Here is a 122825-nt window from a genome sequence, read left to right as displayed (position 1 = left end):
ACTAACCAATTTATTTGAGCATAAGCTTTCGTGAGCTACAGCTCACTTCATCGGATGCATAAAGTGGAAAATGCAGTGAGGATGTTTTATACACGCAGACCATGAAAAAATGGGTGTTTATCACTTCAAAGGGTTTTCTCTCCCTCCACCCCACTCTCCTGCTGGTAATAGCTTATCTAAAGTGATCACTCTCCTTACCAATGTGTATGATAATCAAAGTGGGCCATTTCCAGCACAAATCTAGGGTTTAACAAGAACATCTGAGGAACCGGGGGGGGGGGGGGGGGGGTTTTAGGAAAAAACAAGGGGAAATAGGTTACCTTGCATAATGACTTAACCACTCCCAGTCTCTATTCAAGCCTAAGTTAATTGTATCCAATTTGCAAATGAATTCCAATTCAGCAGTCTCTCATTGGAGTCTGGTTTTGAAGTTTTTCTGTTGTAATATCGCAACTTTCATGTCTGTAATCCCGTTACCAGAGAGATTGAAGTGTTCTCCGACTGGTTTATAACTGTTATAATTCTTGACATCTGATTTGTGTCCATTTCTTCTTTTACATAGAGACTGTCCAGTTTGACCAATGTACATGACAGAGGGGCATTGAAACCTACACTTATGTTGCTATAGTCCCTTTGATTTTCAACATGGTACCTCTTTGGGGACAATCTGGTGTGGGATAATGGAATTTTGGATAACTAATATTCTTCTAATCAAGGCTAAACTGCATTAATATTGGAAAATTTGTTGTCTAGACATGAGGAATATCAGCCGAACTGTAAGATGGACTAAATCAGTGATAAAAGTTGGTGGTTAAAACTGGTATGTAGAGTAGATGGGTTTTATTATTATTTGATAACTTTAACATGGTCAGTGCAGCAGGGAGTTGGCTATAAAGCCTCCATTCATTTTTGGGACTCTTAGATTTCATTTTTTTTGGCCTGAAGTTCACAAATCCAAGCTCTAGACAGTATTAATGAGACCCGATAAAAGGTACTCCAGTAATGTTCAAAAGACACTTCTCTCCTTTAACATAATTCAATAAAGGAGTTAAAAGCCAGGGGCTGGCAACCAGGCTTTACAGATAACTTCCCGTAAAGGCTGTGATCCCAAGACATTTTATGCGGTGAGACAGAGGTGCGCTGAGAGCAACTGCTGCTTTTGAGCCAGTGCACTGAAAGGAAAATTACTCCACTGAGCCTGGAGCCAAAATACTTACCTGTTCTGCCTGATAAATCGTATTTGTACTAGTGCGTGCCATACCTCCCTGCACGTGTTCACGGAAAGACACGTGGGCGGAGATGTCAACTTCAGATTCAAGCAAACGCTGAATTCCTCGGCCCGGGCTTGTTTTTCCTGCCGCTGCCTGTCGCGCGCGCTTGGCCCCGGCAACCGCGCGGCCCCCTGGCTGACATCCCAAATCGCGGCGATTTAAAGCGCTTTAAATCCCCCCCGCCGAGGGGGACTTCTCGCTGCGGTGCCTTAGCTCCGCTTCCTGCCGCCGCTCTGCCCCGCCTCGCACGGCAGCGGAGCGGGGCGTGTCCCCTCTGCCCCGAGCGGCTGCAAACCGGCCGGCCGGGGCTGCGCGGTGGGGAGGGAGGGAGGAGGAGCCGGGGCTCTCGGGCGGGGTCAGCGGCCACCGCCTCCCGCGGGCGGCCCTGGGGAGACGCGGGGCTTGTTCCCAGCGCGCTGGGCGCAAGGGCCCCGCGAGACCAGCCCCAGCCGCTCCCTTCCCCCCTGCAGCCCGCTCCCAGCGCCCGGCTCCGGCGGCCGCCCAGCGGGGCTTGGAGCCTGGAGCCCAGGCTCCGTGGCGGGCCCGGGTGACGCCGCTGCCGCCTGGGGGCGCTCCGGAGGCGACGGAGGGAGGGTTGGCAGGCGGGAGCAAGTTCCCCGTGTCTGCTCCCCAGTCTCCCCTTCCCCTCCCTCTCCCAGCAGTGCCTGCCGCGCAGCCCACAGAGCAGCATCCCTGGGCGGGCGGGCTGGCTGGTGTCTCCTGGGAGGCGGCTGCTAGGAGCTGGCTCTCTCCCAACCAAGCTGAAGCCAGGGGTCAGCTCTCTCCCGTCTCCACCCACCCACAGGTAAGACCTTCTGCCTCCCAAAGCTGGAGAAACGGGAGAAGCAATCTGGAACCTGGCCTGCTCCTCCTAGTGGGGACACCAGTGTCTCTTCCCAGCTGTGGCTGAGCTGCAGCCACTGCCCTCCTCTCTGCCCTTAAATAAGGAACTAAAGGCTAGGCAGTGGCTCCCTGCTCACGCAAGGGTTGGGGTGAGGAGAAGCTGCCGTGATGGGGGAAGGAGAGGTGAGCGAGCTAACTTACTTGTTTTGTTCTGCAAGGTGACTCACAACAGCACAGCTTCAATAATTTCTGTAGCAGAGGTGTTTAATTTACAACTAAAAGGATTCTGCCCCTCCTACCTCTGTGTTTTAGCCCTGCACACTCAAGGTGGGGTCTTTCCCTCTTGCACAATCAGCAACAATAAGGTTCTGTTGGCCAGATTCTGCTGTTAGCTGGTGTCTGTGCTGCCCGTTGTCTGTAGTGGGTTTGCACAGATGTAAGCGACTGGAAGAGCAGGGGTGGCCAAACTGTGCCTTGTGAGCCACATGCGAGCCATTGAAGTGTGGCTTGTAGAGCTCCCCAGTGACCCCCCATTCTCCACCTACTAGACTGATGGTGTGGGAGCTCAGGACCTCTGCCTGGTCATGACGTAGGGCCTTCTGCCTAGTGCGGAGGAGGGTCACAGGGCTTCAGCCCTGCTGGGCGCACATGCAAGGAGTGGGGGTGAAGCCCCGAATCCCATCAGGTGCTACCTGGGGGACTGAAGCCCTGAGCTCCAGCAGGCGCTTCCCATGGGGCTGAATCCCCAAGGTCTGGCAGGTGTTCCTCAGCTCTTGAACTTGTGAAGATTGTCATATGTGGTTCAGAGGGTCAGTAAGTTTGGCCCCTGCAGTAGAGAGACAAGGTACGTGAAGAAATATCTTTTATTGGACCAACTTCTGTTGGTGAGAGAGACAAGCTTTTGAGCTTACACGAGCTCTTCTACAGGTCTGGCTGGGATTGTCTTTCTCTCCAACAGAAGTTGGTTCAATAAAAGATATTACCTTCACCCCCCCCCCCCCACCTCGTCTCTCTGGTATCCTGGGGCTACAACACCATAGCATGTGACAATGGAAGCCAAAAAGCACTTCTGAGGGAAATGTAAGGGGACTGTTGCCCCCTTACTAACATTCAGTGGGGGTGTTTTAGTTGCTAGCTCCCAGTACTAAAAGGGGGGTTGATGGGAAATCAGGACCCTGAGACTGACAGTCCCCAGGAACAATGGGGAGAGGCCAATACTCCCATCAGCATCAGCCTGAATGACAGGACTGGCAGGCTAATCAGGGAGTCAGGAGGACAGGGACATCCTGTCCTCCATGTGAGCTGGAATTGTCTGGGTCAGACAGAGTCGGGCCGAGCTAAGGAGAAAGCCAGGGCCCAAGCTAAGCTGGGGAGCAGAGCTGCAGCCCCAAAGCCAGAGGCACAGCCCAGAGAGAGCAGACTTGCCCTGGGAAGAAAGCTGCAGCAACCAGAGCCAGAGGGGCCAGAAAAGCAGCCCACGAAGCAGATCAGTGCAGGGAGCAGAGTCACAGAAGCAGCCTGCAGAGCAGACCTGTTCTGGGAGCAGAGCTGCAGCAACCAGAGGCAGAGGGGCCAAAGAAGCAGCCCAGGGAGCTGGAGGCAGAGCAGCAGCAGTGCAGAGACCGAGTGGTGGACGTGGAGCTGGGGCTGGAGCAGTCCGGAGCTGGGTGCGGTGAGCAGCTGGGGAGTGCGAGGGGGACCCTGGGCAGCGGGCCCAGCACAGGGAGACACCTCAGCCAAGAGACTCTGCAGGCCAGGCTTGGATTGTAACCCCGACGGGGCGACACTGGGAAGAAGGGTCCTACCACTTAGAGCCTGAGAGCGCGTGGCCACCACCAGAGCAAGTGTCCAACCCACAGCATCCCTGCAGCACAGCTAGGGCCTCAGAAGAAGGCCTGGGACTTACAAGGAACAGACTGTGAACTGCCCTGACATTCCAGAGACACTGTTTGTGTTGTTCCCTGCCACAGAGCGGGTTGATGTGTTTCCTTTCCCATTTTTCCTTATTCTTTTTAAAATTAATTGTTGATTAAATAACTTGCATTTGCTTTAACTTGTATGTAATGGTCAGTGGGTCAGAGAAGTGCCCAGTGCAGAGAGAGTACCCCGGAGTGGGGACACCCTAGCCCCTGTCCTAGGTGACCACAGCAGGGTTGGGGGTCGAGTCCCCCAGGAATCCTGGGCCCAGCCTTGTTGGAGTTACGAGGACTCTGCCAGACAGGAGAGTGGAAGGGGAGTCCTCAAGGCAGGGAGGCCATTGGGTAAAGGAAGTGGGAGCGAGGACTCAGATCCTTTCGCTAGCCCACTTCACTGGGGTAGTGCAGAAGCCAGGAAAGTTCCCCACGATAGCGGGACTATTCCACCGCTTACAGATAGAGGCAGAATCCAGCATGGCTCTGCTGGTATAAAAAGCATTAAAAACTAATGTATGTGATTGCAGTCAATAAACAAAACTGAACAAACACAGGATCAGACTTAGGTAAGAGAGTGCACTTTTGACAGAGTTTGTGTAGACCCCACACCTCATATGTTTTTGGCAACCTATTATAGTCATACACTCACAAAAGAAGGAATTTTCAGTGCAGGTAAGGGTGTAAAAGTGGAAATGTCTCTCTGCTCTTGGAGAGGAGAACAAACAGGAATCCCACTCTCCCTTTTTGAGCACTGCTCTATTCTATCTTTAATACAGACATGAAAGAGAGATGGAAAATAATTTTTTTCATGCAGTTCCCTAAAATTTTTTTCCCCAAAGGTCCCAGATGATGATAAAATTGCAATCCTTTCTTAAATAGACCAATCTGTCAAAGTGTTAAATATTTTATTTTATTATAAAGTGTGTGTGTGTGTGTGTGTGTAAAATTATATTTTAAAACCACAAAGACAAATTACAGAAAGTAAAATTGCAAGTCATTAAGTGCATTGTATACACTCTGCAAAGTCTGTTAAAACTACTCCTATTCCAAGATATTAAATAATGGATATTATCTGCTTCAAAACAGTGAGAAAATCTTTCATCTTTCCAACAGCCTTACAGTGTGGACTCTCCCACCTTCTGACTGCACGCACATTAAGTACCATTTGGGAAGGGTCTGTTTGGACGGAACTTCCCATAGCTATAACCCAATGCTCTCTTGGTTAGAGGTGAGAGAGTTACAGGAGAGGTGATTTTTGATCCACTTCACTTTGATCCCTATTTGATCCACTTTATTTGTTAAGCGTATGCCTTAGTTTTAGGTTGTCAAGGTGGGAAGTTATATAGAGGCCTAACCATTACTTTTTTGGGTACAAAATACATTTTTCATCTTAATGAGTTAACATGCAACAGTTTCCTTCCTGTTCCTTAAAACAGGACTAATTTTAAGTAGTTTTAAATTTACATCTCTGCTCACAGACCACTTATGAGCTTCTTTTAAAGAATGTTATTAATATGCAAAATAATTGTTCAGCTTGTTCTCTATTTAATATTCATAGGTGGATGGGAATATACAGTTATTAATTTAATATATAGGAGCAACTAGTATTTCCAACATGAATTTATTTCACAAATCAGGTGAGCTATGAGGGCTTTGCCAAACTGACAAAAGTTCTTACACATAAATTCTATAGCATGAACTACTATGAAAAAACAGAATTCAGGTTGAAATGTCCATTCCAGAGAAGAGCTCTTTCTTCATTCACTCAAACTTCTAAAGATATCCCTGTGTGGCTAAATCTGTATGTGTTTGTTATGAAATCTAAGGAATTTTTGTTCTGTTTTTGAAAGCTGAATAAAGAGCAGCCTAGATTTAGGGGTTTGGAGGGGGACCAGGAATGGAGGAACCTGCATTTGAGAGTTACAGGAGGAAGATGGAGAAAGGACTAGGAAAGAAGCACATTGGAAGGAGTATTTCTGCGGGATCTGGCCAGCAAGGGAGATTCTGGGGCAAAGGGGAATAAAAGTAGGGATCTAGATTCTCTAATTTAGCTTGAATCGTGTTCTTAATGGTAGTAAGAGTAGTAAACCCGAAGTCCCTACGGTGGGAAACTTTCTTTCCTCCATGCAGCGCAGAAGTTGAGTGTGCCGGCTTGGAGAGGTTTATGTGGTATATTTTGAGGGCTGGGGTAAACTAGCTGCAGGAATTTATGAGAATGGCTTCATTGTTGCACATCATTTGCATTGAACGCTGGTGTGATGATGAAAGTAACACCTGATGGGGAGAGAGTTCAGAAAACTGATGCTGGTGTACTGGGACCACAATGGGGAATGGTAGGGAACAGGCATTCTGGTGTTTAAGGGTTCATTTGAAAAATCTGTCATGCTCTTTACATGTAAGAGCGGTAAATAAAGGCTAATCCAGAAGCGATTGGGCAATACGATGCAGAGCAATGATAAGTTTGTGCTACTTGGGCCCTGGCCAACAGAAATTGTTTTGTAATAAAAGAGCTATATCGGGGTGGTCAACCTGAACCTGAGAAGGAGCCAGAATTTACCAATGTACATTGCCAAAGAGCACAGTAATACGTCAGCAGCCCTGTACCAGTCCCGTCCCCCTCCCCTGCACTCCCAGTGCCTCCCACCCACTGGCAGCCCTGCTGATCAGTACCTCCCTCTCCTTCCCACACCTCCCCATCAGCTGTTTTGTGGCATGCGAGCAGCTTGGGGGTGGGGGGGAGAAGCGAGGGCATGGAAAACTCGGGAGGAGATGGGAAGGGGTGGATTGGGGGCAGGGCCTGTGGCAGAGCCAGGGGTTGAGCAGCGAGCACCCCCCGGCACACTGGAAAGTTGGCACCTGTAGCTCCAGCCCCAGAGTCGGTGCCTATCCAAGGAGCCGCATATTAACTTCTGAAGAGCCGCATGTGGCTATATATAAATTAACCCTTCATTTTCTCTGCTTAGAACTAAGATTGATAAATGCAGTATTAGGATTTATACGTTTTGAATGCTAATTCTGCTGATTTCTCATTCTGGTATCCCTGGTTTCTCACTCAAATAAAAATTTTACACTTGCATGTAATTTTTTTTTTTGAAATGCTGGTGCAATGTGCTTACATTTGAACATATATTAACTGTTCTTCACTCATGCATTTCCAATATAAAAAACTAGAAAACAGACAAAAGGCAGTGAACAATTCCTTGAAAGAAATACATTTTTATTTTCTTTACATCAACATTGCCTTTACATTTTAGTGTGAAATTTAATATGTGAAATAATTCAAGAATTGCTAATTGCAAACCAAAATAATTTTTGAAAAGAAATTGTGTCTCCATCGTGAGGGCTTCAGCCATTGTGCATGTCTGTTTAATTTGTCCTTTTGTGATCAATATTCTTGTGTCCATTTCTGCTAGGTTTGTGATTCTTGTTATAATTTATAAACTTAGCCGGAGTCGGGGTTGGTCGGTACTTGACTGGAAGATGACTATGTTAAGACACATGTTGGTGAGTCTTTTATTCAGTAATGCAACACCCCCACATCGTATCTTAGGGCACTGTATTTCAGAGATTTTTTTTTGAGCAAGAAATTTTTGAAATATTCCCCTCATACTATTCATAGGAATAGTCAGAACTGGTCTGAAAATTTCCAAAAAGGTTGAAATTTTGGTGGGAAATAGAAATTATTTTCATTATTTAACCAGCTCTAGGACTAAGATTGCAAGCCAGTGTTGTTCTCAAATTTCAACTTGTCTTATGCACACTCTGAAGTTTTCTGTAGTTTCAATAGAAGGTATTCTTCAGCTTCTTAAAAAAAATAGTTGTATGTATTACTGCTACAAAATTATTGCCATTTCCGGTCTACAGATGACAACATACTGAGAGTGGGTGTAGTGAGCCCTATGTGTATCTATAGGGAATAAATACACACATACACTGCATAGTCTATAACATACTTTGAGAATATTAGAAATATAGAGAGTTGGGTTTGGTGATTGGGAGAACTGCACGGTGAATTACAGGCTGGTTGCAAAGGTTGCGGACCTCTCAAGACATCTAGGCAAACTTATGTGCAGTACTGGGAAGGAGCAGATGGTCGTGATACACATAGATACCAATGACACAGGGAAAGTAGGAGAGAGGTCCTAATGGCCAAATTTAGGCTGCTAGGTAAGAGATTAAAGATCAGGACCTCCATGGTGGAATTCTCTGAAATGCTTCTGGTTCCACACCCAGGCCAGTTAGATAGGTAGAATTGCAGGGTATCAATGTGTGGTAGAGATGATGGTGTAGGGAGGAGGAGCTTAGGTTTATTAGGACCTGGGAAACCTTTTGGAAAAAGAGAAGCCTATACAGAAAGGATGGGTTCCACCTAAACCAAAATGGAACCAGACTGCTGACACACACAATTAAAAAGGTTGTAGAGGAGTTTTTAAACTAAGGGTTGGGGGAAAGCCGAGCAAGTACAGAGGAGCACACATTTAGGAGCGAGACATCCTTTACGGGGGAAATTTACTAAAGGGAATACTCTGTGTCCTAGTAAAAAGGAGAGGATAGAAGTTGATCAAGTAGGAACTGAAAAGAAACAGTCAAATGAAAGAGTCCCCTTCAATTGCATCACATGAAGCCAGACAACTAAATATTGACAGATGTATAGGTGCTCATATACAAATGCTAAAGTCTAAATACTAAGTGGGTGAACTTGAGTGCCTGCTATTAAATAAGGATATTGATATAATAGGCATCACAGAAACTTGATTGAACAATGATAATCAATGAGACATGGTAATAGCAGGATACAAAATATACAGAAATGATAGAATAGGTTGCTCTGGCGGGAGAGTGGCACTATATGCAAAAGAAAGCAGAGTCAAATATAGTAAAAATCTTAAAGTAAATAAACTGTATCATAGAATCTCTATGGATAGTAATTCCAAGCTTGAATAATAAGAGCATATCAGTAGGAATAAATTACAAACCACCTGACCAGGATGGTGATGGTGATTTTGAAATGCTCAGGGAGGCGAGAGAGGCTACAAAAACAATAAACGCAGTAATAAGGGGGCATTTCAACTACTCCCATATTGACTGGGTACGTGTCACCTCAGAACGGGATGCAGAGATAAAATTTCTAGACCCCATTAATGACTGCTTCTTGGAGCAGCTAGTCCTGGAACCCACAAGAGGAGAGGCAATTTTTGATTGAGTCTTAAGTGGCGCACAGGATCTGGTCGAAGAGGTGAATGTAGCAGAACTGCTCAATAATAGTGACCATTATGTAATTAAATTTAACATCCTCGTAGGGGGGAAAATACCAAAGAAACTCACCTTGCTATCATTTAACTTGGAAAAGGGTAACTATTCAAAAACGAGGAAGAGTGTTAAATTAAAAGGAACAGTCACAAGAATGAAATGCTGGCAAGCTGCATGGAAGCTTTTTAAAGACACCATAATAGAGGCTCAAATTAAACGTATATCCCAAATGGAAAAACAAAACAGTAAGAGGGCCAAAAAATGCCGCCATGGCTAAACTGCGGGTGGTTAGAGGCAAAAAGGCTGTCATTTAAAAATTGGAAGTCAAATCCTACTGAGGAAAATGGAAAGGAACATAGTCTTGGCAAGTCAAGTGTAAAAAGTATAATTGGGCAGGCCAAAAAAGAATTTAAAGAGCAACTAGCAAAACACACACAAACTTAACAGCAATTTTTTAAAGTACATCAGAAGCTTAGTGGGGCCACTGGATGATCAAGGTGCTAGTACAGGAGTAATCAAGGAACACAGTGTGTTTCAGAGAAACTAAATGAATTCTTTGTGTTGGTCTTCACTGTAGACTCGGATGTGAGGGAAATTCGCACACCTGAGCAATTCTTTTTCAGTGACAAATCTGAGGCACTGTCCCAGATTGAGGTGTAAATAGAGGAGGTTTTGGAACAAATCGATAAATTAAACAACAATAAGTAAGGCCCTACTTCATTTACAATATTTTGGAAATTGCAGATCCTGCAATATTAGGCTTCCACTGCAGTTTTGATTTTAATTAGCTTACTTTACTTGCCCCCCAAACCTGGAGCCCCTCGTGCACCCCAATCCCCTCATCCCCAGAGCCCCTCGTGGACCCCAAACCCCTCATCCCTGTCTCCAGCCCAGAGCCCTGACCCCCTCCCGCAGCCCTCACCCCAACTCTCTGTCCCAGCCCTGAGCCCCTCCCACACCCTAAATCCCTCATCCCCAGTTCCATCGGGTCACGGGCATCAACAATTTTCTTCAACTGGGTCCCCAGAAAAAAAGTTTGAAAACCACTGCCAAAGAGCATTGCTTTTTATTTACATTATATAGATAACACTAGCTACCTCCTGTCACATTATTCAGTACCCCTATTTCACCAATTATTCAATACAACCTATTTAACCACATTATTCAAAATGTAACCAATCATGCACTGGCACCTATGTGTCCTCCTCCCTGCTTAAATATTTCTTACATTTTATCTCTCATGCACAAATTATAACTTATTTATGACCACCTCTTTTTGTGCAGTGGGCAGCATAAATTCACTGGCTTATTTTATCAAATTTACCATTTGCTGAGTCTTTTGGTATCCTCCCTAAACTTTCCAGTGCCTGGGGGTGTCTCTACTTTACAACCCTGGGTGTTATAACTCTTGTTAGGGGCATTCCTGAGGTGGGGGTACCTTATTAGCAGCAGAACAATTTTTTCTTACTTTTAATGGTGAAATCCCTGAGTTTCACCCAAGGCTAATCAAGGTTAGTTTAGTATGGTGGTGAATTAGGTCCCAGGCCTACTGTAGCTATTCAGCAACCAGTTCCAAACACAGGTGCTCTTCCTTCTGCTAACAAGCTTCGCCAAGATTACTTACCCAAAGCGTTTGAAGTCCACAGAGAGGAGCTGAAAGAGCGTATGAAAAAAGCTGCTTCTGCTTGCATTATGTTTGACAAGTCAACGGATGACAAACATAATCATATTGTGAGTCTGGCTAGCAATCAATGGCATGTTCATTTTTCTAAAATTGATAAATTCACTGCTGCAGTGAAAAAAATGTTTAAGCACTGGCCCGCTCGCAAACTGTGTTTCAAGGCTTTCTTTGCAAGAAAAAAACAGCCCAATCCTGACCGACTGCCTCTGTCCAGAACCAATAGCGACATGATGGAATGGGTGGTTTGAAGCAGTTCTTTGCCACGCTGAACATGTAAGTGGCTACTGCAAGTTCATTGACAGTGAAATGGAGATTTCACCTGACACTTACTCAGTGATGAGCTGCCAAAACCTTAACAACCGGTTCCCTCCTCACCCCACGAGGGGGTCATGGCCTACCCCGCCCTGCGGGACTTCTGCCCCATCCAACCCCTCATGTTCCTTGACGCCCCACCCTATCCCTGGGATCCCTGCCCCCTGACAGCCCCCGGAACCGGGCAGGAGGCTCTTGTGGGCCACCGTAGTGGGTGCCCACCCTGCCCCTAAGAACCAGAGGGACCTGCCAGGGGCGGAGGTGGGGAGTCCTGGCAGTGCTTACCTGGGGCAGCTCCCAGGAAGCATCGGGCAGGTCCCTGTGGCTCCTAGAGGTGGGGTAGCGTAGGTGGGGGGGTTGGAGGGGGAGCGGCCACTCCCCCCACTGATCACATCGAAAGTGGCACCTTAGGCGCCAACTCCGTGAGTGCTCCGGGGCTGGTGACGATGCAGAGCAGAATGCATTTTTACAAAGAGTGTTCAAGAAAACAGCAGACAAACTGAAGACACTGAAGAGAATGTTGCCAGACCAGCTCAATGAGGCCCAAGGTTCAGATAGCCCGGACCGTCATTTATGAAAGCAGTTTGGGTATTGGATGTGAAACAAGTGAATATGTTATCAGAGCAAGTGCTCCCTCTGGAGGTAATCCCTATGTTTGGCCGCAAAGCTAAAGCACAGCTTGCCCCATACACCGTTTTGTACAAGTGAGTGTGAATTAACTTGGAGAGTTTTGGGATTCACCTGCCATTCTACAGCGTTTTCCAGAGTTAGCAGAGATAACAAGGCAATCACTATCAATCTTGCGTCATTTCTGTGGATGCCAAGAGTGCTGTGTGTACCTGTCGCTTAAAGCAGCCTCTTACCAAATGACTGGAGAATAGCTAATGTAATGTTATTTAAAAAAAAAAAAATAAAAGGGAGAGGGCTCCAAAAGTGATCCTGGCAATTACAGCCCAGTAGGGTTATGTCTACATTGCAGTGTAAGCCCAGGGTTAGTGGGACTCGAGTCAGCTGACCCATGTTAGGGAACCCTGTTGTGTGTCTACATTGTTTTCTAACCCTATATTAGAACTTTTCTAAACTGTTCTTGTGGTGCCCATATTGGCAGAGGGAAATGTTATTTCCTGACTGCAGGGAAATCTGCCGTGTGTGCAGCTGAAGTATTCTAATGTATAGTGACAAAATAGGATGTTTGTGTGAGAGGAGTGAACTAGTCAGCTGTCCATGGGGGCCTGGAAAATACACCCTCCCCTGCAGTATGACTGACTATCTGGAGTTGCTGCTTCCGGAAAAGTTTGCAGCTATCAGCAGCCAGGATTGGGTCAGAATCCATGAGGGAATTAACACGAGGCTGCATTAGGTCACATGTGGCTTACTCTGTTATTGCTCCAACAAACGTCGAAATCCATAGGTTTCTTCCACTCTAGGTTGGCACTAGGGGAAAAAACTGACACTTGGAGACCTGATTTTGTGACCCGCTGACTGTATGGACTACTTCTAACTGAAATGGACTAGATTTGGAAATAAAATACTGTTTCCCAAACACACACACTCAGTTCACTGTTCACAGGTGGCTCCATAGACCTAGGAGGAGTGATTACAGAGTGGCAAATTTCTTATTACTGAAAGGAAAACATGACTGACCCTGACAAACATGTGTGACTTAACAGTTAAAATGACCTTTACAGCTGTTTATGAATGTTTGAAATTCCAAATTGCCATTTTGAATGCCACATGCGGGGAGGAGAGGGCGAAGAAGAAGGGAGTCACGTAGGCAATGTGATGCAGTCTGCCCTTAGTGGCCATGCTGCTAGCCGGGACTTGTCATTATTGCATTGTTTCTTACAGCAGAAATCCTTCCCATTACTGTAATAATAAACTGTAAATTTGCCTTATACACTTACCGGGCTTTGAGGTGGCTTCTGCCTCCACCAGGTTTGTTACAAGCTCGGCTGTGTTGGGGGGGATCAAACAGCCCTGCTGAGTAGGGACCAAGAATTTGCTGTTAATCCTGGTCCACAATCTGCTCTTGTTAATCCTGGTCCACAGTTCCATTAAAACTGTCACTTCATGCTCCTCATTGGGAGCCTGCTTCTGGCTCCCATCAGACCCCATGCTGATGGAGGTCATTGGCCGCTATCCTAGCTGACCAGGTCATTATGAAGCACAGTTGCCTCCATGCTGGGCACAGTCGTCATAAAATGGACATGTTGTTGGTGAGTTACCCGAGGTGCAGTTCTTGTCCCTCGTCTTCCAGTACTTGTTCTTCAGCCTCTTAATACATTCCCTGCACTGATCACCAGTCTGGAATATCTGCAGAGCTGTCAGCTTTTTAGCTATCTGCTGGTACACGTGGTCATTCCTGGTGCTTTTGCTGAAGTCCACAGTTTTACTGACCTTGCACCAGAGATTGACCAAAATTTGGCTGTGCTCCCATGACCATGAAGCAGTGCGCTTTGGAAAAGGTTCTTTCAGTTCAATCTCTATTGCAAACCCAGGAGGCTCTCCGATAGTGTGGTTGCAGATCAGTGATCAGAAGAGAATGGGTTAATGACCTGAGCTGCTGCCATACGCCAAGAAGGGAGTAGTTTCTGGTTTCAATAGAGTGGATTGGAGCTTGTTGGGATAGAGAGAAGTAAGGAAGTTGTCCTATGGAATTGTGGGTTACTTCTGGCAAACTACTAGACATGGGCAAGTGGGGCTGTGTCTACACTGCAAAGCCATAGGGCTCAAACAATGGATCCCGGCTTGACTTGAGCTCCAACCCTGTTGCCTTGCAGGGTCCTGGGACCCTGGGTCTGAGTCCTGGGTTAGCGGAATTGCAGTGTAGACGCAAGGTAGGTTAGGCTTGACCCCGAGCGCTAATATGGGCTTATGTTGCAGTGTAGACGTACCATAGGCCTAACTTGAGGACCAGGCAGATTGGTTGAAACTATTGTAAAAAATGGAATAATCAGACACCATAGGTGAACACGATATATTGGGGAAGCATCAACATGACTTTTGTAAAGGGAAATCATGCCTCACCAATCTGTTAGCACTCTTTGAGGGTGTCACAAGCATGTGGACAAGTGTGATCCAGTTGATATAGTGTACTTGGACTTTCAGAAAGCTTTTGACAAGGTCCCACACCAAAGACTCTCAAGCAAAGTAAGCAGTCATGGGGTAAGAGGGAAGGTTCTTTCGTGGATCAGTAACTGATTAAAAGCTAGGAAACGAAAGGCTAGAAATAAATGGTCAGTTTTCACAATGGAAAGTGGTTATCCATAAGGATCTGTGTTGGGATCTGTGCTAGTCAACATATTCATAGATGATCTGGAAAGGGAAGTAAACAGTGAAGTGGCAAAGTTTGCAGATGATACAAAATTACTCTAGTTAAGTCCAAAGCAGACTGTGAAGAGTTATAAAGGGATCTCATAAACTGGGTGATTGGGCAACAAAATGGCAAATGAAATTCAGTGTTGATAAGTGCAAAGTAATGCATGTTGGAAAACATAATCCAAACTATACTAAACTAAAATGCTGGGATCTAAATGAGCTGTTACTACTAAAGAAAGTGATCTTGGAATCAACATGAATAGTTCTCTGAAAATAAATGCTCAATGTGCAGCAGTAGTAAAAAAGCTGACAGTATTAGAAACCGTTAGGAAAGGGATAATTAAGACAGAAAATACAATGCCACTATACGAATCCATGGGATGGCCACACCTTGAATGCTGCATCTAGTTCTAGTCGCCGCATCTCAGAAAAGGTACAGAGAAGAACAATAAAAATGATTAGGGGTATGGAACAGCTTCCTTTTGAGGAGAGATTAAAAAAACGGATTCTGTTTATCTTAGAAATGAGTCAACTAAGAGGGGAAACAATAGAAATTTATAAAATCATGAATGGAGTGGAGAAAGTGAAGTGTCGTTTACCCCTTCATATAACACAAGAACCAGGGTCTCCCAATGAAATTAATAGGCAGCAGGTTTAAAACAAACGAAAGGAAGTATTTCTTCACACAATGCACAGAAAACCTGTGGAACTCGTTGTGATGCTGGCAAACCAGGTGCCAGTGGACTGCAGGCATTAGCTAAGAACTAACAGACTCATAACTGGAGACTGGATCAGTTTACCTGTGTGTTAGTTTTGCTCAAAATTAGTCTTATAAGAATGTATTTAGTGTTTAGACTCTCTGAAATGCTTGTAAGGTGCTGCTTGCATGAATCTAACTTTTAATGGCTGTATTCCATGCTACAAAAAATACGTAAGTTTTGCTTTATAACTTTGAAAATGTTTGTTCTGAACCCAGGTATGGGAATCATGTCCCCCACCCCGCAGCCATCCAGAAGGACTATCAAAATAAAGATGAGCCATCAAGGAACATCGCAATACAAAGGATTGGTTAATGGCCCTATCACACCTAGGAAAAGCTGTGTGCAAGGAAGCTTATCCTATGGACTTGAAAACTGAATGAAGGAAATAAAATCACAGGAAATTTGTCCAGCTCTCTCTTTGCTGTTTGAACGCTGAGAGGGCCAGAGACTGAGGCAGGTATCCCAAGATACTTTGAATTGACAGATCTCTACAACTCTGTCACTCTAGTGATTTAGATAACTCATTTGTGTGTATATATTTGCTTGCTTTAACCTGTAAATAACTCTTATTTCTTTTCCCTAGTTCAATAAACCTTTAGATAGTTTATTACAGGATTGGTTACAGGCATTGTCATTGATGTAAGCTCCTGGGTACCAACTGATCTGGGGTAAGTGTTGGTCTCTTGGGAATGGAAGCAACCTGAATATTGTGTGATTTTTGGTGTGACCATTTATCACTGAGTCCAGCTTGCCTGGGTGGCAAGATAGACTGGAGAGTCTAAGGGGACTGTCTGTGACTCCATGGTAAGACTCTTACACTAGGAGTTCACATTGGTTACTGGGTTGGTGAAATCTAATTATAGAACACACCACCAGTCTGCCCTGTTTTTGACAGTCTGCCCTGTGGTAGGCCCTCGTGAGCCGCTCCAGACAGCGTGACACTCATTGCTAGGATATGTTATGAAGGTCAAAAGTACAACTAGGTTAAAAAAAGAACTAGTTAAGTTCATGGAAGTTAGCTCCATCAATGGCTATTAGCCAAGATAATCAGGGACGCAACCCCACGCTCTGGGTATCCCTAAGCCTCTGACTTCTAGACGCTGGGACCGGACAACGGGGATAGATCACTCAATAATTGCCCTGTTTTATTAATTACCTTTGAAGCATCTGGCACTGGCCACTGTCAGAAGACAGGATACCGGGCTATATGGACCATTGGTCTGACCCAGTATGGCCGTTCTTATGAGGTCCTTGTGTACAAAAAGATCTATAAAAATACAAGTTACAGTGTGGACGCTTGTAATTTTTGTTCTGCTCTGAGTTGTACTACTTTGAGAGAGACAATACTGAATCTATTTTTTTTCCCTCTAGTAAAACATAATGGCTACAGCTGTGATTACCTGCAGTATAATCCTAGTGTTTATCTCTTCAGTGAAGGCAGGTAAGTTGATCAGATGGTTTCTTAATTACTTCCTCTGAAATGCGCTCTTTTCACATACATGTATTATAACTTACTTCTCAGATACCTGAAAACAGCTATTTAAGAACAGAGATGTAGTATGACCAGTAGAGACGCTAGTCTGAACTCTATATATTTAGGGTGTGCTGTATTTTCATTATAAAATGGTGTGGCTTTTATTTGTGATCTTAAGTTGCTTTGGTGTGAAGTTTGTCAGTGCATTATGTGTGCTTTCCAAACCTAGGCATTTTTAAATGAGCACTGTAAAAAGTATTGAATATCCTAGATTTGACACACATTTGATATTTTCAGTGTGGAGAATTCTCAAGACTTATATTTGTACATCTTTCAGTGTCTCTATATAATCCTACAATGTATACACCTTATTGTTCCAGATCTGGGCAGGGTTAGGCTGACAAATTATTTTACAATATCAAGGCCCCATGTATCTGTTAATTCCATGCTGCCATTGACAGCAAAGCAGCAGAAAGCTCATACAAGCGGGGGACAGAGTAGCAGAAGTTGGAAATGACAGCCCCATAAAATTCTCCTTGTTTTCCACTCTCCCCCAATGTGCAGACTTGGAGAATGTAGAAGGACCTTTGTACCAGTATGTTGTGATCAGGTATTTGCACATTGGGATGGAAAAAGTCAGGTAAAGAACAATGACTGTTTCCTGGAAGTTGGCATGCTCTGCTTGCTTTCAGCATATTTCAGAGTGAGAGTTGATGCTGGCGAAACTAGTCATTTATTGCATGGGCTGATGGAACAACTGAAGACTGGACAGTACTGCTACAAAACAATGTAGGGTGAGATTTTCCAAAAGTACTCTCTATTAGCCTAACTCTACTCTCATCAAAGCCAATGGTAAGCTCCCCTTGACTTCAGTGAGAGCAGAGATAAGTTGCTATTTAGTGCTTTTGAAATTTCAACTCGGTGCGGGAAGGGAGGTGAAACAAAATATGCAATCTAAACTCAGTGTGGGGAATTCTAGATAGGCAAAATATAATTACTTAAACTGGGATTTGGCTATCACATTGAAGCTGACAGTTTCTAATGTTATTCTCCTAATTCCTTCACATAAAATAGTCAGATTTCAGATTGCTGGGGAACTCTCTGCCTTCTTTATGATTAGAATTTCACTAACAGAATTTTTGTGTATAGTTATCGAATATCATTTAGTTTGTAGATGCTGGAGTTGCCTGTCCCACAAGAGTATTTAAGGATGAATATTGAAAACCTGTTAAAGAAATAGACAATTTGTCTCCATAGTTCTATACTCATGTCTTTTTTAAATTTTGTCTCCATGTTTTTTAGACGAATGCATGGTACATGATGTGCTGCATAGTCAAAGTTTGTTATCTGTACTGGTAGGAGAACCTCTTACTATTGATTGTTTGTTAGATAAAACACTAGCTCTTCAGCACATGAATTACAGCTTGACTTGGTATAAAAGTGGGAGAAAAATACCTGTAACTCAAGTGAAACTTTCCAGAATACATCAGCATGAGAACTTGCTTTGGTTTATGCCTGCAATTTTAGAAGACTCAGGATCCTATGAATGTGTCATATGGTAAGAATCTGTTTTTCCTTTGGTCTGGTTTTTTTACAAAAGCTACACGCTGTAGATGTGAGCTTGAAAAAATAATAATTAAATAAGTATCTGAATTATTTTTCTGATATTAAGTCTGGGCTTAGCTTGTAGTTTTCCCTTCACAAACTCTTACGGTTTATTATTAAAAACAGAGCTACTCATTTTGATTTACAGCAGAGCTGATTTTGATGAGGCTGTTACACTTTATTGGAAAAGAATCCCAAGTACATTCATCGCTGACACAACTTCATGATTAGAGCTGGTCAGAAAATACTAATTATTTTCTATGGAAACTTTCAAACTAAAGGAGATTATTTTTAAAAAATTTGAATTTTTTTTCAGAATTTTGACTTTTTTTAAAGAAAATTATTGGAAGTGAAACATTTTCATTTTGATTGGAATTTAATGGAGTTAACAGTTTTGTTTCTTGGTAATAAAATCTTTTATTTCATGTAGTTGAAAATCAGAAAATTACAAACGCTGCAAAAAGTTGTAATGAAAAACACTTTTCCTTGAAAAACTTCCAGAGGAAACACTTTCAGCCAGCTCTAGCCATGATATCATGAGGTTTGTGTCTATTCAGATATCATGATGATAGGACACAAGGGCGGCAAAACCTCAGCTGGTATTAATTGCTATAGTTCCAATTACTTCAATAGAGCCAAGACAAATTGCACCAGTGGAGGATCTGCCCCAGTGATTTTTTTTCCCAAGAGGTGCACCCCAGTCCTGCTGCCCAGTGTTAAAAACTCATGCCCATCCTAACCCTCTTCAGGCTTCCAGAAAACCATGTCCAGCCGTAATTTTCAGTTGTAATCCAGATGTAGCCATGGTCCCAGAAATCCTTCCCTGTTCTGGCCCTTGAAGAACTAAGAGCTGATCTAAATTGATGTATTCTTTCCCAGCTACAGCATTCTCCTGGGTCCCTAAAATTCAGTAATCATATTTCTTTCTTCAGCATAAGCCAGTTGCCTGGACGCTGTTTGAAGGCCAGTAGACAGGGTATGATGACGTTCATTCATGGACATGTATTTGCACATGGGAGGTTCATACCCCAGTTCGAACAGTGTTTGTTTGCTGTGAGTTTTCAGGGATTGGAGGAATTTTTTGCTAATTAAAACACGACTAGCAAACAAATTCTCTCAGACTTTTAAAACAGTCAGTTCATTGGCAGTCTGAAGTAATTAGGCAGACCCAAAGAAAAAAAGACTCTGTGAGCCAGGTTCTCTGGTATAGTGCAGCAGCTGGTCTTGCACCACTAGTGGACTTTGACCCAAAAATCCTCTGGTCATAAAGCTGGCATAAGCATGTCAAGGAAGATCACACCAATGTAAGGACAGTTTTCTGGTGATGTAAAGCCAGTGTAGGGGCTCTTTCCTTGCTGCCAGAATAGCAGAAGAGGAAGCATAGCTAGGTGACTCTTACACCACACCAATCCTTTTGTCCCCTTCTGTGCAGACTTAAATTAGATCAGCTTGAAGGCTGCTGTAACTTGGGGTATGTCTACACTACAAAATTAGGTTGAATTTATAGAAGTCGGTTTTGTAGAAAGCGTTTTTGTACAGTCGATTGTGTGTGTCCCCACACAAATGTTCTAAGTGCATGTAGTCGGCGGAGTGCGTCCACAGTACCAAGGCAACCATCGACTTCCAGAGCGTTGTACTGTGGGTAGCTATCCCACAGTTTTCGCAGTCTCCGCCGCCCATTTGAATTCTGGGTAGAAATCCCAGTGCTTGATGGGGCTAAAACATTGTCGCGGGTGGTTCTGGGTACATATCGTCAGGCCCCCCTTCCCTCCCTCCTTCCGTGAAAGCAAGGGCAGACAATCGTTTTGTGCCTTTTTTCTTGAGTTACCTTTGCAGATGCCATACCACGGCAAGCATGGAGGCCGCTCAGCTAACCATCACCGTATGTCTCCTGGGTGCTGGCAGACGCGGTACTGCATTGCTGCACAGCAGCAGTTTATTGCCTTTTGGCAGCAGACAGTGCAGTATGACTGGTAGCCGTTGTCGACGTAGTCCTGGATGCTCTTTTAACCAACCTCGATGAGGTCGGGGCACCTGGGTAAACATGGGAGTGACTCAGCCAGGTCATTTCCCTTTTAAGTTTTGTCTCATGGCGATTGAGTCCTACCGGCAGTCCTAGTGCACTGTCTTTTAATCAGCAGCCAGGAGAATATGATGGCCAGCAGTCATACTGCATCGTCTTCTGCCGAGCACCCAGGAGATGACGATGGCTAGCGGTCGTACTGCACAGTCTGCTGCCAGTAAGATGTATAAAGATAGATGAAGTGGATCAAAACAAGAAATAGAGCAGATTTGTTTTGTATTCATTTTCTCCTTCCTCCCTCCATGAAATCAACGGCCTGCTAAACCCAGTTTTGAGTTCTATCCTTGAGGGGGCCATTCAGTTTCTCGCAAAGCCACCCCCTTTTGTTGATTTTAATTCCCTGTAAGCCAACCCTGTAAGCTGTGTCGTCAGTCGCCCCTCCTTCCGTCAGGGCAACGGCAGACAATCGTTCCACGCCTTTTTTCTGTGCAGACGCCTTACCACGGCAAGCATGGAGCCTGCTCAGATCACTTTGGGAATTAGGAGCACATTAAACACCACGCGCATTATCCAGCAGTATATGCAGCACCAGAACCTGGCAAAGTGAAACCAGGCGAGTAGGCGACGTCAGCGCGGTGATGAGAGTGATGAGGACATGGACACGGACACAGACTTCTCTCACAGCACAGGCCCTGGCAATGTGGGTATCATGGTGCTAATGGGGCAGGTTCATACGGTGAAACGCCGATTCTGGGCTTGGGAAACAAGCACAGACTGGTGGGACCGCATAGTGTTGCAGGTCTGGGATGATTCCCAGTGGCTGTGAAACTTTCGCATGCGTAAGGGCACTTTCATGAAACTTTGTGACTTGCTTTCCCTGCCATGAGGCACAATAATACCAAGATGAGAGCAGCCCTCACACTTGAGAAGTGAGTGGCAATAGCCCTTTGAAGCTTGCAACGCCAGACAGCTACCGGTCAGTTGGGAATCAATTTGGAGTGGGCAAATCTGCTGTTGGGGCTGCTGTGATGCAAGTAGCCAACGCAATGAAAGATCTGCTGATATCAAGGGTATTGACCCTGGGAAATGTGCAGGTCATAGTGGATGGCTTTGCTGCAATGGGATTCCCGAACTGTGGTGGGGCCATAGACGAAACCCATATCCCTATCTTGGCACCGGAGCACCAAGCCGGCAAGTACCTAAACCGCAAGGGGTACTTTTCAATAGTGCTGCAAGCACTGGTGGATCACAAGGGACGTTTCACCAACATCAACGTGGGATGGCCGGGAAAGGTACATGACGCTCGCATCTTCAGGAACTCTGGTCTGTTTCAAAAGCTGCAGGAAGGGACTTTATTCCCAGACCAGAAAATAACCCTTGGGGATGTTGAAATGCCTATAGTTATCCTTGAGGACCCAGCCTACCCCTTAATGCCATGGCTCATGAAGCCGTACACAGGCAGCCTGGACAGTAGTGAGGAGCTATTCAACTACAGGCTGAGCAAGTGCAGAATGGTGGTAGAATGTGCATTTGGACGTTTAAAAACACGCTGGCCCAGTTTACTGACTCGGTTAGACCTCAGCCAATATTCCCACTGTTATCCCACTGTTATTACTGCTTGCTGTGCTCTCCACAGTATCTGTGAGAGTAAGGGGGAGACGCTTTTGGCGGGGTGGGAGGTTGAGGCAAATCACCTGGCTACTGGTTACGGACAGCCAGACACCACGGCGGTTAGAAGAGCACAGGAGGGCGTGGTACGCATCAGAGAAGCTTTGAAACCAGTTTCATGACTGGCCAGGCTACGGTGTGAAAGTTCTGTTTGTTTCTCCTTGATGAACCGCCCTCCCCCTCCGCCCCTTTGTTCACTCTACTTCCCTGTAAGCTAACCACCCTCCCCATCTCCCTTCGATCACTGCTTGCAGAGGCAATAAAGTCATTGTTGCTTCACATTCATGCATTCTTTATTCATTCATCACACAAATAGGGGGATAACTGCCAAGGTAGCCCAGGAGGGGTGGTGGAGGAGAGAAGCACCAGGAGGGGTGGTGGAGGAGGGAAGGACAAGGCCACACAGCACTTTAAAAGTTTAAAACTTATCGAATGCCAGCCTTCTGTTGCTTGGGCAATCCTCTGGGGTGGAGTGGCTGGGGGGCCAAAGGCCCCCCACCACGTTCTTGGGTGTCTGGGTAAGGAGGCTATGGAACTTGGGGAGGAGGGCGGTTGGTTACACAGGGGCTGTAGCGGCGGTCTGTGCTCCTGCTGCCTTTCCTGCAGCTCAACCATACGCTGGAGTATATTAGTTTGATCCTCCAGCAGCCTCAGCATTGAATCCTGCCTCCTCTCATCACGCTGCCGCCACCTGTCAGCTTCAGCCCCCTCTTCAGCCCACCACTTACTCTCTTCAGCCCGCCACCTCTCCTCCCGGTCATTTTGTGCTTTCCTGCACTCTGACGTTGTCTGCCTCCACACATTCGTCTGTGCTCTGTCAGTGTGGGAAGACAGCATGAGTTCAGAGAACATTTCATCACGAGTGCGGTTTTTTCACCTTCTAATCTTCGCTAGCCTCTGGGAAGGAGAAGATCCTTGAAACACACGCAGCTGGTGGAGAAAAAAAAAGGGACAGTGGTATTTAAAAAGACACAGTTTATAGAACAATGGGTACACTCTTTCATGGTAAACCTTACTGTTAACATTACATACATAGCACATGTGCTTTCGTGACAAGGTCGCATTTTGCCTCCCCCTTCCCTGTCGCTAACAGCAGGGAACATTTCTGTTCAGCCACAGGCAAATAGCCCAGCAGGAACGGGCACCTCTGAATGTCCCCTTAAGAAAAGCACCCTATTTCAACCAGGTGACCATGAATGATATCACTCTCCTGAGGATAACACAGAGAGATAAAGAACGGATGTTGTTTGAATGCCAGCAAACATACACTGCAATGCTTTGTTCTACAATGATTCCCGAGTAAGTGTTACTGGCCTGGAGTGGTAAAGTGTCCTACCATGGTGGATGGAATAAGGCTGTCCTCCCCAGAAACCTTTTGCAAAGGCTTTGGGAGTACATCTAGGAGAGCCGCAAATGCCAGGGCAAATTAATCATTAAATATGCTTGCTTTTAAACCATGTGTAGTATTTTAAAAGGTACACTCACCAGAGGTTCCTTTTCTGTCTGGCGGGGCCGGGAGGCAGCCTTGGGTGAGTTCGGGGGGTACTGGCTCCACGTCCAGGGTGAGAAACAGTTCCTGGCTGTCGGGAAAACCTGTTTCTCCGCTTGCTTGCTGTGAGCTATCCACAACCTCATCATCATCATCTTCCTCGTCCCAAAACCTGCTTCCTATTGCCTCCATCTCCATTGAAGGAGTCAAACAACACGGCTGGGGTAGTGGTGGCTGAACCCCCTAAAATGGGATGCAGCCGCTCATAGAAGTGGCATGTTTTGGGCTCTGATCCAGAGCAGCCGTTCGCCTCTCTGGTTTTCTGGTAGGCTTGCCTCAGCTCCTTAAGTTTCACGCAGCACTGCTTCGGGTCCCTGTTATGGCCTCTGTCCTTCATGCTTTGGGAGATTTTGACAAATGTTTAGGCATTTCGAAAACTGGAACGTAGTTCTGATAGCACAGATTCCTCTCCCCATACAGCGATCAGATCCCGTACCTCCCGTTCAGTCCATGCTGGAGCTCTTTTGCGATTCTGGGACTCCATCATGGTCACCTGTGCTGATGAGCTCTGCATGGTCACCTGCAGGTTGCCACGCTGGCCAAACAGGAAATTGAAATTCAAAAGTTCGCGGGCCTTTTCCTGTCTACCTGGCCAGTGCATCTGAGTTGAGAGTGCTGTCCAGAGCGGTCACAATGGAGCACTATGGGATAGCTCCCGGAGGCCAATACCGTCGAATTGTGTCCACAGTACCCCAAATTCGAGCCAGCAAGGCCGATTTAAGCGCTAATCCATTTGTCGGGGGTGGAGTAAGGAAATCGATTTTAAGAGCCCTTTAAGTCGAAAAAAAGGGCTTCGTCGTGTGGACGGGTGCATGGTTAAATCAATTTAACGCTGCTAAACTCAACCTCAACTCCTAGCCCTGGTCTAGACTAGGACTTTAGGTCGAATTTAGCAGCATTAAATCGATGTAAACCTGCACCTGTCCACACGATGAAGCCCTTTATTTCGACTTAAAGGGCTCTTAAAATCGATTTCCTTACTCCACCCCTGACAAATGGATTAGCCCTTAAATTGGCCTTGCTGGCTCGAATTTGGGGTACTGTGGACACAATTCGACGGTATTGGCCTCCGGGAGCTATCCCAGAGTGCTCCATTGAGACCGCTCTGGACAGCACTCTCAACTCAGATGCACTAGCCAGGTAGACAGGAAAAGAACCGCGAACTTTTGAATCTCATTTCCTGTTTGGCCAGCATGGCAACCTGCAGGTGACCATGCAGAGCTCATCAGCACAGGTGACCATGATGGAGTCCCAGAATCGCAAAAGAGCTCCAGCATGGACCGAACGGGAGGTACGGGATCTGATCGCTGTTTGGGGAGAGGAATCCGTGCTATCAGAACTCCGTTCCAGTTTTCGAAATGCCAAAACCTTTGTCAAAATCTCCCAAAGCATGAAGGACAGAGGCCATAACAGGGACCCGAAGCAGTGCCGCGTGAAACTGAAGGAGCTGAGGCAAGCCTACCAGAAAACCAGAGAGGCGAACAGCCACTCCGGGTCAGAGCCCCAAACATGCCGCTTCTATGATGAGCTGCATCCCATTTTAGGGGGTTCAGCCACCACTACCCCAGCCGTGTTGTTTGACTCCTTCAATGGAGATGGAGGCAATACGGAAGCAGGTTTTGGGGATGAAGAAGATGATGATGATGATGAGGTTGTAGATAGCTCACAGCAAGCAAGCGGAGAAACCGTTTTTCCCGACAGCCAGGAACTGTTTCTCACCCTGGACGTGGAGCCAGTACCACCCGAACCTACCCAAGGCTGCCTCCTGGACCCAGCAGGCGGAGAAGGGACCTCTGGTGAGTGTACCTTTTTAAATACTATACATGGTTTAAAAGCAAGCATGTGAAAGGATTACTTTGCCCTGGCATTCGCGGTTCTCCTAGATGTACTCCCAAAGCCTTTGCAAAAGGTTTCTGGGGAGGGCAGCCTTATTGCGTCCTTCATGGTAGGACACTTTACCACTCCAGGCCAGTAACATGTACTCGGGAATCACTGTAGAACAAAGCATTGCAGTGTATGTTTGCTGGCATTCAAACAACATCCGTTCTTTATCTCTCTGTGTTATCCTCAGGAGAGTGAGATATAATTCATGGTCACCTGGTTGAAATAGAGTGCTTTTCTTCAGGGGACACTCAGAGGAGCCCGTTCCTGCTCGGCTGTTTGCCTTTGGCTAAACAGAAATGTTCCCCGCTGTTAGCCACAGGGAGGGGGGAAGGCTGAGGGGGTAGCCACACGGTGGGGGGAGGCAAAATGCGACCTTGTAACGAAAGCATATGTGCTATGTATGTAATGTTAACAGCAAGGTTTACCCTGAAAGAGTGTAGCCACTGTTTTATAAAATGTGTCTTTTTAAATACCACTGTACCTTTTTTTTCTCCACCAGCTTCATGTGTTTCAATGATCACAGGATCTTCTCCTTCCCAGAGGCTAGTGAAGCTTAGAAGGAAAAAAAAACGCACTCGCGATGACATGTTCTCCGATCTCATGCTGTCCTCCCACACTGACAGAGCACAGACGAATGCGTGGAGGCAAATAATGTCAGAGTGCAGGAAAGCACAAAATGACCGGGAGGAGAGGTGGCGGGCTGAAGAGAGTAAGTGGTGGGCTGAAGAGAGGGCTGAAGCTCAAATGTGACAGCAGCGTGATGAGAGGAGGCAGGATTCAATGCTGAGGTTGCTGGAGGACCAAACCAGTATGCTCCAGTGTATGGTTGAGCTGCAGCAGAGGCAGCTGGAGCACAGACTGCCACTGCAGCCCCTGTGTAACCAACCGCCCTCCTCCCCAAGTTCCATAGCCTCGACACCCAGACGCCCAAGAATGCGGTGGGGGGGCCTCCAGCCAACCAGCCATTCCACCACAGAGGATTGCCCAAAAAAAAGAAGGCTGTCATTCAATAAATGTTAAAGTTGTAAACTTGTAAAGTGCTGTGTGGCATTTTCCTTCTCTCCTCCACCACCCCTACTGGGCTACCTTGGTAGTCATCCCCCTATTTGTGAGATGAATGAATAAAGAATGCATGAATGTGAAGCAACAATGACTTTATTGCCTCTGCAAGCGGTGATTGAAGGGAGGGGGGGCGGGTGGTTATGTTACAGGGAAGTAGAGTGAACCAAGGGGTGGGGGGTTTCATCAAGGAGAAACAAACAGAACTTTCACACCGTAGCCTGGCCAGTCATGAAACTGGTTTTCAAAGCTTCTCTGATGCGTACCACGCCCACCTGTGCTCTTCTAACCACCCTGGTGTCTGGCTGTCCGTAACCAGCAGCCAGGCGATTTGCCTCAACCTCCCACCCCGCCATAAACGTCTCCCCCTTACTCTCACAGATATTGTGGAGCACACAGCAAGCAGTAATAACAGTGGGAATATTGGTTTTGCTGAGGTCTAAGCGAGTCAGTAAACTGCGCCAGCGCGCCTTTAAACGTCCAAATGCACATTCTACCACCATTCTGCACTTGCTCAGCCTGTAGTTGAACAGCTCCTGACTACGGTCTAGGCTGCCTGTGTACGGCTTCATGAGCCATGGCATTAAGGGGTAGGCTGGGTCCCCAAGGATACATATAGGCATTTCAACATCCCCAAGGGTTATTTTCTGGTCTGGGAATAAAGTCCCTTCCTGCAGCTTTTGAAACAGACCAGAGTTCCTGAAGATGCGAGCGTCATGTACCTTTCCCGGCCATCCCACGTTGATGTTGGTGAAACGTCCCTTGTGATCCACCAGAGCTTGCAGCACTATTGAAAAGTACCCCTTGCGGTTTATGTACTCGGCGGCTTGGTGCTCCGGTGCCAAGATAGGGATATGGGTTCCGTCAATGGCCCCACCACAGTTCGGGAATCCCATTGCAGCAAAGCCATCCACTATGACCTGCACATTTCCCAGGGTCAATACCCTTGATATCAGCAGATCTTTGATTGCGTGGGCTACTTGCATCACAGCAGCCCCAACAGCAGATTTGCCCACTCCAAATTGATTCCCAACTGACCGGTAGCTGTCTGGCGTTGCAGCTTCCACAGGGCTATCGCCACTCGCTTCTCAACTGTGAGGGCTGCTCTCATCTTGGTATTCATGCGCCTCATGGCAGGGAAAGCAAGTCACAAAGTTCCATGAAAGTGCCCTTACGCATGCGAAAGTTTCGCAGCCACTGGGAATCGTCCCAGACCTGCAACACTATGCGGTCCCACCAGTCTGTGCTTGTTTCCCGAGCCCAGAATCGGCGTTCCACAGCATGAACCTGCCGCATTAGCACCATGATGCATGCATTGTCAGGGCCCATGCTTTCAGAGAAATCTGTGTCCATGTCCTGATCACTCACGTGACCGCGCTGACGTCGCCTCTCGCCCGGTATCACTTTGCCAGGTTCTGGTGCTGCATATACTGCTGGATAATGCGTGTGGTGTTTAATGTGCTCCTAATTGCCAAAGTGAGCTGAGCGGCCTCCATTCTTGCCTTGGTATGGCGTCCGCACAGAAAAAAGGCGCGGAATGATTGTCTGCCGTTGCTCTGACGCAGGGAGGGGCAACTGAGGACACGGCTTACAGGGTTGGCTTCAGGGAGCTAAAACCAAGAAAGGGGGTGTCTTTACATCAAGGAGTATTTCAGGCAGGACTTCACGGAGGGTTCCAATAAGAAATGGTGCACATAAGTTATTGTTCTTATTGGAACAAGGAGGTTAGCCTGGCCTCTGATTGATACATGGCTAGATTTACCTCGCTGCACCTTCTCTGTGAGTGACTGCAGTGTGACCTAGAGGAATGGGTCCCCTAGACAGGGGAGGAGGCAAATGTGTACAAAACAAATCTGGTCTATTTCTTGTTTTGATCCACTCCATCTATCTTTTACATCTTTGGCTGGCAGCAGACGGTGCAGAAGGATTGCATGCCATCCACATCTCATGGCTGCTCGGCAGAAGATGGTACAGTACGACTGCTAGCCATCCTCATCTCTTGCCTGCCTGGCAGAAAATGGTACAGTACAACTGCTAGCAATCCGTATCGCCTGCCTGCTCACCATAAGACTGTTCAATAGGACTGACTGCAGGACTAAAGAGAATGGCCTGGTCAAGTCACTCCAAATTTAGTCCCTGCGCCCATGTCTGTCCAGGCGCTCCCAGCTGACGTGGCCAGGAGCACTTCGGACACGATGAGGACGGCTACCAGTCATACTGCACCGTCTGCTGCCAGAAGGCAATGGGTTGCTGCTACTGTGTAGCAAAGCCGTACTGCGTCTGCCAGCACCCAGGAGACATAGGGTGACGGTTACCTGAGCGGGCTCCTTGCTTGCCGTGGTATGGCGTCTGCACAGGTAACTCAGGAAAAAAGGCACGAAACGATTGTCTGCCCTTGCTTTCACGGAGGGAGGGAGGGAACGGGGGCCTGACGATATGTACCCAGAACCACCCGCAACAATGTTTTAGCCCCATCAGAGTGCTCCATTGTGACTCCTCTGGACAGCACTCTCAGATGCACGATTGTTTGCTGTTGCTCTGACGCAGGGAGGGGCGACTGAGGACACGGCTTACAGGGTTGGCTTCAGGGAGCTAAAATCAACAAAGGGGGTGTCTTTACATCAAGGAGTATTTCAGGCAGGACTTCACGGAGGGTTCCAATAATGGTGCACCTAAGTTATTGTTCTTATTGGAACAAGGAGGTTAGCCTGGCCTCTGATTGATATATGGCTAGATTTACCTCGCTGCACCTTCTCTGTGAGTGACTGCAGTGTGCCTAGAAGAATGAGTCCCCTAGACGGGGGAGAGGGGGAAGCAAATGAATACAGAACAAATCTGGTCTATTTCTTGTTTTGATCCACTCCATCTATCTTTTACATCTTTGGCTGGCAGCAGACGGTGCAGAAGGACTGCATGCCATCCACATCTCATGGCCGCTCGGCAGAAGATGGTACAGTACGACTGCTAGCCATCCTCATCTCTTGCCTGCCCGGCAGAAGATGGTACAGTATGACTGCTAGCAATCCGTATCGCCTGCCTGCTCACCATAAGATGGTTCAATACGACTAACTGCAGGACTAAAGAGAATGGCCTGGTCAAGTCACTCCAAATTTAGTCCCTGCGCCCATGTCTGTCCAGGCGCTCCCAGCCGACGTGGCCAGGAGCACTTCGGACATGACGATGATGGCTACCAGTAGTACTGTACCGTCTGCTGCCACAAGGCAAGGGGTTGCTGCTACTGTGTAGCAATGCCATACCGCGTCTGCCAGCAATGGGTTGCTGCTACTGTGTAGCAAAGCCGTACTGCGTCTGCCAGCACCCAGGAGACATAGGGTGACGGTTACCTGAGCGGGCTCCATGCTTGCCGTGGTATGGCGTCTGCACAGGTAATTCAGGAAAAAAGGCGCAAAACGATTGTCTGCCCTTGCTTTCACGGAGGGAGGGAGGGAACGGGGGCCTGACAATATGTACCCAGAACCACCCGCGAGAATGTTTTAGCCCCATCAGGCATTGGGATCTCAACCCAGAATTCCAATGGGCAGCGGAGACTGCGGGAACTGTGGGATAGCTATCCACAGTGCAATGCTCCGGAAGTCGACTCTAGCCTCGGTACTGTGGAAGCACTCCGCCGAGTTAATGCACTTAGAGCATTTTCTGTGGGGACACACACACTCGAATATATAAAACCGATTTCTAAAAAACCAACTTCTATAAATTCGACCTTATTCCATAGTGTAGACATACCCCTAGTGTAGACCAAAGCTTGGAAGGGGGATTGGCAGAGCACCAGATTTGGAGGAGTGCAACGGCGAGCTTTACACCACATGTGTGTACATGCTGATCAGCATTCTGTGCAGTTTAGTTGCTCCTCAGGATCTGTCTCTTAATTTGTTCATAGTTTGTGGAATGTCATACCTGACCATGTTGTCTTCTCTTCTCTTTTTTTTTGTAATCGTATGGGCTTTGTGGATTATGGAATGAATGAAGGAATTGATGCTAGGGAAAGTAGAGCTGGCAGGGGGAGTGGGGTAGGAAATTCTTGTTACAGGATCCTCTGACAGTCGATGTGCTAGACAGCAATGGATTTGCTTCTGGGGGGAACTATGTTCCCAACTTTCCAGCCTGATGTTAAAGCTTCATTAGAACTGGCTAAAGAGAAAGGGTAGTAGGTATGAAAAGGATATAAGTATGAAAAATATTAGAACTGTAATTCACCTGCTTTATTTTCATTACAGGAATTTAACAAGCTGCAACAAAATATATTTCAATGTAATCGTTTTCAAAAATACTGCTGGTTTGTGTTTTAATGGGGATTTTTTCTATGCTCAAGAGATACCAGCATCATCAAATGAAAAGATTGTGTGTCCTCATCTAGACTATTTCAGAGATGAGAAAAATACTTTACCCATTCACTGGTATAAGGTATAAGACCATGTGGGGTCTGTCCCCTATTTCATTTTCAGCCACTGTTTTGTGTTTTAACTGATGTTTAGAATTGGTAATGGAGGGTGGGGAGAAAGAATAGATCATATGACTTTTTTTTCTGTGACATGGGATGTACATGTGAGGAGACTTGTGTGTCACGGTGAAATTACTATAATAAAGTGTAGATAAGCATGTCTATTTTAGCTGCCCACATGACACGCAAGGGGCCTATTGTTTTGAAGGTGATTTCATCTTCCCCTTCCCTCATATCGAACAAAAAAGGGGACCTTAACAACATATATACGTAGTTACATAGTAGGGTGATTGTGTTCTTGAAGAGGCTGGCCTGATGTGTAGCCAGACTTCAGTGTGAGTTGAGGATGCTGAGCCCATCGCAGCACTGAGTCCTGTCTTGGTAGACCCCTGTGGCTGTGCGGAGCTCACTGCAGAATCAGACCCTAAATGAGTACCTGCTATGCACAAATGACTAAAATTCTGCCTATGGTGTATTAGGAGGAAAATAGGGAAAAAAAACCCTCGGTGATGTTTTAGTTTTAACTGGGGCTGTCAAGTGATTAAAAAAGTTAATTGTGATTTAATCACATTGTTAATCAAAGAATAACATTTATTTAAATATTTTTGGATGTTTTCTACATTTTCAAATATATTGATTTTAATTACACAGAATACAAAGTGTACAGTGCTCACTTTATATTTTTTATTACAAATGTTTGCACTGTAAAAACCAAAAGAAATAGTATTTTTCAATTCACCTAATACAAGTACTGTAGTGCAATCTCTTTATCTTGAAAGTTGAACTTACAAATGTAGATTTTTTTTGTTACACAACTGCACTCAAAAACAAAACAAATGTAAAACTTCAAAGCCTACAAGTCCACTCAGTTCTACTTCTTATTCAGCCAATCGCTAAGACAAACAAGTTTGTTTACACTTACAGGAGATAATGCTGCCCTTTTCTTATTTACAATGTTACCAGAAAGTGAGAACAGACATTTATTTGCATGGCAGTTTTGTAGCTGGCATTGCAAGGTATTTACGTGCCAGATGTGCTAAAGAGTCATAGTCCCTTCATACTTCAACCACCATTCCAGGGGACATGCGTCCATGCTGATGACTGGTTCTGCTTGATAACAATCCAAAGCAGTGTGGACCGATGTATGTTCATTTTCATTGTCTGAGTCAGATGCCTCCAGCAGAAGGTTTATTTTTCCTTTTTGGTGGTTTGGGTTTTGTAGTTTCCGCATCGGAGTGTTGCTCTTTTAAAACTTCTGAAAGCACTTCTGATTCTTAAACCTTGGGTTGAGTGCTGTAGCTATCTTTAGAAGTATCACATTGGTACCTTCTTTGCATTTTGTCAAATCTGCAGTGAAAGTGTTCTTAAAATGAACAACATGTTCTGGGTCATCATCCGAGACTGCTATAACGTGAAATATGTGCAGAATGCATGTAAAACAGAGCAGGAGACATACAGTTCTCCCCACAAGGAGTTCAGTCACAAATTTAATTAACCACATTATTATTTTTAATGAGCATCATCAGCATAGAAGCAGTCCTCTGGAATGGTGGCTGAAACATGAAGGGACATACAAATGTTTAGAGTATCTGGCACGTAAATATCTTGCAATGCTGGCTACAAAAGTGCCATGCAAATAAATATCTGTTCTCAATTTCTGGTAACATTGTAAATAAGAAGAGGGCAGCATTATCTCCTGTAAGTGTAAACAATCTTGTTTGTCTTAGCAATTGGCTGAACAAGAAGTAGGACTGAGTGGACTTGTAGACTTTGAAGTTTTACATTTGTTTAGTTTTTGAGTGCAGTTGTGTAACAAAAAAATCTACATTTGTAAGTTCAACTTTCATGACAAAGAGATTACACTATGTACTTGTTTGAGGTGAACTGAAAAATACTATTTCTTTTGTTGATAATTTTTACGATGCAAATATTTGTAATAAAAATAATATACACTTTGATTTCAATTACAACACAGAATACAATATATATGAAAATGTAGAGAAACATCCAAAATATTTAATAAATTTTAATTGGTAGTCTATTGTTTAACAGTGCAATTAAAACTGCAATTGTGATTAATTTTTTTAATCTCGATTAATTTTTTTGAGTTAATTGCATGAGTTAACTGTGATTAATCGAAAACCCTAGTTTCAACATAAAATTCATATTGAACCTAACTGGTGAAATTACCTTGCCCCATTCCATGGGAAGGAATATTTGAATTGGATATTTTTGGAGTACTGTATTCTTATTCTCTGTCTGTGATTTAACAGAGCACTTTCTGTTGTGTTTAGGAATGTAATCTGATTGACAATGAAAGATTTCTAAATTGGAATGATGATCTCATAATAATTAGTGCGAATGTAAATGATTCAGGAAATTACGTATGCAAAATGACATATAATTATATGGGAAAAGAATATAATATTTCACGAAACATTTATGTAACTGTTATAGGTAAGTCTTGTTTTTATTCTTCAGTGCATTTGTAGAGTTCAATGTTACTTTTTTTTGCAAATCCAGAAGTTTTGGTCAATTCATCGGTTAGTGTGAATTCAAAGGAATACCAAATTTGACCACTAAGATAATCGTTTGTTAGTAATTCTTATATAACTTTAAGGGAGAGCTAGAAGACTGAAAAACACTATTAATATTATTTTTGTTTGTTTGTATTACAATAAAATAAATAGAGACTCCAGTCAGGATTTAGGGTCCAGTTGTGTTAGGAGCTGTACAAACACACAGGAAAACACAGGCCTTGTCTGGATTAGTTTACAATATAAGGGCCTGTTCTAAACTGGGGATGGATGTACTGGTGTAACAGCACTGGTACTATATATGGAAGGTTTCAGAGTAGCAGCCGTGTTAGTCTGTATTCGCAAAAAGAAAAGGAGGACTTGTGGCACCTTAGAGACTAACCAATTTATTTGAGCATAAGCTTTCGTGAGCTACAGCTTACTTCATCGGGTGCATCCATGATGATACATAGGATGCATCCGATGAAGTGAGCTGTAGCTCACGAAAGCTTATGCTCAAATAAATTGGTTAGTCTCTAAGGTGCCACAAGTCCTCCTTTTCTTTTTATATATTGAAGCAAACTCCAGGGGGAATGCACTTCCCTGATGTAAAATGAGGCTTGCACTAGTGTGACTTCCCATGATTTGAAACTGGGAGCATTTGTATTGGTGCACGGCACTAATGCAAACCCCCCAGCGCAAGCTATTTTACACTGGTAAAGTGCATCTACGCTGAGGGCTTGCATCAGTGCAGCTGCACCAGTACGAATACTCTCAACACAGACAGGTCCTGATTTTAAGACCGGATGTGACAGTTGGGTTTAAGAAACAGTTGGAGGAAGGAAAATTGCAACAGGGATAAGATCTGGTGGTCTAGCTAGTGCTCAATTTGATTGGCTAAATAATCCCCAGCTGAGGAGAGGAAAAGACTCTAAAGCCATCTTCCCACTCCCTTGATTCTGGGGATGAAAAAGCCCCTGTCCCAGGTGACCACTCCACCATGTACTCTGGCCCCACCTTTCCCTTGCCCAGGTGCTGCCCGCACAGAGTAAGGTGGGAGTGCATGGTGCAGAGTTAGCTTTGCCAGTTTTATACCAGGGCAATTTCTAACTGCTCTTTAAGAGCAGATTTTGGGCTGCCTTGGCCCTCAAAGCAGCACGAATGACCAAGATAGCAGCTGAAGATCTGGCCGGATGAGTTAGATTCATTTTTCTGTATGATCCCCTTTTCCTACTTTGCTGATTTGTGTTTTTATTTTTCCCCTTCTTAAAATTAAATACATCTTTATTCTTGTTCTTAAAACCTATTTTTGTAGCCATTACCTTTTCCACATTCTTAAAGTACTGTATTCACTGCACTTGACAGTTTTTCTAATAGTATTTAAACTGCTGCTTTCTCCAGTGTTTTCATGAGGTTATTTTTAATAATCACCACCTTTGTTTATTTACCCCTACATTTTTAAAGCTACTGCCTTTACTTATTTTGTATATTAATTTAAATAAAAAACCATAGTCAAAGTAACTCATCCTGTTACTTGGCTACTTCTCGTCCACTGCCCCTGCCAGTCACTGCTGTTTCCTAGTCAACAAAGTGTCTTTTAGGAGCACAGAATAGCCGCAGCCAATAAAAGCAGTAAGCACTGAAAGTCAGTGATTGCTGCTTGAAACCTGAATGTCCCAGGGTGTTAGCCGACGGCCAAGGATGTTTGGTGAGGTGCCAGCTATGCCCGTTTATACCATCCGTGACTTTAACCGCTAGGACGCACTGTCCCTTCGCGGCAGGCAGCCCGGGCTAGGCTGACGGATGCCCCAAGGTCCTAAACACCCGTGACTTTAACTGGTAGAGCTCAGAGCTCCTTCGCAGCGGGCAGTCAATACTGACTGACAGGTGCCCCAATGGCAGCACTAAGAGCCTCTCCACACCCGTGACTTTAACTGCTAGAGCTCAGAGCTCCTTCGCAGCGGGCAGCCAGGATTGACTGACAGGTGCCCCAAGAGTTTGCCCCGTGGAGGCGGCACAACTCAACGCTAGGCTCTTAGTACTCTCACCTAATGGCCAGGCTTTAGAGCCAAAACGGCTGAGGTTCTTTAATTGTGTTGGCTGCTTTACAGTAAACCAGAGAAAACAAGTCAGGCTTATGCATAAATGGTTACCAAAATTTATTAAGCTAGATTCTAATCATGTGGTTACAAAATTGCTAGTGCCTACTTATTTAAATGTAGAGATGTTACACACACAAACAAGTTACAAAACTGAAGCCACAATCCCAAAGAAAGAAAACAAAGTATAGAGCTCTATTTCAAAATATGTGTACACTAAAGATAGGAGATCAGGTGTGGGTGCTTCTTACCCTCCTTGCATCTCTCAATTCCAGCGGTGCCAAGCCAGGATCGGTCACTCAATTCCGCGGAAAGACGAATAAGGGACAAGGCGTAGGGACCCTCTTAGCTGCAGAAGCCTTGGGAGGCTGTCACTTATCTGACCAGCAGATAGATAGTGAAAAGCACTCAAAAATCATGGTGCTGTAGGTCCCCTACTTATACCTCTGTACTCCTTTATTCTCTTTCTCCTTTCTTATGCCAAATTGAGGCTGGTCTGTCTGGGTGACACCAGCTTTCGCAAGAGTAGTTTACACTTGCAAGGGAGAGAAACAATAAGTGTCGACTACTGGACATTTCTTTTATCAGGGTAAATATTTTCCCACCTAGGGTGTTGGTGTGTGTGCATCACGCTATTTAGTAGGGGCTAAGAGCCATGTCTGTCACAGGGCCTCTGCCTGCTGTGAGCTTAATCCTTGTATCTGTTCCCAGCGGCACATTGTAGCAGCACACCTGTGCTTTCACAGCTTCAAAGGCTGTGCTGGAATATATGTTAAGTGCCCTGTTTTGGCTTCCTCCTGTGTTTCCAGCAATGCTGGTCTGAGGGGGGGGCTGGCTGTCTGGCTACACAGGGAAGTAGAGGAACATGGTAAGGAGCAGGGATGTTGGAGGGACTATGCTGTGGATCAGGATGAAGGGGGAAGTGTATAGGGGCAGCCGGGGCATGGGGAGGGATGGGGGTGCTAAAGGGACATTGGAAGAGGAGTGCAGCTCTGTGGGTGGCTGGGGAGGGGGTGAAAGTTGGTTGGGAGAAGATGAGTATGAGAGATACTAGGTCTCTGCAGAGGGACATAATATATGTCAGCCGATAGTTACCCATGTGAATAACTCAGTGTTGACACATGTTAAAAATACACCTAGAAAGTTCCACACACAACACTTAATTAACTTTAAATTAAGGTTACCAGACTGTGCATCCGATCAACTCAAACTGCAAAAAAACAAAGAAACAAGCAGTTAGGACATTCAACCCCATATGCTCCAGTCATCAGTTGCCCTTCTGAACCTCAGCTACCTCTCTCCACCCTCACTCTGACCAATCAATGTGCATCCTTAATTCCAACCATAAATATAATGCACCATCACATGCAGATCTCAGTTTTGTAATTTCTATATAAAAATGACCGTCAGATTTAGAACAGTCATTAACACAGATCACCAACTCACATCGCTGTTCCTAAACATTATAGACAACTAATCTCACAGCCATCTTTGGCAATTTGATTCTCTCCTTTACTTCCTTACACATATCATTGCAGAGCCACACTAGAGCTACATGGAATGTAACATCTGAAAGCCACAGACAGTAACTCTGTATTAATCATCAAAACATCTGAACTTACAGGGATGAAGTTGAGGCTGCACATTGGTTCAAGGTGGAGATACGTGGCGTGTGAAAGGGAGGCTGAGAAGGGGAACTTATGAGTGGAATGTGAACTGGGTGTTTAAATGACTTAATAGCTTATTTCCTCTGGGTTTTTTTTAATGGTCAGAGTTGGTGAGAGATGCAGTCTAGCAACCTTAACTTGCTGTATTTGGTGTTTTTTCTTCTTAATATCCCCAGCTCAGGGAGTTATGAGAATGTGAGAATCTCTGCTTTTTGCACAAAAGTATGTTTCTAACACTCATGAATGCAGAGAAGAACATGAAGATGCGACCCTAATGCACCCTGAAGGTTGCCAAACCAGAAGGCAAATAAAAAGTACTCAAAATTTCTTTTTTTTTTTTTTTAAAAAATATCATTTTTAAGCCAATCTCTCAGTTATTTTGGTGCATTGCTTTTGAACACTTGGGTTGACAATTTGGTAAGACTGAGTTTACTTAATCCTTGGGGGGGGGGGAAATATGTATAATAATGCTACTATTTGTAAAGCATTCTGGGATCCTTCAGGGCACAAAAAGACATGTAGTTACATGTGAAATAGTGAAGAGGGACATAATATGTGTCAGCTGATAGCTTTCCATGTGAATAGAGTCCTCTTATTAGCAGCCCCTCTGTTTTCAGCAAAAAGTTGCTGCTGTTAGACAATTGCCAGTAAGTGGAAGGAGGTTTGCAGGGCTGCAGCCAGGGATGGAAGCGCTGGTACGTGCTGATCCTGGGCCCCAGAATAGGCCGCAGGTAGGGCAGCCGTGGGGAAGAGGGCTGCTGCCTGGATGCTGGGGCTTTCCATAGGAAGCGAGGGCACTGGGGGCCTGACCGGTACCTCTCTGTGAGCTCTCCAGGCTGCATCCTGCCCTGGCACTGGGGGCCCAGGCTCAGCACATCCCAGCATCCCCATAAGCCGTGGAAAGCCCTGGCTGCAGCCAGATGTGCAGGACTGCAGCCAGGGAAGGAAGCACTGGGGGATGCTGAGCCTGGTCCCCTTGTTTCAGGACAAAACACAGCCTGGAGAACGCAGGGAGAGGTGCCATGCAGTGCTTGGTGCCATGCCCAGTGCTTCCTTCCCTCTCTGCAGCCCTAGAGGGAAGCTCTTGGACATACTGAGCACTAGCTGCAGACAGGTTTGTGAGGCTTCCACTCACAAAGACAGGATAGTGGGTCATTGGATGGACTGTTGGTCTGATGCAGTGTGGCCATTCTTATATTCTTCGGCAGTCTGGAAGGAGGCACTGGGACAGACCGAGCACCAGCCGCCGGTAGGTTGAGGGCCTACAGCTGGGGAAGACACATCCCAGTCCTTCCGACCGTGGCTGCAAACCTTCCTGCAGCTGTGGCTTTCCACAAAAACTGTTTTCAGTAGCTGATGTGCCTGTTGCCAGTATACAGACCAATTAACAAAATGTTTCTGCTAACCAAAAGTGGTTGTTCTCCAGGTTGTTACTAAGCAGTGTCTACTGTACTGTTATTCACACCTGGAGCACTATAGCCATAATTGTAATGCTAAAGTGAATTATAATTAACTAATGCTTTGTGGAGCCACTCTGGTCCAGGAGCTGTAGCGCTGGATTGGGTCTTCAGAGACCTGGGTTCTAATCCTGCCGCTGCTTGGCTTGGGGCAAGTTGCTTCACTTCTGTTCCTCTCTCTGCCCTATACCTGTCTTGTCTGTTTAGATCATAGAGTCTTTAGAGGAAAGGATTGTCTCTTACTATGTGCCTGTACAGTGTCTGACATGCTGGGGCCTGTGGGAATAATAAATGTGATGGAGTGGCATAGTTTAAAGGTTTTATTAGTATAAGTTTGGGCTGACCCTGTCATCCATCACAAATTAAGCACAACTGTTTGACAAGAAAACTGTTCTGATTTTTCTACAAAACTGATATTTTTAAGGTATTTGCAAGTATTTCTGGTATTTAACTTGATGTAGTTAATCTTTTTTTTTGGGGGGGGGGGGCGGGAAGGTGGTCTGGATTAAGTAGAGAACTGTTATCCTGGACACTACAAATAAGGATGGAGCGGGGAGAGTGAAGGGTTGTTGATATTTTGGGATACTGTAACTGTTAATGTGTTTTACCTCTTCCCCTGGTTTTCTCGGTCTGTTTGTTGTTTTATGGAAGTTCTTCAGAAAGAAAAGAACAAGCAAACGCAAAACAAACATATAGAAACATACTTTCTGAAAAAGTTTGAGGTTCTTTTCATTGCAAAGGAACAGTAAGGGCTACAGGCAAAAGTTTTGTGTTCTTGTTTTGCAGTTCATCTATAAACCACTCCTGCTTGTTAGTGGTATTTCTAAACTAGTGCTGTACAAAATATCCTTGCCATTACTTTTGATTATTTCTGATAAAATTTTGTATTTATGCATGTGCTTTTGTTTTTTTTTAAATTTTTAGAGACCCCACTGAAGAAGAAAACTGAAATTCTTTATCCAAGAAACAATACAATTGAAGTGGAACTTGGTAAGAAATGGGCTCATCGCACATTATAAAAATTGAGAGTCTTTTGTCTCATTGTCAATTCATAACCCCTTTATTATGGTCCTCAGACTTCTTGAGTCTGGGAAACCTTTCCTGTATTTTCCCAAAATTCATTGAACCTCCATTTACATTATTATTATTTTATTATTATTTTTTAAAGGGGATAAAGGGGTGGTTCCTCATCTATCTCCTGTCAATCATCTTGGGATTCCTAAAAAGGCTGAGGCTCCGGCTGGACTTCTTACATGGCTGAAGTAGCAGCTGCAAAGTGGTCGATTTGATATCTTTTGACCATCCTACATAAATATTGAGTAACTTGCAGTGAAGAGGGTAAAGGGGAGGTTCAGAAAAGGGCAATGAGAAAAATTAGGGATGGGGAAAAATTCTTAGTGAAGCAAGATTGAATAGATTTTGATTGTTTACCTTAGAAAGGAGATGAACAAGAGGGGACTTGATAGACGTCTTCCCCACAAGCAAATGAAACCCCACCCTGCTCCAAGCAGAATTTTGATTCCAAAAAGGGAAAAGTGCCAGAGACTGCATGGTCTGCTTGGGACTGTACTACTGCTATTGATTTCGTGTGGAAGATGTTCAGATGCCATGTTGAGGGGCAGCAATATAAAACCCGAAGACAGATAAAAGTATATACAATAATAAATTATATCGAAGGTAGTAGCTTCTGCCCTTCTCGTCTCCTAACACAATGAGAAGTCTTTCAATTAAAGTAAAAAAGTGGCAGATGCGAAACTAAGTGCTTTTGGCACAACATGTAATTAGATTGTAGAACTTGCTGTCACAGGAAGTCTTTGAGCCCCAAATTTAGCAAGGTTCAAAAACTGTTTTGGATGTTGATAGAGAGAGCCACACTTTTTACAGTTAATGATATGATTAAGAAGAATAGCCACACTTTTTTACAGTTCATGATATGATTTATTTTGGACAGGATATTAAACCCCATGCTTCAGGGCTTTAGCCCATGTCTAACTATTAGAGATCAGGATGAGACCCAGTGTGGAGGGCAGCTTATTTCACATCTTCCTACCACAGGGTTCTTATACTTCCCTCTGAAGCATCTGGCACTAACTTTTGTCAGAGGTAGAGCACTGTACTAGATGGACCTCAGATCTGATCCAATGTGGCAATTCCTATGTTCTTAAATACTTTCTAATGAATTGGGGTGGGGGGATCTATGTCCCTTTCCCAAATGCCAGGGGCTCCCACCCTGATTCAGTGTTTCATGTTTCACCTTCCAAGGCTTGCCTTTAAAAGGGACTTGAAAAGGGGGCTGGGGAGAAAGGGTAAGTGATGTTTTTCCTGCTTTGAGAAGTCTAAACAAATCCCGGTAATATGTTTTCAAATTTAAAAATAAAAACCCGATAGAAGCTGGGACTGGACTTGATAATTGTCCAGCTCTGTTCTCTTCCTCTGAAGCATCTGTTGCTGGCCACTTTTGGAAGACAGGATACTGGGTTAGATGGACCATAGGTCTGATCCATTATGGCCATTCTTATGTTCTTAACCAAACCTGCATTTTTGTATCTTTTTAGACTGTCCAGTCGTGTCTTTCCTGTCTCTGTGTGTGTGCGTGCGGGGGGGAGGGGAATAGGAAAGAATGGAATGGGATTCGGAACCAGATTCGCTTGCAGACTGAGATGTGCGTTGTGATCTTTCTCAGCCCTTAAGTGAAGAGCTGGGGAATGTCGAAGCTTTAACAGATTTTTTTTTCCCATTAGATCTTCAAATCTTTATAGGATGTTTTACTTAAATAGATGTTAACAAAAACAAACATAACAGAGTTTTAAACAGCCTGGATAAATGCCACTCCTTTCAGGCCCTGATCCTACAAACACTTATTCACATGAGTAACTTCACACATGTTTTTACTGGATTGGGCCTTAATCAAATTTCCCATGCTTGTATTTGGAATATCATAATTCTACCAGTTTTCCAATTGTTCGTAGAGTCAGGGAAAATAAAGCAGGCAAGACTTGAATTTCTAATGTTTAAGGGTTTTCCCCCCCTTTTCTTTAAACAAACCCTCACTTCATGTCACCTTTGTCTGTTGAAAAGAAACAACAAAGGCACAAATCTATGTGTTTTCCTTTGTGGGTCACCTTTAATCCTAGAAATGGAAAAAAATGAAATGCTTATCACAAATAAAATTCAAGCAAAAATTGTATAATTAACAACAACAAAAAAAAAGTCACTGCTTTTGTTGCTTCATGTCCTGTATGCTGTTTGGCTTATGAATTCTTTAGGGCAAGACCCTTTACTCCTGAGGCAGTTGTGCGCCGCTGTACATGCTCAGAATTCATGTTCCGTGCAGAGTTTTTTCCCCGCAGTAAATACATTCTGCCCAAGAAGTGCTGCAGTTCTGCCTTTTGCCTACAAGAGGCCGTTGTGGCACCAGAACAGCTGGCTGACTGGCATTAACAGCTAGCAGTCAGCTGTGTTCATTACAGCAGCCTGCTGGTGGAGCCAGAGTGGGGCATATGGGGTTGCTGGGAGGGTCATGGACTGGGGTCCAGAAGGGCTAATGGGGAGCACAGGCTGGGACTTGGGTTCAGGAGCTAGTTGGCTGACAGCATTGAGCCAGGGCCTGAATGGGAAGGGGCTCCAGCGCCATATGATGATGGGGGATAGGAGGGCTATATGGGGATGGGGGTAGATGTGCCTTACTGAAGGGGAGAGACTTGGGGTCAGCCAGGGTCTGCATGGGAGAGGTTCCCCAACTCCCTAAGAATCCCCCCACCCAAAGAAACTGTTCCATACTTTTCCCACCCACACCCAACAACCCTACGAGTTCAATCCAAGGCTCCTTTCTGCTCCCTCATCTCCTCTGTTACCCTCGACTCCCCCAAGTCTTTGCACTGCTTCTGTGGGGTGCAGAAATACAGTTCTGTGTTGTAGTTTAAATGAATTGCTCAAAGTTCTGTATTAATATGCCTATTAAGGAATCTATTTGTCAAAAAAAAAATTTTCCTGAATCTTTTTTTTTTTTGTTTTGTTATCTGTATTGTTACAGACATACTTGCTGACAGGTATTTTGAAATAAATTACCAAAAATAATTGCAACTGGTGTGTTTATACTGTGTTATTTTGACAAATAAAATGTTCAGAATTTTGCAGAATTTTAAAATATCGTGTACAGAATTTTTAGGTTCAGAATTCCCCCAGGAGTAGCCCTTGTCTTCATACTTTTGTGAAAAAGCTTTTAGTTCTCTTTTGGTGCTATACCATCCATAATAAAAAGTGGTTCTGGAATTCTACTTTCAACAAATATGATGTTTTGTCTTCTACAATAAGAGTCTGTCCAGCACACTTCAAGAAAATGTTTGCAGGATAAAGAGCAACTGATTTTGTCCTAGTGATCTGCTGATCTGGACCAAATGTAAAAAATGACAAGGGTTGTGATATATTTAAACCTCTCCTAATTGTTGTGGATGGAAGAGTTTTGTATTCGTTCTTTTATGAATTTTCTACTTTGACCTTTTCAAGCTTCGCACTGAAGCCATAAACCTGAGAGAACATTATTTCATCCATAGATGTGTCAAATTTAAGAAGCAATTATGGTCATTTTGTTCAAAATAGAATTAACATATTTATTCTCTGGAGGGATTAATTTACTGGGCTCTTTATAATTTGCTAGGTTAGCGCTTGTAAAACAGCTGATGGTCTGACAAGGGATCTTCATAATTCTGCAAACTCCCTCCTTCGTTCTGTCAGATTACTCTTTAGATGTTTACTGGCGTTGGTTGCTAATGTTTCCCATGTTCCTTTACATGAGTGGATCTCATGACTTTGCAGAGTAAACGATATCTCATGGCCATTTTCTAATGCTATTTTTCAGGGTCCAGTGTTATCGTGGACTGCAACGTATCAAGTTTTAAAGATAGCTCAGTTGGTATATCCTGGAAAGTCAATAATACTTTAGTCAATTTTTTGTTTATGGGGAGAGTTCAAGAGGGAAATCAGTAAGTATACTTGCATATAAAAATGCATATCAGTTGATCACTGACTGCAATGTATGACAATACCCTTAGTGTTTGTAATGCCTTTCTTTGCTTCCCAGGAGGGATCCTAATTCTGTGTTTCTTAGAGACCAATTTGGACAACTAGTATCCTACTAAACTTCAATGGAGTCTAGGAGAAAAAATAACATGGATACTTCGGAACATATTGCTTTACAAAAAAATCTGTTCACTGGGCAAGGCACCACTCAGGGGCTATAACCCCCAAGCATCACCAGTCTGCATTGGTTCTCCCCCTTCCCCCAAAGAAAAATATTCCTGAAAATTAAGCGTATGAGCTACTGAAGCAAATCTGTCCAACAGCTGCATATGGAAACCTCATGTGCTTTTTAGAAAGTAGAATACTAGCAGTTTTGCCAACCCTGATAGGTCAAAAATCATGAGTTAGGTTCTCCAAAATAGCAAAATTGTCTCAAAAAATCATGAGATTTATAAACATAGATTTGGGGTTCTTTCTATTTGCCTTTTGGTTTTTGGGGTGCACTTGGGTCAGATTTTTAAGCTTTTCTCTTCAACTATGAGGGCTAGAAATGTTTTCTTTTTAAATGAAGACTGAGATTCTCAAGAAATTATTCAGTTACATGAGCTGAGGCTTTCAGAAAAATGCCAAATATCATGAGACTTTGTAATAAAATCGTAGAAATTATAGGGTAGGGAAGGGACCTTGAGAGGTCATCTAGTGCAGCCCCCCTTGCTGATGGAGGACCTAGATCAGTGGTGGGCAGCCTGCGGGCCACACGAGGCCCATCAGGGTAAACCGCTGGTGGGCTGCCAGACAGTTTGCTTACATTTGCACGGCCACCTGCAGCTCCCAGTGGCTGCGGTTTGCTGTTCCTGGCCAACAGGAGGTGCGGGTGGCTGTGCAAACGTAAATAATCTATCTGGTGGCCTGCCAGCGGGATTACCCTGACAGGCCACATGCGGTCCGCAGGTTGCCCACCACTAACCTAGACCATCCCAGACAGGTGTTTGTCTAATCTGTTGTTAACATCCTCCAATGATGGGGATTCCACAACCTCCCTTGGTACTCTATTCCAGTACTTACCTAATATACAAATAGAAGGTTTTCCTACTATCTAACCTCAATCTCCTTTGCTGAAGATTAAGCCAATTACTACCTATCGTAGCTTCAGCGGGCAAGGGGTACAATTGCTCAGCATCCCCTTTGTAACAGCCCTGACTGTGTTTTGAAGACTGCTACCAGATCCCACCTCAGTCTTACTTTCTCAAGACTAAACATATCCCGGTGTTTTTTTAACCTTTCTTCATCGGCCGTGTTTTCTAAACCTTTTATTGTTTTTTGTGGGCTTTCTTCAAATTGTCCACATCTTTCTCAAAGTGTGGCTCCCCAAACTGGATACAGTATTCCAGCTGAGGCCTCCCCAGTGCCAAGTAGAGTGGAACAATTAGCTCCTGTCACTTACATACAACACTCGTGTTGATGCACCCTGGAATATTAGCCTTTTTTGCAACTGCATCACATTGTTGGCTCATACTCAATTATGTTTACTGCTTTCCCTTTATCCACTTTGTCAGTAACCTTGTCAAAGAAGGAAATTAGGTTGGTTTGGTGTGGTTTGTTCTTGACAAATCCAAGTTGGCTATTACTTATCACTGTCTTATCCTCTATATGCTTACAAATCGATTGTTTGAAATATTAGAGTTGGCAGCACTGTCATAGAATTGCCTCATGTCTTTCTCACTGGGCAATGATAGCATGAATAAGATTCTTACATGTATGTAAATCTAGTCTATTTTGATTGAGAGCTCCTAGTGCTATCTCATTATGTGTCTACACATGAGGCCATGCTCTTGACTGGAGCTGCGAGGTACATCTATAATTCAGATAATTTATAATCATAGACTCCAGATATCTGTCTGTTTTGAAAAGATTCAGGCACATTTCAGACATGTCTGAAGATAAAATATAACCATTGTCCTGTTTTGTTTTCAAATGAAGAAACCTGCCTAATGCCACTTTTATTATTTTAATTATTCACTACCTTTTTGGATAGAGAAGATTCTTTTCCCGATGGGTACTTATTCTCTACAGTGACACTCAGCATCACAGAAGTGAAGCAGGAGGATTATGGACGTCAGTTTGTGTGTCATGCCGGTGAAGTTGCAGCCTACATTGCATTAAGACAGTCAGGTCAGGCCTTCAGTCTTAATAATGTTCTGAACTGCTCTTGTAGTCAGGACTTAATTTAAAAAAGAGATGAGGGGAACACTTTGAAAAGGGACAGACAAAGGGTGTGTGAAAATTTGGGATAATGGGCAGGAAAGAGGCTATAAAATCATTGTAAATCGTGGAGTAGCTTAATTAATGTCAAAGGAGTTACTATAGATTTACTGATCGGATTATTCACCAAAACATCAGCAGTAAGGCAGATGGAGTAGAATACATAAGGAAAAGCAAATTCTGAATTTGCACCAGACATCTGGTTCTGAAAGTGGTGCTTCTCCAGCCAGAGAACCAAGCGTTCTGTGTTTCCATGTGTCCAGTCAAGACAGCATAAATTTCAAGTATTGAATACCTTCAATGAACTGCTTACAAACAAGCTGTAGAACTAGAATTATTTGTCATCAATTATTTGGAATAATGAATACATTCAAGAAAATCACAATCAGTTTGCAGATAATTCATGAACAGAAAAAGAGGAGAGAGATGTCAGATTTTTGTTATCAATTATTCACAGTTATAACTGTCTTTAGGCAGCTTAAAAGGGCTCTAATTTCAGAATTCTACACAATTTTGTTTGAATGTTCCTAACTTGACCAGTGCTACCACTTCAATATATTACATATTTTTCCTTTGCTGATGTAGTTCGAAATTTTCAAGGATACTTGACTGGAGGACTCCTTGCACCAGTGTTTGTAATAGTTGTTGTCATATTAATCTACAAGTATTTCAAGGTTGACATTGTGCTCTGGTATCGAAAATCCTGTCGTCCTTTTCTGAGTAAAGAAGGTAGGTGTGTATAGCCATGTAGCTAATGTACATGGCATAGAATCCCAGGATTCATTAAGAATTCTTAAGTGAATAAGAAGCTATATTTATTTTGTGTAGCCTTTTTAAGGGGGAGCAGATGCAGGAAATGTCCCTGAATGAGCAAGCTTGTTTGGAATTTCCGTCTGTGTGTTGTGTTGTGTTTGCAATATGGATGATGAAAAGATTGAGTACCAGATTTTTAAAAGGGCTTCTACTCAGTGTCCTTTTTTGCAGACACAGTCTTTTCCAATGTATTTTACACACAGTCAGTTAAGAGTGCAAATCCTCTCTTTTAGATGCTGAAGTACTTCAGTATGGCCATCTTAGGCCTGGGCTACACTGCGGGGGAGGTGGTTCGAACTAAGATACGCAACTTCAGCTATGCTGTTTGCCTAGCTGAATTCAGAGTATCTTATTTCAACTTACCTGGCCGTCCTCACGGCGGCAAGTCGACCACGGTGGCTCCCTGATCTACGCCGCTTACTCCTCCTGCCAAGGTGGTGTACAGGCGTCAATTCGGGGATTGATTTATTGCGTCTAGACGAGACGTGATAAATCGATCCCCGATAGATCGAGCCGGCAGGTAGTGAAGACGTACCCTTAGTGGTGTCATTTTTATTTGTATTGTGATAGTACCGAGAAGCCCAGAGACCTCTTGTGCTAGGCTCTGTACAAACATATAGCAAAATGATGATCATCTCTGCACTGAATAGTTTACAGTTTAAGACTCCATAGACAACAGGTGGATATGATGAACAGTGAAGGGGAACACAAGGTACCAATGGAATGATACTGGTTAGCATGATAAGCAGTGGTCACAGAACACCGCTATTCTAATCATTGTCCAGTGTAAGTATCATAACAGAGATGGAGGGGTTTGAAGGAGGGCAATGCAGTACTTTTGTAGATATTGATATGGCTCTCCTATGAGGCATAAGGACAGGCTGGGAGAAAGTGTGCTTGTTGGAAAACATTATAATTTTAACTGTAAGATGTGAAACTACGATTCGCTGAAGGTGGAAAAAAAATATGGGTGCAGTCTTTGAAAGTGCAAAATGTGCTCCAACAAAAAAGGAAGTCTGCTATTTTAAAATCTGGGCTTAGATGCACTTTGAACAGAGGGTGTGAAATGCCTTATATATGTAAGCTATCAGACGTTGGCTCGTGTAGGTAGAAAAGCAGATATGTAAATCTGCTAGAAACATAAACCTGAAAAAAGGTTTATCTGCTCTCTGCTTTGCAGGGAAACTCTTTCTAACTGCGAGACATGCATACTACAGAATACTTATATCTGCAGAGCAGGTCTTGTAATGAAAGGCTGATGTCACCAAGAGCTACTGCTGCAAGAGCTACATTGACAAGGTGACAATGTGATAAGGTAGTTTATTGCTCAGTGTTAAAACAGAAATCAGGGTAGTTCTCAACCTTTCCAGATGACTGTTCCACTTTCAGGGGTCTGATTTGTCTTGCATACCCCACGTTTCACCTCAGTTAAAAACTCTGGCTTCGGCTTCAGCACCGCATGGTAGGGCTTGAGCTTCGGCTTTCTGCCCTGGGCCCCAGTGAGTCTAACGCTGGCTCGGGAGACCCCATTGAAATGAACTCCCAGTTTGAGGATCGCTGATATAGTATATAGAGCAGTATAAACAAGTCCTTGTCTGTATGAAATTTTAGTTTGTACTGACTTAGCTAGTGCTTTTTTATGTAGCCTGTTGTTAAACTAGGCAAATATCTAGATGAGTTGATGTACCCCCTGGAAGACCTCTGAGTACTCTCAGGGATGCACATACCCCTGGTTGAGAACCACTGTGCTAAGGCAGCAGTGAAGAACTTCTAGCCAGCCCTGCAACTCTTAGTATTTTTCATTCTAGATAGGTAGTAAATTTGGGCAATTTTTAAATTTGCCTGAATAATTAAATGCAATTATGGTGGTATTTTTTGCAGCATTTAACAAAGATTACTTTATTATTAACCTGTGGTTATTTGTATGTTCTATTCAAACAATTAACTCATGCAATAAAGTTTAAAATAGAAAAGGGGGGAAAATATTCTTCTTCCTTTAAAGTAATTTTTGTCTTACAAATCTCACTGCTTCTGTCTTGTTCAGTTTCAGATGGGAAGATCTATGATGCATATGTATTTTATCCAAAAATCAACAAAGTAGATTGCATCTACCCACCAGATAACTTTGTGCTAACGCTGCTTCCTGAGGTCTTAGAGAGACAGTGTGGATATAATCTGTTTATACTTGGAAGAGATGATCTACCAGGAAAAGGTAAAATGAAAAATCATGGTATTCTCTCACTGCCTTTAAAGTAGAACTGGGTGAGTTTTTTCATCATTCTCTTTAAATACTAGAGCAGGGTAGGAAAGTTTTACATCACTGTGGTCCCATGGATCACATCATGACGCAGAGGCAGGAGATTAAGGCAACAATTTTTATAATAGTAATTTCCGAAATATGGATGCTCTGAAATATTTTAAATTGGAACTAGGTTGGAATGGAACTACTAGTGGGAGGAGAGGCGGCCACTTGGCAACAAAACCCAATGTGTCTCCAAGCTGAACTTCAGTAGAGAGAGGTCAAGGGAAGAGAACAGCTTGCCTAAAGGTTTTGGATACTACACCTAGAAAGGGGAAGGTTCAGGGTTCCTCTCCCAAGCAAAATTCATGCAATACTTCACACCCAATCTTCTCTTAATTCCTGCTTCAGGTTAAGTATTGGCAGCATTCCCCATAGTCCCTGAATTCTCAGTGCTTCAAGAAGGGCTGGTTCTAGCACTGTGTCCTATGTGTGACTGACCAAAAGCATTGGTCCTGGCAGGATATACTCTTCTATCTGATTCTTGTATTGGTTTCATATTTTTGTTATCCCATCTCTGGTTTTCTCTCTCTCTCCAATGTTTTTTGTCCTGTTGTCCCTCCTCTGCAGTCTTCCCCTGATCCCTCATTTCCTTTCATTTCAGATTTGATTTTCCTTTCTCTCTTTATTTCCTCTTCCCCCATCTCATGTTTCCCTTTCATTTTTTCATCTCCTCCATGGATCCTTCAGTTGCACCGTTTTGTTTGTAGGGGGAACTTCATTGCTGGCCCCACTTGCCCCACAATACAGACAAACCCTTGAAATTTTGGGTATCTTTGCCTCTTTCTGAGAATGTTCAGTGAAGTTTGCTTCCACTTACCCTTTTCACCTTTCCCTGTGACATACTCCACCTTTTCCCCATACCCTGTAGATAACATGAGACTGCTGCTGCTTGTGCTCCCATGTGATGGGCTTTACACATCTCCCACTAGGTGGCACTCTGCTCCTAAATCTCTCTGCAATATGTCTGTGGGCAGAGTTCGGAACAGAGTGTTTTTGGCATCATAGGAGCAACTCTTTCTTGTTCCACTTTTCCTAGTCTTAAAGGTAAGAGCAGTGCTCTGGGAGGGAGGAAAGGCTAATCTGCTAGTGATCTCAGAGAGGGCAAGAGATCTGGTATGATATAGAACATCAAGAAGTTGATTGGTTTTAGTACAATAAAACCTAACCAGTTGGTACTGGATGTTTGTTCTTTCTAATACTTCTGCACTATCCCATTTGCTTACTATAGAAAAGACATTTTTTCACTGTTAACATGTTCTTATTTTGTACTGTATATTTACATTTATATTAAAACATCAGAATAAAAAATTGCTTCTGAGGTAATTGATTTTGAAATATGGCTATAAAGCAAAATGGATTTTTTTTGTTACTAGTTATAATTGTAGAATTCATATTTCTGAAAGAAATCTTTAAATAGAGAGAATTTGTTTTTAGTAACATTTTTAATTGATTTTCATCTGGGGTAGTGAAAAGTAGCAATAAACATTATTCTTTGAGTGCTGGCCCCTATGTGTATTCCACTGTGGATATGCATTCACTCAATGCACCTGGAGCCAGAGAACTTCGAAAGCAGTGTCTGTTGGTCCACACACACATGCCCCGAGGCTTACCTCGTGCCTCTGACTGAGGAGGTAAAGGCAAGGCGGACCGACTGCGTCTCAGCTCAGAATCTCTAGAGTCCAAAGCTTTGGCTTTCTCTTTTATTTATTAATAGATATCTGTCAATAGTTTTTATAGTTCTAGAATTTTAAAGTTTTTATCTGATAGTTTTAATGTTTTCTGGTTATTTAGTCAGTCTCTCCCGACCTGGAGGGCACCCCATCACCCCCCCAATTTGGGTACTGGACTATGCCCAGAACTCTGGGCTTCAAAATTTGTGCTTCCTCCCTGCAATCCTTCTCAGTCAGTGACGACCACCAATGCTACATGTGCTGCCTTGGGGGAGTCCACATCATGGCAAGGGCAGGAACTTTGCCACAGGAAGCACCTAATGGAAAATGCCATGAGGCAGCAATCAGACGTATGCTGGGGGTGGGGGAGTCCCCCAGCCCGGATCAGCCTGATTCTGAAAAGAGTGCACCTCCTGCCATGAAGTCTGACTCAGGAGCAAAGAAGTCTATCCCCACAGATCCCTTGATGGGGTCTTGTTGGGAGAGTAGGGAGCATTCTCATGAGCATTAGGCTAAGTCCTTTTCCAAATCCTCTTTGAAGAAGTCAGATTCAGCCCTGTCTAAACCGAGCAAGTCTATAAGCTCAGCCCTAGAAAACCTAGTAAGTCCTATGTCTTAGAGCTATGACAAGGAAACCTACAAGTCTAGGGCTCCGTTGGCACCAGATCGCAATCTGTCACCTGCAGACCACTAAGTCCAACATCTCCCTACTCCCACACACCTTTTGGGGTTGTTTAGCACTCTTTTTCAACAGCTGGAGTACAGTGGATAAATGGGTGCTGAACATCATCCATTCTGTCTGTACGATAGAGTTTATGTCCCTTCCCCCTCCAAAACTTCCTTCCTCACCCCCTCTTGGGGGCCACTCTCATGATAAGATTCTCAAAGTGGAATCCCTCTTTCAGTGGGAAGTGATAGAGAAGGTTGCTCTTTAGTACCAAGGGTGGGGGTTTTACTTGACATACTGGGGTCAGACTATATCCTCTCAAAGAATCCCAAAATGGATCTCTGACTGTTTAATTCCCCCCCACACACACACATAGGGTAAGAGCTCATTCCACAAGAGTGCAAGCAGCATCTCTGGCATCGCTTCAAGAGATGCTGCTACTTTATACCTGCAAAGCAGTTACAAGGAGCTCCATCCACGTTTGTGAGACACTATGCCTTGGTACAGGACTCCTCTGCCGATACATCTTTTGGAATCACAATCCTTCATTTGGCTCTGCCATCTACAACCTCTCACCCTCCTCCTATCTGAGTACTGCGTGTCAGTCACCCACAGTGAACGCCCATAGGGACCAGCACTTGAAGAGAAAGTTACTTACCTTTTAGTAACTGGAAATTCTTCAAGATGTGTAGTCCTATCTGTATTCCTCTACCTGTCCTCCTTCCCCTCTGCTTTGGATCTTCTGTGATTTGCGGTGGAGAAGCAGGGCCATCCCTAGCTATTCTGGGACCCTATGCAGCCCCCCCATAGGGGGGGCGGTGGTTGTGGGGCCCCAGTCCTCCGCTTGGGGGAGGAGGGCCTGGCACCAGGCCTCTGCGGGGAGGCAAGGCTGGCTTGGGGGGCAGGTGGGATCCGCCCCCCCAGCACTCACCGGCAGCACGGCTGGGTCCAGGTCGCTGCACTTCCCGCCGCTGGTGAGTGCAGGCCCAGCCCTGCTGCAGAATCCTCAGGGGAGTGGGGGTGGAGCGGGGAGGCGGAGCAGGGGTGGGGCCATGGGGAAGAGGTGGAGCAGGGGCTGGAGCAGCACGCAGCTGCGCAGGGCACCAGGAAATTTCCTGGTGCCCTATGCAGCTGCTTACTTTGCGTATGGGTAAGGACGGCCCTGTGGAGAAGGAACTGGAGAAGCAGTTGGTCCACCCCGCCCTTTATCTCCTCGGTCGGTGGCACAAGGTGAGCCACGGCACATGTGCGGACCAGCGGACACTGCTTTCAAAATTCTCCAGCTCTGGATGCATGCAAAATATGCGTATCCACAGTAGAATACAGATAGGGGCCGCACATCTTAAAGAGCCTTCAGTTACTATAAGGTAAGTAAGTTTGCATGGATTAAAAACAAAAACAAAAAAATCAGCTGTATCATTAAAGTGTGGCCTAGAGTGCACATCTAAAAATGTTACCAGCATAGCTATGTTGGTAAGGTGGATGGTTTTCTTGCCACCAAAAACCTCTCTAATGTTGACACAATTATATGTGTATAAAAGTGTGTGTGTAGCTTATTTTGCTTCTCTACTGGAATATGCTATGCTGGCATAGACACTTTATACCAGTATAACTGTGTATATATTAGAGGGGTTTTGCCACTTTAATTATGCTGACATAAGAAAAAGTAAATATCTATTTTTAATGGGGGGAGAGCGATTCTTTTGTATGAGCTAAAAGTTAATCAGTCATTCTGTGTGTCTTTTACAGCTGTGGTCAGTGTTGTTGATGAAACCATTAAACAAAGCAGAAGGCTTATAATTGTATTAGTACCAGAATCATCAAGTTGCAGTTTATTAGAGGATATCTTCGAACAGCAACTGGTTGTGTACAATGCTCTTGTCCAGGATGGAATTAAAGTTATTCTGATTGAGCTAGATAAAATAAAGAACTATACGAACATGCCAGAATCAATCAAATACATTAAACAAAAGCATGGTGCCATCAGATGGAAAGGGGACTTCACAGAAAAATCCTATTCAGCAAATACAAAATTTTGGAAAAATGTCAGATACCAAATGCCATCCAGATGTCCAACTTCTTCAGAACTACACTTGCTGCCAACAACCTTGAACAGCTTTCAAACCACAGAAAGATGAGGCATATGTCACTTTAATGGCTCTGGGCAGCTCCATTTCTAATGCTGTTTTAATGGATTTTATTAGAATGCTGATTGTGTACATGGTAAATGGATGATTTCACTTAAAGCCTTTCAGGATTGCATTCACAGGTTAGAGAAAACTAATTAATTATCATTCCACTGTGCAGAGCTAGCCAGCAGGACACACAGTAGTATTCCTTCAATGTTATATTAATGACAATATTAGAATGATGACATCAGAAAAGAAGCCCCAAACACAGCAGAAGAAATAAGCTTTTGAAAGGACACTTTTCAGACCCTTTTTGAACAGTGTGTTTCTAGGAAAAAAACTGAATTAAAGCAGATTAAGTATAATGAACATTCAGGTATCTTTTATGTTAACTGGGTCCAGATTTATATTCTGAGTTTTATTAGTGATATATTATGTCTTTATCCTAGGTGATACAATTGCAGTAGTTAGAAGTGTAGTTCATTAATCTGTTCTTTATCACTAACTTATTCAGTCCACCCAGGTTAGACCCTCTTCACCCTGCCACCAAGCACGATCAGACATTGCCATGCGTATCCTGCAAAAGCTCATCTTACTCTGAATTGTAGATCTTCAAGTCCCAACAAATACGTTTTTAGATGAATCTGAACAGTTTGAAAGATGGAGGCAGTTCAGTTGAAAGATGCCACGGTGATTAGTTTTTAAGCATAATGTTACTGAACATACTTTAAATGATCTGGAAGAGGGGCAAAGGATTAAACAGCTGTAAAATGTTAAATTACTTCACCGATAATACTAATTTGGGGTACGAGGCAAGCACGAAGGAGAACAAAGTAAACGTATGAAGGCTGGAAATCCATGCGTAAAATGATACAACCTAATCCAATGAGATTCACTAGAAGCATTACAAAATGTACTGTACCGAACAGTCAGTGACCTGGCAGAAGGACAGCCTTGGTGATCGAATAAGTCTCTTCCATCTCCCAACATCTAAGAATTGATGAGAAGTGATAGCAGTGTGTTTAATATTGGTCAGATATAAATATTAAGTTAATGGGGCAAGTGCGGGGTTTTTTTTTGTTTGTTTTTAAGAAAATATATGCCATAGTTGCAGCTGATCTTTAATACATTTCCAGTACTGTTTTGGGTCAATTTTTGAAGCAAACTGCAGGGATTTGATGGTATAATTTCCTCTTGCATAAATTAGAAAGACTGCTAAAGCCTTTTACAGTTTTGTGGAAAATATAAGCTTTTTGAAGCAGCTGTGTATTGTTAACCATATGAGACTGATGTTGAACCGGACTATCACACAGAGGCTGCTGGCCAGGAGAGGTGTGGCAAGTTTTAGAAATGATACCTTTTTGAGAAAAGGAGGCAAGATTTTCATTGATCTTTCCTGGCACAGCAGAGGATTTAATGTTTGCAGGTTGTAATAGAGTTGTCTGTGTATAGTTATCCAAGTGTTCTGACTACAACTGCTAAGAAATTAGTCTGCCCTGGAGAGGACCACAAGAGCTTGGGATATGTTTAAGATACAGGGATTTACAACAACAATCTAGTCAATGTATCAGCTTTCACTGGATTACAAGTGGAAGGAAATTTCGTATTTTTGTAAATGATAGGAAAAAATCATGTTCTTGAAATGAAGAGTAGAGTTGCAAAGTGCACATTGGTCATGTGAGAAATGACAACCTGTAGGGCGGGCCAGGGAAAACTGGTAAAATTTGGGAGATCAAATATCGAATATCTAAATTTATGGATACTACACTGACCTGTGGATCTACCGGTTGTCTTCTAAATTAACCAGAAAAGGTTATTTCACTCTGAAACTAATGCTTAAGGCCCCATGATTATAATGGGACTACTTGCAAAAACAGTTAAGCATGTGTAAGTGCTTGCTTGCCTAGGGGCCTGTGACAAGGAGGACTCTCAATGCAGATAGAAGTTGGCTATGTAAAAGAAGGGCTCTGACTCTTGACATTAAATCTGTAATTGGTTTGAAATTAACAAATCCAGCTCCTAGAAGTATTGACTCTACATATATGAATCTTCACAGAAGACAGTGCATTGACTGCAGGATCAATTCTTTTGTAATACTGCTTAATAAAGTAACTTGCTCAGGGTCTGATAAGTATGGTTTGTATACTAGGAAGTGCAGCAATACGTTTTTGTAATTGGCTGTGATCAAAGGTTGGTTAGGGGAAATATGAACTTTGTGTGCTCTCAGGTTCAGCAACAAAAGGAAGGAATTATATCACTGAGTCAAAGAACTGTGCTTATAAATGTTCAGTGTCTATATTTTACATATGGTAAATTGTATTTGTATCAGTCAATGAAATCAGTCTCTCTCTCTCTAATGTACATATTTTTAAGATAATTAGAAAAATGTAATAAAACCTCCGGACTATTGTTTGAATAGAATGGGAATGGTGGTGCTATCAGAAGAAATATTTTCCATCTATAGCATTGCGCAATTGGATATGTTTATTTTGAGGTTTTCTCCGAGCCTCAGGTACTGACCTCTGCTTGAGGTAGAATAGCAGTGCAACCAAATCATCAGCCTGGTCTAGTATTACAAGTTATGTTTCTGTGTTTTAGTCACTTTCTTTATGTAACCATTTGGTTTAAACAGGTGCAAATATTTTTTACTCAGTAAAACTCTAAGAATGTGATCAAAAGTACATGCTTGTTTTTTTTTTACTTGCATTTACCTGTTCTCATTAGAAATGTGCTAAAATAATAGTGTGTGTTTAGTGCATCATACACAGGTACATAATAGAATAATTTTTACAAGGTAAAGTTGTCTTTTTGAAACTTTGTATCTCTGACTAATTGTGGCCCTGATCCTGTGATGAAATGCGTACAGTTGGACTCAGACTTTACTGGGGCTCTGCATAGGCATAAAGCCTTGCTTGCAGGGATAGTATTGCAGGATTGGGGCCTATTGTGCCTCTCTTGTATTTCTTTAGACCCATGTAGCCTAGGAATATGATTAGTCTAACAACTAAGAGGTATCTGTAATATGGTGTTCCAGAAGTCTTAATTTTTTTCCAGACACATGAAGATTTGAGTTCAATACTGACCTTACATTAAAAATAAGAGAGTACAGATTTTCTTTATTCACGTTTTGATTGTAGGGGGAGGAAGTGGGGGGAGTTGGTGTGTGTGTTCACTTGAGGCCAATGTGGAGAAGTTTTGATTTTAATATAGAACACTTCATTCCACTTACTGAACTTAGTTAATCAATATGATCTAGTGGACTGCGAGACTTGGACTCCTGACTTCTGAATTTGGCACTGCCCTGCTTTGAGGCACAGCCATAGACAAGCTATTCTGGGTGAAATCCTGGACCTATTGAAATCAATGGGAGTTTTGCCCTTGACTTAAATGGGGTCAGGATTTCACCCTCTGTATTCCCCCAATGTAAAGAGGTAACAATGCCTAACTTACCTTAGGGGTGTTGAGAGTTAAATATACAGAGCTGTAAAGATATATAAAGTGCAATACAAATGCTTAGTAGTAGTATCATTACTAGTAAACTCTTTTTCTTGTTTTCAACTAAATCTTTATTTTTAAGGTGAGAGATTCAGCCCTAATATTGTTAAAACTAGATAGTTTCTTATCTAGCTTGTTATCCTTCTTTAAAATGAAACGTTTGATGTTGAAACCGAGACATTACTGAGCTTTGTTAATTATCTTCACCATCTCCTCTTTTTTGGGTACTTTTGGACTGTCTTACAAACACTTTTTCTGCAAGCAAATACGGCCTAAAAAGGAAAACACATTTCTCTACACAAACTTACACGTGAATGTACATTTAACAAATGTAGGCTTTTTTTGAAAAAGGAATATGCCACAAGTAAAAGTTCCAGTTACCTAGGGGAAAAGATATAAACTTCTGGAGTGAGGTCAGAGTGGGGCCAGGAAATGAATGATGACGTTCTACTAGAAGAACTGTTGTAGCACTGTACATTTACCAAAGCACCATCACTTGCAAGTTGTGCCTCTGTACCTCTGCATTTTCAGAGTGTTTTGGCTGGCTACAGGGGTAGCCTTATATTGCTGGAGGTATTATCTCATTTTCTTTCCTTCCTTACACTCCTTTTTATGCTGCAATAATGGAGTGGGTGTATTGGTAGGAGGGTGGTGTGTTTCTGTAAGAGAACTGTCATTTAAAAATAGAAAGTGGAATAAAGAATCAGAGTGAAGAGGTCAGAGGCAACTTGGGACGTGAGGGTGAAGCTCACTGGTTTTGTATGCAAGTATTGAGAACCAGCTTAGGAAACTTTGTGACTTTATATATTCCCTTTACACTTTGATTTTTTCAGAGTAACAGCCGTGTTAGTCTGTATTCGCAAAAAGAAAAGGAGGACTTGTGGCACCTTAGAGACTAACCAATTTATTAGAGCATAAGCTTTCGTGAGCTACAGCTCACTTCCTCAGATGCATATCGTGGAAACTGCAGCAGGCTTTATATATACACAGAGAATATGAAACAATACCTATTCCCACCCCACTGTCCTGCTGGTAATAGCTTATCTAAAGTGATTTCCAGCACAAATCCAGGTTTTCTCACCCTCCACCCCCCCACACAAATTCACTCTCCTGCTGGTGATAGCCCATCCAAAGTGACAACTCTTTACACAATGTGCATGACAATCAAGCTGGGCTATTTCCTGCACAAATCCAGGTTCTCACATCCCCCCCACCCCCATACACACACAAACTCACTCTCCTGCTGGTAATAGCTCATCCAAACTGACCACTCTTCAAGTTAAAATCCAAGTTAAACCAGAACATCTGGGGGGGGGGGGGGTAGGAAAAAACAAGAGGAAACAGGCTACCTTGCATAATGACTTAGCCACTCCCAGTCTCTATTTAAGCCTAAATTAATAGTATCCAATTTGCAAATGAATTCCAATTCAGCAGTTTCTCGCTGGAGTCTGGATTTGAAGTTTTTTTGTTTTAAGATAGCGACCTTCATGTCTGTGATCGCGTGACCAGAGAGATTGAAGTGTTCTCCGACTGGTTTATGAATGTTATAATTCTTGACATCTGATTTGTGTCCATTTATTCTTTTACGTAGAGACTGTCCAGTTTGACCAATGTACATGGCAGAGGGGCATTGCTGGCACATGATGGCATATATCACATTGGTGGATGTGCAGGTGAACGAGCCTCTGATAGTGTGGCTGATGTTATTAGGCCCTGTGATGGTGTCCCCTGAATAGATATGTGGGCACAGTTGGCAACGGGCTTTGTTGCAAGGATAAGTTCCTGGGTTAGTGGTTCTGTTGTGTGGTATGTGGTTGTTGGTGAGTATTTGCTTCAGGTTGCGGGGCTGTCTGTAGGCAAGGACTGGCCTGTCTCCCAAGATTTGTGAGAGTGTTGGGGCATCCTTTAGGATAGGTTGTAGATCCTTAATAATGCGTTGGAGGGGTTTTAGTTGGGGGCTGAAGGTGACGGCTAGTGGCGTTCTGTTATTTTCTTTGTTAGGCCTGTCCTGTAGTAGGTAACTTCTGGGAACTCTTCTGGCTCTATCAATCTGTTTCTTTACTTCTGCAGGTAAAAGAATAAATGGACACAAATCAGATGTCAAGAATTATAACATTCATAAACCAGTCGGAGAACACTTCAATCTCTCTGGTCACGCGATCACAGACATGAAGGTCGCTATCTTAAAACAAAAAAACTTCAAATCCAGACTCCAGCGAGAAACTGCTGAATTGGAATTCATTTGCAAATTGGATACTATTAATTTAGGCTTAAATAGAGACTTGGAGTGGCTAAGTCATTATGCAAGGTAGCCTGTTTACTCTTGTTTTTTCCTACCCCCCCCCCAGATGTTCTGGTTTAACTTGGATTTTAACTTGAAGAGTGGTCAGTTTGGATGAGCTATTACCAGCAGGAGAGTGAGTTTGTGTGTGTATGGGGGTGGGGGGGATGTGAGAACCTGGATTTGTGCAGGAAATAGCCCAGCTTGATTGTCATGCACATTGTGTAAAGAGTTGTCACTTTGGATGGGCTATCACCAGCAGGAGAGTGAATTTGTGTGGGGGGGTGGAGGGTGAGAAAACCTGGATTTGTGCTGGAAATCACTTTAGATAAGCTATTACCAGCAGGACAGTGGGGTGGGAATAGGTATTGTTTCATATTCTCTGTGTATATATAAAGCCTGTTGCAGTTTCCACGATATGCATCTGAGGAAGTGAGCTGTAGCTCACGAAAGCTCATGCTCTAATAAATTGGTTAGTCTCTAAGGTGCCACAAGTCCTCCTTCACTTTGATTTTTGATTACTACTTAACTATAAGGAGAAGTCTATCTTTACAACTAATAAGGGCCCATGCATTCTACCAGTTTTTGGAGAATAATGTACAGGTTCTTCCTCACTTATACTCTTTGTTTTCTAATGTGGTTATTTAAAAGTTGAACCTATGTAGGAAATAAAGCTTTCTGACCACCCTATACAGGGAAAAGTCATTCTGTTTGATCCTGCAGTTGGCAGTGCAGCACTACCAACAACCACAGGTGATCTCCCACTCAGCATAAGGCTTGGAGAAACCGTGCTTTCAGACGTGGTCGGTGCTTCTAGAAGACAACTAAAAAATCCCAGTTTCTTCAAGTGCTTGCTCATGTTGATTCCATGCTAGGTGTGCACACACCTCATGCACAGTTGCCAGAGATTTTTTTTCCCTTAGTGATGTCCGTCGGGACAGCCCTATCACCCCCTGGAGCCCCACACCTATGCGCCGGTATAAGGGGCACCACCAGCCCCACAACCTCTCTGTTCCTTCTTACCGCCTGTGACAGTTGCTGGAATGGCTTCTCGCTATTGAAAGGCTTTCTTACCCTGATAGTTTGGACTTGAATTTGTTGTATATAGTTTTAATTAGTTTAGTTAATAAGTTTGAGTATAGACAGTTGTCTGCATCTCAGAGAGACGATGGCCCAGGTGTTGAGACAGTGCCAAATTATTATGAATTGCTGTGATTGATAGGGATAAATTGGGCAAGCATGAGTTTGGTATGGCTTGGTATATCTGGACCTACTAGAGGATTCTGGGAGCAGGATTCTCTTAGCATTAGATAAATGGAGTGAAATACTACTGGAGGTGCTGAAATTACACTGGAATGGTTAACAGCAGCTTGATCGGCATGTGTGTTTCAACATCGAACTTTGGAATATCAGCAGGGGAACCAGCCCACAAAGTAAAGAACACGTAAAATCATGCGATTGGTGGGCTTGGTAACATGGCTGACATGGGTCAGAATTACCCTTTTTGGATAACCTCATGCTAAGAGCTTAACTGAATGATTTATGAGAGGGTAAATTATGGATGAGCTTTGGTTTGTGTGTCCGCTTTGCAATCCCTTCAAAATTGTGAAGAAAACCAGTAATAAATGCTTGAGGCATATTTCTGGAATGTGATTCCTTTGAGGACAAAAAGGTATATAAGTGCTAAGCAAAGTAAATTAGTCAGTTTGGATCAAGTCCCCAATTAATATCCGAAGAGGTTTGAGACTGTGAGACAGAAGTCATCGGGGTAACCAAGACCTGGCCTTGAGGGACCTTTGCAAGATCTTAAAACCAGAAGTTAGGGTAACCAAGGTCCTGCTTCGATGGACAGACCAAGTGCCTGAGTGGGGAAAGAGAAGTAGTCTCCATCTAGAGCTGGTAGATATATTTTCTTTGTTTGCCAATCCGGATACTGTGTAAGGCCAACATAGTTACTGAGGGTTTATGCTTGGGGAACTGAGGCTTATGGAGAAGAATTGTCTCGAATTTTGCTCCAGAGCGGGATTGGGCAAACATTCCCTAGGAGATGCATTCCTGATCTCATGGGCTCAACACTTAATGTATGCTTTCCCCCCAATATCGGTTCTCCACAGAGTTCTGACAAAGATACGAACAGATCGTGCCACTGTCATTCTGATTGCCCCATCGTGGCCCAGACAACCGTGGTTTCCATTCCTCACCAGAACGGTCAACTCGCCCACCAATTTCGTTGCCCTTCACTCCAAACCTCCTATCGCAGTAACATGGCTGACTTCTTCACCCCAGCCTGTCCATGCTTCACCTCAAAGCTTGGTTCCTACATGGTTCTCCCAAAATGAACTAGCATGCTCTGAGCAGGTTCAAAGAGTGCTCCTAAATAGTAGAACACAATCTACTTGCATCACCTATCTCAGAAAGTGGAAGCGATTCACACAATGGTGCTCAACTAAACAACTTCCTCCTACTTCTGCACCTCTTCCACCCATACTTGACTACCTATTAGACCTTAAGCAATCTGGCCTGCCTTTCAGCTACATCAAGGTCTATTTAGCTGCTTTACAACTTTTCATGACAGGATCGACGATACCTCTATTTTTGCTTATCTCCAAGCGTTTACTCAAAGGGCTCCAATCCCTATACCCGGACATTAAACCCCTTACCCCTCCGTGGGACTTTCACATAGTATTATCCTCCTTAACTCAACAACCATTTGAGCCCCTAGCCACTTGCTCCCTCTTACACCTCTCTATGAAAACAGCATTCTTAGTGGCAATCACCTCTGCCAGACGTGCAGGAGAAATAGCAGCTCTCATGGCGGACTCACCGACTATTTTTTAAGGCAAGGTTACCCTCTGACTACACCCCAAATTTCTTCCAAAGGTGCATTCGTCATTCCACATTAATGAGCCGATACACCTACCAACCTTCTTTCCTAAACCACATGCAAACTCTTTTGAATCCACAAAGCATACAGGTTTCAGAGTAACAGCCGTGTTAGTCTGTATTCGCAAAAAGAAAAGGAGTACTTGTGGCACCTTAGAGACTAACCAATTTATTTGAGCATGAGCTTTCGTGAGCTACAGCTCACTTCATCGGATGCATACCGTGGAAACTGCAGCAGACATTATATACACACAGAGATCATGAAACAATACCTCCTCCCACCCCACTGTCCTGCTGGTAATAGCTTATCTAAAGTGATCATCAAGTTGGGCCATTTCCAGCACAAATCCAGGTTTTCTCACCCTCCACCCCCCCACACACAAACTCACTCTCCTGCTGGTAATAGCCCATCCAAAGTGACAACTCTCTTCACAATGTGCATGATAATCAAGGTGGGCCATTTCCTGCACAAATCCAGGTTCTCTCACCCCCTCACCCTCCTCCAAAAACCACACACACAAACTCACTATCCTGCTGGTAATAGCTCATCCAAAGTGACCACTCTCCCTACAATGTGCATGATAATCAAGGTGGGCCATGTCCAGCACAAATCCAGGTTTTCTCACCCCCCCCTTTTTTTCTTACCCCCCCTTTTTTTTCTTACCCCCCCCCAGACGTTCTGGTTAAACTTGGATTTAAACTTGGAGAGTGGTCAGTTTGGATGAGCTATTGCCAGCAGGAGAGTGAGTTTGTGTGTGTGTGTGTCCCCGGGGAAAAAAAAGGGGGGGGGTGAGAAAACCTGGATTTGTGCTGGACATGGCCCACCTTGATTATCATGCACATTGTAGGGAGAGTGGTCACTTTGGATGAGCTATTACCAGCAGGATAGTGAGTTTGTGTGTGTGGTTTTTGGAGGAGGGTGAGGGGGTGAGAGAACCTGGATTTGTGCAGGAAATGGCCCACCTTGATTATCATGCACATTGTGAAGAGAGTTGTCACTTTGGATGGGCTATTACCAGCAGGAGAGTGAGTTTGTGTGTGGGGGGGTGGAGGGTGAGAAAACCTGGATTTGTGCTGGAAATGGCCCAACTTGATGATCACTTTAGATAAGCTATTACCAGCAGGACAGTGGGGTGGGAGGAGGTATTGTTTCATGATCTCTGTGTGTATATAATGTCTGCTGCAGTTTCCATGGTATGCATCCGATGAAGTGAGCTGTAGCTCACGAAAGCTCATGCTCAAATAAATTGGTTAGTCTCTAAGGTGCCACAGGTACTCCTTTTCTTTTTACAAAGCATACATTATATGTACCCAGGGCTTTGTCCTTCTATCTGGATAGAACCAAGCCCTTTAGAAACTCTTCTAGACTCTGTCTCCATTGTGGAGCGCTCCAAAGGAGCGCACCAATTTCTACCCAGAGACTTTCAAACTGAATTTCTGACTGTATCCGACTATGCTACCAAATAAAGAAAATTACGCCTCCAGCTGGCATCAGAACTCACTCCACTAGATCTGTGGCTACCTCCGTGGCTTTTCTACGCAAAGTTCCTCTGGCTGACATCTGTAAGGTGGCCACTTGGACTTCTGAACTCACATTTGTTAAGCATTATGCCCTTACTCAAGGCCCTCTCTCTGATACACGATTAGGCAGAGCTGTATTATCTTCTGCATTCCTACCAAAGTCCCTACCTCCTTGAGATACGCTGCTTTGAAGTCGCCTGGAGTGGAGCACCCACAGGGACATCTCTCTCTCGAAGAGGTTACTCACCCTGTGCAGTAACTGATATTCTTCGAGATGAATGTCCCTGTGGATGCTCCACTACCTACCCTCCTCCCCTCTACTTCGGAGTTGGGGTAGCCTCCACTGTAGAGAAGGAACTGAGGAGACCGGTCGCACACACGTACTATTAAGGTACACTCAGAGTGGGGGGGGCAGGCTCTGTGCAGGCGTGCCTGGTACGAGTACTGCTGTAAAAATCTCTGAGTGAAGGCGCAGGGACGCACCAACACCTGGAGTGGAGCACCCACAGGGACACTCATCTCGAAGAACGTCAGTTACTGCACAGGGTGAGTAACCTCCTGGTTACTTGGCAGCCATCTCGGCCTTCCATCCTCCAGTCCAAGGTAGATCAGTCTTCTCCCATGAGATGATGATCAGGTTCCGCAAGGGTTTAGAAAGGCTCTATCCGCATGTTTGTGACCCAATTCACGCACGGGACTTAAATCTGGTACTGTCAAGGCTCACCCTTTGAGCCCTTGGCATCTTGTTTGCTGCTGCTCCCCTCATGGAAAGCCATTATTTCAGCCAGGGGATTCTCTGAAATCAAAGTCTGGACTTCAGAACCCCTTCATATGGTGTTCTTCAAAGACAAAGTCCAGCTGCATCCCCACCCTGCTTTCCTACCAAAGGTGATGTGACAGTTCCACCACAACTAGGACATTTTTCTGCCTTTCTTCTTCCCAAAGCCTCACAGAACTGATGAGGAACACTGACTATATACCATAGACATAGATGGCCCCTGTCCTTTTATGTTGAAAGAACTAAACCCTTCCAAAAGTTGACACAACTCTTTGTAGCGGACAGGATGAAAGGTCTGCTGGTGTCATCCCAGAGAATCTAGTCCTGGATAACCACTTGCATCCCCATTTGCTATGATCAGGTGAAGGTTCTGCCTCCAGCCATCACAACAGCCCATTCTACAAGGGCTCAGACTTCATCAGCAGCATTCCTCACACAGATACCAATCCAGGACACTTGCAGGGCTGCGACATGGTCATTGATTCATACCTTTGCATCCCACTATGCCATCACCCAACAGGCCCATGATGATGCCAGTTTTTGGGAGGGCAGTGTTGCAGTCAACATGTCCATGAGCTCCAAGCCCACCTTCAGGGATACTGCTTGTGAGTCACCTAGCATGGAATTGACATGAGCAAGCGCTCAAAGAAGATAAAATGGTTACTGAAACTTCATAACTTTTGTTCTTTGAGATGTGTTGCTCATGTCCATTCCATGACCCACCCTCATTCCCCTCTGTCAGAGTACCGGCAAGAAGGAACTGAGCAGGTGTGGGGCCAGCAGCACCCATTATACTGGCACATAGGCGCAGGGTTTATGGGGGCACTAGTGCCAGCCCTAGGGATACCACTAAAGGAAAAAAATCTCAAATTTCTGAGCCCATACAGTTCCACTGGCCAGGTTCCTGGGGAATGCCAAGTGGTACAAAGTGGAATGTCATCGGTTGGCTTCCTTTTAACACTATAGCTTTGTGAGTCCAAAATAGCCTGGCGTACTGTCATTGAGAATGGTCTAACACAACTAGAACTCCCAAATGCCTCAAAATCAAGTAATCCCTGCTTCTCTGGGGGAGGTAGCCCATCAAAACATTTCCAAGATTTTATCTTCATCTATATCTTCGTAAAGCCTTGTGTTTTTCTTAAAATAAATAAAATCTATTTTTACATTAGTAACGTGGGGAGCCAGTCTGTCTTAGCTGGAGGACTTTCATCAGACCTTGGACAGTGGCATCAATGGAGGCTGAAACTGCAGATGCAGCTCTTAAACCTTAATGCCCAGTTGAGCATTGCCATTCCCTTTTCCCCAGACTGGACACTGGGAGACCTGTAAGTCAGATTTCACCCACCTCTGGCATCCCTATCCAGGTTTTCCAAAGGTCAAAGTCCTCCAGCAAGAAGAGGAATCTCAGAAAGAGGAAGTTACCTTGTGCAGTAACGATGGTTCTTCGAGATGTGTGTCCCTATGGGTGCTCCACTTTAGGTGTCTGCGTGCCCCTGCACCTCTAATCGGAGATTTTTGGTAGCAGTGTCCACTTGAGCCCGTGCATGTGCTCTCTCTCCCTCGTGGTCTGCCTTGAGGCTATTTAGCACTGCACAGGCGAACCCCCCTCACTTCCTTCTCTACCATAGAGCCCTATAGAGAACTCCGAAGTAGAGGGGAGGAGGGTGGGTTGTGGAGCACCCATAGGGACATACTTCTCAAAGAACCATCGTTACTGCACAAGGTGAGTAACTTCCTCTTCTTCTTCGAGTAGTGTCCCTATGGGTGCTCCACATCAGGTGACTCCAGAGCAGTACCCACCACTGGAGGCTGGGACTTCGGAGCGGAGTCTTTTACTACAGAGAGTACTGTGGAGATGAAGATGGTGTCAGTGGCCAAATCTTCAGTAATCGCATAATGTTCTGCAAAAGTATGGACAGAGGCCCCGGTCATTGCTCTATAGATTGGGGAGATAGGGGTATCCCTAATGAATGTGGTTGAGGTAGGAACTGATCTCATGGAGTGCGTATGGACGGAAGCAAATTGCGCCCTTGCTAAGTGATTAATGCAACTAGAGACCCATTTGCATAGTCTTTGAGGAGATATCACAGAGCTTTTTGATCTTTCTGTGGACAAAAGGAAGAGTCTAGGGGATTTCCCGAAGTTCTTAATCCTGTCCAAGTAGAATGCTAATGTCTTTCTAATATCTAGCATATGCACAATTGTCTCTCAGTTGTCACAATGTGGCTTTGGGAAAATACGGGGAGATGGATCTGTTGATTCATATGGAAAGTGCAGAAAAAGTAGGGAGAAACTTGGGATATAGCCTTAGAGGTTATTTAAAAAAAAAAAAAAGACAAAGGCTGTGAATGATGGGTGTGCCACCAGGGCCACTATTTCTTCTATGTGCCTAGCTAAGGTAATGGCAATTAGAAATGCTGTAGTCATGGACAGGTGTAAGAGAGAACAAGTTGCCCTGGACTTGGAGGGAGGTCTAGTCCAAGCCCTGAGAACTAGATTAAAGTCCGAGGCTGGAGCGGGTGGTGTCACATGGGGGGAAGAGAGTCCCAATGCCCTTAAAGAGTCTATAAATTAGTGGGTGAGCAAACTCCAAATGGGAAGCCATTTTCGCCATGAGATGTACCTTAAGGGAGCTGAGTGAGAGTTTAAAATGTAGTGCAAAATCAGAGGGAGGAAAGATGAGGTTGCGTCTATCCGTTTGGAATAGTACAAACTTGGAGTCATTTCCATTTTGTAGATAGGTATGTGGAGTGGTCAACTTGTGGTTGTGGTGCAACGTGTGTTTCAGCTTGTCAGAGCATTCTGCTTCTAAGCCTTGGAAGAAAGAAAGATCCAAGCCTGGAGGTGGAGGACCCATGGGTTGGGGTGAAGGGTCAGCCCATTGTTTTGAGAGAGCGGGTGAGGAATGGGCTGACGTCAGAGGAACAGGAGGGCATATTGCCATCTGCGTCAGGTAAGGGAGCCAAACTTGTCTTAGTCAAGAGGGGCAATCACAATAACTCTCGCTTTGTTTCATTGAATTTTAAACAGAATCTTGGATAGGGTAGGAAACTGGGAAAAGACATACAAGTGGGCCCTGTCCGCTGGGAAGATGAGGGCAACTGCCAGTGAATGTTTCCCCAAAGGGTGGCTATATCTTGAAGCACCTGTTAATTCAGTATACACTTATTGTTGTGAGAAAATTCCAATGGAGACTGTTGGTTATCCCGTTCTGTATCCCTTGTAGACCAGACAGCAGAGATGAGCACATTGTGATGGGTGCATCAATTCCAAAGTTTGAATGCTGTCTTGCAGAGGGAGGGAGATCTGGCAGCTCATACAAAACGTACAGGTCACATTAAGTCCATCATAACCTTTGTGTGTTGTTTTTGATGACAGGCAGAGTTTGTGCACCAGCACTCCTGACAGCCCCTAGCCCCAAAAGAGTGATATGGAAGGTCATTTATGTGTAAGGCCATTTGTCCTGAACCTTGTTGTTGTATAGGGATATTAGGGAGACGTGTCCCAGGGTGGTGAATGTGGGTAGTGAGAGGAGCACTCTTGCTTGTACTGCATCGGTTGGTGCTGATAAAGTCCAGTCACTGTATCAGGGTTAGTATGCCACTACAATGAAATGAACCTTGGAGACTACCCTGTGTGGAGCAGTCTGTACCTATAATGATCCTGCCCCAAAGGTAAGCAGTAGGAAATCTCCTGTACGATAGTTGTATTGAGATATGGAAGTAGGCACCCTGTAAGTTCAGGGTTAGAAATCAATCTCTTTGCTCTAGAGCTGGTCCTAACTGCTGTGAAGTAAGGTAAGGTGACTTCTGAGTGGTGTGACAGGTGTATAGATGGCAGCTGATGCCGTAAGGTATCATTGTTCAGGCCCCTGGCCAGCTCATCAAAGTGCTTATAAGAGGCAGTTTGAGAGGTCGTGGACTGGGGTGCAGACTGTTCTCACTTTTGAGCCCTGGGCCTCTTACACTGTGGCTCATAACAGCGCAGAGATGGTGAGTATTAAGAAGATTTGTGATCTGTGGTGTGGTTGAGAGGTATATCTTCTCTTCTGTTCCACAGTATGGATTCCTAAGGAGTGTAGTGAGGTCCAAGAATCCTTCAGGATGTGGAGAGAAAATCTGTCTTCTCCGCAAAGAGTTTGGCCCTTCAAATTGGAAGTCTGTAGCTCTTTGGGCAATCTAAAGAAGTGTAGTGAACAAAAAAGAAACAACCCCACAACCTACCTCAGTACCACTGTGATGGAGACTGGGCGGGCAGCTGTAACAGCTACATCCAGTGGTGTCTCTAGGACTGGTCTGGCTATTAACTGACCTTTTCTAAGAATGGTCTGAATCTGTTCTTTTTGTGTTTCCAGTAATGTTTCAGAAACATTCTGGGTTTCCCAAGATTAACAAAATTGTTTAGACCATGACAGTTTGGTAATTTATGACTCTAAACAGTAATGTTGTTGATGAATACACCGTCTTGCGAAGCCTGATCATATGGAGTTGACTTGGCATTATGTTGCTTGCTTCCTGCATTAACCACATCCACTATGATGGAGTTGGGTTGCGGATGTTGAAAACAAAGTCTGCCTCTTTGGGTAGAGATGTAGAGTTGTTTTTGTTTACACTCTGTTGCTGGTTGGTGCGATGGAGGCTGGCTCTGCCAGATGATTTTGGTAGGATCTAGAATCTGCTCATTAATTGGGAGGACAGTTCTAGATGAGAAGGTAGTGTGCAGAATCTCCACCAACTTGTGATGTGTATTTGCCACCTCCTGTAAGGGAATCTGCAGCTCGTCTGCCACCCTCTTGGTAAGATCCAGAAAGTTCTTAAATCTTCACCTAGTGATGAGGGGTGGGCAGCACAGTCTCATCTAGGAGAGATGAGGAGAAGTGTGCTGAAGAGGTAGCTTCCTCTTCAGGTGTTTTTTTTTTTCCCTTTCCCCCTTCCCCCTTCTTTCCTGTTCTGAAAAAGCTTTCTCCTGTCCTGGCTCAGGTGCCAGACTGTAGCAAACCATCTGGTGGACTCTTCCTGAGAGACACCGGAGACAGTCGCGCCATGTGTGTGTATATACCCAAAGAGTTACAATATGGCCTTGGGAGGGAGAGGCAGGAAGGCAGGCACGGGCGGTTGGCGTGCTGGAATTGGGGATGACCCTTGAGCGGCCAGGGAATTGTCTCCTCCTGGCCAGTGTCAGATTTGTCAGTGGGTAAGGGTGCTGCTGACTGGGGTATTGGCAGTATACAGTCCAGTGCTAAGAACGATTCTGGATGCCGGGATGTGCTCGATACCGGAGTCTTGGTACCAAGTAATGGGGATTGTGGTTCTTCCCCAGTCATCAGGTCTCCAGGGTACCAGAGCTCATGCAGTACCATGGATTCATTTGGTACCACAGAGGAGGGTCCGTGGTACATTGTCAGTACCGATAGTTGGGCAGAGCACTCCCTCAATGAGGGTTTTGCCCAGTACAAAAAGTTTGTTGGTGCCACTTTTTTAGAGATGGTATGGTAATTGTCTCTCCCTGGGTACTGAGGCCACAGGTCTCCAGAGTATCAGAATACCTGTGTTACCATGGGCTCATCTGGAACCCCAGAGGAGTGTCTGTAGTCGGTATCAATGGTTGGGAAGGTGCAGAACACTTCCTAGATGGGAGTTTTGTTGCATCTGGTACCAAAGAGTTTCTCTATGCCGCTCTTTTAGAGATGGTACGGTAACTGTCCCCTCTCCTTAGGTACCCCTTTCCTCAGAGCATGACTGTGGAAGCTTCTGGTGTGTGGATGCAGAAGCAGAGCTGACAGCAGGGCTTCTCTGTGTCGCTCTTTTAGAGATGGTACGGTAACTGTGCCCACTCCGTGCAGTACTTGCCCAGGCTTGAATAGAGACTGGGAGTGGATGTGTCATTAAACAAAGTAAAACTACTTCCCCACGTTTATTCCCCCCCCCCCACTGTTCATCAACTGCTGGAAATGGCCCACCTCGATTATCACTACAAAAGATTCCCCCTCTGGTAATAGGTTTCAGAGGAACAGCCGTGTTAGTCTGTATTCGCAAAAAGAAAAGGAGGACTTGTGGCACCTTAGAGACTAACCAATTTATTTGAGCATGAGCTTTCGTGAGCTACAGCTCACTTCATCAGATGTTCTGGTGATAGCTCACCTTACCTGATCACTCTCCTTACAGTGTGTATGGTAACACCCATTGTTTCATGTTCTCTGGGTATATAAATCTCCCCACTGTATTTTCCACGGAATGCGTCCCATGAAGGGAGCTGCAGCTCACGAAAGCTCATGCTCAAATAAATTGGCTAGTCTCTAAGGTGCCACAAGTCCTCCTTTTCTAGTTGCCCAGAGTAGAGCTCAGAGCAGCACAGAGCTCACAGAAGCCCCTTGTCCGTGGGGAGAGCAGAGCTCAGAGCAGGGCCGAGCTCACAGCAGGAAACCCCTTCTCAGGTTTCAGCTTCCAGAGCTTCGGTGCCCCAGGGGAGCGGCAGCTGAGCTCACAGCAGGAGGTTGCTCTGCTGGTATTGTCCTTCCCAGATGGCTGCACTGGGGAACACCCCGCTGGCTGGCCCGTTGCTCTGAGGAGCCTTTCCAGGGGGAGTCTGCTGGTGACTTCTTCTTTTTCTCGCTCTTCTCCTCTTCACCACTCGACCCCTTTGGAAGTGAAGGCTCCGGGGATGATCCGGGGTCACCACCCGCCGGAGTCCCCTGCAGACTGAATGAAGTGTTTCTCTATCTGGAGGAATTTTTACTTCAGCTCCTGTGAGGCTGCAGTTTTAGGTGTGGCAGGTAAAGCACTTCCGTGAGGGTCTCCCAGGCACAGTGAGTGTCTGGCTATTACAGGAACTGACTCCTGGCAGGAGAGGCACCGCTTGGAGCAGAGAGAGCCAGGCAAGCCCCTGGGCAGGGGGTGTCATCCTCTAGCAGGGAGGAATATGCAGAAGAACATTCTCTTTACTTTTTTTTTTTAACTGAAAAAGAAAATAATTATAAGTCTACTAGATGCCTGGGGGAGGGGAGGGGGCATGCCCCCAGACAGGGAAGGAAAGTGAAGTTCTTTTCCTTTTTCTCCTTTCTTTTTAAACCAAAGGAATAAAATAAAACAAAACACTAGCCTGAGTACTTTTAGGGAGAACAAAGGTAACAAAACAGATACAGGTTTCAGAGTAACAGCTGTGTTAGTCTGTATTCGCAAAAAGGAAAGGAGTACTTGTGGCACCTTAGAGACTAACCAATTTATTTGAGCATAAGCTTTCGTGAGCTTTCATGCAGTTTCCACAGTATGCATCCGATGAAGTGAGCATATTTATTTATGCTCAAATAAATTGGTTAGTCTCTAAGGTGCCATTAGTACTCCTTTTCTTTTTAAAACAAATACTACTTATGCTAATGACACAGATAAGGAAGGGACAACTGCTCATTCCCTCAGAGGCCAAAGGCAGTAGAGAAGGAAGTGAGGGGGGTTCCCCTGTGCAGTGCTAAATAGCCTCCAGGCAGACCACCAGGGAGGGAGAGCACATGCGTGGGCTCAACAGGACACTGCTACCAAAAGTCTCCGATTAGAGGTGCAGAGGCACACAGACACCTAAAGTGGAGCACCCATAGGGACACTACTTGAAGAAGAACTGATATTCTGTATATTTCCACTAATAAAATGACACCACTTTTCAATAGATAAGAATTCTAGTAACAAAGGGAGACAACCAAAATGTAACCAATTACTTTATTGAGGAATTTTATTATTATTTTTTTAAAAGCTTGTACCCATAATACAAACCTACTGAGAACAGAATTTTGAAATGGCTGAGTTTGAAAAGGACTGATTGTGTTGTGATGTACATGTTGTAATATGCTATAGGCCATATGGGCCTAGTATAAATGCTGTATGCTTGACATGAGTACGTTAGTTGTGTGCTGGCAGCTGAAGCAAGGACTTAAGGTTATGAGCGGTCAAGGATTATCTGTGCAAAACAAACTTTGTCATGTCAATAAGAGGAAATGGAATGTCTTGGATTATGGTGGCCTGCCCGGAACTGCTCTTTTGGAGTTATGAATGAAAGGCTTAGTAAACAGACAAAGAGCTAATGACGTGAAGGACTGATCTATAAAAAAGGTTGTTTTGCGATCGCTGAAGTTGGAGTCAGACACCGACCCAGAATCATGGAAAAGAAGAGGCATGGAACGTGGGGCTCCCCACGCCTTATGATGGGACTGAATTTCGACTGGCCGTCGGGATTTCCTTTGGATCTTTTAGCTTCTGGTATAGTATGAAAGGAGTGTGAATGTGGAGTGAGTAGGGTTTGTACTGTAATCAATAAAAACATTTAGAGTATTATATGCCAACACTGTCCGGTATTTGCCTGCTCCCCCATCCCGTAGGGGGGCCTCTATCAGAGCCTAAGAATTGGTGGAGAATTGAGATGGGGGAGAGAGATAAGGAGTGCTGGATTGCTAGGTGGGGTCTGACAGCGTTGGGGGAGTCTAAAGGGTGACTCTTTATTTGTGGGATTTGTCAGATTAAAAGTACGCGTGGGGACGTACTGCGTGGAGTTTTGGGAACGTGCTACATTAAGTATAAGTGAGTGAGAGCGTGCAGGGAGAAACTGCAAGGGGTTATTGAGATAATTTTTAAAAAGAGTAAAGGGGTAGAGGAGGCATGCCAATGGGTTAAAGTTAAAGCCCCTTTTATTTTAGAGAAGGAGATTATGCATTTGGGACCTGCCCTTCAATGGAGGGTGCAGTGGAACCTGATGTGATAATTGATACATTGGAAAGCATGTTTGAGAAGTATGTACAGCTATACACGCCTAATGCCAGCAAGAAGCAGGCAGCTGTGGATATGGTGGTTGTGGTGGGCTACAAAAAAGGTAATTGAATACAAGGGGGAGGCGTGTGCAGGGCTACAGACCCTGCAAGAAAGTCTTAAAATCTGCCAGGAAAGTTTAGAGAAGGACGTAAGACAAGCACAAGTAATGCAGACTCAGTTGGAACAGCTGGGAAAACAAAATAGAGAACTGGAAAAGAGAAGGATGGAATGGGGACACAGACAAGACTCTGCAGCATCAGAGCTGGGAACAGAATGCTGGGGAACAGACTCTGCCAGCATGTAGAGCTGTGCATGTGTTTGCTTGGAATTAACCCCAATAAACATTGGGTTGTCTGCACTTTGGATTTCTGGGCTTTTGCTCTCTGTCTGTGTGACAAGAACATGGGAGAGGGTGAAGGAAAGGAGGCACTTAAGTCCACTTGTACGAGGTTTAGGGTAAAGGCAGCATTATGGGAGACTTCCAGTAATTTTTAAGTTTGGTGCTACTCCAGTGAAGGCAACTGGAGGATTGTAAATTAAAGTTAGGTGGTTAAAGATAACTTGGCACAACAGGGTTTGGAGTCAGAAGCAAAGTTACAAGACCACCTCAAGAGATAGAAGCTGCGACTTGGTCGTAGTGAAGAAAAGAAAGAAAGAAAGAAAAGGTTTGAAGTGAAAAAGGGAGAGTGAAGTTGCTCAGAAATAATTGCAACAGAGAATAGTACTTCTGCAATTCAACTGAGCTGCAAACTAAAGCAAAAAAGAAAAAAGCAGCAGCACAGGGTAAGGAAGGCAGCAGTATTGCACCTTAAAGAATTGAATGCAGAAGTAACTGATTTAAAATAAGTGAAGAGTTACAAGTAGCTTTTGCAAAAATTAATACTACAGACTTTGTAGGGAAGTAAACACTTAGGAGTTGTGAAAATGTTACTTTTTAACTGTTGTGGTGTTATAAAAAAGGAATTCTTGGTTTAATAATAAAACCCAGTTATGTAAATATAAATAGATGTGCAATTTGGTAGAGTCACATTGAGTGGAATGGTGGTAGTTAAACAAATTATACAAGGGGGTCAGGTAGAGTGGCTACTGCTACCACTAGGTGTTATCCCCAGAAGTCTTTACAACTATTCTGAGGAAAATGGGCCCTTTTCCCACAGGAATAGTTTGTAATCAAAATCACTAGGTGTGTGTGTGTGCGCGTGTGTGTGTGTATGTATGTATGTATGTATATATATAAAAATAGGTGGATGGGTGTGTGTAGGGTTTTTATTGGAACTTAACTTGACTGCCTTCGATTATACAAAATGGGAAAGTAATCTGGATACAGTATTATGAAAAAACTAATTAGAGCAGTGGAAGGGATATTAGACAAAAAATAATTTGTGTGTGTAAATATTTTTGTGTAATTATGCAAGGTTTTAAGGACCTAAACCAACGCTCATGGTTTGTAAAATCCTGTTTGTAGGTTTAAGATAAATTGGGTTTGTTTTGTTTTGTTTTTAAATAAAAAAAATGATGCCACTAAAACTCCATTTGAATCTCGCATCCAAAGTTGCAACATTGACAGACCATTTAGCCAGACATGGCCAGCTAGTGTGATGTGGCTTTGGTATTTAGCATTTAACCCTTTGGGTACTTCCATGTGTTTATAAAGTTTAATATCTTTTTAAATGAGGACCAAAGAATTGGCCATGGCAGAGGCAGCCACAACTGGGAAAATGGAGAGAGATTCTGGATCCTTTTTTTTATTATGTTATTAAATATTATTTTAGTATTATAAATAGCAGCTAAGTACTGCAGGAGGGGCACAAACAGTTAAAAGAGAATGAGGAAAAAAGCAGAAAGCAAGGGTGAAATGTACAAAAGAAGCAAAGTCAGAAAGGAGGAGCCTTGAAGTGGCTCTGAGTAATTAGACTGTCACAATGTTAAACCTTGAAATAAATGCTAGTGAGTAACCTTGTAACAATGTATAATGTGTGTGATTTTTGAGGAAAAATTTTAAGCAAGCTAAAAATGGTAATTGAAAATAAATCTCATGTTCAGAGATCTCGTAGTAATACTCTCAGCTATTACCGGTGAATAAACTTAAAGCTTGGCACAGCAGAGAAGCCATTACAAACCTGGTCTGTTGTACAAGAAGGGAAACTGAAGTACACCACCTCATGAATTTAATAAATGAACAGTGGGATAATTCACCCTTTTCTTTAAGGGTAGAAGTCATTGAAATCTGCCCTGTCTATAAAACAAATCACAGGAAAGTATAGAGGTTATTCTTCTGTTTTTCTTGCAACCAGCGAGGAGATTTGTAAAAGAGAGAGCTTTTTAAGCAATAATCTGTCCCCACGAGGCGGGGGGCGGGGAGAGCTAGGAAAAGTTTCTTTTATTTTTCAGACACTCTACAGGCAAGCTGGTGCCACCAGAGCAACCTAGAAAACAAAAATTATGTTGTGTGTTTTGTGCTTATGTCTTGTCATTACCATTATTTTGATGGATATTATACAAAAAGGGTTCACACCTATAGCAGCAAAAGTCAATGTATGGTAAGATTTGCCTAGAAAGCATGGGCTACTTAAGGTGGGAGTTTAAGGGATATACCACATTCCAGGTGAACACCCTCTATTCCCAGCCTGCTGCTATTGGGAACAGAGAATGGAGGGCGGAAATAGGTTCACTGTATGCAGTGAACAAAAAGACAGGAGAGGTAAAGTGGGTACCCCCCCCCAAAAAAAAATAAAAACACCAAGGGAAGAAATTATTAATGTCGGCCACTCTATGGCCCATTGAGGAATAGAGAATACGCTTTTTAAGGTAAAACCAATTGGAATTTGGCATAAAGTATGGGAAGATTTGTTAAAAATTGTAGAAAATGCAGACAGCAATAGAACATCTAGTGCAGGGCTGTTGTTACATCAGAGAATTGTAGGGCCATGGAGTAGGATACAAATGGACTATATTGATAAGTTGCCGAAAACTTCCAGAGGAAATCAGTATTTGCTGGTGGTGGTGGATTCTTTTTCCTGATCGGTGGAGGCGATTCCTACTTGGAACCATACTGCAGAGACAACCGCTAAGAAACTATGGGATGTTGTTCTTAGCAGGTATGGAACTTCGAGAGTAATTGATTTGGATAATGGACCGCATTTTGTGGGGGAAGTAGTGAAAAGCTTATTGGAAGTTTTAGGAATAAAGCAGCAGTTACACATTCCTTACCATCCTCAATCATCAGGATCAGTCAAGAGAATGAATCAAACGATTAAGCAACCTCTACGAAAGGTGGTACAGGAGACTTGTAAAGACTGGGATCCATGGTAGTCTGGGTTGCCCTTCAGCTGGTACCAGCTTTTCCGAAAGACAAGAAGAACATGTTTCTACTCCTTTTGGGGTGGCAGATTATTGCTTAAAATATTCCTTCCTTTTACAAATATCCTTGCTAATTGCAGGCAAAATAGAGGAATTACCCCATACTCTTCTGTGTTTTTGTTCTATAGGCAGCCCAGGTTTCAATGGCTCCTACCTTTTAAGGTTTAGGGGAAATTATCCCACTGCTCAGTTATTAAATTTATGAGGTAGTGTACCTCAGTTTTTCTTCTAATACAGCAGACCAAGTTTGTAATGTTTTTTCTGCTGTGCTATGCTTTTAAGTTTATTCACAGGTAATAGTTGAGAAGGATCATTACCATATGACCTTAAAGGTTTTTTTTCAAAAATCATACACACTATACATTGTTACAGGGGTACTTATTAACATTAAGTTTATCCCAGTGTTTAATATTAACATCAAATCTATTAAAAGTATCTTGTTATAGCATGCCTTTTATTTAGACAATTTGTTTTTGAGGCCAGTGTGTTCATTGTTCTCTTGAAATCTTTGCATAGGCTTTTTAATTTAATTATATACTTGGGGTTTTGGTGAATTAAAAGGTAGGGGTGTCGTGCATATAAGCAGACCCCTTTTGTACCTGTCTTCAGATTTCAGCACTGCATACACAAAAAAAGTATATTTTTCTTTACTTAGGATTAACCTGTCTGTCTTATTCTTAGGTTTGACTTTTTTCCACCTTCCTCTGGAGGGTCAATATTTGAGCCTTTTGGTTTCAGGTAGTTTGTTTGCTGACCAGGTATGTCCTTTATCTGCAGCTCCTTTGTGTTGCCATTTATGGACAGTTCTCTCCTTCCTCTATCAGTTAGGTAATTTGCATTAACATAGGCGCTTTCTGGCTTGCTTTTGGATCCAGAGCTCAGAGACTCTGTCTTAAAGGGGACACAATCAACTTCCACCAGAGTTTTGATTTCTTTTCACTTTTAACTCCTGCTTCCAAAACACAGTGATCTGAAAAAGAAAACAACCTATTGTGGCTCCCTTTAGAGCTCTAATAGGATTTTAATTAAGTAGCATGTTTTGTTTGCATTTCTTTTACCCCTTCTACAATATACACTGCACATGTCCTGGGAAAAATGCACATTCCTTTCATAGTTTAACTTCTATAACATCATATTAGCCATCTCAATTTTTACATAAAGTATAACTGTTTCTTTTGTGCTCACAGAGTTTTCATGTACCTTTATCAAAGCAACAGTCTGATTACTCAGAGCCACCTTAAGGCTCAGTGTTTCTAACATTGCTTTTTTTTGCTTCTTTTTTTACCACCACACCCTTACTGTTGCACCAGAGGGTGTCTTTTTTTAAATTTCTTATTCTTTTACTACAGCTTTTATCTGCTATATTGTCCCCCCCGCCAAAAAAAAAAAAAGGATCCAGAATTTCTCCCCATTCTCCTGGGTTTGACTGTCCTGCTGCAGCCACAACATTGGTCTTTAAAAAGATTTTGAACTTTATAAAGCATTGAGGTACTTTAAGGGTTAAATACCAAAGCCAAACAACACTAGTTACCTGTGTCTGGCAAAAAGTGTCTGTCATTTTTGCAACTTTGAATGAAAGATTCAAATGGATTTTTAGTAGTAGTATTTAAAAACAAAACAAAAACCAATTTATCTTAAACCTACAAAACAGTTTTACAAGCCAGGAGTGTTGGTTTAGGTCCTAAACACTCCACATATTTACACAATATACTTATACATACACACACAAATAAATACATACTCTTTTGCTTAACATCTCTTTCACTGCTTTAATTTTTACACAGCTGTACATAGATTACATTTGTATACATTTGGGGGCAGTTAAGTTCCAACAGAAACCCCTTATGTTCTTTTAATTAATTTGACTAAATTGTTCAGTCAAATGATTTCAATCAGAGTCTCTTTTTGCCTGGCTTATTTACAAACATTCCTTTGGAAAAGGGCCCATTTTCCCTTCAGAATGGCTGCAAAGAAACCAAGAATTCTTTTTCTATAACACTTTTTGGTTAACATTTTTACAAGGTTCAGCTGCTTAATTCCCTCCAGCCTCTGCAGAGTTAATTTCTTACTCTTTTTCCTTAAATCACTTGCTTATTTCCCAAAATTACACCTTCATCAACTTAGATTTTACCATTCCAAGTATTGTCCCAGGTATCTGAAATCCCCACGCCTGTACTTATTTACTCCTTTCCTTACTCCTGCCACAATGCCCCTCAGGGCTCCCAACCTGTTTTCCAATCTTTTTATCTGTTGCCTGCCTGCTTGTCTGGGCCTGATCTTGCTTTCCTTGCTGAACCGCCCCTTCCCATGGGGCACAGGTTTCGTTACCATTTAGCAAGGAGGGTGGGCTCCTCAACTAGCCCCCAACCCTCCTGGTCCCTTTTCTTTGGTCTCTTTTTCTCTTGTTGCTCTGGGGAAGTCACTCTGCCAGGTAGGTAGCAACCCTTTCTGACAGAAGGCACAGGTACTTTGCTATTGTTTACTGTGCTAAACTCTATCAGTTCAGTCCAAAAGACCTTAGGCTGCCCGCATTCTCTCAACCAAATTTGTTACCTGCACACATTAGGGCACGCACCTTTATGGACTTCCTAGGGCTCAAGGCATAACCCTCTTAATTTATACACCCCCACACTTCCCCAGTTCCTAGGGCTCCAGGCGAAAGGCACCTAACTTTACCCCTCTGTGGGCTCTGGGCAAACACCCTTTCCCTGTGAGCTCAGAGCAAACAACCTTTCCACGTGGATTCAGGACTTAATCTTTTGTGGGTTTATGGGGTCTTTTACCAGTGAAAGAGCCTTAGACAGTAATATCCTGCGTAACCTCAATTTATTAACAATCACCAAAAACAGAATTCATATGCTACATACAGTGCTCACCACTCCCAATAAGACAGATGAGCTTTTCTTGATGGCCAGTAAGAATCAGGGTCATCTGGGGGACTCCAGTTTCTGCACGGTGTCATTGGCAGAGTGTTAAGGTCTGGCAGCTCTGATCTTTAGGGCTGTGTCCTGGAGTTGGTTCCCTGTCACTGGACATAATTTCTCCACTCAAGCAGGCAATCAGCCTGAGTTCTGAGCCCCAGTAATGGAATGTATCCGTAAATTAACTCGTGAACTGCGACACGGGAACTCGCAGGGAGCAACCCTACCCCTCTGTCTTTTACCTCCTATTGCAATTGTCATAAATATAAAGGGAAGGGTAAACACCTTTAAAATCCCTCCTGGCCAGAGGAAAAGGCCTTTCACCTGTAAAGGGTTAAGAAGCTAGGATAATCTCGCTGGCACCTGAGCAAAATGACCAATGAGGAGACAAGATACTTTCAAAGCTGGAGGGGTGGAGAAACAAAGGGTCTGGGTCTGTCTGTGTGATGTTTTTGCCGGGGACAGAACAGGAATGGAGTCTTAGAACTTAGTAAGTAATCTAGCTAAAGAGCTTTAGATTAGGATTTCTTTAAATGGCGGACAAAATAAGCAGTGCTGAATGGAATGGATATTCCTGTCTTTGTGTCTTTTTGTAACTTAAGGTTTTGCCTAGAGGGATTCTCTACGTTTTGAATCTAATTACCCTGTAAGGTATTTACTATTCTGATTTTATAGAGGTGATTCTTTTTACTTTTTCTTCTATTAAAATTCTTCTTGTAAGAAACTGAATGCTTTTTTCATTGTTCTTAAGATCCAAGGTCTGTGGTCACCTATGCAAATTGGTTAGGATTTTTATCAAACCTTCCCCAGGAAGGGGGGTGCAAGGTTTTGGTGAGGATTTTGTGGGGAAAGAAGTTTCCAAACGACTCTTCTCAATAATAAACCCGGTTAGACGTTTGGTGGTGGCAGCGAAAGTCCAAGGGCAAAAGGTAAAATAGTTTGTACCTTGGGGAAGTTTTAACCTAAGCTGGTAAAAGTAAGCTTAGGAGGTTTTCATGCAGGTCCCCACGTCTGTACCCTAGAGTTCAGAGTGGGGAAGGAACCTTGACAGCAATGGACAAACTACAAACTGTTTGTACCATCCGTCTCCTTCCTCTCTACCATCCTCGCTGGGGCCTCCAAATTCTGTTACCCGGGGTTCTTTCAAGCCAAAGCTCTTGGTAACTTTTACTCTGTGCAAGGTGGTGTCAGGAAATAAATCAGGGGAGACACGGCTGTCCGACCGATAGATGGCTGGCACAAACAGGACAACACGAGTGCTTTCACTTAAAGCTGAACTTTACTTAGTCTCAAGCACTTACACATGTCCACAACAGGTTAGTAAAATGCTCCCAACCCTCGATAATTACTGAAGCTGAGTGTGGCCTTCGAGTGGCACCATGACAAGCTTCCGCTGGCCAAGCTTCTGTCTGCTGGTAGGGACCCCAAGATGCATCCAGAGGAAGCGTCCCTGAAGAGCCCCATCTGAGAAGTCTGGTTACCTCAAACTTCTCCCCCTTTTTTATACATTAGTAACATAATGACATATCCCTTAAAGAAAACTTGCTAAGCAAGCAGTTTTTAAAGATCTAGGAAGAGATTTCCTTATGGTCATCAATTTACCAGATTTTTTTTTTCCAGATGCCCTTGGGGCCCTGACAAACATTCCAGGGGGCACATCTAGGTAGACTTCCTGTTTTTCTAAAATACATGCATCAGCAATTTCAACATTCTTAGAAGCATTCTTAGCAGGAAGGACACTGGGTCAAGCTTCCCTGTCTGTGGCACCCCAAACCCTCTCCCCTCCTGCCTTGGTTATGCTGAGGACTCTACATGACCAATTTACGACCTGCTGACTTGGCTACTTTTAGCAATGAGCAAGGATGGCTCAGTACGGCCTGCTAACTTGATTACTATTAGGAATAAGTCATAGTGGTTTTAGGCACTTTACTGGTTTGCCAAAATCTCCCCATACAGGATGAGAAATTACCATTGGTGTTGGTGGCACTTCGAAGTAGTGATTGGTTAAGTACAGGGTACCAGCCATACCAAATTCTCTTTGGAAGGCCTATGAGGCTGTGGAGCCCTCTACTGTATCCAGGAGAAGTAGAGGAAGTATCAGTTACCCAATGGGTTAAAGAGTTACCGACTGAACTTAAGAAAATGGAATTTAGATTCACAGATGCAACTGAGAAAGCAAGAGAATATGTGAACTCACAGGCCACTCAAGATACGAAATTGTGGAACAAAAGAGATAAGGTGATGTATCTGAGGCTGACACCAAAAGATTATGTCTTGGAATCAAAATGGGTTGGACCATTTTCAGTTATGAATAAAATTTTTCCCACTGCAGTGCAAATTAATCAGGGGAAAAAAGTGGAAATGGGTACATACATCACAATTAAAGTTATGGCGCAAAATTTGTTTTACAGAAATAAAAGGGGAATGTCCAACTGCATCAGAGGATATTCCAAACAGATCCTGGATTGGGAGTGTGGATACGAAGCTACAACTTTTGTAATTGGCTTGCTGCTTATGCTCACTTTGCTTTGCATTATTTGTCTGGTGGAAAGATTGTGTTGTGTGAATTACATTTTAGGAAAAAGAATACCAGAGCTCGAACGAAGACAGAAGAGTTTAGCAAAGGCTTAACAAAAGCGCTTGGGTCTGGTCAGAGGCACTGGACGTTATTCTTACGGAATAACGACCATGACCTCAACACCAGAGGGGTGCAAAAGTGGAACCAGAAAAAGAAAAGTTTGCAGGGAATGAAAATTGATTTTAAAGTAAAAGTTCTAACACTGTCAGCAATGATTTGGGAAAAATGGGAAAGTCGCTGGCACCCTGAAGGGTGAGGATATGGCTTCTGTTTTTTTTGTTTTGTGAGTATCTGAGGAAGTTTAGGGGTACAAGGATATACACATGGGAGCACCTCTAAAATGGAGGTATGGATTAAAGGGGATAATACTTTCAACTATCCATGGGACACAATGGACAAAACAGGAACAAACAAAGACAGATAGATGTGAGGTGAAACCTTTTGAGGGGAAATTTGAAATATGGTGGGAAAATGGTAAGAATTTAACATGAGAATATTTAAAACCAGAGGATTTGGAGAAGCAATGAAAGTATTTTTATATTGTAACAGGGAAGGGCTGGTTGATGTTTAAATGTAGTTATAATGAAAATAACCCAAATATAAGCGCCCTGAACTGCACTTTTTGGAGTTTGGGATTTAATGTAACTAACTGGGATGTGAATTATGAAAAAGAATTGTCTAATGTCCATGTGGGATGGAATGAGTCAGCGGCTCTCAAAGTGTGGATATATGATGCTATGGTAAATTCTTCCATAATGGTGAAATTAAGCTGTTGCAAGAAAATCAATAGGGGAATATACTTTTGGGGGTATGGTAGGTATTTCATGTTTCTTAATCAAACACCAGTACACAAAACCGTACCAAGAATCATGGCAGATAAACATCCATATAGAAGGGGGGAAGTAATCGAAGCCACATCTATTGTGGACCAAATGATCTGGCCAGAGGAGTCGCAGTTAGATGCGAGTGCACAACATTCAGAGTGTACGCCATATGCCTTGGCTCTGTTACTAGCATGACAACAACAAGGGGGAGATGGTGGTAAAAGAGGTGTAGGAGAATATATTGTAGGTGGCATTGGTGCTGGGGTTGGGGTGTGGAATTCATTTGATATTGAGACTTATGAGGGAAAATGTCTTGGGTGAGATTTTGGGAGCTATACAGACGCATGTAATACAAAATTTTGGCACTTTATGGGAGCAAGGAATGTAGTACTCCAATTAAAACAAATACAAGCCTTGGAAACATCTTTAAATCCAAGTTTATTGAGTGTGTCAGAAATTAATAACAAGACTGCGGTAGCAATATGATGTGTACAGATGCAAGCTTATGGGATACAGTATATAGAGATACATTCATTCATAAAACCGGTTACCCCAATAACTGGCTAATTGAGTTTCACTTTCAACCCAATTTCTGCTTAAATTGCCGAAACTTACAGTGTTCAACACATTGTAACTTCTGTTCACTGTTTGCCATTCCTTACACTTGCCCATATTGTAACTCAAACTCCATTTTAACTTGTCCCAAACTCCATTTTAAAATGCTCACTTCCTTTTGTAAAAGCTTGCTGCAACCTTCATTTTATTGAGAAAGGGGCAATGGCCCTTTGAATGGTTCAAAGACTCCCATATATGGAAACAACAAATTGTAGGATGGAAAAAAACACCTTGGATTTAACTGGAATCAAACCACTCCTAAAATGGGGTTGGAAGGGCAGGATGCTGTTACATAACACTGGAAAAAAGAAAAGAATGGCAATGGCCTGTGTGCTGCCGAAGATTATTAATGGAGAATTATGACAAATAGAAATAAGTGGAAGACATTTGATACAGGAAGAAGGGGGCTATAGATTGGTGGAACTGATAAAACATTGTGAGGAAGTGGGGGCAAAATAAATGGGTGTGCCCACTGCTAACTTGGTCTTTAGAGGGATGTCATCTAAACCAGTCAAGTGGACAATGTATAATACAGTATTTACCCCCTAATAGCACAGGAGTGTTTGATGTAGGCAATTGGGTACATTTGTGTTGTGACCACTGAAAAATATATATTTTGGGGGGATAGGACAGAACAAGGTCCAATTGAGTCATGCAAATGTAATGTAACAGAGGTTGCATAATGATCAAATAGTAAAATTAGGAAAAGTAGGGGAAGAATTGACAGTCCACCATTGGTACAATGTCTTTAAGAGAGAGTCTCCCAGTGCCAAGGCCTTCCTGAATGTGGCATTGCATCCTGTCATTATATTGTTCATGTTAATGATTCTATTAATCTTTGTCATGCTGGTGTTTGTACTGTCAAATAAGAAAACGACAAGGAGTTTTGGAACAGGTAATATATAAAGCTGAGCTGCTTGCAAAATTATAAAAGTGATACAATAATCAATGTTATTAATCATGTATCAAAAGGGGGACTGTTGTGATGCATATGTTGTAATATGCTATAGGCTATATGGGCCTAGTATAAATGCTGTATGCTTGACATGAGTATGAGTTGCGTGCTTGCAGCTGAAGCAAGGATTTAAGGTTATGAGCTGTCAAGGATTATCTGTGCAAAACAAACTTGGTCATGTCCATTAGAGGAAATGGAATGTCTTGGATTATGGTGGCATGTCTGGAACTGCTCTTCTGGAGTTATGGATGAAATGCTTAGTAAACAGACAAAGAGCTAATGATGCGACGGACTGGTTTATAAAAAAGACTGTTTTGCTATCGTTGAAGTTGGAGTCAGACACCGACCCAGAATCATGGAAAAGAGGCGTGTAATGTGGGGCTCCCCATGCCTTGTGATCGGACTGAATTTCGACTGGCCATCGGGGTTTCCTTCAGATCTTCAGATTCTGGTGTACTTTAAAGAAGTGTGAATGTGGAAGGAGTGGGGTTTGTATTGTAAGCAATAAAAACATTTAGAGTATTATATACCAACACTGTTTTCCGGTATCTGCCTGCTCCCCCATCCCGTAGGGAGGTCTCTATCAGAGCCTAACAATTGTAAAGCGCAACATCTGCATAAATTGGGACATCATAATGTGAGGGAATTGCCTTATGCGGGACAGAGGCATTTAAAGGAAATGTCAGTGCACTATTACCTCATCTTGTCCTATGTGTGTATTCTCAGAGTTCAGAAAGTGGGTATAATGTATAAATGACAGCAACACTTTACATGTCTGTGATCTGAATAAAGGAAATTCAGTTCTACCCGCTGCAAGGGAAGAAATGCTTTTGTAAGGTGGTTCAGTGCCAGCTCCTATTCCTCCCTTCACAGAGAGGGTTGTGTGCAAAATTACTCTGAGGAAGTCCTATTGCGTGTATTAGAAAAGAGGTTAGAGTGATGATCACATTGTTCCCTTCTGGTGGCCTTAGAATCTGCGAATCAAAGATTCTCCGTGCCCTAATGTGTTCTCTCTCTAATTGGAGCAAAAGCAGCCTCCTTGCAGGGAGGGATCCCCAAAGTGACTGCACCCTGGGGGACAAGGTCGGTCAGGTAATATCTTTTATAGGCCCAACTTCTGAGCTTTTGAGCTATACAGACCTCTTCTTCAGGTCTGGGAAAGGTACTCCCAGCATCACAGCTAAATGCAAAGTGGAACAGATTGTTTAGCATAAGAAGTTACCACTTATTCTGTAGAACTGATCAATGAAATTGTTTTTAACTGTTCACTTTATAAATATAACTTCATAAGCAAAGTTTTATGAATGAAACAACATTCATTCATAAAACCGGTTACCCCAATAACTGGCTAATTGAATTTCACTTTCAATCCAATTGCTGCTTAAATCGCTGAAACTTACACTGTTTCAACATTCATAGCAGCCGTGTTAGTCAGTATTCGCAAAAAGAAAAGGAGTACTTGTGGCACCTTAGCGACTAACCAATTTATTTGAGCATAAGCTTTCGTGAGCTACAGCTCACTTCATCGGATGCATGTAGCTCACGAAAGCTTATGCTCAAATAAATTGTTTAGTCTCTAAGGTGCCACAAGTACTCCTTTTCTTTTTGCAAATAAATTTGTTAGTCTCTAAGGTGCCACAAGTACTCCTTTTCTTTTTGTTTCAACATTATGTAACCCTTCTGCCCGTCAGAGTTGGCAGCAACAAGGGCTGGGTTTAATATCTAGGGGATACATTCCAATAACACAATGCAAAACCAGCTCAAGCCCCCACCCAGTGACCTGGGACAAATATATACCACCCCTGCTGGGCACCTGCAAGAGGCAATACTTCCCCTCTCGCAAGCACAGAGTCTGAGTGTGGCAAAAAGCCTTTTAATAACAGAGAGAAACAATGTGGCATTATGTTGGGGAAACACCACCAACAGGATTCATACCACAACCTATGAGCAAAAAACCCACCCCAAGCAAATTGGGGCATGTCCTTTCCCTTTGGTTCTTGAGTCCAGCAACCCGAAATCACCCAAAGTCCCAAAAGTCCAATGACCCAAAAGTCTCTGTCCCTGGTCAGGGCAGCCCCAGAGTTCAAAACTTTATCTGCAGAGCTTTACCTCCCAACCTGGGTGGAGATCGGGCGGGGGAGGTGGGAGGGAAGAGAGGTAAGGGGCACCTTACATGATCTGAAGCTGACTGCCCCGCAGCTCCATAGGGCTCCGCTCCACTCCACCAGCTCCGCATCCCACAAGCAGCTCCCACCATCCCATGAACAACTCCACCAGCCGGTTCGGTCCCTAGTCTGTAGCGGTCCATGGGATTCTTCCGTCCTAAGTGCAGGACTCTGCACTTGTCCTTGTTGAACCTCATCAGATTTCTTTTGGCCCAATCCTCTAATTTGTCTAGGGTCCTCTGTATCCTATCCCTACCCTCCAGTGTATTTACCTCTTGTCCCAGTTTAGTGTCATCTGCAAACTTGCTGAGGGTGCAATCCACACCATCCTCCAGATCATTTATGAAGATATTGAACAAAACCAGCCCAAGGACTGACCCTTGGGGCACTCCGCTTGATACTGGCTGCCAACTAGACATGGAGCCATTGATCACTACCCGTTGAGCCCAACAATCTAGCCAACTTTCTACCCACTTTATAGTGCACTCATCCAGCCCATACTTCTTTAACTTGCTGACAAGAATACTGTGGGAGACCGTGTCAAAAGCTTTGCTAAAGTCAAGGAACAACACGTCCACTGCTTTCCCTTCATCCACAGAACCAGTTATCTCATCATAGAAGGCAATTAGATTAGTCAGGCATGACTTGCCCTTGGTGAATCCATGCTGGCTGTTCCTGATCACTTTCCTCTCGTCTAAGTGCTTCAGAAAGTCAGTGCCTATGCAGTTGGGGGTTACAGGTTGTTGTACTGAACCATAAATCCAGTGTCCCTATTGTGTCTATAATTGTTAATGTCTAGCAGAATTATGAATTTAAGCTCTCAGGCTCATCTTTTGAAAGTGTTGTGCAGGTTTCCTTTGAGGATAAGGACTGAGAGAGGTCAGCTATAGAGTGATTGCGTTATGAAAAGTGCTCACTCACCGGTGATGTGGTGTGTTTGTCTTTTATCAGTTTCCTGTGTGAGTTTATTTGAGAGTGTAGTGATTGGCTGGTTTCAACCACATAGTTCCTATTGTGGAATTTAGTGCACTGGATGAGGTAGGCCACAGGTTGTGAAAGGCACGTGTAGGATCCACTGATCTTGAAAGGCATGTTGGAGGAGCGGGGTTGATCATGGTAGCAGTGGAGATATAGCTGCAGTTTTTACATCTGTATTTGCGTTTCTGGTGAACACAGCAAGCCCCACATGGCTAGTACTTGGGTTAGCTGGTGGCCTTGCCCTCTAGGCTTGGGACTTTTAATATGGATTCATAGAAGTGTAGGACTGGAAGACACCTCAGTAGGCCATCTAGTCCAGTCCCTTGCACTCATGGAAGGGTAGGGTTAAATATACCTCTCCCCCCCGCCTTAGCCAGACAAGTCCTCATTAGTGGCTGGGGCCAGGTCATGGGCAGCTGAGCAGCAGCGGGCTGTAAGGTGAGGATATAACCAGTGTGGAAAAATTAGGGGTGGGGTAATAGGTGCCTATATAAGACTAAACCCAGAATATCTAGATTGTCCCTATAAAATCGGGACAGCTGCTCCCTCAGGCCAGCTGTGAGTGACCCCAGGCACAGCTGGCTCTGCCCCATGTGCTGTAGCAAGAGGGGTCTGGCTGGAGGCTCCTTTGCGCTTGGTCTCTCCGGCTCAGCGATTGCCGCCCCGGCCCCGCCCGCGTCCCACGCGGGCGGCAGCTGGCAGGAGGCGGCAGCGCCGGGGCAGCAGGTTGGTGCGGGGAGCGGGGGCTGGCCGGGTCCGTCCCCGGGCGGGGAACCGCGCGGATGCCGCTGGCCGGGCGGGCTGTGAGCGGGTGGGACCCTCTCCCCGCTGCGGGCCGGGAGCCCCGGCCCCTGGAGCCGGGTTAACGCCGCGCCGCGGGGCAGCCAGCCGGGGTTACCCACGACCGCTGCCGCGGGGCACCTGCCGGGGAGGCTGGCTGCGGGGCGCGGCTGGCGGGCGGCCCGCAGGGGGCTCGGGGCTCGGTCCCCGGCCCCGCCGCGGAAAGCGCTGCCCACACAGGCTGCGGGAGCCGGCGGCAACCCTGCGTCCGCAGCCCTGGGGAGCCGGTGGGAACTGCCCCCGCCCCGTGCCATGCCCCCGGCCGCTGTGCCCAGGCCTTCGGGCTGCCCCCTAACCCGGACTCAGACCCCCGCCCTAGCTAGAGGTGGGTCGCGTGCTAGGTGCGGCGGGAGCCCCACGTGCTGGGGCGGTCTTATGCAAGCCGAGGTTGAGTAACAACCTCAGCCGCCTCTACTCTTCGCGTGAGGAGGGCTTTACAATGAGCGGTGATCACAGCCCATGAGTATCCGCCTCCGGGAAACCCGAGCGAGAAAAAGATTCTCGCTCAGTCTGGAGCCAAGCCTCTGAAATTGGAGCTTCCGTTTAAAAGGCATGCAGACTGAACTTCCTTTTTCTAAACCTATTTTCCATCCTAATAGATAATATTAAAAATACCTAAAGCAGCCCACGATTCATTTCTGACAGCAGTTTGTGTTATCAAAAGGAAGAGAAAGCTGCATGAAAACATGTTCAAATGGGATACACTTGATATATACAAAAAGAGAAGATAAGTGGGTAAGATTATTTTCCCTGTCTTTACACGGTGATCACCCAGTGAATACATATTAAAGGGGAGGGTCTCCTGTTGATTTTACTGCTGGCATGATACGTTGTTCTGAATGCAGTGTAGTTGTAGCTGTGTTGGTCCCAGGATATTAGAGAGACATGGTGGGAGAGGTAATATATTTTACTGGACCAACTGCTGGCTCTCTCAGCAACAGAAAGCTGGTCTACTAAAAGATATTACTTTGTCTCACATTATTCTGTGACTGCCACCTAAACAGTCCAGTTAGCATCTCAAAACTGGAGGTATTGGTTTCCTGATGGAAATGTTAGGTCATCCAGCGTGTGCTATAAAATCTACATTTGAATATCTTGTATTTAAAAGAGGACTTTTATGTGGGGAGAGGGGAAGCCTAAGTCTCTTTTGGATGGTATGGGTATGAGAATCGGGTCACAATATTGGGTCCAGTACTTTTTAAATCAGGCAACATTTTTCTCTGCAAATATCAGAGTGATTATTTTAATGACTGTTTTACTATGCGTGAATTTCTGAGAGAAAATATGCATGTAAGGACCCTTTACTCTGCCTTGGCTCTGTGGTCGGGAAGATCACCTGGGAGAATAGTATCCACAATCACTGTACACTCTCTTGAGCATGGATCACAGAGCTGTGACTCTAGTTAAAATGTACAGAAATTGAACCTGTGACTCAGTTACGTTCTTCTTACAACTCCAAGAAATTACTTTCTTATTCATATGTTTTTTAATTATATGCAAATACTTCTGGTTGGGACTTTCAAGAAATAATGCTGCTTTGTAGTTATCCACTTGGGTTGTTTTGAAGGTTTTTCTTCTTACTCACAGAAAATACTTAATGAATATAACTTGGGCCCTAATCTTGCAAGTGCATGCCCATGGCTGGACTCCAATGATGTCAGCAGGTCTTTGTGCCTGAGGGTCCGCCCCCTTCAGATAAAGTTTCAGGATCGGGGTCTAAATCTTTAGTAACAGTTAAATGTACAAACACATGTCAAGTGATCCTTTCCTGGAAGGAGTGCCTTTGCTTGCAAAGACTTTAATCCAATTATAGAGCAATTCTCTTTTGATCAGAAGTGAGAAAATTAAGAGGTGTGAATTCTTAAGTGGTGACTAACGGGATTCAGAATACTTTGCAGTTTATAAAAATTGTTAAAAATACATTTCCCTTTTTCCTGGTACGAAATACAAATGGATTTATTTAAAAGGAACAATGTGATATTTTGCCTGCCTATGTGTTGTTCCATTCACGTTGGAGAAACAGGACTCATTCATATTTTACAATTTTGATTCATTTGTCTGGTCAGAGGGCATTCAAAACTCTCCTAGAAAGAAAGCCATTAATATGCAAAATTCATCCTACATGCATTGAAGACTACAGTTCTTTAAAGATTAGATGAGACTAATTCTAGTGTTTTAACTGGATATATCAATATTCAGAGGAATAAAGAGGAAATAAGATGGGGAGCCAGCACTGGGGAATAGTGTGGAATGAGAGAAGTGCAGCTTTGCTCTTGTGGGGAATCTGATAGGAGGAGGAACATTTAAGGCTTGATCTTGCACCACTGAAATCAATTGAAGTTTTGTGTCTGACCTCAGTGAGTGCAGGATTAGGCCCTTAAAGCAGGGGTCCAACTCAGCACACTGAGCAGCAACTTACCTTCACAGTGGTGGATGTTTCTCCTCTCCCTAGTGACAATAACCAGAGGGGGGACCTGCTTTAAGTTGTTTTGTGCCTGTGTGTGGGAGGGATGTCCTGTTTAGAGCTCTCCCACACTGAAGGAAGCTTCCGTGGATTGAAAGAACAGTTTGGAGAGGAGGGGCAGCATGCAGGGAACTGCACTGGAGATTTGGCCAGAGAACAGCAGGAAACCAGCATTCTGTTTCTCAAGGTTTCATTTATGGGGGCACCCCCAACAGTCAGACTACTTGGTACTAAGTACAGATAAGACAGCTGGAGGCTAACATATCTGGTATTAAAAATCTACTCAGTCCGTACAAAAAGTTATAAAGTTTCTGAAATTCCACCCAAAAACGTTTGTCTTTACTTTTTAATGCTCAACATACTCTTTCTGCTCAACGTTCTTGCAGCCATTCACCCTTTCTCATAGCTAAGCACGACTGGTCCTGTTCGATACTTAGAAGGGAAACTTATAAGGAGGAGTTTAAAAAATAAAAGGCAAGCAGGTATTGCAAGATGTAATGCTATTGACTCAGTACATGGCGTTCTTCTGAGCTAATCTCCCAATATTGTGCAGTGGGGTACTGCTCAGCTGGAAGTGGCATCTTCAGTCTGAGATGTGAACCAGTGATCGTTTAAAGATCCTGTGGCCCTTTTCACAAGAATAAGGTGGTTAACCCTAGTGTCCTGCTCCAGTTGTAGTTTTTAGGTAATTATATTCTTCCTAGCTAAAATCCCTTTGTTTAAACTGAAGAAGTTATTCTTCACTCCCCCCTCCCCCCGCCCCTTTTAATAGAAAACAAGTGCTGTGTAGTGTGACTGGTGCAGAATGGTCCCATTGTTCCATCCCAGAGATGGGTGCATTTCACTAGTGCAGTGGTTTTCAACCTTTTTTTCATTTGTGGATCCCTAAAAAATTTCTAATGGAGGTGCGATCCCTTTGGAAATCTTAGACAGTCTACGGATCCCTAGGGGTCTGTGGACCACAGGTTGAAAACCATTGTTCTATGGTGAAGACAACCTTTCATGGATCCCTTAGATACAGTCTGCAGACCCCAAGGGGTCCGCAGACCAATGCTTTAAAAACCACTGCACTACTGGGTAGGTGATTCCCTCCAATGTACTGCAAATTCGTAAAGCGTGTTGAGAGCCTTCTGGAAGAAAAGTACTATATAAATTTAAATAATGTGTGGAGTGTGCATTAATATAAACTATTGAAATTCAGCTTTGAAGTGTTTTTTTGAAAGCCATTATTGAGGTCTTTCTTTTTATCACCCTCTCTAGTGAAGCATGACATCAACAACATTGTTTTTGTGCAGTATAACAGTATTTCTTTATTCAGTCAAGGCAGGTAAGTTAATCAGTGGATCCTTAAGGGTTTGTTCCTAAATTGGTTCTTTCACACACACTACAGTAATTTTCTTTGAGAGTAGCTGTTTCCAAATATATGTACATCTAAAGATAAGCAATCTTAATAATAGTGGGACTTCTGTGCTTAGGGGATGCAAATGTTTCCATTGCATACTGTCTTAATAACAGTAGAAGTCTTTGAAGCAGAGTGTAATATGCAGCATTCTTGCATATTGAATGCCTTATTGAACAACTTTTGGGGCTTAGCTTTGCTGAATGCGTTCACATTATAATGAAACATACACATGGTCACAAACTGGAAGATATCAACTTTGTAACCAGTTAATCACTTTACTTAGTTATGATAACCTACTTTTCGTAATAGATATAGCTCTGAATTGCATCCATTTTGCTCTGCCCTTCAGCCATGGGCTAACAATCCAGATCTGCTGCTGCTGCTCGTGCTCTCTCTCTCTCTCTCTCTCTCTCTCTTTACATTTCTAATAGATCTGGTCTGAATAAGATGCCATTGGGGACAGACAGTTATTGCAGTCTAGTTCGTCTTTTCATAGAATGTTACTAATGCAAAATGTGCACATTTAGTGAAAATAAGAAATAATATATGAATTGCTAGTGTGATCTCCATATATCCTGGTTAATGCCTTGTTTCCTTATCAGATATACCAGCACAAATACATTATTATAATACGATAACCTAAAATGCTTCTTCACTTGATCTAATAGGTGGAACTAGAATTTAGATGTTTGGGGTGGGAGAAATATCTGGTTTTCCCTAACTGTGTTTTTTAATACAATATAGTTGAAGTTAAAAAAATATATAGATGAGATACAGTACGAAAATTTATCTTAAACATATATGCAGTAATACAAGAAATTGTGACTTTGCCTCTACAGTTAGGAAAAAAAAGCTTATTTTTATTAGCATATCATTTGCACAATAACATGCCATATTGTCCATTGTTATCTGATCATGTAACAGTAGTAATAATATCACAGTGATAATGCTACATAATAGCATATATTGCCTTTATATTCTGTTCCTAAATTGCTTTTCAAGCTAAGGGCCAAATCCTCCTATCCAAAAACCTTGCAGCAGGACACAGTCTGATTTTAAAAGAGAAACTCCATGAATTTTTGTTCACTGAGTTTCTAACAGACCATTCTGGTGAGGGTCACAGGTGCCAACTTTCCTTGGCGCCGGTGGGTGCTTACGCTCCCCCTCCCCCACCCCCAGCCTTGCCCCAAATCCACCCACTCCCTGCCCCATTGGACCCCTCCCCAAATCCCCACCCTAGCCCCACCTCTTTCCCGAGCATGCCGCGTTCCTCCTCCTCCCCCCTCTCTCCCACTGCTGTTTTGGATACCACTTAGGGTTTGGTGGCAGAAAGGAGCCTATTCCAATACCCTTTATGTTCTTTATAGCCAGATCAGGTCAATATTTGCATGTGTTTCATACCCTCCACATTTAAAAGGGGAAGGATTGCTTTGGCTCTATAGGCACAGAAATGACGACTTCACCCACCACTAAAATACAGCCCTCTGTCACAAGCTGTAGCAACAGTTTAACAGCACACAGTACTACAGAAAAAATGTGAAGTAGAGCATGAGGAAGAAAACCATGTCCAGCTGAAACAAAAGGAATTTTAGATGAGCAACATGTAGTGATTGAGTTTGAAATATGACCATAAAACCAGAGTTGACACTTCTAAGTAAAGGTTCATAGGGTAGGATTTTTCAAAAATGCTCACCTCTAGGCTAATTCTGCTCCCATTGAATCCCAGTGGGAGCAGAAGTAGGCCAATACTGAGTGCTTTTAAAAATCATACCCTTCATACTCATGAGAAGGTGGCTGAGTGGAAATCCCTTGATATGTGTACAATTTATACTTTCATCTTCAAACTAGATGCTTTTACATACAGAAAAATGGGAACGTACATTATTCTTTCTTGATGGCTTATTTCAGATGAAGAAGCTAAGTTAAGAAACAAAGTAAGAACAAATAAGAAGTCTGTCTGTGTGTGTGTGTGTGTCAGAGAAAACAATGATTCACTAACATTCTGCATCTAAGATGAAACACAAAAATGGCAGCCCTGCAGTAGGGATTTGCCCACATTTAAAGTTGAGGCATGCAGAACACAGAATATTTCATTTCAGTTGCCTAGCTATATCCACCACGTTGTCTGAGTATGCTTGCGTGGTATCTTCCAGTCTGAAGATGAATAACAGTAGTTCTCTCTCCTGTAATTGAATTAAGGATGAATGTTGAAATTGTAGTAAACTTTGTCAACATAGTTAAGAAACAAAACTCAAATTTTTTTTCACAATTTTTAAGCTCTTCTCTTGTTTTTCATTTTGTCTTCCTTTAGAGGAATGCAAAGTCTATGATGTGAATGATGTGTTTCTTAAGCAAAATTTTGTACATGATGGACAGCCACTTGCTGTCAACTGTTCAGTAGATAAAACACTGAATTTTGAAAACACAGACTACAACTTGACTTGGTACAAAACTGGTAGCCAAATATCTGTGGCTAAAGACAAACATTCCAGAATTCACCAGCAAAAGAACTTCATTTGGTTTCTCCCTGCAACTTTAGAAGATTCAGGATCCTATGAATGTGTTATAAGGTAAAGAAAAAAAAGTTATATGACTGCAGAAGTAAGCTGCAAAGTTGTGTGTAGGGTTTTTTGGTTTTGCTTTTTTTGTGGGGGGTGCGTGTGATAATCAGTGTATAGTTACATTTCTTCATAAGTACTTCTGTGGAGGGAATTAATACAATAGAGGGCATGTTCTTAATATTTTTACTCTTTCAAGATGGGCCAAATATAGGATGGTCAGCTTACTATAGAAACTACAGACTTCCAAACCCCTCCTCTAAAAGAAGCTGCATGTCTTGAAGTTGTGAGGCTATACACGTGGATAATATGATAAATAGTTTAATTCAGCTATTTTATGTTCCATTGCAGGAATTTATCAAGCTGCAGAAAAATGTATATGAACCTAATAGTTTTCAAGAATATTTATGGTTTATGCTTTAATGAAAAATTTGCCATCGGGGAGGAGATACTAACATCGTCAAATGCTAAGGTTGTGTGTCCTCATTTGGATTATTTCAGAGATGAGGAGAATACTTTGCCCCTTCAGTGGTATAAGGTAAAAATAGTACTTTTATGTGGTCATAACTCCTTGATATGTAAACTATAGTCAGTGTTTTTAAATATCAGTCACTGATGTTTATGAATGGCAATGGAAAAACTACAGCATTTTTTAAATGTGAGAGGAGCTTTTGCAAAATAAACTGAGAAAAGGTGACAATTACCCTTTATCTTTTTAAAAAAAACACCAAGGAGTCCGGTGGCACCTTAAAGACTGACAGATGTATTTGGGCACAAGTTTTCATGGGTAAAAAACCACTTCTTCAGATGCCCATGAAATCTTATGCCCAAGTAAATCTGTTAGTCTTTAAGGTGCCACCGGACTCCTTGGTGTTTTTGTGGATACAGACTAACATGGCTACCCCCTGATACTTGGCACCTTTAGCTTTTGTTTTCTCTAAAGGCACGTACTAGTTAGAGACCCCCTACCTTTTGGTCTGTGCCTTTTATTTATGAATTATGGATCAGAAATTGAACTCAAATTTGGGCCACTGAACCACATAGCCAGGAGGTGCCACAGACTTACTTTCTAGTGAAGTATAACTGCCTTGAATATAATTTCCTTGTGAAAACAAATTTAGTAAACAATGTTCTCATCTTTCATAAAGGGAAGGTATCTGGTGTAGGGTTGCTATGCTCCCTCTTATGTAAAGGCTGCTTCACACTTCCCATTATAAAATTATGTTACGCAGTCAAAATGGCAGTGGTTGTTGCAGCTCTTTCCCCCATCCAGATATTCTTTGGCCTTGCAAAGAAGGTGTGCTGGGCTGAGAGCCAAGTGATCATGATATTGGGGTAAAAGTTGGGAAGCTTGAGTCACAAGTCCATCCAATTTGGGCGTAATCAATTTTGGCCTTTATTTATTGTCACTTATAGTGTCTGGACATACATTTATGCCAGACAAATAATAACAGACAAAATGGAGTGGGCAAAGGGCTCAAGTTACCACATTCTGGGGCACCAGAAGTCCTCCTAGAATTCTTGATGGTCATTGTTTCCCTGATCTCTTCAGTCCTGTCCTTCAATTTCTGGTCTGGTGGTTCTCCAGTTTGGACCCTGGTTCAGTTAGGTTTTTTATACGTTTCTGCATTACAGATTACTTAATATTTATCCAATTGGCTTTTAACAAATCAACCCTTTGGGTTTTAAATGACCCATGCATTGTACATGCCCAAATTCAGGTGCCCTGGTTTTGCAGTTTTGGTGTCATGTTGTTTTTGTGTCCCCCTACCCTGGATCTTCTCTTTAAAAAAGGCTTCTTCTTGTTACAGGATTGTGTGTTTTTTACCCCCAGACTTCCCGCACAACATGTTACCTTTGTTTTGTTGGCAATAAAATCATTTTAAGCAAATCATAAATTCTGTATAAAGGAATTGCCAAAGCCACACTTATTCCAGCAAGGCCTTGACCTAAGTGTTACCTCATTTGTACTTATTCACAACTCATAATTACAAATGATTAAAAACATAGCTATCAAAGCTCCTAATCTTACCATTAATAATTCTTCATTTTATATTTCAATGTTATAAGTGAGTATGTTATTCCCTTCTACCTTTTAATCTATTAGAAAGGGTGGTTATGGAAAACATGATGATTCTTTAATGTTAGCATTTCTTATTTTCTTTAAAACATGGGTTTTTCATTCAAAGTCCAGTTTTGTTGGTGAATCATTAAAATAAAAAAACTACTTTAAAATTTTTCCTGTGAATGCATTTTGAGGGGAGTTTCAGTTTTAGGACCTTGATATGTACACCTCTACCCCAATATAACGCAACCCGATATAACACGAATTCAGATATAATGCGGTAAAGCAGCACTCCAGGGAGCAGGGCTGCACACGCCGGTGGATCAAAGCAAGTTCGGTATAACGCGGTTTCACCTATAACGTGGTAAGATTTTTTGACTCCCGAGGACAGCGTTATATCAGGGTAGAGGTGTAGTTGCTTTTAATGGTTCTCCAACAATGAGTTCTAGACTCCTTTTTTTTTCTACGCTGGTGTTTGGTGTCCTGTACAAGCCTTATTAGTGAGCAAGGATTCATACCTGCTTGAGAAGTTACACAAGGGTCAATTCTGAAAACTCAGGGAACATATTTAAAAAATTATATAATACACAGCTTAATGAAAGTGTATCTATACATCTGGGTGTAGTTCTTAGAGTATCCAAAAATACATAAAATGAATAAGTCATACAATACATATAGTACATAATCAGTGATAACCCAAATTTAGATTAATAACTCTAAAGATACAGTTTAGATATTAATATCCAAATATTCGGGTACATCATTCATGAAAAAGTTATACAGAAAGTTGGTTGTGGAAAGCAAATATAGCAATGAGAGAAAATTGTCCCTCAGTCATTGAGAAATTAGGATAGGTCATCCCTTAAAAAATACAATCCATCAGGGAAGTATTTCAGTTACTTTCCTGACTTCACTGCTCATCGGCACTCCAGCTCATCTCTTCTGGTATTGCCAGTGTTCTGTGATGTGGTCTAGATAGATGTTCCTCAACCATCTGATGGCATCTGACATCATGAGTTGCTGCGTCAGTCAAGAGTAGTGTTCACCAATTCTCTCAACACTCGCACAATACTAAGGTTCCAGGCACCCAGAGCTCCGACAATCAGTGCGTGAGTTTGAACCTCGTAGTCCCTAGCTCTCAAGGTTTTGTCCAGAGTGATGTATTTCTCCAGCTTCTGAGATCGGGCATCATGGAAGGCCAGGGTCCGGTTTTCAAAGGGACCTGTAACATCCATCATGATGATCTTCTTCCGTTCCTTGTTGATGATGATGCTGTCTGGTTGCAGTTGGCTGTCCATTCTGGGGATGGTAGAGTTTACAGCCACCTCCCTAGGGATGGCGGGATGGCTCTGACTAGGCAATTCTGGATGGCACTGTGTCACAGATGCCAAGCTCTGGAATGGGGCTTGCAGCTACACAGGGCGTATGGTAGTGTCCCATTGGCATAGCCGCACTTCCTGCATTGCTTGTCCTGATTCCCGTGGCAGATGGCTCAGTTCAGTGGGACGCAGTTGAGCCGGGTCCTGTGGATGAACCTCCAGTTGCCAAATTGGGTGAAACTGCCCCCAGAGTGGTTGCTGGCATCCCACTTTCACGTCACCTCAAAGGCCTTGCCCTGGTATGGCTTCCGTTTCAGGTTTTCTATGTACTGACAGCAGATGGCATCCTTCAGGGTCCTCTCCAGCATGGTTCTAGCTCTCGGAGTGATGATTGTGTGCTCTGTATTTTTCACCTGTGGCACTAGGACTCCCAGCTCCTGGCATTCCTCGCACCACATCCAGTGCCAGCTGATATGTTCTCCAGTCATTGCATAGCATTGCAGGTACGAGTCCAGAATGAAGCAGTCTCCCCCTTCTCTTCCAAATTTGCCTTCCAGTGAGTCGCTCAAGTAGGTGGTGACATCTTGGTTGGAAGGGGTCCTGGCTATTCACCTCCTGATGATGTCATGCATAGCACTTTCCACGAAGTTCCTCACCATTGCACCCAGGCACATCAGAAGGCGTGAGTGATCACTGCAACATTTGACAGATCACCCATTCAAGGGACTTTGGTGCCTCTCTGCCTGTGCGAGATGTACATCAGTTCATTGCTGGCCCTCTGGGGAAGAAACATCCACTTCTTTACTAGCTGCCTGAAGGTGCTGTCCGTCTTGTTAAGAGGTACCTTCACCATTGCAGAACCCCTCAGGACAAATGAAATATGGGGGATCAGGAAGATGTTCAAGGCGTTGATCTTCTGCCATGGTGTCAGTAGAGAGGAGTCGATCCTCGTAGGATCTCCGGGATGGTATCCTCAGGTGTCTGCTGGATGCAGAAACCCATGACTACATCTCTAATATGGCAGATTCAAATCTTTTCCTTTTTTCCACATTGCCTACTAGAAGGAATGTACTAGATCTGTGTGCTTGGCTGTGCAACCTGTAAAATGGGGCTACTGCTGCATATGTAGCCCGCCATTCCCATGTGCTACATGACTTCCTCCAGTGGCTGGTACACAACATGTTCCTGCTCCTTGCTGTTAGTCCTTTAGCTTAAGTGGTAGAAATCTGTGTGGCAGTTTTGAGCGTGAGGAGTTCAAGCTATCTTGACTATTTATGAAGGGGACTGTTACAGTTGTACATAATAGAAATTGTTTTTTTCTTAACTAAACAGTCCTTGGTTATGACATAATAAAAATACATTAAAAGAATGCTGGTAAAGTTGTCTAGCACTCAAAAAACAGGAAATGCCAGAAAGTCCTGTGATCTAATCCTACCTCTGCCACTGTCTGACTTTGGCAAGTTCCTTTGTCTTCCTTTCTCCATTTCCCAAACTGTTAAATCTGAATAATAATAATTATCCACCTTCCTTGCAGGAGTGTTGTGAGGATGGATTAATGTCTGCGCAATCCAAAGCTCCATTTAAAAAAAAGTTAAGTACTCTGAAAAATCAGGTACAAGGTATGTCAGGGTGGGTGCCCGATCATTGAGGTACCCTAAATTAGTGGACATTTCTGCAAATTCTGGCCTCTCCCTGCTTTAATTCCCCCTCTGTAAAATGAGTTATTGTAAGTAAGCCTGTCTGTGGACAGACCTGGAGTTTGTTTGAATCGCAACCTCAGAGCCTAGGGAAATGTTTGTCTTTTTCCATGACAAACCAGGGAGACTATCCCAGCTTCATGGTCCAGAAAAAGTTTAGGCAAGCCCTGGAGGGACATGATATTGTATTCCATCTGTGATTTAACAGAGCATTGTAATTGTGTTTAGGAGTGTAAGCTGCTTGAAGAGGAAAGGTTTGTCTCTTCCAATGATTACCTTGTGATTAAAAATGCAACTCTACATGACAAAGGAAACTATACATGCAGAACATCATATACTTACAAGGGAAAACAATATAACATTTCACGAGACATTAGTCTAACTGTGACAGGTATAACCTTTTATTTTTTATGTCATTGTACTTCAAGAATACTACCCAGATTCTCAACTACAGCTAAAGAACAACACAGCGTGTGTGTGTGTGTGTGTGTGAGAGAGAGAGATGGTGGCTTACACTTCACTTTTGTATTCTTGTGGTCCTGCTGCCATTGTGTTGAGGGTTGATCCCCTTGTGCCAAGATAGAGCAGCCCCAGAGCTTAAAGAGGAGAGAAGAGTAAATTAACCTAAAGTAGCAAACAAAAACATCAAGGGCTTGGCCATTGCATTTTAATATTGATCACTATCTATTCAGAAGTCACTGTTTGCATGTCTTTCTTTAAGGCATTCTTTGGGAATGTCATCACTGTGGTAGTGTAGCACTTACTATATGCTGCAGCTGCCATTGAATTTCTGAAATAACTTTTGCTTTTTTGTTTAGTGAGTCCACTGAACACACCACCAGCAATATTTTACCCAAGAAACAATTCCATTGAAGTAGAAGTCGGTAAGCAAGTTTCCTTACAACAAGATGATGATGTGTGTCCTAAACAGAATTTAGACTCAAGAGGATTTCCAAGTGCCGTTTGCTTAGTCATATCCTCCTTTACAGCAAAAGTGCCCCTTATGCAACAAAAAACTACTAAGGGTGTGTCTACACAACAGCTGGGCTGATGCTTTCCAGAGTGGGTAGACAGACACAGTAGCTTTGATCGAGCTAGCATGCTAAAAATAGCAGTGTGGCCGCAGTGGCATGGACTAGCTGCCTGAGTTTAATTCTTCCCAACCCCCTGGGTACATACTCGGGTGGTTAGCCCAAGCTGCTACAGCCATGCTGCTGTTTTTAACAGGCTGCCTCAAGCAGAGGTAGTGCATGTCTGTCTATCTGCGCTGGGAATCACCTTCTCAGCTACTGTGTAGACAAACCTTTAGTGGCCAGGAAACTCCATGAGATTCAGCTCAGAAGGTCTCTCATATAGTACCTTCCTGAAGGAGAAGAGGGTGGAACAGACAAGAGGTTTGACCTTCCAAACCCTAGGAAATGTCTAGGGAATTTTTTTGAGAGGCAGAGGAAGTTGTATGGAGCAATGTTGCTTTCCCCAGCCTTCTCCTTCACTGTAGCACAGCTCCTTCTGTGCTCTTTGGAAGTGGCTGCTCCAGAATGCCTACAGATGTGGAAACCCCTGTGAAACCTTTGGGTGGCTGATGCCATACAGAATGCCTATTCCCTCCTGGATTCAGCTTATTCTGGCCCAGCCAGTCCCCTTCCTAATCTGCAGATCCTGGAACTTGTACATTTGGGTCAGAGGGGTTTCTATGAAATGGAGTGGGAAGGCATGGAGAGTGTAGTGTGGAGCTGCTGTTGCTTTGCCCATCCTCTGCTCCTTCCATGCCTGCAGCTGACTTCCAATGGATATAGCATTCTTATATGTATTAGTGTAAGGAATTGTATAGCCCTTAACTACAATATAGTTATTTAAATTGCCATTTTGTAACACTGTCTTGTAGGCTCACGCGTCATAGTGGACTGCAATGTAACAGGCGCTGAAGTGTTTCAGGTGTACTGGACAGTCAACGACACATACATTGATATATATTACAAGAGTAGAATTTTTGAAGAGGAAGATTATGAGTAAGTATACTTCCAGATCAGAATGTATTGAATTCTCAGCTAAAATCTTGTATAATTTCTCTGTTTTGTTTGAATCAGCTATGAAAATTTACTGTTACACAAATAAACACACATTTGTGATCTAATTATGGGTAGGGCTGGTAGCACTGCCTTTTACTAAGGTTCCCAACACTTCCAGTTAGAAGACCTTGTTTTCCGTTGCTTAGTACTTTGCCAAACTTTAATGGTTTGTGCTGAAATTTTACAAGCTGATTTTTTTTTTCCTTTTAATTCCAGTCAAAATGGTTCTGACATTTCTGAGAATGAGATTGGGGCAAAATGATTTCTTTTTACCCAATGTTACAAAATTCTGGCAACCTTTTGTTTGAAATGCTCTAGGGCCCATATGCTTTGAAGCAGGGGCTTTAAATTTGGCTGGGGGTAGCCTCTGTGTCAGGGATGCGTATTTTGCCATCCCCATGAAAATCTGCTTAAATTTGGCTAAATTATGAGACTGGGAAACTTCTTAGATTTTACAGGTAAATTTCCCCAAAGATTCCATCCACATGGAACATGCTTCAGCCAAGGGCTCAGCAGGACTTTCCCTGCACTTGCAGCTCTGGGATGCTGCCCGGTCTGGGTCTGGGCACCTGAATTGAGAGCAGGGAGAATCCCCATTCTGTGCTCTCTGACTACACCCTTCACCCCCACCTCATTGGGCCCAGGCAGTGTGAGAGAGGAAGCTGCCTGATTCAAATGCAGGGGGGACTACACCCAGACATGTAGGGGTTAGACAGGGACAAGGAACATTTGGGAGGCAGAAATTGTGACTGGAGGCTGGCAGGGAGGGGCTGAGGGAAACAGGGACTTGGGGTGGGCAAGGAGGTTAGAACTGGGAGCTGGACAGGTAAATCAGGTAGAATGTGGAGACCGTAGGTGTGGGGAGGACTGAGATTGTATGAAGAGCTAGGGGAAGATTGGGACTTTCTGAGCAAGGAGACTGAGAACCAGCGGGGTGAGGAGAGGTGGTGGCAAGGAGGGGAAACAGATCTGATGATGAGTCTGGGTACAGGATCTGAACTGGGACTGGCTGAGAAAAGAGACTAGGACAAGGAGCTGGGTGTCGGGGAGGAATTGGGGGAGGAGGTGACTGGGTGCCAGGGTTGGGGAGACAGATGGAGCAGATGAGGAGCTGGGATGGGGAACTGGGACTGGCTGGGTAAAGGGACTGGGATTGGGCGGGAGGACTGGGGCTGGGACAGAGTCTTAGGTTCCTCAAATTGGGCACCCCAAATTAGTGGACACTTTTTGACCTCAATCCTTCTGTGCTTCAGTTTGCAAAAAAATCTGCAAAACGGGGCTTCCACCACCCCCTCATCTCATGGGGGCTTTGTGAAGATAAATGAATTAATGTTTATGAAGTACTCAGATACTGTAATGAAGAAAAGCCATAGTAATTTCCTTGTGGGATTTTCTAATTCTATCTTCAGAGTGTGGTCTGGATAGTGTGTGGTAAATAGGGTTACACATTGAACAACAAGGAGAAAATGAAATATTGAATAGTTGCTCACTAAGTGAGCACCATCCATCCTGTGCACTGAATGACGGATGGTCCTGTGGAAATACAGTAAGTGATCATGTAACTAAAGACTGTATCATAATGCAGCCATAGAGGGGGCCCAGATTAAGGTTGTGCAGTCATAATTCTGGCATTTCCTAACTTTTGACCTTACAACCTCAATAATATTCTTTTAGTTTATGGATTTTATTGTATGTGATAGATAATTAATCCACAGATCCCTGAGGTATAAGCTCTATAACCTTCATTTTTGAATATATTTAAATAATTAGTTGACATTTCAAATGGTAAATAGAATATTTTCAGTAATAAACATTAGTTGGATAAGCAGATAGGTTCTTTAATATGAGAGATGTAATATGAAATTAACAAGATAAATTATATCCCCCATTCTCCCAGTACTAAAAAGTTACAGTTTCTAATGCAACATTTACCCTGCCACACTTTACAAACCAAAGGTGTGATAAGGTTAGCACCATGGGGGCCTTGGAAAATACCATGGGGAAGAATTTGTGCTGGGCCTCTTAAAAGTGCAGCACAAACCTCCCAGCCCAGGGTGGGGAGGACTAAGCCCTCCTAATTCTGTGCTACTCCTGGGGCTGAAATGGCAGTTGTGCCTGAACGTTCAATGGGTGATGGTACTCCCAGAATCGTATTAGTGTTATGGTCCCACATCCTCTAGCTCCAGCCCCACCCCTGGCACATTTCCTGCACCAGGCTTGCAGTGAGAGGGAAGAGGGACCTTGTGTGGCAGCCTGTAGCTGCCTTATGTGTACTTATGCTGGGGGGGCGTTCTCCCCCAGCCATCTCTGTGGCCTCTACAGCTGTATCCACAGAGTTCAAAGACATTCAAAGCTCTAATACAATCCTTTCCCTACATTCATGTTTTTGCAAGCTGAAATGTACCCGTAAGTATAATGTATAAAGCAAATATTTTATACAAGTAGCCTATAGAAACTGTGTATGCTTTTGAGTAAACGGTGCACCAACTGTGTTTATATAAGGATGTCTCCCGATCTCCATCCTGCTTGTTAGAGATAGACGAAGTGTCATGAAGATTCCCTTATAGAGTCCAGCTATCCATCAGTTCTGAAAAGAATCTGATATATGGTCATAGAGTTGAAGATCAGTGACTATTGTGATTGCTAGCGAAGAAACCACTTCAGTAAGGATTGAGTTGTTTTTATTACTGTGTTTGCTACCTTTTGGATAGAGAAGAAACTTTCTATGATGGACGCCCTCTCACTACGGTGAGGCTCAACATTTCTGAAGTGAATAGCGAGGATTACGAACATCGCTTTGTCTGCCATGCTTTGAATTCCTTTGGTCAAGTTGCAACATATATAGCATTAAAACACAGAGGTAACCCATTATTGGATACATTTGACTTGACTTTCCCAGGAAGAGTTGGATACTGTGCTCAGATACCACAATGATGGGAGTCATATAAGTATGTAGATAGATAAACTGCTTTTCCTTATGATTAACCTTAAGATGTGTGAGCTGGGGTGGGGGCAGGAATGAGAGGGGAAGGTAGGGTGTGTGTGTTTGTAGAAATTGGAGGGGAGCATATGAAGATTTAGGAGATTAGATTAATAAAAGGGCTGAATGTACACACTGTGAAGGGAAATTTTAAACAGCAGAGTTTGGAGGGATTTCTACATTAGAGTAAATTATGAGAAGCTTTCAAGGAATAGAAATGAAGGAGCAAGGTTCAAAACTACTCTGCCGTATGTTGGATGATCAAAAATTGAGGCATTCAGAAATTTGAGCCTAAATGACTTGCTGATGGCCATACACTGAGTCAGTGACAATGTTTGGAATAGAAATTGAGTCTCCTGACTCACTCACTGTCTTACACACTAACCATCAGAAATCCTCAACCTGGACTACACACAATCAATCAATCATAGTGGATCAAATTTAGGGGTTACTTTTGAAAATTTGTGTATTAATTTCTTTGTGCCAAGATTTCTTTATCTATAAACTACTGCTAACACTATTTAACTTAGAGAGCTGTTATGAGGATTTATTCATGCCAGTAAAGAGCATTCACATCCTCCTGTAGCAGGTGTTATGAAAACATAAAATGTTAATTATTTTCCTGTGTATTAGATGCTCTACTTGTTGCTTTGCCCAACCAATAATTGATATGGTTGCTCTATAGTAATACATATGTATAGTTTCTTTTTATTAAAAAAATGAGAATATAGAAACGTAGCTTTTGAATATTACTACAGTTGTTTGAAAGTTCAAAGTTGGACAAATTCCACAGTTTCTTCTTTTTTTCTTTTACTGATGCAGTGGTAGATTTTCACAAATCACTGACTGGAGGATTCATTGCATTGCTGCTTTTAACAGTTGTTACTTTATTAATCTTCAAGCTTTTCAAGATTGACATTGTGCTCTGGTATCGTAGTTCTTGCTGTGCTCTTGTAAAGAAAGAAGGTATGTCAGAGCAGCCAGTTTGCTACCTTTTTATATTGATTCCTGTAACTTGCACAAGAGTGTTTAGGAAGGTCTTTTGATGATGGGGAAGAAACAACCTCCATGGTAGAACTTGTTTAGAATTTTCTAAAGAAATTGGAGCGTGTTTTCAAAGATGCAAGGTGAAAAGATGTCTGAAAACACTGAAATGAGTGAGTAAAATGCATAAAATACTAAGATGATGAACAATTGGAAGTCTCTGTGGCAATGATGGTTAGGTGGTTCAACCAGAAATCCATGCTTTCCCCAGATTGCTGTCTGCTTTGCTAAAAAATGCACCTTGTTTTGCCAGAAGCTCTGTAGCTTACCTGTTGGTGACCAGTAGATGTCACCAGAGCAACATACTGCCATTTAGCAGCAATGGTACTGTCCAAGGTTAAAACTGAAATATTTTTTTTTAGAAAGCTTTGTATAGGAGAGGCAATATGAGATTTTGCCTGGAATGTTTCTTTTGAAAATCAGACTCTCAGACTTTTCTCAAGGTGAGAGCATTGTCGACCAGTTCCTCTTTTTATCCATCCCCTTCCTTTTAGAAGCTGAAAGCTATGAGAGGCAGGTGCCAAAGGGGGAAAAAGTGCCACCACTGCCCCATTCCTTGATTTCATTTGACAAAAATTTCCAGTATTTCAATGAAAAAACAAAATTTGGGGTTTTGGTAAAACAATTAATTTTTTTTGTACTCAAAATGATTTTTGAAAAGCATTCAAACATTTTTGTTTGTTTTGTTTATGAAAAAATTATAATTTTTTTGGGTGGGAAACTTCTACCAAATCTAAACCCCAACATGTTCTCAAATTTTCTGCTGACAAATATTTGGCATTTCCTACCAGCTCAGGTGTTCAGCCAATGGCAGCATGGCTCTCTGGCATGCCACACTGTCAGGCAGGAGGAGGGCTGGAGAGCGTTCTGGAGGAGGTAGGTATGCGTTGTGGATGTCTACCTAGGACCTGTGGGGCTGGGACTTCTTTCCCTGCAGATCATAGGGTGCTGTGCCCAATCCACCTGGTGACAAACCCCTCATCCATGAGAAGAGAATGAGTTAGATCTATGCCTGGTCATCCATCCTTCATTTTAGAGCATTTCATCCCCTTTCCTGGTTGTTTGCCAGAGGATTTTAAATGCTAAACAATTAAAAATTGTAATAAAGGTAGGGTTTTTTTAAAGGAGTCTCTTGCTCTTTCTTTATAGCTTCAGATGGGAAGATCTATGATGCATATGTCATGTATCCAAAAACCAGTGGGGTGAGATGTGTCTATACCCTGAACAACTTTGTTCTGAGAATACTGCCTGAGGTCTTAGAGAGACAGTGTGGATATAATCTTTTTATACTTGGAAGGGATGATTTACTGGGGGAAGGTATGTTAAAAACAGCAAAATTAATGTTACCCTGGCTATGTTTCTTTTTGACATGTTGTTCTAAGATTTGTTGTGTATGCTGGTGATGAAAAAAACAATGTGAGACTGACTAATTTTGTAAACTTAGTTTAGCTGAATTGACTATACCATTGCTGATTTTTAAGGATGAGGGACTTGGAGCAACTATTCCTTACGAAGAATTCCCTCTTCTGAGACAGAAATACAAGATGGCTATTATTTAATTTAAAAAAAAATCAAGTGAGAATAACAAGGATACCAAAGAATTGATGATAATAATAAATAATAATAATAATAATAATCTAGTTTTTATGTAGAGCTTTCCATCAGTAGATTTCAAAGAGCTTTGCAAAGCAGGTAAGAACCCCCCATTTTACAGATGGGGAAACTGTGAGGCACAGAGTGGTGAAGTGACTTGCCTAAGGTCAACCAGCAGGCCAATGGGCAAACTGGAAGTAGAACCCAGGTCTTCTGAGTCCCAGTACAGTGCTCTATCCACCAGGGAACACTGCCTCCCACCATTGCCATTAGTGGGTTTTGTGGTGTGGATGTCTGTTCAATGAGACCTAGACTACAAACTCATTTCACACAGGTTACTGACCAGCTCTCAGGTAGAAACCACTTTTGATCGCTGCTGAAGTGAACTGGATTTGAACTAACAATCTGTTTGATAAAAGGTTCTATACTCTACTAATCCTCTGAGCGAGCCACTGCCCCATAAGTCTGTACTTTTAAAATAATGAGGGACGTTTTGCATAAGTTGAAACTTTTCTATGGCTACTTTGATCATTCTTGCATTACTTACAGCTGTGGTCAATGTTATTGATGAAACCATCAAACGAAGCAGAAGACTGATGATAATTTTAGAATCCGAAGCAGCGAGTTACAATGTGTTAGAAGATACCTTTGAACAGCAACTGGCTGTGTACAACGCTCTTATCCGTGATGAAATAAAAATTATTCTGATTGAACTAGATAAAATACAGGACTACACGAACATGCCAGAATCCATCAAATACATTAAACAAAAGCATGGGGCCATCAGGTGGAAAGCGGACTTCACAGAGAAAACTCCCTCAGCAAATACAAAGTTCTGGAAAAATGTGAGATACCGAATGCCACCCAGACAAACAGTGTCTTCCTTGGCTCCAAAAACTTTCAGCTATTCTGCAGCAACAGAAAGATGATGATGTCGTATTTTAATGGCACAGACCAGCTCACTTTAAAATATTTACTATTTGTCTTCAGAAGCTTCTAGTGTGTATTACCAACTGATCACCTCACACACTTAAATGTTTTCAAGATTAAAAAGACCCCCTACAACATAATTCAGTTGCCACTATGCCATGGTGCTGATATTGGGAGGTATCTGAATCGTTGTCTCAGTATCTCGGATATTTAAAGCGGACATGTAGCAAATGCCGTGGCACATAATGTTTGCAATTTCTTAAAAGAAACCTTATTGCAGAGAAGTGGTTTTTTTTTTTTAAAAAAAATTGAGGTTAAATAACAAATACAATTAAATGAACATTCATTATGTCTAGATTTTTATACTGTGGTTCTGTTGAGGGTTTTTTTTTTTTTGCTGAAAATAATTTGATCTGATTGCGGTACTTGCAAACTCAAGTCATACCTTTTTTCCTCATTTCACACGCCTCCCTTTTATTTTCGTCTCTTTTCTTGCTCTTTAAAGACATTTTGTTTTTCTAAACCTTCTTTCACCTGAGATTCTTGAAATGGTTTGAACTTATTTAATTATTATTTACAATTATTGCGGCATCTACAGTTGTTATTTATTCATATTGCGATAGTATCTCTGGGCCCTAGTCATGGATCAAGGCCCCATTGTGTTAGGTGTTGTACAAAGCTACCGTGAGTTAGGTAGCCATTATTTACCCAAGCAAGTGAATCAGTAAGCCTGTGCCATACCAGGGAATAGAACCCAGGTGTCCTGCTTCCTTCTCCTGTGCTGTAGTCCTAAGAAACCCTCCCCCCTGCCCTCCCATTTTAGTTCTTCATAAAGAAGTAAAGGAGGAGGGAGAGGAGAGCTGGTGGTGAGCAGACTATACTGTGTAGAGCATACTTAGTTGCAGGTGAAAATCTTCTGCACAAAGAACTCAGTTTTATTCCTATCCTTAATATTTTCATAAAATCCTGTAAGATATATAAAGTACATCAAGCTTATTTCCGAATGCTCTCTCCAGCACAGTTGTGCCCACAGGTTTTATCATGGGTCATCAGACAGCATGGAGGCACAACTCTGACCTTTTCTGAGGGCTCAGAGACAACCCACCTGCTGAAGAGCCTGCCATTTTAGTTTTTGTCTCCATAGCTTCTGGCAGGGTGGACAGGCCTCCATGGTGGAGTGCTTTAAGGGATTGCTGAATCCAAAGCAAAAACTAAATTATATACTTCTGGTACAGCAGGTCTTTAATTTGGCTGGAGCTTGTGCTGAATTTTTTTTGAGTGGCTTCTGGGGCTGAGTCACCTTATTCTGGGCTTCCCTTTCTCCCTGAGGCACTGCAGCAGGCCATGTTCGTGCTTGATCATGGCAAGGCAGCGAAAGAAGCTTAAAGGGAAACCTGCTCCTCTTGTAACTTTTCCAAGGTATAACACGTGGGGTAGTGAGTGCTGCTGGTTTTGTGGCTGAGAGCACCGAATCAGCTTCTTTTTTTATGGTGTGCTTTTTATTTTGTAAGTAGTAAATAAAAAGCAAAGGTGCCTGTCATATTGCATGACCTGTGTGGCAGACGTCTCAAATACAGCGAAAAGCCTATAATAATATTGTTGTGACTGAGGCGTGCCACACAGTATAGGTGTCATGTGCAGTTGAAAAGCCAGGCTGTGACACGCCTTCACATCCCTGAGAGTTAGGTCCAGATGTGTAGGTGATGACAATGCTAACACATAGGAGTGGAAAGATGGGGGATATGAATAAATGTAGCTATAATTTCTTGCTCATATAGAAGTTTCTATGCTGTTGGGGCTCTGTGCAGTTCTAACTGAACCTTATTTCTTACATAATACAAACCTTTGTACTTTGAAGTCTGTATATGTCATGTCCACTGAAGAATGAATAAGAAGCTCATTCAGATTTGCACAAATGTTGCACTTGGTATACAGAAAAATGTCTTTACAAAATTTATGCTTCCCTGCTCATTCTGTTATTCCCACTTTCTGTTTGTTTGTCTGAGTAAAAATTTAACTTCCTCTTAATATTCTTCCACAATAACATACGTTATGCAAGCTCTGTGGTCGACTGATCAGCAACATGTCTCTTCCCTGCTTTAAAAAAGCAAATCTCTCTTTCTCTCTATAAAATGACAACACATTCTAGCTGTAGAGCTAGACGCTGAATGGCCTAAATAAACAGGATAAATGGTATTTCAGCTCATTTATGTTATGGTAGCAAAAATAAAGGTTTACATTAGGAACATACACTTAAAGGAGCCAGCTTTTCTCTGCTTCACTGCCTTTTTGAGATGATCTAAAATAGCAAGAGTCTCACCACTGTAATACCTGAATGTCTTTCAGTAATACATTAAGCAATATGACTAATGTCTGTCACATGTTTGTTCTCTCATTCTTTCCCCATGGGAAAAGAATATGTTCAGTGGAGTTTTTTCACTGTGTATGCTGCTATAATACATTTTTGTTGGAGAAGCCAAGGTCAAAGGAATGCACCTTGCACTCAGAGCATAAGGCAGTAAGGTTTATTATAGTCCATTGCTCCTGGGGAAAATAATTTCACATGCTTGGACCACCCTCTGAGAAAATTCTGTTTCCTTTACAGATGAGCTTTAACCTTGTTGTAGAGAGCTCCATTGTGCCCGAGGAATGAAGTTTTCAACCATTGTCTTCATTCTGGAGCTTTAGGAGATCTTTTAGATGTCATGGAGTGCCTTGAAGATAAGGACCAAGACCTTGAACTTGATTAAGAATCTGTGGGAAACCAGTGTAGAGAGTGGAGGACAGGTTTGATGTGCTCACGGTAGCCTGTATTGCTGAGCAGAAGCCAATCCCTTTCCTCCCACTCCCTCTGGGATGATACAAACACCACTTGTTACAAATGGGGATATGGGAGTTAATCAATTATAAAGGTTTAGTCCTTGGATATATGCTCTCAGGGGGATCCATAAACTCCCTTGGAGTCTGGCTGTTATTCAAGCAACAGTTTTGTAATGAATCAAAGCACTGTTCAATGCTATCGGTATCTCTTACTCATTAAATCAGTCAACTGCACATCCTTAAAAGTTCAATGGCCTTTCTATGGTTAGAGGACATTATTTAAACTTTTGTTCAATGCTTGTCATGTTCAGTCTTGCCACCAGAAGGTCTGGAGGGCTTCTGGCATAGTCCCCTGATCGTTTCTTACAAGAAACTAGAAGTTTAGCTCATGAGTGATCATTTTGCTTCTTTAGGCCTGAATCTTCTTGTCTTAAGAATGATGGTTGTGAGGGACACCCTTTGTCATCAGGCTTCAGATACTTTGGTGAATTGAGTCAGCAATGGACAAGGAGGGCTTGGTGCAGCCGTGGGAGGGTTGGAGGTGTAAAACTACCCTTTACACTCTCTGGATCCTGATGCCACTCTGTGGTAGACCAGTCTTCAGGCTGTTTTAACTTGTGCCTTTCTCTGACTAATCAGGTAGTGCCCTCCCTGATAAATATACTTGTTAGAAAGCTGCATAATCTTCCCAGAGCCTTAGTTGGCTGCGGGCTTTCTCCTAGGCTGTCCTATGCACATGCAGGCCTGGATAGGCTTGTCAGGTGGTATATTACTGTTCTTCTAGATCCAGGTTAATTTGCATGGGAAACAACTTTTAGGCTAGCAATTTCTTTACATGAGTTTAGCACCCTGTAAAATTAAGATATTGATTTTTGCCCACTTTTTTTCATCATGCCAAAAATTTCTAGAGTTGGTCAAAAAGGGTGAAGAAAATTTGTTTTTGAAACCTTGAAAACATTTAAGCAGCTCTATAGTTGATCGGAAAATGAGGGGAAAATATGTTGAAATGCTACTAACTTTTTTTTCATTTTGCATTTTCATCCATGTCACAATTCAAAATATTTCAATGAGTTCTACGAGTTTTTTCCTATGGAATATAAGCATACATTGGTTTGTACTGCCTTTTTTGCTGTGGAATTCCTGTGATATTTTTAACTTTCTCCTTTTCGAAAGTGGCTTCAGAAATGGGATGAAATTCTGGAGTTAAGCTTAGTATGTAGGCTTGGCAAAATTCAATTTATGAAAAATAATTTCAGTGGATAGCAGTGCTTATTTTTAAGCATTTTTATCAATTTAAATGTTCACAGTTGTGGGAAATTATGGAGGGTCAAATAATAATTTAATGACAAACATTAAGATTCAGAAAGTTAAAACTTTAAAACACAAATTGTCACCATTACATGTCAAAATATACAAGGGAATATTCTTAAATCAAACTCTAAGTTCTGAAGCAGCATTTTTCTTGCTTGGCTATTTGTAAATTTTTATTATTATTATTGATTTATTATCAGTCAAAATATTTTTTGTCGGTTTGTGTGTGTATGGCAAAATCAAGGTTTATTGACATTTATTGATTAAAACAGAATCCTTCCAAGCCTATTAATATGTTCCTACAAAACTTCTCCACTTCTAAAATTTGGGAATAATTTCCATAGAGATGTTAAATCAAAGATGAACTATTCCTACTGAACTGGTAAATCAACCAAATTTAGGATGAGATACACCAGCATTATTAATATAAAAGAGAAACTGCAGGTTTTAAACCCTTTCTAAAGCCTTTACATGTAGAAATAAGTGTGGGTGGAGGGTTAAATTATCATGGTTAAATCTCAGCTAATCATCGGAGGGTAGAATGACAAAGGGAAAGTATTCAGAGTAGCAGCCATGTTAGTCTGTATCCGCAAAAAGAAAGGGAGTACTTGTGACACCTTAGAGACTAACAAATTTATTTGAGCATAAGCTTTCGTGAGCTACAGCTCACTTCATCGGATGCATTTTCCACTGAATGCATCTGATGAAGTGGGCTGTAGCTCACGAAAGCTTATGCTCAAATAAATTTGTTAGTCTCTAAGGTGCCACAAGTACTCCTGTTCTTAAAGGGAAAGTAGTTTACTCTTCTTGTTGGAGGAGCTTATTTTGAAGCAGAATTCATTCTTTTTTTCTTCTCCTCATGAATTTTTGGTAACAGTCTTAACTTATATTCCTGGCATCTTGTTTCCTGGCATTACGTTACTCCGATTTTGCTTGCAAACCACAGAACGATTATCTTTGCACAGTACAGTGAAAGCAATACATACAAAAATCTACATCAGAGATTCAATTAGCTAATCTGCACATCTGTCTTTAGAGAGGAAAATAATTTAACCAGCTAGAATATTGTTTCTGGAAGTATGCTAGGGTCTGAAGGAAAAAAAAAAAACTTCACCAATGTAGACGGCAACACTGATTCTTTGTTAATCATAAAACTGATGGCAACTTACACTTAATATTGTATTTATGCCTGCAGTGAAAACACATGGGACTGTTTGAAGGCAGGTTAACTAGATGGAAGGGCTTTTTGTTCTTCACAGGGTAATCAACATTTGGAATTCTCTGCCTTAGAAGGGGAATCCAGATCCCGAGAATTTTGTGGGAAAAATGGACAATTACCTGGACATCCGTAACATCTCAGGGTTGAAATGGAATAAGATTCCGAATTGTGGAATTTTGTTTGTGTGCCTGTAGACAGGATTAAATTGATCACTGAATTTGGGATGATGGGGAGGGAAATCTCTCAAAGGTATATTAGCAAGGATGTTGCTTGTTAACCCCACCTACTCATAAATAGTCAGTGCTCCAATTTTCTGTGGCTGCTGGAAAGTGGGCACTGGTTGACTTCAGACCTTCCCCCTTTGTTTCTATTACACGTAGCACATTAGCATTTTTTCTAACGCATATAAGAAAATTATCTACTAGGTAATTCAAGTTGGGCATGCAAAGTTATTGGGACACTTCTAGGAATTTAAGCCTTGGGCACCAGAACTATACAGAACTGGTATTAACTGTCCCTGCTTTTGTTTTGTCCTTGTGCACTTGGTGAGGAGTGTGGGAAGAATATACCTTCTATGGGCTTCACCATTTATGTTGCATTCCAGGCTTTCTCCTTTCTTACCATTCTGTTTGTTCTAAGATCCGTTTGATTGGATATTTTTAACATCACTTCAGTTCTCTAAATTTTGTTCTCCATCCTGGTGCCCGAATGTGGTTGGCTCTGTTTACTGTATTTTTCATTTGTACTTTTTTCCCCCATTCTCCTTCCCACAAACTCTGGCTTAGTGTCAATTAACATCCTGTCAGTGACTATGGTGTGGCCTGTTGCCTGAACATATTTTGTAAGATAACACTGCATTTTTAATGTAGGGATTTTATTGATTTGATTGCATTAATTCACCCAGGGCTAAATGGTACATATAAGGCACAGCCTGGCACTAGGGGTGGTGTGGACCAAGCTATGCTGCCCCAGGGGAAGCTCCTCAGTGCAGGAGGAATGCACCATTGCTTTATTCCATCACAAGGGGCAGCACCTTTCCCCTTACTCTGCAGGCCATTCAGAAAGAGGTTGAGAATCTGACTCCACCTACCTCCCACCCTTTCAGTGTAATGTAGGTCCCAGAGCACAGGTACTGTAATTCTGACAGGGCTCTGTGCAGGGTACACAAAAGAGGAGACACATTGTACAGTCCCCATTCCTGCACACCAGGGTAAGTGCCTGTCAGATTTTGTCCCACAGGTACCACATTAGATACATATTATACATACAGTGATAAATCAACACAATGCCAGTAACACACACCTTTCCCCCCTCCCCCAGGCTTTTCCCCTTCTTTCCACACTCTTTATTCATCTGCTGCGAACATATACATTGATATGCATGAGATATGTCAAAAATGACAAAGATGGAAAAAAAATTGCACAACCCAAAAAATCTGTGGAAGAAAGTGACAAACTATATTTTTAGAGCAAATACTATTTAAAATGAAAAACAGTAAATTATTTGGGTGGTACAATGCCACCATCTAGTGATGATTTTAACTATGTAGCAGATGAACTATGGCTCTTAAAAATTTAGAAGTGATAGTCTCTGTTTAATTCTGGTTAAAACCAGGTTCCATTACCAGTAATGCAAACCCCAAAAGTTCAAAAACCATGAGTCGGACATATATGTGAATAAATCACAAGATTGTAAAAAACAATCTCATTCTGGCTCCATCTTTTGAGTATTTCTCTAATTTTTGAACTTTGGCTGCTCACCTCCAATGTGTGTGCGAGAATTAGTATTGCTTAGAAAATCACCACTACAAAGTGCATTGCTGCAGTCTCCACAACCAAACTGTGCACCTATTCATTCTAAATGGTAAACTAGCCCACAAGATAAAGTGCAGAATGAAACAAGCCAAGCAAGAACTTCAGTCACTCCTTAGAGACAGCAAAGTCCACAATGAGTAACTCAACTTTGATGAACTGATAATAGCCATGAAAACCCTGAAAAGTGGGAAAGCAACTGGGCTCAATGGCATAGCTAATAAATTATTACTACATTTTGGGACAAAAGCACAGAAGTGGCTGCTTGACTTCTTCAATTCTTGTATGGACACAATGCAGATATCCAGGCTGTGGAGACGTCCCAAAGTGGTTACACTACTCAAATCACATAAAGACCCTCCCCTCAGCAAAGAGTTACCACCCAATATCCTTACTCTGCTCAACCTATAAGCTATAAGAGCAGATGATAATGGGCAGAATAGCACCAACAGTGGGAGGGCAGCTGACTGATGACCAGCGTGGTTTCTACCCAGGACATTTATGTTGTGGCAAAGTTGCAAACCTAACTCAATATGTCAATATTGAGTTAAATACTGAAACTTGCAGTATTGTAAGGTCTGTGTTTGTTGATCTGTCGGCTGCTTATGATACTGTGAACCATCATGCATTTCTATTGAAATTGGCAATAATTTTGAGAAATGGCGAGATGGCCCAGGTCATCTCCTTGCTTGAGAATCAACATTTCTTTGTCAAGATAGACAGTCAAGAAAGCTGATGATGTACTCAATGGAATGGATTGCCCCAAGATTCAATGCTATCATCCTTGTTATTTAATGGCTACACAAATGATCAACCAGAATTTCCCAACATGCAAAGATTAATTTATTCAGATGATATTTGTACTGCTACCCAATCAGAAAGATTTGAGAATACTGAACATGTTTTAACTGGCTCCCTGAACATACTTGGAAAATACTACTGCGCATGGTTCCTAAAAGCCAACCCTGGCAAAGCACAAGTTTGTGCCTTCCAATTGAAACACCATCAGGCCAAGTGAAAACCAGATATCGTGGGATGGCACAATCCTTGAGCACTATGAACATCTGGTCTACCTTGGGATCACAGTAGGGTGAACACTAACATTCAAAGAACACATTAAGAAGCTGAAAAAGAATGTGAACTCCAGAAATGGGCCAACACAGAATGGGGGGGCTGACCCCAAAACACTCTGAGCAACCAGTCTCACCTTGTGTTACTCAGCTGCAGAGTGCTGTGCCCCATTATGGTGATGCTCAAGCTACACTCACAAAATTGATAGTAAACTCATTCAACCCTGTAAAGTCATCACAGTGACTTTGAATCTGACTCCCACACTGTCACTGTACTGCCTTGTTGAGGATTGGATCACCTCTCAGTGAGGTGGGATGCCTTCAGTAAAAAGGAAAGACAAAAAACAGGTGCTTGACATCCATTGAATGGACACATTCCACCACCTAAGAAGCTGTAGACCAGGAAGTGTCTTGCCTCTGAAAATCCTTGATCTCAAAATACCACTGTGGAAGGCTACAGAGTTAAAAAAAAAATTGGCCAGAAATGCCAATGACCTTGGTGGTTCCTTCAGGGCAATTCCCTCCAGGCACTGACCTCAAATGAAAACATTGGGGTACTGTAAATCAAGAGAGATCCAGGTGGCAAAGACTGGTGACAATATGACCAAGTGAAAGCTGAGGAATGAACCCAAATGTGAATGTGGAGAGCCTAAGCAAACCTTTGAACATTGCCTGATGAAGTCTCTCCTGTCAACACCCTATACTCTCAAGGAACTGTTCGAGATAAGTGACAATTCCAGGTCTTGGCTGAGGTTCTTTGAGCAACAAAGTATCAGCTCTACACCCCCAGCCTCATATCAATCAATTTTGTGTTTTCCAGTCCTCACATCTGCCCCAGCCTCACATCAACTCTGCCCACTCAGCCAAACAGTTCTGTATCCTCTTTTGCCCTGCAAGCCACAACCCCACATCTGCATCTGTGGAAGTTCTTCTTCCCTTTCCTAGGCCAGATGGTGCAGCATTAGAAAGAATGGGTAGGGAGGAGCAGACAGCAGACTGATCTATTTTTCACATGAGGGGTGGAGGAAGCAGGGCTTCCTAAACAACTCTTCCTGCTCTCTCCTCCCCTCCTGCAAGAATAGTGTTGACTACTCCCTCTCCCTCCTCCCCTGTCCGAAAACTTCTCTGGCTCCTCGGGGTGGAAAAAGAGAGAGCAGGAGAGTTCTGTTTGCCTGCAGCAGCTCTGATTGTCACATTTTCCCCAGGAGGTTGTTGTATCAACCAGGCAAGGTGCTAACAAGCTTCAACAGGACTTTATTTTCAAAGTGGAAACCTCTTTACCAAGCTGCTGCTGCACCCTCTGTAGCTTTCTCCCAGCCTCGCAACTCCTCTCCCCTCCTTCCTGTTTCCTGTCCTTTCAGACTCCCAGCAGCCAGTACTCCCAATTCTAATAACTACAAGCAACATCTAAACACCACAGAGGTGGAAAAGTAGGGAAAGGAAACCAATCTGAGAAGGTTTTACCGTCAGCAGTCAGAAAATCACATGAAGGCTGGAGCTTCTGGCATCACTCCAGAAGAGCCAAAATAACATGTTGAGCACTGCAAGCTGTATATTTAGCCTTCTCTAACTTTGGCATGAAAATTATTAATCTTACTCTGAAGACTAAGTCTAAAGTTTCTGTATAATTGGAGTAAACAGGTTGAGCTGATTATGAGTTACCTAAAGATCATTACAATATTGCTGTGATTGAAAATGCTGACTTGTTTCTGAAGTCTCTTTGTGTGCCACTACTCAAAAATGGCTTGTTACTGCTGTCCCTTAAAGCTTTCAACAGTTAGAGCTAGAAAATACATACATGGGGTATATTTGAAGACAGTTTAGCATTAATGGTTTCAGGGCTTGATCCAGTGCCTGGTGAAGTCAATAAGAGTCTTTCCATTGGTTTCAATAGACTTTGGATTATGCCTTTAGTTTGTGTGAAATCAGTTTGCAATTTAGCGAAAACATGAGCACTTGTACATCTGATGCATCTAATGGAGGTTGTTCCTTGAGTTCAGGTGGTAGAGACCTGAGGTTTATGGTGTTGGAGGGTTTAGGTTCTAGTCTTGGCTTTTCAAGTTTGTGTGGTTTCTTTAATAATTATATTGATGTAGCCTGATGTGTGTAGAAAATCACCCAATGGTGAAAAGCGAAGAGAAAACTGGACAAGCTGCTTTTGAGTTACAAGTAGTTAAGTTAAAAGTTACTCTGAATATGGAGGCAGTCATAGTAGCTCCATTGTTAAGGTTGCAACCAGTTTTCTGTTACAAGCCCTGTCCTCACTCCCCTCATAGCTTTGCTCAGTAAAAGTATTTTTGTGATTATTTTCAGGGCATTTTAAAGCATTGTTAGAATGTTTGAAGGCAGTTGATCAAACCACTTCTTAAGCTATACATACTTAAAAATGACACTTTTTAGAAAATCCCTTTGTCTAATGTTTAGGTCCCTCCAGCTAAATGCACATGGCTGTAAAATTTCCAACTTTACATACATTGACATACCGTTACAATCAAATAATTGAAAAAAACCCCTATTATAATTAAAAAAAATGTTTTCCAAAACTTGGGTTGATGCTGTTTTTCAAGGACCACGTGGCCTAAGCGAGAGGGTACAGCAAGCATATGCAGTCTCCAACCCTAAGGGGGCAATAGGTAGTTACATAGTTTAAAATCATCTACATAGTCTTCACAGAGCGTGTGCAGCAGCAAAATACAAGTGTAACTTTGTCATGTATATCAGTCTAACCACAGAAGTGTAGTGTCTATAGGCGTGTTTCATTTGCTCCCAGCTTCTCATTTTAAAAGCCTCTTATCAAGCCTCTTTCTGTTTCAGCAATGAGGTCACGTAATGGATCACTATGATCCTCACACAAGACCTACTGACATGAAACTTTCCTTGGTTCAGATGCAAAAGGGACACTGTGATGGGGCGCCTGCCCCATACTGGGCTCTCAGTGGTTAATAGAGCCCTAGGAAGGCTGCAAAAGAGGCAGCCAGTCAGGGCCAAGCAGGCCCATATGAAAAGGGAGCTGCAGGGCAGAGGAGGGCAGTTCTCTGCTGGGAGCCCAGGGAGAAAGGACTCTGTCTCTGGAGGGCTGAGAAAACTGTCAGCCCCCTGGACAGAGCAGTGTTGCTAGCAGGGACTGGGGGAGTGAGAGACAGCTGTTGGGGTTTGCAGGTGGAGGCCTGAGGCCAGGGCAAAGAGGATGCTGGGACCATGAGGAAATGGCCAGACAATTTGCTGCAGTAGCCACTGGGGGAAGTGGCTGGACAGTGGGCTGCAGGTCCCCCAGAAGGGGGAAGCACAGTGTGTGGCACGGCTGGAGGGCTGTGTTGCTGAAGAGGAAGCCACGGTCCTTGGAGAGGGGTGGGTCCTAGAGCGGGAATGATGGCAGTGAGGCACCACCCAAAGAGGGTGCACAAACATGCAGAACTAATTCCCAAGACAGCCAGCAGGAGGCTCCACAGTGGTGAGCACACCCCATTACAGGCACTTTTTTTTCCAGACTTCTGCGTATCATAATAAAATGCTTCAGTTTTATTGTTAGCCGAGAAAAGGTGTTTGATTTTCTTATGCTGTATACATTTAAACCTCTTGTAGAGCACATTTCTCGGAGTAAAAACAATATGGGTGTGATTTTTTTTTTCAAAAGAGTCTAGGCCAATAATCACAGAAAATGCATGGCTTAATTCTCTGACCTGCTTTGAAAAATCTCAGCTTGAGTATTGTAATTGGGCATAAAACATATTCCTGCAGAAGCTAATAAAGTCTTTTGCCAAGCTTATGAAAAATTTTATTGTAAGATAATGTGGCTTCAGGCATTCTTCAGACCAAAGTATTTTTTTAAAACGTGAACTCCCTGATCAAAACCGGTTATAGCAGTTCCGTTCCTTAAAAATGGAATGTTAATTTAAAGAACACAGACCCCACCGCTAGCATTGAACATGAAATCCTGGCTCCATGAAAGTCAATGGAAATTTTGCATTCACTTCAATGGGGCCAGGATTTCACTCAACATGTCTAAACCATGCTGTTTCATTAATACTTTACTTTTGCCCCTGCAACAAAAGAATGGCTCTGCAAAGTTTGCCTCTCCTTGTGTCTTTCGGTTATTTTACAAAGTTTTGAAGGTGCATATACAGGTAAAGTTCAAAAGAAAGATGCTTGAAAAAAAGATCTGCATGTTTACTCTAATGTGCAGAAGAGGTTACTCTGTCTACGAGAAAGTCATTTGTTCTTGGTGATTCTCAGTTCTAGCCATGTCCATGCATGGCTAGAATTGAGACCCTAGTCTAGCTCAATAGCTGTCAGAGCCTTCAAAGCTACACAGAGCTCATGTGCAGAGCTCATGCACAGTGCAGAGCTCATGTGCATAGGAATGTAATAAAGCAGAGTTCTTGGTAAAATTTGTTACATAATGAGACTAGCCACATCCTCCACAGGAAAGAAGTGTACAAAAGCACTTTCCTCCAGTAACAGTGGGTATTCATAAGCTGAAAAGCATTTCTAGCAAGTTCAGCTTTTCTCTGGAAGAAAACTGCAATGTTAGCATTATTCTGTGGTTCTTATTTAATTAAACATTGGCACTATAATCAAGCCCCTAAAAGTGCGTGTGTGCGTGTTCTATCTGGGACAATGTTCAATGCAATATATGTGTGGTGAGATCCCAAGCTGATATAAATTGACTGAAAGTGGAGCTATACCATTTACACCAGTTCAGGATCTAGCCCATCCATCTTCTATTGACTGTTCTGGCTTTCTGCAGAAGTAGTGAGACACTTTTTAGGCTGCAGCTGAAACTCATTTGATTATTTGCAGCACCTCTCCTGTCCCTGTAAGGCCAGGCTAGGTTGGATTGATTCTATATGTTTGGTGCTGAGTTAAGACCTAACCTTTTGTTACTATTTTCTCCCACAATAATAAACAGGACATATCACTTCAGATGCATTAGAATCCACATTTTACTGACTTTACCCATGTATTACAGCCAGGGTTCTTTGAGGCACAAAATAAATCAAATCACTAATTTAGTTATATGAAGTTCATAAAACTAAACTCTTAACTAGTGTCTTTGAAGGTAATAAAACGAAACATCCTGAATTAATCTCTTTGAAATCTTTTCTATTTGAAGTGAGTCCTAGTAACACCTGCTGTGACTGTCTTGTGTGATATTTGAATGAATGTAACTAAGCAGTTGGGAAGGGCTAAGTCTGTAAGTACCTACATGAGGTACAAATATTTGATAATAGATGTTTCAGTCTAGCAGCTAATGGTCTAACAAGATCCAATAGCAGAAAATTGAAGCTAGATAAATTCAAACAGGAAATAAGGTGTAAATTTTTAACTGTGATGGTAATTAACCATTGGAGCAAATTACGAAGGGTTGTGGTTGATTCTGTCACTGGCAATTTTTATATCAAGATTGGATGTTTTTCTAGAAGATATGCTCTATTTCAAGCACAAATTAGTTCAGGGAAGTTCTGTGGCCTGTGTTATGCAGCAGGTCAGACTAGATGATCACAATGGTCCTTTCTGGTTTTGTAATCTATTAAATCCTTCTACAGAATGAGGCACGTGCAGGAGAGCTTGGATTGCATGAGAGTCCAGCCCTCAGGGGAGTTCGGTTGCTCAGTGGACTAAATCATTAACTGTAAAATAAACTTTAGCTTCTTTCTTAAGGAGCAAACCTAAATCAACCCAGCACCCAATCACAGAATAAAAGCCCTAATCTTACTGGAGGTAAAAGATTAGAGACTGATTAATGAGGGTGGTGGTTACCTAGTTTTAGCGTACAGGAGGCCCTTAGAGCCCAAGTATAACCTTTGATGAATGGGAGA

General features: G+C 43.1%; 2 protein-coding genes across 4 annotated transcripts; both read left to right on the top strand.

Annotated features, from left to right (window-relative positions):
• Positions 1-1666: 1666 nt before the first annotated feature.
• On the top strand, positions 1667-56334 carry LOC140914239 (interleukin-1 receptor-like 2). 3 transcript variants are annotated; one of them, XM_073351618.1, is made up of 14 exons: positions 1667-2076; positions 7441-7531; positions 15565-15802; positions 15933-16017; positions 16721-16790; positions 18126-18381; positions 30847-31033; positions 33365-33527; positions 39734-39799; positions 43668-43791; positions 45864-46000; positions 46676-46819; positions 48948-49115; positions 53292-56334. In XM_073351618.1, the coding sequence occupies exons 5-14, from the start codon at positions 16730-16732 to the stop codon at positions 53678-53680; spliced, it is 1695 nt and encodes a 564-aa protein (XP_073207719.1). In that variant the 5' UTR covers positions 1667-2076; positions 7441-7531; positions 15565-15802; positions 15933-16017; positions 16721-16729; the 3' UTR covers positions 53681-56334. The 3 variants fall into 3 exon arrangements, with proteins under 3 accessions (XP_073207719.1, XP_073207729.1, XP_073207738.1); XM_073351628.1 differs by having other exon boundaries at positions 15565-15806; XM_073351637.1 differs by lacking the exons at positions 1667-2076; positions 7441-7531; positions 15565-15802; positions 15933-16017 and having other exon boundaries at positions 16500-16790.
• A 32137-nt stretch (positions 56335-88471) lies between these two features.
• LOC140905030 (interleukin-1 receptor type 1-like) lies at positions 88472-108991 on the top strand. Its single transcript, XM_073327545.1, has 12 exons — positions 88472-88540; positions 89254-89389; positions 92379-92445; positions 94832-95090; positions 95430-95616; positions 100388-100550; positions 100978-101043; positions 102045-102168; positions 104940-105088; positions 106031-106174; positions 107402-107569; positions 108395-108991. The coding sequence occupies exons 3-12, from the start codon at positions 92385-92387 to the stop codon at positions 108772-108774; spliced, it is 1701 nt and encodes a 566-aa protein (XP_073183646.1). The 5' UTR covers positions 88472-88540; positions 89254-89389; positions 92379-92384; the 3' UTR covers positions 108775-108991.
• Positions 108992-122825: the final 13834 nt, after the last annotated feature.

The sequence above is a fragment of the Lepidochelys kempii genome, chromosome 1, assembly GCF_965140265.1.
Source record: "Lepidochelys kempii isolate rLepKem1 chromosome 1, rLepKem1.hap2, whole genome shotgun sequence".
Classification (NCBI taxonomy): Eukaryota; Metazoa; Chordata; order Testudines; family Cheloniidae; genus Lepidochelys; species Lepidochelys kempii.
Note: the sequence above shows the minus strand (reverse complement) of the source record. Positions and strands in the feature narration are given on the sequence as shown.

Excerpts from the sequence above, each read along its gene's own strand:
- LOC140905030 (XM_073327545.1), top strand. The coding sequence starts at position 92,385 with ATGACATCAACAACATTGTTTTTGTGCAGTATAACAGTATTTCTTTAT. Across the intron at positions 101,044-102,044 it reads TTCCATTGAAGTAGAAGTCG|GCTCACGCGTCATAGTGGAC; the intron begins GTAAGCAAGTTT and ends ACTGTCTTGTAG. Across the intron at positions 102,169-104,939 it reads TTTGAAGAGGAAGATTATGA|AGAAGAAACTTTCTATGATG; the intron begins GTAAGTATACTT and ends CCTTTTGGATAG.
- LOC140914239 (XM_073351618.1), top strand. The coding sequence starts at position 16,730 with ATGGCTACAGCTGTGATTACCTGCAGTATAATCCTAGTGTTTATCTCT. Across the intron at positions 16,791-18,125 it reads TATCTCTTCAGTGAAGGCAG|ACGAATGCATGGTACATGAT; the intron begins GTAAGTTGATCA and ends CATGTTTTTTAG. Across the intron at positions 46,820-48,947 it reads TCCTTTTCTGAGTAAAGAAG|TTTCAGATGGGAAGATCTAT; the intron begins GTAGGTGTGTAT and ends TGTCTTGTTCAG.